The 142384-nt window shown below is 46.8% G+C and overlaps 4 protein-coding genes across 27 annotated transcripts; 2 read left to right on the top strand and 2 right to left on the bottom strand.

The window, feature by feature from the left end:
- The first annotated feature begins 20717 nt into the window (after nucleotides 1-20717).
- On the top strand, nucleotides 20718-24003 carry Mfap4 (microfibril associated protein 4). 2 transcript variants are annotated; one of them, XM_021176847.2, is made up of 6 exons: nucleotides 20718-20772; nucleotides 21001-21085; nucleotides 21318-21472; nucleotides 22220-22316; nucleotides 22389-22571; nucleotides 23052-24003. In XM_021176847.2, the coding sequence occupies exons 1-6, from the start codon at nucleotides 20767-20769 to the stop codon at nucleotides 23297-23299; spliced, it is 774 nt and encodes a 257-aa protein (XP_021032506.1). In that variant the 5' UTR covers nucleotides 20718-20766; the 3' UTR covers nucleotides 23300-24003. The 2 variants fall into 2 exon arrangements, with proteins under 2 accessions (XP_021032506.1, XP_021032505.1); XM_021176846.2 differs by having other exon boundaries at nucleotides 22220-22571.
- A 146-nt stretch (nucleotides 24004-24149) lies between these two features.
- Mapk7 (mitogen-activated protein kinase 7) lies at nucleotides 24150-29916 on the bottom strand. Of its 8 annotated transcripts, none has more exons than XM_085829948.1 (7): nucleotides 29803-29916; nucleotides 29115-29422; nucleotides 28369-28534; nucleotides 25905-26983; nucleotides 25158-25801; nucleotides 24670-24803; nucleotides 24150-24575 (listed from the first exon to the last, which is right to left on the bottom strand). In XM_085829948.1, exons 2-7 carry the CDS (start codon nucleotides 29344-29346, stop codon nucleotides 24422-24424), a joined length of 2409 nt encoding a protein of 802 aa, XP_085686074.1. In that variant the 5' UTR covers nucleotides 29347-29422; nucleotides 29803-29916; the 3' UTR covers nucleotides 24150-24421. The 8 variants fall into 8 exon arrangements, with proteins under 8 accessions (XP_085686074.1, XP_085686075.1, XP_021032503.1 ...); XM_085829949.1 differs by lacking the exon at nucleotides 29803-29916 and adding an exon at nucleotides 29548-29752 and having other exon boundaries at nucleotides 29115-29401; XM_021176844.2 differs by lacking the exon at nucleotides 29803-29916 and adding an exon at nucleotides 29548-29751.
- Nucleotides 29917-40659: 10743 nt separating this feature from the next.
- On the top strand, nucleotides 40660-48219 carry B9d1 (B9 domain containing 1). Its single transcript, XM_021177218.3, has 7 exons — nucleotides 40660-40799; nucleotides 41868-41936; nucleotides 42884-42995; nucleotides 44316-44412; nucleotides 44705-44767; nucleotides 47662-47729; nucleotides 47942-48219. The coding sequence occupies exons 1-7, from the start codon at nucleotides 40737-40739 to the stop codon at nucleotides 48082-48084; spliced, it is 615 nt and encodes a 204-aa protein (XP_021032877.1). The 5' UTR covers nucleotides 40660-40736; the 3' UTR covers nucleotides 48085-48219.
- A 4242-nt stretch (nucleotides 48220-52461) lies between these two features.
- Nucleotides 52462-110493, bottom strand: Epn2 (epsin 2). Of its 16 annotated transcripts, XM_029483349.2 has the most exons (15): nucleotides 110351-110491; nucleotides 96433-96505; nucleotides 90115-90213; nucleotides 88824-88893; nucleotides 83841-83875; nucleotides 81786-82547; nucleotides 79795-79965; nucleotides 70460-70572; nucleotides 69776-69811; nucleotides 68769-68879; nucleotides 67748-67922; nucleotides 58285-58449; nucleotides 57662-57748; nucleotides 56898-57113; nucleotides 52462-54917 (listed from the first exon to the last, which is right to left on the bottom strand). In XM_029483349.2, the coding sequence occupies exons 6-15, from the start codon at nucleotides 82378-82380 to the stop codon at nucleotides 54628-54630; spliced, it is 1959 nt and encodes a 652-aa protein (XP_029339209.1). In that variant the 5' UTR covers nucleotides 82381-82547; nucleotides 83841-83875; nucleotides 88824-88893; nucleotides 90115-90213; nucleotides 96433-96505; nucleotides 110351-110491; the 3' UTR covers nucleotides 52462-54627. The 16 variants fall into 16 exon arrangements, with proteins under 16 accessions (XP_029339209.1, XP_085686070.1, XP_029339207.1 ...); XM_085829944.1 differs by lacking the exon at nucleotides 83841-83875; XM_029483347.2 differs by lacking the exon at nucleotides 90115-90213.
- Between the last annotated feature and the right edge of the window lie 31891 nt (nucleotides 110494-142384).

Genomic DNA, 142384 nt, shown 5'->3' with positions numbered 1-142384 from the left:
TATGGCTAAGCATATCCACAGGGCTGTGGTCACTTGGGCAGAGAGATATAGTTAGTTGGTGGACCTCTCAGCAGCTTGTTTTGGTTAGAAGTGGAGGTCTTCTGCCGAATCACACAGTAGGAATATGTGGCCAGCTCCCCTTAAGGCCAGCCATGGGCTCCTCACTGAAGCAGACACACCCCAGGCCCCAGACAGATGCAACAGTAGACAACCTCTAGACTCTGATCAATGAAGGCCTTAGACCAAGCAGCACCCACCGTGGATCTGCATTGAAAAGGACAGACAGGGAAGAGAAACTCCATGCAGGGATGAGACATTCCATACTTCTAAGCTGAGAAACTTCTGGAATAATCCCAAAACAGGATTTATAGATGCTGGTGACTTGGGCTGATTTCAGTTGTCAGCTTGACTGGCTCAAGAGAAGTCTTGACAGTGGTGCAAACCTTTAGTCCCGACTCTCTAGAGACAGAGGCAGCTGGGAAAAAAAAAAAAAAAAAAAAAAACTCTCCCCCAAAAGAGAGACGTGCAGATTTGTAAAGCACAGATCTGAGTGTATACAAGGGTACTTCAATACAGGGCTCTGAGGTAATTAAATGTTTAATTCATCGATGGGATGTGTTAGAACTGCTGAAGGCAGGGTCTAGTTAAAGTGGGTCACTGGGTTACTGGTGGGGTGGGAGTCTTAGGAGCTATCACCTACTCTAACCCCTTCCTGTGTGCTGCATCAGGCACCTAGAAACATGGAACCAATCTGCCTCTGAAACTCTGGTCCTTCTTTCCCATAAGGTATGCTCACAGGTAATGAAAAATCTTACTAACACAGATTCTAAGAAATATTTTTAAGGTTAAAATCCATGCCTTAAACAACAAAGAATTTATCGGCAATAAAGACTTAAGGCTTAAAATTGAGGTCCTTGGTAATTGTCTTATGACTGTCCCTGTTTACATCTGACCAAGCTGCCACAACGTAGCACCATAGGCTAAATTAAGAGATCCAAGTGTACACGAGCTTAGTTTCTTCTTCATTCTCTTCTTGGCTTGTGATGGGCATCCTCCTCCGGCCTCTTCATGTGGTCCTTGCTGGATGTTTGGGTCTTGGTCCACTCACCTAATACACACAAGTCATAAGGGACTTCGTTATAACTTAATTTTGTCACTAAAAAGCCCCTTTCTATAAATGGTCGTCATGGGGGCAGGGCGGGGGGGGGGTGTCAGGAGTTGAGATTCAACATGTAACACCAGGGAAAACAATGTAGCCAAGTAGGACTGGTGAGTGAATTTGGAGACACCAAAGAACTCTGAAAGGCTGGCACAGTCCAGAGGCTGGATATAAAGCACAGAAAACTGAACACAATCTCCTAAAAATAACCACAAAGGCAGAATTTGCAGCAGTTCTTGGACCTGGTTCTAGCAGCTGCCATGGAGAGAGATCCAGAGGTAGAGAAACAGGGACCACTCTAAAGAGTGGGAGAACATAGACTGCCAGGCTGCGGGTTTATCTCCATCAGAGCACGTGGCTCACCCGACCGCAGCTTTTCTGTACCTGCATTCTGTACCGTCCATTCTTTCTTTCCTTTGTTGCAGTTAGGTAAATTTCAAAGCTGTGCCTGTCGCAGCCGGGTTACTTCCTAGTCTCCTGAGGGACTAACAGGCTGAACTACCAGTTCCCATGGCACAGAAAAAGCCACCATGCCTTCCCCATCAAGGTGGACTACCCTCCTCTCACCATCAGCCAGAACAGATTCTAGGTCCCTTTTGTCAGCTATTGTGTCACAGCCAGGAAAGGAACCCAATACTGAGTGAGGAGCTCCAGAAGCTGCCCTGGTTGGCCTCTAACCCCTGAGCTAAAGCAGCCCTCCTGCCTCCCAGTTACCAACACAAGCACATGCCTCCCTACTGGATTTTCATAGCAGTTTCTTCCTTTTCTCTTTCTTTCTTTCTTTCTTTCTTTCTTTCTTTCTTTCTTTCTTTCTTTCTTTCTTTCTTTCTTAAAGATTTATTTATTTTATCTGTAGCTGTCTTCAGACGCACCAGAAGAGGGCATCAGATCTCATTACAGATGGTTGGGAGCCACCATGTGGTTGCTGGGATTTGAACTCAGGATGTTTGGAAGAGCAGTCAGTGCTCTTAACCGCTGAGCCTCCAGCCCCTTCATAGCAGTTTCTTATATGGAACTTAGAACAAAAGCCTTATGTGTATACGTGTTTCTGTGTGAGTGTAAGCCACATGTGCATAGATGTTTGTGGAGGCAGGAATAGTGGGCTGTGTCCCCCAGAGCTGGAGTTACAGATAAGCTGCCTGATGCAAGTGTTGGGATCTGGAAGAACACCAGGTGCTCTTGACTGAATCATGTCCCCAGCCCCACATGGAACTTTTGGCAGCTATCACAGCCGGACTTAGGGGACCCAGCAAACATTTGACAACGTTTTAAGGAAGACAAAATTCAAACATGCTCTGCCCACCTTTATAGCTATTAAGTCCAGAGGATGGGTTGTGGGATAGGGGAGCAGAGACTGGGTCACTAACTAATGTTGGAGACAGCAAGAAAGGAGAAGAAGGTGGCTGGTGAATCCAGAAGATAGCATGCAGTGAGAATTCTGGTTCCTTTAAAAACATAGGAATGTTATGAGAATATGCTTTCATTTTAATCCCAAGTGTGAGATAAGGGCCTGCTTCAGATTGTCCACAGCAGCTGACTATGATTTGCCTCGTGCTCTGGCAGGGGTGTGATTTTGCCAGCTGAAGATAGTTTCTGCAAGTGTATGATGTTTGGAATTCTGGGGACTCTTGAAAGGGTATATAAATGCAAGAGCCCCAAGAAAGGTGTGTCCACAGCTCCTGCTCCTTCTGCTGCTGGTGGTGGCTGATTGCTGGGTGGAGATATCTTGATGACAAAGATCAAAATTGCCCCAAGAAACATAATCAGCAGGAAGTAGTCTAAAGAGGCCTACGCCCCCTTTCCCCTCTAACCTTCTTTCTCTCCAACCTAGTGTTATGTGATTGCACGGAATAAGAGTAGAGAAGGGTGGTAGATATAGTAGAAATAGGAACCCAGGAAGCAGCCAAAAGTCCGTCTACAATATCATAAGCATCCTTTCAGATATTCACACCTGCCAACCATAGAAGGTGGGAATGAAGTGTTCACTGCTGGGGTCCTCACTGCTGTCAGCCAACTCATCCTCACAGATCATCTCCTAACCCCAAGTTAAACTTGAGGCTTGATTCCAGATGGTTCCCCTCTTTAGTACCAACTCCATGCCAACTCCCAACTGCCCACCATGACCCTCTGTCTAGAAAGTCCAAGCATCCAGGAAGTTGAGAAACATGGCCTTTTGGTATTACAACAACCCCACACTTCACAGCTGGACCCAGGCCCCTGAGACCCCCTCTGGAGTGACAGGAGACCAGATACAGCCGGTCTAATGTCCAGATGGGCAGGAACAGGGCTAGAAGATGGCTGTGCTCCAGACTTCTGCCCATAGCCCTCCACTGACCAGATGGCCTGTAATCTCCTACAGAAATCAGACCAGCAGGACAGTGTGGGATTCTGGCAGTACCAGGCGTTGGCAACAGACAAGCCTCTGTTCCGATATAGGTTCTGTCACCTCCCTGGGTGCAGCCCCTCCCCTGCCTCAAGCTACCTCCTTAGAATAAAAGGGCTAATGTGGTCACCCCTGCAGGATGGCAGAGAACTGAGCACAGCATGTGCCCAACAAAACCTTCTCTTCACAGCCTGGTGGGGAAATATGCTCCTCCTGCCTCACGGTTCCCAGACCTTCCTAGCACCGAGAAGCCTTGCCCTGACCCTTAGACCCCTAGTCCCATGACCTCACTCCTTCCTCTTTGTCAAAGGAAAAGCTGAGCCCTACTGAAGTAGAGCTTTGGGGAGCAAACTTAAGGAGAGAAGGGGGCAGTTTTCTATAGCTATTATGCTAATAATAACTGTCCTGAATGTTTGCCGGACTCCTTCTAATATGCTGTCTTTCAGATACTCATCCAACACCTCCAAAGGGGGGGCTATTGGCTCCACTTTGACTGAGGCAGTCCGCATAACTCACAGCCAAGCCCCCCTGACCTCCAACACACTGATTCCCCCTACCTTCTATGCCTACTGTAGTGTTTCTCCTTGTTTCTCTGAACCCCAGTCAATTGCTGTACTCCTTTATGGCATCCCAGGCCATGACAGGGCAGTAGCCCCAGCCATTTCAGCAATCTATAGGGTCCCATGCTTGCTGATGAAATCCATGTAGAATCACTGTAAAAAGTTGGGCAACAGGAAATGAACTCCTGACCGCAGAGGTCAGGAAGGAGGATGTCAAAAGAGCTTCTGCTTCTAACAATGGGGCTGATGGCAGAGAGTGGGGCTTCCCTATCTGTGTCTGGCCTAACCTGTCCACCTCAGAGGAAGAGAGTAGCAGCTGAGACACCCCAGCAAATTTGGATGTGACCCACTCAGTCTATGTCACACTACTTAAGGAAGGGATAAGGGAGCCTGGCCATCCTGGCCACAACTTCCCCATCTGCCATTCACCAACCTATCTGCAGCCAGCTCGAGTTTTTAAATAGGAAAACGAAAACACATCTCTGTTGCATTAATTATTAACACTACTCAAGTCTCCTGCCAGCAGTGGCATGTGTTCCTCGCCCCCTGCCCAATATTACAAACTCCTGAAAGAAAGACACACACATACACACACACACACACACAGCCTTATATTTAATATGCCCGAAGCAGCTTAATGGCAGGGCCACTCCCAAGCCTCCACAGAGCTAGCACACTCTCCTGTCTGATATTCCTGAATTATTTACTTACTAAAACCTATATTCCATCCTGGCCACCCTAGACCCAGGCCTTCAGCCCTCCTGGGCTATGATCCCTGACTCTGACATGTTGGCAGTCTTTCCATCAGTCTATCCTCAAGCCTAATCCTCCTGCTTCCCTGGGTATGGTGGTACTCTATCCTTCCTCAGATTCTCAGGTCCACACATACAGAAGGACTGGGGCATGATGCTATGTGTTAAGTTACACCATTTTATGATTGCTTAAGAGGTTATCCACTTGCAGGAAGATAGTCATCTATTTATATATGCCTATAATTCTAGAATTGGGGGTACTGACAAGTAGACTTCAGTGGCTCACTGAACAGTCAGCATAGCTGAAATGGCAAGTTTCCAGTCCAGCGAGAGATGCCGATTCAAGGCAGAAGTCAGTACAACAGAGAGCAATAGATAAAGACACCAGACATCCTGTCTGGCCTCCCCCACGCACACAGGCATGTACACTCATGTCCATGTACCACACACAACACAACATACATCATATGTTACACACAATACACCATATCTACATCAGACCACACAACGATACACTACACTCAATATGTTACAGGCACATACAGTATACCACGTATATAATACACACACACACACAACACTATACACACAGTACACCACCTACATACATACAACACTGATAACATATGCAAGACAAACATACAAAGACTCCAGAAGGCAGAGAGAAAGCAAATGGGCCAGGGAGTTCTGAGTCCCAGATGGCCACTTCCCACCTCCTCAGGCATTCTTTCTGTCTCAGGTCCTGGAGAACAGACAACCTGTATGTGGAGGTTTTCATGAGAACTAAGCATTTGAATACTTAGTCCCCAGCTGCTGGTGCTGTGGGGGAAGGTGTAAAGACTTGGAGCTTTGGAGGAGGGACATCACCAGGGGTGGGCTTTAACTGTACTCTCACCCCACTTCCATGTCACTCTCACTGCTATGTGCCTGCAGTTGAGGGCTTCCTGCTCTGGCCACCATGCCTGACAGCTGCCATGCTTGTGGCCATGATGGACCCCTCCCTTTGGAACCACAAACTCAAATAAACTGTCTTCTATAATTTGCCTTGGTCATGGTGTTTTAATACAACAACAGAAAATAGTATGTTGTATATAACAGTGGGATAATCAGAACATCTCCCTAAAAAGGAAGAGAAATGTTTCTTTATAGCTGGGAAGGCCTAGCAAGCAGAAAACTCTAAGAATACCTATCCCAGATAAAAGTCATAGAAAAGACCATAGCCCCACCCTACCGTGCCACAGAGACAATCTTCCACTCAACAGGCAGTGACAAGGAGTGGGAACGTGGAATGTCAGAGGAAGCCAAGTAGGAATATGTCCCGAGATCATTAGGCCATGCCTGCTGCCATTCATGTAAAATGTTCCCTCTATTCACAAGTCAAACCCCACTGGGAGTCAAGAAAGAACCAGGAACATGGATTTCTACCCTTGTCTGGCAGAAAGACAGCACTGTCACCTGCCTCCTCTGTGACAAGAGTATCAAAAGAAGCCAGCTAAGTGGGTTTAAATAAAATGCATTTTCTTACAGAATAACATTAAATGTCCAGATTATTTTTAAAAGCACTTATTATACATAGAACCAGGAAGATCTCAAACTAAATGACAGAGCAATTGGCTAAGATTGACATGGAAAAGACAGAGGCGTTAGGACTGTCTAACACAAAACTCAAAGCAGCCATAAAAAAAAAAAAAAAAAAAAAAAAAAAAACCTACCTCGATGAGCAAAGGCAGACACACTGGAAATAGGAAATACAGAAAGCTTTGGCGAACCCCAGAAACTATTCTTAAAATAGAGCCAAATAGAACTAAAAATACGACAATAAAATTAAAGCTCAGGAGACGGGTTTAAGAGCAGGAGAGAAGGAAGGAAGGAAGGAAGGAGTCAACAAGACAAAAACATGGCCCAGCATACAACACAGACAAGAGAGACTCCCGTAGGAAGTGAGCAGAGACCTGTGGGACTCAGCCAAAGAATCTACATCTGTGTCATCACCAACCACCCTGACAGGAAAGGGGTCTAATCAAACATGGCGGCGTGTGGGTAGAGACCTACAGAGCCAAGTATGTGAGCATCTAGGCAACATAAAGCCCAAAGGAATTCAGGGCAAAACACATTCGAATTAAATTTCTGAAAATTAGGCCAAGAAAAAATACTAACTGACATCAGAGAAGCAAAGCCTTTACCTACAGGAGAGAAACAGAGTGAGTGAGTAGCACAGAGTTCCTCTTCTCGTGCACAGAGCCCTTCTTATCGTAGTCATTTTGTAAAATAAAATTACCAGGTCCACATGGTTTATCGGGAGGTTTCTACCAAACGTTCAAAGTATTCACACAAATTCCATATATTGTGTTCTATAAAGCAGAAAGATAAATTCACTTCTCAATTCACTAGGAAGTCAGTATTGTCCTGTGATGCAACCACAAACAATATTTTAAAAATCCAGACAAATATGGACTGAGACCTTTTTTTTTTGTTTTTAATTAGCAAATAGAATCCAGTAACACCTTAAAATCCTTAAGAGGCTGCTGTAGCTGGGTGGAGGGGCACGGGTTTATCATGGACAAGCCACTTAAATTCAATCCTTAGTCCCCTCAACAAAAAGAAAGAATTGTACACTATTAACAATTAATCAAAGGAAGGAAAGATTGGCTTAATATTCAAAAAGAAGCAATCAACATAGAAACTGATTAATGAAGAAAACCACATAATTGTATCAATTGGTATAGAAAAGTCTGACAAAATTCACTATTGATAAGTGATTAGAAAACTAGGAACATTAAAAAAACTAAACTTGTTTAAAAAAATAATAAAAGACCTTCAAAACCCTGCAGCTAATATTCCAAATAGCGAAAAGTTGGATGCTTTCTCTTGGAAATAGGAACAAGGCAAAGATGCCTGCCTTCCACACTCTTATTCAACTCAAAAAATTAAAGTGTTATCCAGTGTCCTAAGCCAGGAAAAGAAAAGGCATACAAATGGGGAGGTGTGACATGAGTCTGTTCCTAAATAAAAAAAAGTCATAAATAAACAAACAAAACAAAACAAAAAGCCGGGCATAGTGGTAGCACACACCTTTATTCCCAGTATTCCAGAAGCAGGAGTAGATGAATCTCTATATCAGTCTGAGGTTAGCCTGCTCTACATACATGGTGAGTTCCAGGACAGCAAGAGCTTGTAATGAGAATCTGTCTAATAAAAAAATTTTTTAAAAAGTTTAAAACACCAATTACAAGTTTTAAAAAAGCCATCTGGAAAGGGTACATGTCTGATTCCAACTGTGTGGTGTTCCGCAAAGGTCAGGATCACAAAGACAGCAAAATAACAGTGGTGCTGGGGAGTGTGGGATGGATGAGCAGACCACACAGTAGATTTCTATGGCAGCGACTCTAACCTTATGCTTCACAAACTCATAGAGCGTACAATACTGTGATGGTTAGTCTTGAAGGTCACCCTGACTAGATCTGGAATAAATTAAGAGACATCCCTGGGGGGGTCTGGAAGTATGTTTCTTGAAGGATTGATTTGGAGGCAAGACCCTTCCCCAAAGCAAACATCACCTATCAGAAGGCAGCCCAAATATGAGCAGCCCTGAGGAAGCTCTTGCTTTAACCTGCCTGTCTTCACTGCCTTCCGGTGAGTGTTATGAAATATAACTCAGTGAGGAGGTTCCTGTGGCGGGTCAGTGCCAAGGTGTGCCCCTGAGTCATTATGCCACGCAGCCAATCTGGAGTGAAAGGAGTTTACTGGGGGAGGAAGAGGAGTGAGGACCTGGGAAGGGGTAGAGGCAGATGAGTGGGCACGTAGACAGACAGACAGATGGGGCCAGAGTGACAAGGACAGAGAAAGGGGGCAGAGAATAGATAGAGAGGACACTGGGAACAAACAGAGAGAGAGGAAAAGAGAGCTGTGGAGTGCCAGGCAGGTCCTTTTATAAACAGCATGCAACTGTTGCACCTGGCATCCTGGGTGCATATTCTATTTATATTTTATATAAATATATGATTTATATAAATGTTATATATAACTGTCTATTTATAAATCACATATTTATATAAAATATATAAGTGTATATATGTATGTATGCATATAAGTTAGGGGCAGAAGATAAAGTTAAGTATGTTAGGGAGAAATTTTTTTCCTTAGATGTACATTTGAACTTTTAGGCCCATTATCTTGGCAGTTGGGGGAAGAGAGTCCCAAAACCAGGGAAAGGGAGAGGAATGTCACCCTTGGAAATAGGCGATAAAAGTGGGAAATTTAGGCTGTTGATTGGCAGGGGTTCTTATCTGGAGTCCACCTGATCTATGAGAGGTAGATTTGAGTGGATTCCTCGAAGCATACAAGAATCTTTTTAAATTTACAAGAAGAGATAACCATTACTATTGTCTAGTGCCTGCACAGAAACCCACACTGGACAGAAGGCACTAGACCCTCAAGTTTTGTGTCATAGCAGAAGCTTGAGAAGTGATATTTGGTCAAAAGCATCCACTCTCTTTAAGGTGAGCTTGGGGAAGACAGAGCCTTTCGTGGAGCAGAAGGGGCAAAAGTTCACATGATCTTGGTTTTCAGTGTGACGACAGACCGTAAAAGACGGGCTTCTTCCCTCTCTCCAAAAAAACTGGATATATATGTGTTTTGTATTATTAAAATGAAGTTGCCTTTTAAAGAGTGAAGACATAGAGAATAACCCTAATTTCTAGAAGGCAAAACCAAATTCTCTCTAAAATTAATACTAAGTCGGTTACTGTTATGTTGTGAGATTTGTCTGTCAGTATGGTATGTTCTTATACACGGATGCGTGGAGGTGCAGCTTAGCTACCTCATTAACGAGCCATTGTTTTAAATCCTATCTTTTATAAACCTGATTTTAAAGGCAAGCCAGAATCACACAAATATCTTATCCCAATGTAAAAGTATCTTTGGAGACTGGTTTCCTTGATCAGCTCATGTCACGTGTTGCTGCCCTTAGTAAAGATGGTGGTGAAGCCAATTCTTCTACCTTCTCCAACCCTAGCAAAGATGACAACCAGCCATGTGTTGTTTATATCTCAGAATGGGATATCTCAGAATGTCACAGGGTTTAAGATTACCTAAGCACAGACTTTCAATTGCTAACCCTGACTTATGAGCTTTAAATTAAACTTTTGTTTTAGATATTATACATTTTTAATCATAGCCAAGAATTTATATGATCCCGATTTTGACTCTGGACTTTAAAAAAACCATGCCTGGGCCTGAAAAGGGGGAGCAGTAGCCAATTTTCAGAGCCAGTAATAGAACTTCATAATGCAGAGAGGAACTCCATCCACATTGTGTTAAGGTGCGTCTCTGTATATGCGATTGTTAACTGCTGATTGGGCAGTGAGCTAAATGCTGGCGAAATATTTGTCCAAAGGTATGAACACTTATTCTTCTTCACCTGTCCAAATTATAATGCTTTGAGATCATCATGCCATGAAGGAGGTCACCTATCCCTCATCCAGACAAAGGACAACCCCAAAAGGGTAGATCAGGCATTGTCCTGCTGCTGATTGGTTCAGACTGGAATGTGGATTTTTTGTAGACTAAAGGCTGGGCAAGATGTAGAAGAAAGAAGCGCTTTCGGGTAGGGAGACAGTGACTCTGGGAAGAAGAAAGAGAAAGGTTTATTTTGCCAGGAGACAGATGTGAGTACGGGCCTAGAAGGTATAGTTAGCCATGCGGCGGGTTGGGTTTAGATGGCCAGGTTGACTTAGATGAGTTTCTTTAGGGCCTGCCTAGATCTTTTAAAATATTAAAAGATCTTGGTGTCTTTATTATTGGCTGTAGGGCCACCATGGTCATACAATAGTATAAAACAGCAGTATAACAGTAGAGAACAATTTTAATATAATCCATATTTAAATAACATTTGACTTCCTATCATAATAAATCCAGCCCAGACAGCTGGTGTCAGGAAAAAGTAACAGCATTTATTAATGAATTCAAGACCAAGCAAAAACAAGCATGCAATGGCCACACACATCTTAAATTAGCTTTTATTAATCTGGAAAGACCTTTATAACCTTGAAATGTCATCATTACATAAAGAATATTTTAAACCAGGATTTGATCACATATATGGTAGGTTGAAGAAAATATAACTTTGAATTTCTGTCATCATACAAAAATCCATACTAATTTAGAATATGAGATTTGTTGTTTTCTTAGTCTAAAAGGAGATGCAATAATAAACTGAGGGCTCAGTAGGACTGAGAAGTTTTATAATTGTTGCTTTAGACCATGTGGTCATCTTAAGATGGACTCACATGGCAAGTTGCAAGCCATATGTCACTTATATCCTGGTGAGGTGGTGAGGTCACCAGCAGAAATGAAGGAGAACCACATGGTTGCTATTTAAAAACATTTGTTTTTCTAATATATATATATATCATGCACATATACACATATGGAGTTGAATTTGAGTTATATATACACATACATATGCCCTAAAGAAGAGCTGAATCATATATATATATATATATATATATATATATATATACATATTTAAATTATGAGCCTTTTGTTATATAAGTTTAAAGCCAAATATTGTTGCAGATTATATAGATTTAAAGCCATATCTAACGAACAATTTATAAATCTTTAGAGTTTATAGCATAATCTTAATTTTTTTTCTTTTAAGAGCAGAGTGCAAAGAAATCAGAAATAAAAGATCAAGAGTGGGAAAGTAGAATTTCAATTGTAGAGCAGAGGAAGTTTAGATATAAGATATTTGGAAATCATTTGTCCTTGGCAGTGAGAATTTGGAAATCAGGTGTGCCAATTTGTGATGAAATCTGAGTCTGTGAAGGGAGAGAGAAAGAGCACAAGAGTGAGCAAGCTCTTGGCTTAGAGCAGGCTAGCTGCAGGAAACTAGGAGGGGAGGGTACTTGTGTCCGCGAGAGCAGGCTGTGAAAGCCAGAGACACGTGGAGGAATCAGACTCTAGAATTTGGAATCAAATTCACAGACAAATGATCCCTACATACCTCAGGAGTGGCTTTGTGAACAGCTGCTGCAGTGGAAAGGGGCTATGTCTGCACGCATCCTTGCGCGTGCTGCTTTCCCTAGTCTCACCTGGCTTCAACCTGCTGTGTACTTAGAGGCAAGACACAGGGTGGGGCGGGCAACCAGACAGAAAGAAACAGGGCTCGGAGAGAGGAAAAAGGAATAAAGAAAGGAGTTTGTTTGTTTGTTTGTTTGTTTTTTGTTTTCATGCTCCCATCATCACTTGGGCAGTATATTGAGGCTAGATTCAGTAAGTTTAGAAGCCAGGTGTGTGAAGACACAGTTCGGATGGATAAGGTACGGAGGAGTCCTGGGTCCAAGGTGTCCCACAGAACTCAGGGGTGAAGGAACTGAAAAGGCACAGCTGTCCTGGTAAATCATCATTTATTTAGACAAAGATCAGAGCTAAAAACATGAGCAGACACGATTTTCCGGGTACCAGGAATTTCGAGAGCTGAGGAGAAAAAAAAAAAAAAAAAAAGACACGCTGGAAAAAAATGAAACCTCATCCAGGGGAATGGTCAGACTCAGAGAAGCATTTAAGTTAGGGTGAGAACTCACCAACTGCAGTGTTGGATGGAATGACTAGCAATCAGTGGAGCAGAAAGCAAATCTGTTGTTAGCCAGTGTGGCGTGTGGGTAGGGGCCGAAGGGGTTCCAGTGTAACCAGACCACCTTCACCACCGCCGCCGCCGCCGCCGCCGCCGCCGCCGCCGCCGCCGCCGCCGCCGCCGCCGCCGCCGCCGCCAGTCACGGCAGCAAATGTTATGAAATATAATGTGAAGAAGGGATACCTTTGGTGGGCCCATGCCAAGATGTACCCCGGAGGAATTACGCCACACAACAGAGCTGGCGGGAAAGGGGTTTCCTGGGAGAAGGATGAGAAGTGAGGACCTGGGAAGGGGTGGAGGCAGACAGATGCAGGCGGGGGGGGGGGGGGGGGTTGGGGGGTAGAGAAAGGGAGGCAGAGAACAGAAAGAGGGGACAACGGGAACAAACAGAGGTGGGGGGAGCTGCTGAGTGCTGAGTGGGTCCTTTTATAAAGCAGCACACACCTGCCATACCTGGTGGCTATGCAGGTGACTACGTTAGCAATTGCTGTGTCCCTGAGGGCAAGCCCACAGAATCACCTGTATGCGAACACCTCTTCTGCAGCTGACTGCTGCCACTGCCACCTGTCACTGCCATCAGAACCCAGCCTCTTCAGCCTTCCCCTGAGACTGCCCAGGGATCCTGCAGGCCTTCCTCAACACACTGGAACTCCCGAGTCACTCCATCCTTGGGTACTGAGTAGGAACGGGATTCCCAGCCTCTCCAGTGCAGGTGGCCGTGGTTGAACTACACAACCACAGTGGTGTAAGTCAAGCTAATGCAGATATATTCTTGAATGATATATATGCAATGTTTTCATTCTTTTCCTCTAGAGAGCCCTGACTAAAACAAATTCCAAGAATAAGCCCTCAGGCAAACCATGGAGGTTGATGAATGAAGGTGTATCCCCACAGGCACACTGGGTGCAACAGATGAAACAGGTGGTGTGATGTTGCTAGTTAGAAAGGCTGTTGGTGTGTCTGGCTGGGTACCTGGCAAACCCATGTACCTTCTGTTTGTTTTGCTGTAAACCAAAAGCTGTTTTAAAAACCAGTCTGCCCCTTTGGGGGATATTGGCCCTTGGGCCGTGTTGTTAGCCCTGAAACAGCCACCAGAACCATTTTTGTTCGGGGTCAGTCTGTCCAGTGGATGTGAATACACACTGATGGCCTCTGTCTCTGCCTCCTGAGTGCGGGGAATAAGGGGGCTGTGCCTCAGGTTTACTTTTTTTTTTTTTTTTTTTTTTTTTTTTGGTTTTTCGAGACAGGGTTTCTCTGTGTAGCCCTAGCTCTCCTGGAACTCACTCTGTAGGACCATGCTGGCCTTGAACTCAGAAATTTAGGCTGGTGAGATGGTTCAGTGGGTAAGAGCACCCCACTGCTCTTCTGAAGGTCCTGATTTCAAATCCCAGCAACCACATGGTGGCTCACAACCATCTGTAAGGAGATCTGACTCCCTCTTCTGGAGTGTCTGAAGACAGCTACAGTGTACTTACATATAATAAATAAATAATCTTAAAAAAAATTTTTAAAAGAAAAAGAAAGAAATTCACCTGCCTCTGCCTCCCAAGTGCTGGGATTAAAGGCGTGTGCCACCACTGCCTGGCCTCAGTTTTACTTTTTAAAGGCACCATTTTCTTGCATTTAGAAGGTCAACCTAGGTGTTATACCATCCTGGGTCTAGTACAGTTGAAAGCCATTACTGTTACAAGTTGCTGGTGTCGGAGAGCACAGGGTTATAACGGCAAATGACTAGGGTTATGGCTAAGCTGTAACCAAAACACGGTATCAGGGCGAAGGACACAGCTATTGCTAACAGTGCAGTACCTAGTAGGGCAGAACCCAAAAAGGTATGCCCATACCACTTCCCTCCTGTCTCTGCCAGCCCTCTGCTGGTCACCAGGACCCAGCAATGCACTCCATACATCATAGTCCCTGGGTACAGAGTAGGACAGAGCATGGACCAGGGAAGGCAGGCAACTGGCACAGAGACAGGAAGCCTTAGCTTAGAAAATATAACATCAAAATGGTACACAGGAGGGCTGGAGAGATGGCTCAGCAGTTAAGAGCAGTGACTGTTCTTCCGAAGGTCTTTGAGTTCAAATCCCAGCAACCACATGGTGGCTCACAACCATTAATAATGAGATCTGACTCCCTCTTCTGGGGTGTCTGAAGACAGCTACAGTGTACTCACATATAATAAATAAGTAAGTAAATTATTTTAAAAAGTGGTACACAGGAAAAACAGAGAGTCCTCAGACGTTACTTAACCATCAGGACACGGCACCACTATGGTATAACCGAGAAACTCTTCAGAGGACAGTAGTGGACATTTGTACATGCCTTGAGTCCCTTTGCCCGAAAATCCTGAATTATCTCCTGCACTACAAATGTATGCTGTATCAGAGGCTCACCATTCCAGGATCAGTCTGGGTCCCCTCAACACTCAAACCAGAACAATATGAACAGCATTTAATGGGACAACCCATAACCCCAGGAGAGTAATGTCATTTCTACCATACGTGGGACCTAGGGAGGAAGTGGGTGCCCACCCTGTCTCATGGCCTGCATCAGCTTGCTGAGACCCCAGCAGAAGAATGGCCTTCCTTCATTCTCCTTGGCTCCTTCCAGATCCAAGAGAGGCTGCGCTCTAGAGGGCAAAGCCATGAAGAAAGGCAAGGCAGCAATTAAGATGTCTGGAGGCTTCCCAGATCTAGAGTGACCTCAGCTCCCTCCAGCAGCTCCCAAGTCCCAGCAAAGGCAGTGAGAGTCTGCCACCTGCATGAGTCAAGCCTGATAGAAATACTAGTATAAACATCTGTCACAGCTGGAGAGAGAGCTCAGGAGTTATGAGTTCTGGCTGCTCTTCTGGAGGACCGAGATTCGATTCGGAGCACCCTGTGGCCACTCACAGCCATCCATAACATCCAACACCGTCTTCTGGCCTCCGGGAGCACAGCACATGCAAGACGCACAACACACCTGCAAGCAAAACACCTGTATACATAAGTAAACTTTTAATTAAAAAAAAACAATCTCAGAAGCTGGGCATGGTAGTGAATGCCTTTAATCCCAACACTCCAGAGACAGAGACAAAGTGAATCTCTGTGAGTTCAAGAGCAGCCTGGTCTACAGAGCGAGTTCCAGGACAACCAGGGCTACACAGTGAAACCCTATCTTAAAAAAAAAAAAAAAAAAAAAAAAAAAAAAAAAGTGTGCCACTACCACCTGGCCTCAGTAGAACATTCTCTCTCTCTCTCTCTCTCTCTCTCTCTCTCTCTCTCTCTCTCTCTCTCTCTCTCTCTCTCCCTCTCTTTCTCATTGATTCTTTGTGAACTTCACACCATGCACCCCAATCCCACTAATTTCCCTGTCCCTTTGCACCTGCCCTCTACCCTTGCAACCTCCCCACCAAAAGAAAATTAAAAGCCGGGCGTGGTGGCGCACGCCTTTAATCCCAGCACTCGGGAGGCAGAGGCAGGCGGATTTCTGAGTTCGAGGCCAGCCTGGTCTACAAAGTGAGTGCCAGGACAGCCAGGGCTACACAGAGAAACCCTGTCTCGAAAAACCAAAAAAAAAAAAAAAAAAAAAAAAGAAAATTAAAAACTAAAATAAGAATAAGAAACAATAATCAGGGCTGGCGAGGTGGCTCAGTGGTTAAGAGCGCCGACTGCACTTCCGAAGGTCCTTGAGTTCAAATCCCAGCAACCACATGGTGGCTCACAACCATCCATAATGAAATCTGATGCCCTCTTCTGGAGTGTCTGAAAACAGCTACACTGTACTTACATATAGTAAATAAATAAATATTTAAAAAAAAAGAAACAATAAACAAAAAAGTATTTCACCATGGCAGCTGCGGTGTGTTACAGTGCATCCCCACAGTATAGCCTTTTGTCCATACATCTTTACTTGAAGTGTTTATTGCAATGAACTTTGCAATGATCTGGTTTGACACCTCTGGCTTCTACTATACTATTAATACTGGATCATCACCGGAACTATGTTGTTGTCCTGCAGCTTTGGATCTGCAGGACCAGCCCCTTCACGAACCCTCGCAGTTCTTAGATGGGGTAGATATTGAGGTGGCCAACCCAAAGCCCTGGATCTGGGCCTGGGTAGCTGGTTGGTGAGCCTGGCAGCTCTCCCATATTCATGCCATCAGGGCCAGCTCTCCAGCACTGCCCTGACTAGCTTACCCAATGCCAACACTGGCAAGAGGCAGGGCCAGCTTTCTAACTTAATGGACTTGGCAGGGAAGTGGGGGGGGGGTCTCTCCCATGCTTCCACATCCCCAAGGGCTAGCTCTACTTTGCTGCCCTACTGTGGCTCAAGGCCCGCTTCCCCAAGTGCTGCAGCAAGTGAGGGATGGGGCCAGATCTGCACAGCCTCTCCCCCACCACACACACACACACATCCACACTGCCCCAGGCAGCAGCCCAGACCAGGCACACCCGCATGGCCCTCAGCAGCAGCATGAGCCACAGGCACGGACACAGACCCCTGCCACTGCACGGTCACAGACCCAGACAGGACCCATAACAGCAGCACAGGCTGCGACCTCACCATGGCACCAGACAGCAGAGCAAGCCACTCTTATCTACCCTTGCGTCTCCAGCTCCACCCCTCCCCCCACTGTGTATCTCTTCCTCCCCCTCCCCTTTTCACCACATACCTGAACATCCTGGTGGCTCCTACAGCAGGAAGGCCACAGGGTTTCTGGGTGTCTTCCACCTGCCTGCCCCACATGGCTGCAGGCGGGCCTTATTTTCTTATTCTTATGTGTAGGAGTATTTTGCCTGTGTGTATGCCTGTGTACCATGTGTGCCTGTGTACCATGTGTGCCGGTTGCCCACAGAGGCCAGAGAGAGCATCAGATCCCCCAGGACTGGAATTGGAGATAGTTGGGAGCTGCCATGTGAGTGCTGGAAATTGAACCTGGGTCCTCTGCAAGAGCAGTCAGCGCTGCTAAACACTGAGCAATCTCTCCAGTCTCATTTCTTGTTTGTTTGTTTAAAAGTAATATTTATAATCTGAAAGTTTCATATATTCATACAATATATATTGAGCATGCCCACCCATTACTACCTCACTGCAATCATCCCTAAGTGTGCCTGCCTGCCTGTCTCCCAACTTTCTGTCATCTTCACACACACATACACACACACACACACACACACAAAACTGTTAGTGGACTGGGTGATTCTTTCAGCATCTTCAGAGGAGTACTGACTGCTTGTATTTGCTACCACATTTCTCTTCAGAAGGAGTTGCCCTGATTCCTAGATCTAATTCTTAGCATTTATTTGGAAGGACACCTGCCAGCGGAATACCTCCCCGGACAGCACAGGCACACATTACCACCAAAAGAAATCTATAATGATTTAATGAAATATGATAGCTCGGCTCATTCATTTTGTAGTTTTCACTCCTACAGTTGTTAGTTATGTCCTCAAACGTTTCTGTTATTGAACTTTAGGTGTGTTTTATTTGTTGTGATGACTCCCCCTCTCCCCCCACACACACACCCTTAGTTTCCTTTCTGTAACTTTTGTTGTTGTTATTTGAGACAAGGTTTCTCTGTGTAGTCCTGGCTGTCCTGGAACTCACTCTGTAGACCAGGCTGAATTGGAACTCAGAAATCTGCCTGCCTCTGCCTCCCAAGTGCTGTGATTAAAGGTGTGCGCCACCACTGCCCAGCCTTTCTGTAGCTTTATGCAAGTATTTGTTGAAGGAAATATTAGAATTAGACGTGTCAACTAGATGAACGTTTCTTTCTCTTCTACAGAAGGTTAAGGGTAGGATAGTGCAGGCCCGGCCTGAGACCCACTTCACACAGCAGGAAGGGACCATGCATCTATCTGTCTCCCCTCAGCCATTCCCCACATAAGGCCTCATCCCCATGTTCCAGGCAGCAGCTAGGTCTCCCTCCCTCAGCTTCAGAAGCAGAAGGAAAAACCAAGATCCATCCATCTTCCATTTGCATCTCATTGGCCAAAATTCAGACCTGTGACCTCACCCAGCCACATGAGAGACTGGACAGTGAGCCAGCTAAAAATCTGGACTAACGCAAGAGTGATTATTGTGAGGAGGCCAACTCTGCCTTCCACAGACAAGGGTGAAAACTGTGTTGACTACAACCCACTCGAAGGAGAACCATCGGATGTTTATGATGATGATGAACAAATCTGGCTAACTAATGACTACAGTCCACCAGATAGCATTTGTGGGAGGCCCCTGGTTCAGCTTCAGCTCCTGCACTGACTCTGACTTCAGCTAACTTCAGGCGGCTCTGAAACCAATTACCGAACTAAGCTGTAACCAATTAAGCGGTCTCTGCACACGCTCGTTCCCTCTCAGTGCTGTCAGATCCTATTATTACTGGGAGTTGTCTGAATTCGCCTTGGACTGCTCAATTTGCAAATCACTTTTGTTTTGTGTTGCTTTGTTTATAATTGCTCAAATTCACATTGAATTTAATTAGGTTAAGATTTCTCCTTTGGGCCGGGTGTGGTGGAACACGTCTTTAACCCCAGCACTTGGGAGGCAGAGGCAGGTGGATTTCTGAGTTTGAGGCCAGCCTGGTCTACAGAGTGAGTTCCAGGTCAGCCAGGGCTACACAGAGAAACCCTGTCTCTGAAAACCAAAAAAAAAAAAAAAAAGGAGAACCTTTGGACAAGTTGGTGTGGGCATTGTTTCTGGTGCGAGTGACGTGGTACTGAACTCCTACCACACACTCCATGTCAAGGAGGCCCAGTGGAGTTCTTCGTGGGTCTTTTCTCCTTTTCCAGGGATGGAGAGAGAGGATCTAAACCATCTCTTTGCTCTGGACCTCTCACATGCTCACCTGTTACATTTGTGTCCCTTCAAGGCATTTTTGGTTCTTTGTCCAAAACACATTGGCCACTCCGGGGGCTGATTCTGCATCCCCAGCAGCAAACATATTGTGTAACACATAGTAGGTGCTCAAAAAACAAACAAACAAAAAAATCTGTCTTTGGTGAATCCATAAGCTTTATGATGAGTGCTGAGTGTGCAGAACTTGGAGGCAATGAACACTACCCACTAGCACTCAGAGACAAAAAGGAAAGGCCAGTGGGCGCCACGAGGAACAGCCCAGGCAAAGGCCCAGGGGCCTGCTGGCCAGGAGTCTGGGTAGCCAGACAAAGTGTAGGGAGTCAAACACAAGGAGCACGGGTTTGAAGGGAGGTCGAGCCAGACTGGTAATTCCTTTCAAATCCCAGCGGGAAATGTTGGCCTCAGCCGTGAAGGAATGGAGAGCCGCCGGAGGCTTAAACAGGGGAACACAGACCAGGCACCTGGGACACTCTTGCAGCCGACAGAGGATGGGAGGAGGAGGAGAGAATAAAATCAGAAGAGACTGGGTGGCCAGGATGGCGGGAGGCACGCCGAAGCCAGGCTTAAGGTGGACAAGGAAAGCAACATTGGGCTCAGCCAGGATGGAGGAGAGAGGGCTCGAGAGGCTCAGCCAGGCGGGGCGCGCGGCCGTGAGAGCAGATGGGCTTAGAAGGGAGGAGGGGCCGAGCCAGGAGAAACAAAAGCACCCCAGATGGGCCAGGGAACTGTAGGAGGGGAAAGGGTGGGGGCAACAGACACCCAGCAGGGGAGGGGGCCGGGAAGGAGTTGGAGAGAGCCCTGGCTCCAGTCGAGGCAGACAGAACTGCTGGCCGCCTGTATCTTTCTGCTCATGGCTCAGAAATGTCCCAAGCTTGCCAGGAGACTTCGGGCCCCTGCTGGCCCTGTCTCCTCCCAGGCCAGGCAGCTCCCTCATCGGGAGCTTTGGGACCGTCTCCCCTAGCCTTCCCATTGCCAAGTGAAGACCCCTGTCTCAGTCCCAGGAACACCTCCATCCCTCCCCTCCCTAAATAGCTGATTGAGCAGACTAGTTAGGAAAGCAGACATCTGCAGAGGGCCTGTCAGGAAACAGAGGGGTGAGCAGAGGCCAGCCGGGGTTGCCAAATGACCCACAAGTTCAGCAGGACAGGAGGCAGAGTGGGGTCCAGGGTACAGTTGCGGCTGGTAAGGAGTTAATGTCTGGTTGGTTCACAGTGCTTCTCTGACAGGCCTAATGAGACCCAGGTGGTCCTCTGGCCCCTGACAGTGTAAGCTGATGCCGGAGGGGGGTGGGCAGTTGTTGGTGGTGGTGGTGGGGGGGGACCGACATTCTGCAGTTCCAGGGGCGGAGCTGGGTCTATGGGCTCAGACCCAACACATAACTGTGGGCGGCTGCAGTCTGGGGCCCCAGACAGCCAGCCTCTCTCAACTGAGCTGACACCATGAAGGTACTGGCCTGGAGGATCAAGACCATTTGTGGAGACCAGCCACTTGCCAGATAGGGAACAGCGAAGCACAGTGGAGTTCTCTTGAAACTTAAGTTCTGGGGATATTGGGCCTTCCTCAGAAAGTTGAGAGGGGGTAAAAAAGACAGAGGGCAGAGCTCAGGCAGGGAGAGCCCTGGGAGGCGTCTAGCCCATGTTGGGGGCTACACTCACCCCATTTCCCATCCCCAGGCCCTTCCAGCCCTGCCACTGATGCTGATGCTGCTCTCCACGCCTCCCCCCTGCGCCCCGCAAGCCTCTGGGATCCGGGGAGATGGTAAGCAGCCCCCATTCACAGACATGGCCTGGTCAGCAGGCTGGATGAGGCCATTCTAAGTGAGGCTCTGCAGGACTGCTTCCTCCTCTACAAAGTGGCAGGTATCCCCCTAGAGAAATCTCCAGATTTCTCCTGACAGGGTCCCTTAGGCCTGGAGCAAAACTGGGATATGGAGGGGGGTGTCCTTATGCCTTAGTCTTTCTCCTCACGGTCCCCACACTGCCACTCGCAGCTCTGGAGAAGTCCTGTCTTCAGCAACCCCTGGACTGTGATGATATCTACGCCCAGGGCTATCAGGAAGACGGCGTGTATCTCATCTACCCCTATGGCCCCAGTGTGCCGGTGCCCGTCTTCTGCGACATGACAACCGAGGGTGGCAAGTGGACGGTGAGTAGGCAAAGGGGCCTCAGGCCAGATGGGGTTCAGGCAGATGCAAGATCCCGGCTGTCATCTCTGTGAAGTGGATTTTTCATCTTCATGGGGACTGGATCCAGGGCTGCTAGCACTTAGGAGCTTGAGGAGGCTAATGCATGCTGTCCTCACAGAGGTAGGTTGGTGCCTTGTCTAAATGAGGAACTGCCAGCCCAGGTAAGTAGCATTGTTAGCCTTGGCTGGCACAGTAACAGAACTCACAGCCAAGTATTCTAGATCCTCCTGATGGGTTTTGGTTTTTTGGGGTTTGGGGGTTTTTTTGTTGTTGTTTTCGAGACAGGGTTTTTCTGTATAGCCCTGGCTATCCTGGAACTCACTTTGTAGACCAGGCTGGCCTTGAATTCAGAAATCCACCTGCCTCTGCCTCCCAATTGCTGGGATTAAGGCATGTGCCACCACGCCCGGCCCTCCTGCTGGTTTTATCATGCAGTGCTGGGATGGAACCTGGGGCCTCTAGGCTAGGTGGGTGCTTTGCCACTAAGCTATGTCTACAGGTCCCAGCTCCCTCTTAATCTTTTCCCCTTCCTGTTCTCTCAGCAGACAAGAGGCCTGGTAGGTATCCCCTTCTCAGCAGCAGATGTTCAATGAGAGGCCTGGAGCCAGAGAGTGTATTCTGTTTTAGCAGTTCCCTAATAAAGTGGCTCAGAGTCACCCGAGGGTACTGGACCTCCATCATCCAGCCCCTTGTCCACTTGTTTCCAGGTTTTCCAGAAAAGATTCAACGGCTCAGTGAGTTTCTTCCGGGGCTGGAGCGACTACAAGCTGGGCTTTGGCCGTGCTGACGGGGAGTACTGGCTGGGTAAGGTGGGGCCATGGGGTGGGGGCTGCTCCTCAGCCAAGTCTCTGCTGACCAGCTGCCACCCGTCCCTAGGGCTGCAGAACCTGCACCTCCTGACACTGAAGCAGAAGTATGAGTTGCGCGTGGACTTGGAAGACTTTGAGAACAACACAGCCTATGCCAAGTACATTGACTTCTCCATCTCCCCCAACGCCATCAGCGCTGAGGAGGATGGCTATACCCTCTACGTGGCTGGCTTTGAGGATGGCGGGGCAGGTACCCCTCTCAGCTTCTTCAGGGGCAGTGGCGGGCGGGGGGGGGGGGGGGGGCGGGGAGTCAGTAGGGGGTGGGATCAGTAGGGGGTGGGGCGGGTACCTCTCTCAGCTTCTTCAGGGGCAGTGGTGGGGGAGGGGGTGGGGTCAGTAGGGATTGGGGTCAGTAACGTAGGATTAGCCCTGCTCCATTGGTTCCTTAAGGCCCCTCCCTCAACCCTTCTGGGTGTAAAAGAGTCATAGCTCTCCACAGACCCAACTTCAGCTACAGGAACCTCAGCCCCAGGGAACAGCCACCCTGGCCCTGCTCCAAGTGGCCCTGTTCCAGGCAGCTCTGCAGAACAGCTGTTCTCTTTGTGGCTCAGGGAGGGTGCCCCCCATCCGATAGGATGCCACATCATGTCATCCCAAGAGTCATTCATCAAGTGCTGTCACCCTCTCAGCTCCTTGCCTCAGTTTTTCTAGTCTTCCTCCCTCTTGCCAGGTGACTCACTGTCCTACCACAGTGGCCAGAAGTTCTCCACCTTTGATCGGGACCAGGACCTCTTCGTGCAGAACTGTGCAGCCCTCTCCTCAGGAGCCTTCTGGTTCCGAAGCTGCCATTTCGCCAATCTCAACGGTTTCTACCTGGGTGGTTCCCATCTCTCCTATGCCAATGGCATCAATTGGGCCCAATGGAAAGGCTTCTATTACTCCCTCAAGCGCACGGAGATGAAAATTCGTCGGGCCTGAGGGGCTGGCCCAAGCAGGCCCCATCTTTCCCCTGGAAGTCCCAAGGGTCCATGTTCTCCCTTCACGCTTTACCCATAATTCCTGAGCACCAGCCATGCCCTGGCAAATCCCTGTCCCACATACAGCCACGCCCTGTTGCATTCCACCTGAGGCTAGGCTGTCAGCAGCCCTCCAGGCCTTTCTGTGGCCAAGCCATCCTAGCCTGGATCTGGCTGAAATCCATTAAAAACTCCAAGTTGCTTCTACCCCTTCACGACAGCTGAAAGCCAGAAGCTACCTTCTAGCTGCCAGTTTTTGCACCCCACCTCAGCAGTTTCCTTACTGCAGAGCCATCTGTTTGGGGCTACCCTCAACAGAGTCATGCAGCACCTGTGGCATTGCCAATCAGCTCCTGCGAGGCCACTGCCACACCCCAGCACTCACATAGCTCTCCTCAGAACACTTCCTACCTTGGTCTCATCATCTTACTCCCTAAGTGAGCATCATGGAGCCCAATCCCGTCTGCCTTCACTCATCCCTCAAAATTCAACACCAAAATAATACTCCCCACGGCTACTGCTCAACTCTGAAGTAGGCATGGCAAAGATGGGCTTCTTGACTTGGTCCCCTACTTGCCCTAGCGATCGTCATGAGAGGCAGCAGGGAACAATCTGTGGGGCTGGAAGTGGGTGGGTAGCAGAGGTCTCAATAAACTTCAGGATCTGACGGACTGGCTTTGTGGACAGACATTTACTTGGCTCCAAATATGAGCACCTGGCTCTTCCTCACTGCACCACTGTTGGTGTGTTTACCCCAACTCCAAAAATGACGCACAGAGTCAGGTTAAAGAAAACCTTGTATTTCACAGGCCTCGTTTTGATGGCAAAACAAATGCATATTACAACAATAATAAAAAATACAATACTGGAGAAGACTGCTCAGGGAGGAGTAGAGTCTCCCGGTCCTGTTATGGCTCGGTGGTGGCTCAGGTGGCTGCTTAAGGCTGAAAGGTGGGTCTGAGATGAACCTGCAGAGTAACTCAAGCCGAGCCTCACCTGCCAGGCCCAGGGTGCAGCCCTCTGGATCGCACCCCTGGACCTTGATGCTGGGTCTGTCCTGGCAGCAAGGCACAAGCTGTGGGTTTCAGGGCTCTTGGAGGTCAGGCAGGTCAGACAGCAGCATTGGGGAGTCCATCTGGATCTCACGCTGCAGAGACTCAATGTCAGCAGGGTTCATGCCGTGGCCCTCAAGCCAGTCAGCAAGGAGAGAGGCTGAGAGTGAGGCTGAGTCTGCCTGGCTGTAAGGAAAAGAAAGAGGGATGGGTTTTCTCTGCCTGGGCTGGCTGAACAGCCATTCAGACCCTCCACTAAAGCTCAGGCCAGCCATCTTACCCATCCTGTGGCCCATCAGCCACACCCATATCAAAAGATTGGTTTAAGAATTCCTCCAGATCAAAGCCAACTCCGTAGCCAGCCCCACTGCCCTTTGGAGTGCCTGAGAACACAGGAGGCAGGGGGTCCTCCACCTGCAGGGGACAATCACAGGTTATAACACAGGTGCCAGGAAGGACAAAATGAGGTCAGTAGAGCACACACCCTGCTATTCCTGACGACTCTACCCAGATATCCCAGAGCATGAACACTGCCTTGAAATCACCAAGCACTGGTGCAGATAAGGCTGACTCTAAAGCAGACATTTTCCAAGCAGCGTCTTCCTTCCAACAGGCTCTCCACTGGCCTTCTATGTTCCCTCTATGAGCAAGGGGGCAGGCTCAAGGAGGGAAGCCTCTCTCTGCTGCTTCCTCTCATCCAACGTGGACAACTACCCAACCCACCTTCCAAGATCAGATCAAGATATCCCAGGCTTTCTCTCTTCTCACCTGAGACTTGGACAGTTGCTGAGTCACCAGGTTGACATCAGGTGACTCTGATGTAGAAGGCTGAGGGGTGAGCCCAGGATCTGGAGGTGGTGGGCCAGATGGGAAGTAAGGCAGAACTTTTGGGGCACCAGAACCAGGCAACCCACTAGGTGGCACAAGTGACTGGGAAGCCAAAAGGCTAGTGGAAGGGGCAGTCTGGAGCGGGGCAGGGATAGGGCCAGCAGGCTGGGGAACAGGGCCAGGGGGTGGGCAAACAGGCTGGGAGGCAGGACCAGGAATAGAGCCTGCAGGCTGTAGAGGACCAGTAGACTGAGATACGGGGCCAGTAGGAGGACTAGTGGGTTGGGCAGAGGACGGTGCTGGCTCTGGTGCTGGTGCAGGGGCAGGAGGCCTAGCCATGCGAGTCCACCGCTCTAGCAGGCTTCGGTCATTGTCACTGAGCACCAGTCCAGCCAGAGGGTCAGTAGAGGGGCCCCCCAAGGTACCAGCCCCCCTCTCCTTGCGTTCCCTCTCTTGTCGTCGCTTCTCCCGCTCCTTGGCTCTCTCTTGTCGCCTCCTGCGCTTCTCTTCTCGCTCTCGCTGGCGTTCCTGAGCTGTCACGGGCTTTCGAGGCTCAGGCGCCTCCAAGGGTGCACTGGGCCCATCTGCAGAAAAGTTGGACAAGGGAAAGGTAATGGCTTACAGATCTGTCCCAGAATCCCTGTCTACCACTCCACTACCCACTCAGCTGCTGGGCCCACACACCACCTCTGAGCCTGCTCCTCAGAGACTTGAGCAGGGCAGCTTTGAGGGCTGCTTTGGTATTGTCGGAGATGGCACCCTCTCTTTTTGGTGGAGCAAGCTCACTGGCCGGTGGGGCAGGCTGCAGAGTCAGATCAACGGTGTCAGGTGCAGGGTCAGAGCATGGTGGCAGTGCTGGAGGAGGCGACTCCATGGCACAGTCTCCACTTGGAGCCCAGGGACTGGGCATCTCAACATCTGGACACACAGGCTCACTAGCCACAGGCTGCAGAGAAGGCTGGAAGCGGATTTGTTGGCGGATGCCCTCCCGTCGTGCATGGAAGTCCTCAATCTCAGCCACAATGGCCTCCTTAATGCGCTCCCTGGTAAGGGCTTCACGGTCAAAAGCAAAGTCAAAAGGTGGAGCGCAATCAGGCTCATCATCAGGGTCATGGTACTTAGCCAGGAAGGGGTGGCGAAGGGCAGCAGCAGCTGAGATTCGGGCACTCGGTTCAAATCGCAACATGCGTCCTAGCAGGGAGAGGGCCTGGCGGTCAGCACCTGGGTATACTGTCTCCCAAGGCACAGGTTGCCTTGGTGGCAGGCTCTGGATATAGGCTCGCACCCTTTCAGCCCCCACAGCCTGAATCACAGCTGGTGACGGAGTTCCCAACACCATCATGATCAGCTGTAACTGGTGCACGTAGTTTTTGCCTGGGAAGAGCTGGCGCCGAGCCAGCATCTCACCAAAGATGCAGCCCACAGACCAGAGGTCAATTGCCTGCGTATACTCGTGCAGGGAAAGCATGAGCTCCGGGGCACGGTACCATCGAGTAGCCACATACTCAGTCATGAAGTACTGGTGCTCGGCAGGGGAAGTACAGAGGCCCCGGGCCATTCCAAAGTCACCGATCTTGAGCTCACAGTTCTCATTGACCAGAAGGTTAGAGGGTTTAAGATCACGGTGGATGACCTGAGCAGAGTGCATGTATTTGAGGCCCCGAAGCAGCTGGTACAGGAAGTATCTCACATGTTCCAGTGTGAGCGGCTGTGAAGAGTGAATAATCTGGTGTAGGTCGCTCTCCATGAGGTCCAGTACCACATAGCTGGAAACGGGAAGAAACGGGTGAGCAGCCTCCTTACATCACAGAAAGAAGCCCTATCCCCTGGTACTTCCAATTCCTGAGGTTATGGCCTTACAGTGAAACCCCAAAGGACTAACAGCATGGAATGAGAGAATACCAACAGTCTCTAGATTTTCTACAACTTTCATTATTTCTTTCTTTCCTTTTTTTTTTTTTTTTTTTTTCAAGACACGATGTCTGTGTAGCCTTATCTGGCCTGGAACTTGCTCTGTAGACCAGGTTGGCCTCAAACTCAAAACTCAAGAGATCTGCCTGCCTCTGCCTCCCCAGTGCTGGGATTAAAGGCGTGCACCACCACTGCCTGGCCACAACTTTTATGGAAGTTTTCTTAAACGTATGTGTACGCTTTCCTGAACGGATGTGTACTACTCGTGTGCCTTGTGTCTACAGAGGCAGGAAGAGAGGGTCTGATCCCAACACCGGAGTCACAGATGTCAGTTAGCCACTGTGCAGACACTATGCACTGAAGCCAAGTCCTCTGAAAGATCAAGTGATCTTAATCACCGAATCGGTTTTTTCTAGCCCCAACTTTTTTACAGCTTTCTGACAAATCACTTTCTCCATAGACCTAATTTCTGTCAAAAAAAAAAAATTTTTTTTATAGGAATATTCAAATCTACCAAGATTGGCCAGTATGGTTAATTTTGGAGCAAACTCTACAGTTTGCCAACAGCTACTGAAAAAGCTATGTTGAAAACTCTATTTTTAAGGAGGTATTCTGTGAACAATTAGTTGTCTGCCGTGAGGACACTGCTGTGTGACACTACAATGTATTGTGTCCACTGTCTTACAATTTGGACCTGTCCTGTCTGTCTGTCCTCCCTCTCTCCCTTCCCCCTATTGCTGTTTAGGATTTTTGTTTTGTCTTTTGGAATAGGATCTAGACTAGCCTTGAACTTACGAAATAACCAAAGGTGGCATGACCATAAAGAGGTAAATCCGTGGCGCACGCCTTTAATCCCAGCACTTGGGAGGCAGAGGCAGGCGGATTTCTGAGTTCGAGGCCAGCCTGGTCTACAAAGTGAGTTCCAGGACAGCCAGGGCTACACAGAGAAACCCTGTCTCGAAAAACCAAAAAAAAAAAAAAAAGAGGTAAATCCTCTCGATTTTTTTCTCCTTTAGTACAGGAGAGTCAACCTAAAACCTCAAAGATGCTCACCAGCCTACCAGTGATCGACATCCCCAGCCCTGGCACTCTTGAGAGATAAGAACTGTCCCTACCAATGTCCTGGACTCACAGCCCCCATCACTCTGCGTTCGACCGCCCTGACAGAACTTCAGTATTACTGAACCTGGGCTTCTAAGCTGATCCCGACTGTGTCTCCTCCTCCTGGCCCACTCCTTACACAGATCTGAATTCTCCATAGGGCACAGTAGGCCTCAGGATGTCCTTGATGGCGATGATATTGTCGTGTTTGAAGTGTTTGAGGATCTTCAGCTCCCTGAGGGTCCGTTTGGCATTGGTCACCACATCAAAAGCATTAGGTATCTTCTTGATGGCCACCTGCTGGCCTGGGGAGCAGGAAAAGGGCATATACCAGAGAGTACCTTCAAGTTAGCTGCAGGTCCCTTCCAGCACTGCTCTTCTGGAGCCCAGATAGCAGTAAGTACCTACTGTGTGCAGGGCCCTGTGTGTAACACATATCAAATTTTAACTTCGAAACTGCCTCGTGAAGCAGCTGCTAATAGCTCACATAGAGAGGAGGCACGGCTAGTTAGCAGTAGTTGTGACTGTACTAACTGACCGTCTCTCCCTCCCTCCCACCTCACATAGTCACTCCATCCCAGATCCTCCCCATTCCGCCACCACTCCATCGTGCCAATCTCTGGCTCTAGAACATATCTCTTTTGGACACCAAAGAGCATCTCTCTATTCTGGCTTACAGGGAATATCCTTTTCCTAACGAGAAAGTAGACTGACTGGGAGAAGCAGGGTTCCTGAGAAGGGTACCTAACGGGGAGCTGGCACCTAGTCCGTAAGCGTGAGTGGAACCAGAATCCCCGGCGCAGCTGATCCTCCTGGGACCGTGCGGGTTCCTCACCGCCTCTGGAAAGCAGTCCACACATGCTGAGCCTCAGGAAGCCAGCTCACCCGTGAGGCGGCGGCGCGCCGAAGACACCACCCCGTAGGCCCCATTGCCTATGGTCTCGATGATCTCGTACTCGTCCCCCACGTCAAAGGTCACGTCGAAGGAGCGGGCTTTGAGCAGGGCCAGGTTCTTGGCCACCACAGAGGCAGCGGTGTGAACGGGTTCTGCCTTCACCCTCCCAGGGGGCTCCCCAGAGCCATCTTCGCCGTCCTCCTCCTTCAGCGGTTCGGCCATGGTCTGTACGAGGCGCTGATGAGAAGATCGTCCTGAGGGCCTCTCAGTTCCGCCTCTGTGGGTTTGGAGGCAGGACCTGTGCAGCAGGCGAGAGGGGACCACTGGCACAGAGAACCCCACGGCCCAGGATCCAGGGGGGCGCGGCGCGGCCCCGGAAGAAAGGGAGGGGCGGGGCGCTGGGACTCCGGGGATCGCACTCACCGACCAGCCGGCACCCCGCCGCCACGCCTCCTCGGGAATTTGGGATTCCTGGGTCTTGCCAACCCAGTGATAAGTGTTCCCCCAGGCTCGCTCACTTAACAAGGACCGCGGCCACCACCAAAGCCTCGCGTGCGCCGAAGCAGACCACCCCACCGGCCGCCCCGGGACCACGCTCCTCCAGCTCCCAGCCAATCGTTGAGCGGCCCTGGTGGAGGTTCCCACCCCTTTATTTTACTCTGTCCAATCAACACTTACCGGACTGGAAAGCCGCGCCCTTGTCAATCACGCGCGCGGGCGCGCGCCCAGCTGTCCCACTCCCGGCGGGAGCCGCCCAAGGGGTGATGCATGCTCCTCAGGGGTGCGCGCGCAGCCCCGCACCATGCTCTTACGCATGCGTACTAGCAGCCTCCGGAGCTTGGGGGGGGGGGGGAAAGCGAGCAAGGCCCCACCAAGTTCTCGTGTACTTCTGAGCCTACTTGAGTCACAGGCCCGAAGGGGCGGAGATAAGAGAGGGAGGAGGGGTTGTTACCTAGGCAACAGGCTCCGCACCCCCTCACCCCACCCTGTCCTTTTGGCTCCTCTTCCTTCCTTGTTAGCTTCATTTCCTAGGGGATTTGCTGCGCACTCTTTCAGCGCCGGAAGTTCTGGACGCCTTACCCGGGAGTAGTGACCACAGAGACCCCAGTCTTCCGGATTCTAGAGCGTCGCTGACTTGTTTCCCCCAACCCCCCACCCCCTCATCCCCCGGCCTGTGAGGACCTGGCCGGGATGCGCATGCGCTCTGAAGCGGGCCAGACCCAACAACTTTTTCCCTTTCCTGTTCCTTTTTTTCCTCCATCCGGCTGGGACGTCCGGTTGAGGCAAAAGTGAGCACTGTTAACTCGAGAGCTAGAAAAGTTATCGGTAGGCAGCTTAAGTGGGTCCCACTCCAAGGAGATTTGGGATTCCCAGTGAGACAAGAAAAGTGGGGAAACTGGGATGAAATCCAGTAAAGTCTGAGTGTCCCCTTGACATTTATTACTGAGTTCTCAACCAAAAGCCAAAGGTTGAGTCCAAAGCAGAAATGGATCTTAGATATCATACACGGTTGTTTGTGTTGCCCAGCATTTGGTACTACATGCAGAAAGTTTCACACATCAATTCTTTTTCACAAACTTAATACCCGCGTGTCTTAGTCAGGGTTTCTATTCTTGCACAAACATCATGACCAAGAAGCAAGTTGGGGAGGAAAGGGTTTATTCGGCTTACACTTCCATGCTGCTGTTCATCACCAAAGGAAGTCAGGACTGGAACTCAAATAGGTCAGGGAGCAGGAGCTGATGCAGAGGCCATGGAGGGATGTTCTTTACTGGCTTGCCTCCCTTGGCTTGCTCAGCCTACTCTCTTATAGAACCCAAGACTACCAGCCCAGGGATGGTCCCACCCACAAGGGGCCTTTTCCCCTTGATCACTAATTGAGGAAATGCCTTACAGTTGGATCTCATGGAGGCATTTCCTCAACTGAAGCTCCTTTCTCTGTGATAACTCCAGCTGTGTCAAGTTGACACAAAAATAGCCAGTACACCGCGCCTTTGATTTAGATTAAAATTTCTTTAAAAACTGGACGTAGCAGCTCACGCTTTTAGTCCCAGCACTGAACAGGCAGAGGTTGGCCTCAAACTGACAGAGAGCTGCCTGCCTCTGCCTCCTGAGCGCTAAGATTAAAGGTGTTCACTGCCTGGCTAAATGACTCTATTTTGACAGAATGTTCAGAGAGTCTCAATTCAGGGTTACCAGGGCATGGGAAAAAAGGTGGAAAGTATTTAAATGGACGTCTTTAGAGGTTAGTGAATATTTTATCTTAAATTCAGTGTGTTCAGCTAAGACCCTTCAGGTAGACTTTGGCTGAAATGTTCCTCTGTTCCCAGCAGTCTTGGGTAGATTTTGCTGAGCAGATAGTTCCTGTGCATGGCACAGGGATCTGCAGAAAAGATGCCTGCAAGGGGGAAGAGTTGGAAGAGGACAGAATCTGGTATTTTACTAGATAATGCAAGATTCTTATTCTTTGGAGCTGTTCCAGGGTAGACACAGCTCAGGCTGTGGTTTCCAGTTGAAGATTATTTGCCTGTGCTTCAGATAGGAAGTTACCCTTCGTGGAATCAGATTTGTCACCATCAGGCCAGCATTTGCACACAGCAGAAACAGGCTGGAACCCCACCACTGAAGGATATAGCTTCTTCAGTCCACCACTACCCTCCACCACTCTGCCATACCTCTCAGCCCTGGCTCAGTGAATGACGTCACTTTAGTACTTGGACCTCTGTGTTCTGCACCTTATAAAAGCCAGGAAAATGAACTGGCCCAGAAGATTATAGTTTCAAAAATAAAAGTGAGACCAAGCAGACGGGTGGGGGCGGTCGGGGAGCTAATGAGGACTCTCAACGTGACATGTACAAAACTCACCTTTCCGGCTTCTGAGCCCTGGTTGGCCATGGTCAGGCGTCTGACCTGGCCCTGGTTTAGCTCAGGATCCCAAGCTCAGGCTGCAGGAAGTCACTAGGAATTTTGAGGAAAATGGCTCTTTTGAGCTATAGTTCTGAAAGATGCTTCTGGCAATCAGCATGGGGACACAGGTGGTGTGGGAAGGCTGGACGCAAGGAGGAGGTGGTTCATGACAGGTCCACCCCACTGGGAGTATGGACTGGGTAGGGAGAGCACAAGAACAGGGCATGACCCATGAAAAACATACCCGCGGAGTGTTGAGGTTTCTAGTCAGGTGATAGAGATGTCCCCAAGATGGATGCTCAGGAAGAGGAGGTCATTGGTGATGTCAGTGAGCAAAGAACTTTGCAATGGAGGCTTCCAGGCTGCCTGCCATCTCTCTGGTAGTGAATCCAATCTGATCTGAGCCTTGTCCCACCATCTTTCCTGAGACTTGAGACCTATAAGTTCCCTGGCTGTGGACATTTAACCTGCCGTCTCCAGAGGCTCCTAGTGGTCGACACCATACAATCCTGGAGAGGCTCTGTACCTGTTGTTCTGCCAGTGGTATCCTCTTTCTATCAGCATGTTACTCCTAGAACAAGGTGCTTTATCACAGGAATAAAAGTATCTATCAAACAGAAATAATGTATCTTTTTGAAATAAAGAGTAGACACTGTGGGCAAACACAGTATGTGAGTTTTGAGAGAGGGCAAGGAAGGGACTATGAATCACCCCAGCCCTGACCACACCTATGAAGGATCATCCAGTTTAGGTTCATAGAAGTGGAAAGATCCACCCTTAAAAAAGGCAGTGTCAGCTGGGCGTGGTGGTGCACGCCTTTAATCCCAGCACTCGGTAGGCAGAGGCAGGCAGATTTCTGAGTTCAAGGCCAGCCTGGTCTACAAAGTGAGTTCCAGGACAGCCAGGGCTAGACAGAGAAACCCTGTCTCAAAAAAACAAAAATAAATAAAAATAAAAAGGCAGTGCTATTCCCTAGGCTTGGGTAAAGGCTGGACTACACATGTTGATTCTGCATGCTCATCTATTCTACTTTCTGACTATGGATACAGTGTGACTAACTGCTGCTAGCTCCTGCCACATGGACCTGCTGCCTTGACGGAACAAACCCTTTAAGTTGCTTTGCTTGGATATTTTTTTGGAGCTACAAGGAAAGTAACTAAAAGAAGTAAACACAAAATAAGTTAAAACTGCTAATAGAATCTGTTCTAATTATTCTTAGGAATTTTAGGAGCTTCTGTGGATAACTAGATTGCTGTCTTTTCCTGTTTGAGTTGCCCTTACAACTGGGAATTTTTAGTGTAGTGGGGGTCCCTTTTCTCTAAACTTTACCCTAAAACGGACCATAACTACCTTTTCTTTCATATGGATTGCTGTTGGGGAAAAAGGAAAATGTCAGTAGAGGTATAGCTTGTCTTTGCTACTTTGAGTTCCTCTTTCTTGCACCCTTCTTCACCCATTTCCCACCCTTTCGACCCCTAACACTAGATAGGGGAGAGAAAAGGATAGAGGAGAAAGGAGGCTACATTATCATTAGATGACTTCCTGCTGATTAGGGGTGGGGCGGTGGTTGAGTTCCCTGGGGCAGGTTTGATCTTCACTGTCAGAATATCTAATTTTTCCTCCTCTACTTCCTCCTCCTCCTTTTCCTCTTCCCTTTCCTTCTTCTTCCTCCCCTTTCCTCCTCCTCCCTTCTTCCTCTTTTCATCTTCTTCTTCTTCTTTGAGCACGACTATTTAACAAACTTCCACCAACAACCAACAACCCACCCCACCTCTAAGGGCTCTAATCTAGCATTTACCCTCTGAAAAGTCCCCAGAATTTCAAACATCACACAACTGCAGCCACTATCTGATACTGGCAAAAATCACACCCCTGCTAGAGCATGAGGCAAATCATAGTCACCTGCTGTGGACAATCTGAAGGAGCCCATATCCCACACTTAGGATAAAAATGAAAGCATATTTTTATAATATTTCTGTGTTTTTTAAAAAAACACAAAAATTTCAAAAATTGTCAAAACAGAGAAGGTTGAGAAAAGTTAGATTTCTCAGAATTTATCTTTAGTTCTGGCATAATCTCTAAATTAATATTCTATTTCTTTTTAATTTGGATGAAATTTCTACAACTATTTGTATATTACCACTTTAATCATTTTTTTCTCTAGATGTTTTAAAATTGTAAGTAAGGAAAGTTGCCAATTTTTGATCTTTTTGTTTGGTTTTTGTTTTTGAGATAGAGTCTCTCTAGGGCTGTTCTAGAATTCATTATGTTAACCAGGTTGGCCTCCAACTCAGAGATCCATCTACTTTTGCCTCCAAAATGCTGGGAATAAAGGTGTGTGCCAGTGCACCAGGCCTATTTATGATCTTCATTTATTTATTTATTTTGGCAGGGGACTTTTAGTTTAGTGTACAAATTTTTAAAAATATTATCAGTGTTCCCCATTGCAGGACACATAAAGCAAAGTCATCTTTAGTTAGATTTCTAAATTTTATTTTTCTAAATACTTTCAAGTTGAATTTACATAGTTACCAAACATATAAATAGCTGAAGTACCAAATGGAATCTTTTTGGTAAGTGATTCTTCATTTCCTGGAGATAGTGGGGGTGCAGCAGGAGCAAAAGGGTGAATGCTAACAAATTAACAAACTCAACTGTGGTAGTTTAAATATGCTTGGCCCAGGGAGTGGCACTATTTGGAGGTGTGGCCTTGTTAGAAAAGTTGTGGCCTTGTTGAAGGAAGTGTGTCACTGTGGGTGTGGTCTTATTTAAGACCTTCTTCCTAGCTGCCTTCAGAACAAGAGGTGGAGCTCTCTGCTCCTCCAGCCCCACATCTGCCTGGATGCTGCCATGTTCTTGCCTTGATGATAAAGGACTGAAAGCCAGTCTCAATTAAATGTTGTCCTTTATAAGAGTTGATTCTTTGGTGTCTGTTCACAGCAATGAAATCCTGACTAAGACACAAACCAAACAAAAAATAATTAGACGTCTGGAACAAAAGTGAAGTCCTTAAACCTGAATGCTCTGAAACCAAAAATCAGTATCCAAATAAGATCCTCAGCTGGCTAAAAATAAACCAGTGAGTGGCACAGCAGTCACGAGCATTTCCTCTTTCACAGGACTGAAATTCAGTTCTCAGCTGCCTGTAATTATAGCTCCAGGGGATCTGACACCTTTTTCTGGCTTCCATGGGTGGTCAAACATGAGCAAACCCAATACACACACACACACACACACACACGTATACATACCATACGTTATATACATACTGTGTGTGTGAGAGAGAGATATGAGTGTGTGTGTGTTAACCAGCCAAACTAAGTCAACAAGCTAGAGCTGAGAAGAGTCTCTGCAGTGTCTGTCACCTCAGTGCCCTGTCTGCGCAAACAGAGGTTTCTTTTCACCTCACCAGGGAAAAGTAATACAACATAGTTTTCTTCCTCTGCAAGTGGGACTCAGAAGACAAGTCCTTGGATAGAAAACCGGGTCAGGGGGTGTCAAGAAGCAGCCAAGAGCAGACATTGAAAGGTTAATTCACAAACAAAGAAATCAAGGAGATCCGTGAGCCAAGATCAGGAGTAGAACTAGGTGTTCAAAACAAGGATTAGGCTTCCAAGGGAGCCTGCAGTGGAGCTGGTCTCCCTCTCAGGCGCTTGGTCTCTCCAGTACGGACAAAACTGCTTGTCTCCCCTGAGGGGTGCTTTTGGTATGGGAGCAGAGACCTCGTTCAGCCCAGAGCCCGATGTAGCCTGCATGATAAGCAGTAGAGGCAGAAGTCTGTATGCAGCTGTGCTAGCCAGCAACACTAATACCGCTCCTTGATTTCCTACCAGAGTGCCAGGCCACCATTATGCTGTGACATACTACACACACCAGCAGCCTATTCACAGATCCTCTTGCTTATTCTCCAACAGGGATGCCTCCTGTACACAGATCTTACTCCCACAGGAACACACAACTTCACACAGGCAGGCAACAACCAGTGTACATTTACATTTACAAACTAGGGTTGTGTGTGTGTGTGTGTGTGTGTGTGTGTGTGTATACACAGGGACTATACACAGAGATCCATGAACTTCTAAGACATACATGGGGACCTGCACAGCTCCCCAAAGACATCCATACATAGAATACTTGGACCCATGCACACACACCCCAAGTATTTCTGCTTCATCCCAGCATCATGGCCATAACCTTCCTTCTTTCCTGCTAAATGAATGATTGGGCCTGAAAGCATCTTACATTTAGGGACTGGTTTGGCAGTAGGTTCACAGGAAGGCAAAAGTTGTGCTTATAAAATTCAATACTTAGTTCATAACAGGCCCTGTGGCCAGCTTGGTGGGAAGAAGACTCTGGGGCTGCTGCCAAGGGCCCACACCAAGGCAACGTGGGCTCGATGAGGGCTCTGTTCTTAGAGCCACCTTCTGCCTCCCTGTAGGGCAGGAATTATCCCTGAGGCCAGCAGTGGAATATGTTTTGATTTGAGAACAGCAACATCTAGAAACTGGTTCTCTCCAGCTCCCAGCAGCCTGGGTAGATGAGGGTAACCTCAGGGCCAGATAGATGAAGACATAACCGAAAGAGTCATCTTGCTTCTATCATGACGCACAGTAAAACCCAGTGAAGACCTGGTGGTGGCTGTACCACCAGGCACATGTGGTATCACTTTATCAGGTATTCTGCATATGGGCCTGTATTGTTCCTTTCACTTATTTCACTGACGGTGGTGTACTTGCATGTATATCTATGTGAGGGTATCAGGTGCCTTAGAACTGGAGCTACAGTTATGAGCTGCCATGTGGGTCCTGGGGATTAACCTGGGTTCTCTGGAAGAGCAGCCAGTGCTTTTAACCACTGAAGCATTTCCCCAAGACTGGCGATTTATAAAGACAAAAGCAATCACAGCATTGGAACTGGAAGTTATGTTGGGTGGCCCCAACCAGGTGAGGCCTTTGGCTGCATCTGCTCATGACAATGGTCTCATGACAGAAGCCTGGTTTGAAGGGGCCACATGGCAAGGTGGTCGGTGACTCAGGAGAAAGATGCAATCTTTTAAAGCCATCCATCTTCAAGACAACTAGCTCACTTCTTGGTTTGGTTTGGTTTGGTTTGGTTTGGTTTGGTTTGGTTTGGTTTGGTTTGGTTTTTTGAGACAGGGTTTCTCTGTGTTGCCCTGGCTGTCCTGGAACTCACTCTGTAGACCAGGCTGACCTCAAACTCAGAAATCCACCTGCCTCTGCCTCCCAAGTGCTGAGATTAAAGGCATGAGCCACCATTGCTCGGCTGCTAGCTTACTTCTTAAGACCTTCAAAACCATGTGCTGAATTTCCCATTTTATAATATATACTCAGTGTCCTGCTGATCATAGACAGGACTGGGGTCAACCTCAGCAATAAAAAAAAAACGCTACCATAAGTCTCCTGCACGGCCTAATTACCTCATGCCCACTCCACCTGTAGGACACAAATCACAGCTACACTAGAGAAGGATGACTCGCCTCTGAGTTTGGCTCTGAGGCTGATATTCTCCACCCCAGAACTTTCCTCAGGCTGGTCTTGCTTGCTCTGGGTGTGGGGATGTGAAAATATATCTGTTGTCTGTCCTCAGAACCAAGATTTGTGAGGAACAAGACGGTAAGGGTCATCAGAGCTGTTGTCATGGCAACATACCTCCTTGGTGATTTCTTCCTTTTATCCTTCCTTCCTAGGGAACAGTGAGAGGGCCCCAGGCACATCCCAAACCCTCTCCTCCCTCCCTCTTCCTTTCCCCTCTTCTTTTGACCACTGTTGACCCAGGCATATTTGGAGATGCCAATACCATTGGATGACCACCAAGAATAGTAGCAGTGGTTGAGTGGAGCCAAAAACTCTGAGGTCCCTTGCTCTTCCACCAATATCCTCTCCTGGGTTCTTTTTAGGGACACCAGCCATGCCATGGCTCCAAGTGCCAATCCTCACCTGCTCTCCATAAGTCCATTAGGCCTTCAAATCTAACACTATTTGGGTGACTCTTACACTACCAAGTTCAGGTGCTAACATGAGGTACAACCCGGGCCACCTCTGGAACACAGCTTCTGTGCTGACTCTCAGGAAACACTTCCCAGGAGATTCCACCTCAGTGATGCTGGTCTCTTCTTAATCACTGCTAATTTATCTCCAGCTGAGCAGCATCCATTGTCCCAGCAAAGCAAAGGTTTCACTTCAGTGTGTCTGGTCCCTTGTCAATCACAGCCGATTCTTCAGCCCAGCTGACCAGACACCACAGATGCTGCACACCAAAGGCCCCGTGGAGTCTTGGCTTCCCTCTGGAACGTCACAAGCCAGGCCTCCATCGTCTGAACTGCTCTCAACGTTCTTATCTTCCTACAGACCAGCTCACTGAGCTCTCAACACTCAATGGCTCTTCAAACCCAAAGCTCCAAAGTCTTTCCACAGTCCTCCCGAAAACAACACGGTCAGGTCTATCGCAGCAATACCCCACTCTCCTGGTACCAACTTGTCTTAGTTACTATTGCTGTGATGAAACACAATGACCAAAGCAAGTTGAGAAAGAAAGATTTATTCAGCTTACACTCCCATCATGGTTCATCAACAAAGGAAGTCAGGATAGGATCTCTAACAGGGCCGGACGTAGAGGCAGGAACTGATGAAGAAGAGGCCATGGGGTGGAGGGATCTGCTGCTTTTTACTGAAGCTAGAACCATCAGCCTTGGAGTGGACTCAGCTCACAATGGGCTGGGCCCTCCCACATCAATCAGTAATTAGGAAAATGTCCCACAGGCTCAACTACAGCCCAATCTTAAGGAGGCATTTTCTTAACGGAGACTCCAGTCTCTCTGATGACCCTAGCTTGTGTCAAATTGACATAAAACTCACCAGAACATCTACCAGGGTCCTCGAGCACTCTACAGCTTCTGGGTGACAGCCTGGGGATGCCTTCCATTATCTTACCTCTGCAGTGATAAGGAGAGTGAAACATTTTATAAAATGAGGGTTCCTTGATGAAGACTTACGGCTTCACTCATATGCCCAAACCAGGAGCATACGATATCTCCTGCTATGGATACCTTTAGTAACTAGATGGGAACATTCTCCTACAGGACAGAAAAGGCCTGAAAGAGTATAGGTACCAGTGATTGCAATCATCCCCAGGTTTGTTTTCTTATAGAACTCAGGATCACCAGCCCAGGGCAGCACCATCCACAGTGGGCCTGGCCCTTCTCTACCAATCACTAATTAAGAAAATGCTCAACAGGCTTACAAGCCCAGTCACATGGAGGCTTCCTCAATCTTGGTTCCCTCCTCTCAGATAACTATGGCTTGTGCCAAGTTGACAAAAAAAAAAAAAAAAAAAAAAAAAAAAAACTAGCCATCACAGCCCTCTTCCTAAATGTCTCATCCTGTTGGTTTGGACAGAAAAGCCTTATCTAATGAGTAATTTGGGGATTGAGAAGGCTTCCTTTCAGTAGTCTGTATCTTTCCAACTCTTTCAGTAAAGACCAGCAAGTGGCAGCCACCGACTAGGAGAGAGGGGCCTAGAGCCTCTGCTTGTATGACTCTTGGCTCTAAGCTAAAAGAATTTCTTACATGCTTGCACCTCGGCCCACCTAGAACGCTGTGACCACATGCCTTTCCTCTTCCCCACAGGTGGCTTTGGGAATCCCGCCAACTGACATCCAAGCTAAAAACATGACCTGGTGTCATTACTGTAGGCTGAGCTCCCTAAAGTATACATATCTGCATCCGTTTGTTTCCAGGCTCCCTCATCATTAATGTGTTCTTTGATGTTTCCTTATAAGCTCTGAATGTGAAGTCTGATTCTGCAGCTAAATTCCCGTAACGAATATGGCTAAATTACCAAGTCACGTCCTCCAGAAAACAGAGATGTGTTCAATTTTATTTATTAAAGAAGTAGTTCCCACATATTTTGCATTGGCGGGGCAATGAGGACCAGGCACTGAATGCCCCTAGAGTCGAGCTGGGGATCTAAAGGCAAGAAGCTCGCATTAAGCCACCTTGAATTGGACAGTGATAGCATAAGTGCAGTTGAATCCAAGCATTAACAACGGTGTCTACCGAGAAGGATGCTGGTGGTTTGGGACCAAGCTCTGACATCCCTGAGCTGCCAGTGATTTTCCAAAATTGGGTGACTAGTTCCGTGGGCTCCAGCTTCTCATGCAGGACGCGGGACTTGGACAAGTGGAGTCTCCCGGTTTCGATGACAAGAGCCTCATAGGGCTGAAGGGCGCATTCTTCACCTGAGACAATGTGCTGGGTGATGTCCGCTGGACCACTCCGCGCACCAGGCCTTCCAACGATGGCGTCTTTGCGGTCGCTGCGTGTGGCAACAGCGACACCACCTGGAGAGAGGTAACTCTAGCACGTGACTTTCCGCGGGCCTGAGTGCCGGTGCTGCTTCTCAACATTCAGCTTTGCAGTCTGCGAGCTTCAAGCATGGCCAGACGAGTGAAGTCACACTTTGCGGGTCCGAGGACCCGCCCCTGGGGGTTAGGTTTCGCGCGACGGACACGGAGGACAGTGTCCAAAGCCATAAAGACTACTGCGCCTGCGCACTCTTACCTTTGAGCGAACTCGTCACCGCTTGAGAAATTTGTCCTAGACGACTTACCATCTGTTTCCAAGACAACCCGAGAGCCTCCTGGCAACAGTGCGCGGCCTGCGCCGGTCTCCCGGCCCATCCGTGCAATGACTGCAGCAAGTCCCAGCGTCTTCCTGCTCATGGTCACCGGGCAGGTAGAGAGCGCACAGGTAAGCAGTCCTGGACTCCGCCCGGGGACGGCCTGTTTCTCTCCCCGGGCTCTTCGCTCAGCTCCTAGAAAGCCAAGATGCTTTGAGCATCTCAAATAAATGGAAAGGAGAAGCAGCATTTGAGAACCTTGGCTCCAGGTAGATGGACCGGACAAGCTTGAGTGAAAACAGACCTCGAGGCGTTCAGCTGGTACCACTTGGATCCAGTTTACTTGGTTGAGTGGTGGCCTAGGACTAATGGGACTGAAGACTCAGCTGATCCATTTAACAGCTGGGAACTTACCTGAAGGCAGTGGCCAAGGTGGGATTTGACCCAGGTCCGTCTGAGAGACAGAACTTTGCTACATTATTCTGGGCTGCTTGTTGAAAATGCCCATTATTCCTACATATTCTGAGGTTTGGCTGACATGATTTAAGTTCTGCCAAGTCTGAAGCTCAGTAGGTGTTTCTGCCTTCCCATTCATTGGTACTGCGTCCTTCCTCCCTGTTTTCCTCTATCCGATTAGAGGATGCCTGGGCTGCTTACTCTGGACACCTTCCTTGACGTCTGCCCTGGGCCTTCCTTTCTGGACGCTCAGTTCTAGCCATGTTCTTTGGCCCTGTAGCTTCTAGGTTTCACGTGAGCATCATTTCTGTAGAGCTAATTTGTGCCCAGCACTGGTGACACGCTGAGGCATGAAACCTGTTCCTTCTTCAGTCTAACAGGGTTATCAGATAGACATTGGATAACCACATGCAGAAATGCAGAGAAGCGAAGGGAGCCAAGCAATGATCCTTAAGCCAGCTAGAGACTGAGGGGAATTCTGAAAGATGGGCAAGGGGCCTACCACATGTGGACTGAGAAAGACAAGACAGAAAGCAGACCCTGAGCAAAATAACCTACCGGTATTGGCAGTCTGGGACTAAGCCTGACTTCCTGATTTCCATTCCCTGCCCGCACTGAAGTCCATGTCCACTTCCTCAGTCCCAGATGCCTCTTTCCTAATTCCTGTCCACTGCATCTGCCTAGCTAATGTGTGGGCCCAGTTTGCACTTTCTAGACAGAATCCTGTATACTTTTTCTCTCAGTTTCCAGAGTATGATGACCTCTACTGCAAGTACTGCTTTGTGTACGGCCAGGACTGGGCCCCAACAGCGGTAAGTTGGACTCATGGGCCTCCTCTGGTTAGAGTTTTGGTGATTCCTGAATCATACCCTTCTATTCAAGACCAAGCTACAGTGTGTACTTACATATAATAAATAAATCTTTTAAAAAAATGGAATTAATCTCTAATATATATTGAAACATCCTTTTTAAAAAAAAAACTATTAGAAAAACCAAAAAATATTAACATGCCCATGGTACAAATGAAGAAGCTTGGGCTCAAAGAAGTTGGGCTTTTACTTTATTCTTTCCATTTGTTTGGTATTATATATGTAGCCCAGCTTGACCTTGAATTCTTAGAGATGCTCCTGCCTCAGCCTTCTGTGCTGGATTACAGGCATATGCTATCCTGCTTGGCTGGCTTCCACTTTTTAAACTTGTCTGGTATTGTAGTGGTCTGCACTGCAGCTGCTTCCTGTGGTAAAAGACTCCTTAAAACCTTAAGAAGAGATCCTTCATTTTGTCCTGGCTCCTGGTTGTTTTCTGCTGCCTGAGAAGGGGCCATGTTTTGTTTTCAGGTGGGGGTATTGGCTGATGCTGTCCAAAGCCACTGGCAGGTGGTTCTCCAGAGCCTGCCTGGTTAGGCTGCTGCTTTTCCATCTCAGCTGCTACCAACAGACTCCAGGGGTACACCAGGGAACCCAGTAGTGACTGTATTCTATAAACTAGCTTTCCCCAAAACAAATGCAATGTTTAGGTCATCTCTGACCTTAGTGTCTAGGTAGACGGGTGGAATGAAGAGGGAGTGGATCAGGAGCTAGAGTGTACAAGTAACTGGGAGGGTAGAATCTAGACCAAAGCATTGTGGATAAATATTTAAAGGGAGAGTGGAAAGAAGCAACACAGAACTTAAGTGATCTCCCCAACTTGCCTACTTAGACAGAAAGGTCATAGGTTCTTGGAACTCAAACCAGCTATCTCTGTGTCTATTTCTATTCAGGGTCTGGAGGAGGGGATCTCACAGATAGCATCCAAGAGCCAAGATGTACGGCAAGCACTGGTGTGGAACTTCCCCATCGACGTGACCTTTAAAAGTACCAACCCCTATGGCTGTGAGTCTGTGGGCCATACTGGAAGGGGGAGATCTTCTGCCGCATCTGCCACCACTCTCCTTCTTTAGGCTGCCCTGCCAGTGTCTGAGTTTGTGCCCCAGCTTTTAATGCACTCAACATTTGCCTTTTTTGTTAAATGCAGTTTGCACATGGAGCCTGCAATGCTGCAGCCACGTGCCCGGAGGGTCTGACCCCAAGTCGTCCAGCTTCCCATTGTAGTTCTCCAGTCAGCTCCAGTATCTGCTCATCCTGTACTAGTTGCTCAGGGCCCACTTCTGAGCCTTCTGCTGGTGTTCTGGGTGAAGCTTTCCCCTATAGCCACTCGGTTTCTAATCCAAGTCCTTGCAAAGCAAGCAGAACAATGGAGGTTGACCAGGACAGGCTAAGGTTGATCTGCCAAGGTTAGCAAGCCTGTAGTCTCATGGCAGTTCAGAGAACACTGAGTGTACTGTAGTACTGAACCTGCCTGCCTGAGTCTTTCTGAGCACATACCCAACAGAGAAGAGCACACAGTGTGACTGATCTGAAACTTACTGCAACAGTTCTCAAAGGAACAGCTCATGTGCCCACAATCACAGTTAACTGCAGTATACGGTGGTGGTCAGGTATTTAGCACCGAGAATGAACAAGCCACTATACAGGAACAATCTGAGTAACTCCCAGGTTACCTTTTGGTGGCAGAGTAATAGTGTGGAAGGCACAGATTTCTTCATCCTTTACTGAGCACCGCCTGTGGTTGGTACTATTCCAAGGCTTTTAGACACAAGAAAGGTCATGAGAGAAAAGGTTGTACTTGTCTGAGGCCGTTCAACAGTAATTACAGAGCCAACTTCCAGGCCTTACCTGTCATTTAGAGTAGCAGATAGTAGTAGATCTGTCTGCTACATAGAGAGGGCAGACACCTTAGTAGGCCTGACTGGATATGAAAAGGAAGCATTTGGAAACGTCAGTGTGTTAAGGAAAAAATACCTGAAAGGCCATGATTTCCCACAGGGTATCACAGTTGATGAAAACCACACGCATCAGTCAGTGAGGAAGAAAGCAGGGCTCAGGGTTCGCAGAGGGCCTCCACAGGACTTCCTGTGTCTACTAAATGTTCTGGCTCTGTCTTCCCAGCTGTGAGCTGAGGTATAGAGAGCACTTCCAGGGCCCCAGCAGCGATACAGAAGGTGGCGGGGGAACAGAAGCCCTGGGTGTGGACAGGGTTCCCAGGGCTTTGGCCATCATGCTCTTGAACGTCTGTTCCAGAATTGAGCTAGGCACACCATTTACTACTTCCCTTCCCTGGTTTTCCTTAATACCAACCTTGTCCTTCCCAAGGGCCACAGATTGTACTCAGTGTCTACGGGCCGGACGTGTTTGGGAATGATGTCGTACGAGGCTATGGAGCAGTGCATGTGCCTCTCTCTCCCGGAAGGTAGGTGCCCACTCTTGCCCTGGCGGCTGGCCTGCAGTGTGCCCCTGACTGAGCAGGCAAACCTTGACAACAGCAGCTTTAGACTCAGGCTTTCTGACCACTGCTCCTTCCTCTGACTTGGGCAAGTTATGTTAAGGGGCCTGGGTATAGTCCTGCACCCTGGAAAAGACCCACATAGGTAGGTGATGTGTACTGCTGGAGGTAGTGAGTGTAAAAAGAAGAAAGTCCTGTGTAAAGCCACATACCTTGATCTATTCCTCAGCACATCTCTCTATGAAAACATTTGTTTCAGGCACAAAAGGACCATCCCCATGTTTGTGCCAGAGTCTACATCTACACTACAGAAGTTCACAAGGTAGGTCTTCTGCTTGCTCTTGATCTCATTGGGCAGCACCTTCCACTCTCTTGAGACCTGGAAATCTCACCGGTCTTTAGGTTGCTGTGCCTAGAGACAGATGGAACAGGGATGCCAGCAGGTGCCACTGCTTAGTCCTTGTACTTCTTTGGCCACTTTCTGGTAGCTTGAGGCTGTAAGGCTTTCTTCTGTGCCCTGCCAATTCTTTGCCACATGGAAAGCAGCATGAGGCAAATGCCTTAAGATAGTCACAGTGACACTAGGTTATGAGGCCTTCATGCATTGGCCCCCCAGGGACAAGAGCAGCCTTCATGAGGAATCTAAGAATCATGTTCACACGTAGGGCCCAGTGGTCTCTTTGCAGGCCCTGAGGAAGACTTAGTTAGGAGCAGCTAGTGGCCAGGATAAGACAGTAAGAAGGTCCCACACAACAGGACAGACACCTTGAGGATGCCTTGGAGGAAAGGCATACCCTTTGCCACATCCAAATAGGGATTAGAAGGGCTGCTAGCCCTTCTACTCTACTGCACGCTACCTCTGCTCCCCTGTTGGTTGACAAGGATGAGAAGAAAATGAAGGCCCACTGGGTTCCCAGGCAGCAGCCAGTGAGCAGCTTCTTGTAAGTCAGTATCAGGCAGAGGGACCTGGTCAGATCCTGATAGGGAGAGAGCTCAACCGAGGAAGCCATCTGAAGTCTGTACAGGGAAGGGACAAAGTTCTTAAGGCTCCAGCCTTAAGATTCAGATTCCCATTGCCACAAAAATACCCTCTAGGAGTTTTCAAGTAGGAAAGGGCTTCTTAGCTGTTCCTGGGCCAGCATCACCTGGAAGAGATACTACCAACCTTAGGGACTGAAGTAGTGGTCAGGCCATGTTGGTGGGCTTAGACAGTCCAGCAGCCACAGAAGGGAACTAGACCCTAGTTTTGAGAGGGCTGAAGAAAGAAGGTTCTGGACTTCAAGAACAAAGACATGGCTGGCTGCCTTGACAGTGCCTCGCCTTTTACCTATGTGGATAACCCAGGATAATTTCTACCCTGCAGTCACCTTCCCAGTGTCTCTGGTCATTGCTCAGTATTCCTAAAGTTGTTGCTCAGACCTCTGCAGTCTATCCATTCTAGTCTTTACAAAGTCTTAGGGTGGTGTTGCTGCTGGAAGCTGCTGTGGCTTACCCTCTGCATTTGGGAGTCTCATGAGCCAGGATGGCAGTAGCCTCTCCCTTGCTTCCTTCCTTCCCATTTATCTGCCCTTGGATTTTTGAGCCCACAAGGTTCTGCTCTGTCTCAGCCCTTGCTTGGAACATTGTTCTGTCTCTTCTCAAATGAAAAAGAAATGTAGGGCTGGAGAGATGGCTCAGAGGTTAAGGGCACTGACTGCTCTCCCAGAGGTCCTGAGTGCAATTCCCAGCTGTAGTCTCCCCTCCCCCAGCCTGAAACCTGCACAACACCAGCAACCACATGGTGGCTCACAACTATCTGTCATGGGATCTGATGCCCTCTTCTGGTGTGTCTAAAGACAGCTACAGTATACTCATAAATAAAATAACTAAATGTAAAAAAAGTTGTTTTTTTTTTTTAATAAAAAGAAATGTATAGAGAACTTTGTGGAACAACGCCACCAGCATTCTGGTGTGCCTGAGGAGGTAGAACTCTGTCTTCTTTCTGGGACGTTTGTAGCAGGCTTTCTGGTAACCATGACTGTAGAAGAGAACTGGACATATGGTGATGGTGGGATTGCTCTCTGAGACTCCTCATAGTACTCAGGTGAGTGCACTTCCAACTTTGCTCTAGGATGGGGAAACAGAAGAGAGACACCCACTCATCTAGTTCCTTCTGGAATGCTTAGCTGTAGGAACCCTGGCTTCTTTACTTTGGTTGTCTGAACTCTTCTCCTCCTCCTGGGGCCCCCTCAGGAACTCCTACCCAGCAGTCTAACAGGCCTTGAAGTCCAAAAATCTAGCCATACCCTCAGCATGGCTGTAGGTAGTGGGTGTGTAGTCATGGTTATCAGAAAGCCTGCCACAGACTGCCCAGGGAGAAGACTAATCTACCACCTCAAACAGGAATGCTGGTGGAGTTGTTCCACAAAGCCTAACTTGGTCCTGGCTGCTATGCTTAGACTAATCCTATATGCTCCAAGCCTATGGTTTCCACCAAAATGCTGGATCTGGATCCATATGTCTTAGAGGCATGGGTGGGGCCCAGGATCTGAAGTTTGGGTGCAGTAGGATTGTGAATTACAAGACATTTGCAGGAGTGCTTCTTAGTTTGCCAGCTAGGGCCTGGGGGCTAACTTAGCTAGGTGAGACTTTTAAGTCAGATGACCTGTTATCCACAGCCACCCAGGGCCAGATCCTCCCTAGAAGGGTAATGTTTTATGTGGCAGGTGATGGGGTGCCTTCACTTCATATAGTCTCATGAGGTAGGTGCTATTATCTTATAGTAGACAAACAGGTTCAGTGATGGGGTGTGGCTTGTTCTGCATCCCATATAAGGAGGCAAAGCTTGGGAAGCTGGATCTGGCCCTTCTTGGGATTAGGCTCTCTCTGAGGAGATTAAGGGTCACGCTGTTTTGCTTCCACTCTTCTGACCCACCTGTTTCTTTTGGGGGTTTCCATGGGTTCGGGTTGCACTATTTGCCCCACATCTCCTTTAACATTCACCCTTGGTTAAAACCACCAAAGAATTGGCTGGGCAGGCTGGACACTCCTTGGAGCATCTGGCATAAGCACTGCTAGAACTGTTGGCAATGGACCCTTCAAATAGATAAGAGGTTGTCCTAGCACCTAGAGGAGGGGTTGTAGGAGAAACGCTCCTTTAAGCCTGGAACACTCTGGCTCAGTGTCTGAAGTCAGCAAGTCCCAAGTGCTCCTCACCGTGTTTTCCTATGTTCTCAGCTGGTTCATGGGACGGCGACCTGAGTACACAGACCCCAAGGTGGTGGCCCAGGGTGAAGGCCGGGAAGGTAAGACTGATGCTCCCAACCATAACTGGAGGGTTGAAATGGGCCCCCAACTCCCCAGGAGCCCAGAAAACAGATGTGTAAAGGTCAGGGAGCTTCCAGACAACTGGTACCTAATAATGTACAAGACACCCACCACTTACACAAGGGCTTCAGCAGTGGTGTGCCATGTCTGCCCCAGTCAAATCCAGCTAATGCCCAGCTTCTGTCCCCAGTGACTCGTGTTCGCTCTCAGGGATTTGTTACCCTCCTCTTCAATGTGGTGACCAAGGACATGAAGAAGCTGGGCTATGATACTGGGCCTGTGGACACACAAGGAGTCCTGGATCCTAGCCCGCCACAGAGCAACCCACAATAAAAATCAGCCCTTCTGTCCACCACTGTGGACCAGATGCCCTACAGCCCACACACAGCCAAGGACATGCCAACCAGGCTGGGAAACGGGGGAGCTAAAGGTAGTTTTATATAATAAAGTGTCACATGTTTTTCAGAGGTTCTGGGGCCTTCATTTCTTGATTAGCACCTAATAGGAACAGGCCTGGGGCCCAAAAGGATAGACCCAAGTAGGACGCCATGGTCAGTGGAGGCCTCTCCAGGATTGTCAGCAGCTTGTGCACAAAGCTGACACCCACCCCTTCACTGCCTTAGCACTCCTTTCTAAAACTTGTCTTCCTCAGCAGCAGGAAGTTAAAAGTCACTTATTCCATGGCTGCCACTATGACTGTTTACATTGTTAGCAGAATCTGTAACAAGTACCTCTTGGGGCACCTGCCTTCCACCCTCCATTCCTATTCCCCACTCCCATCCTAATTCTCATGTGCTGGACCCTGAGGCTGTACCACCAGTGTGGGTCTCTGGCAAGCTCCGCAGCCTAACACCCTGGCATCTATGAGAAAGCAACTGGGCCTCTAGTTTTTTCCATGTTTGTTGGTAGCAGTGACACATAAACATGTAGTCAAACTACACCACAAATGTTGGTCTCACCAAAGAGCTTGCTGTGAAGTGGTCATCTGCAGCTGTTCTTGTGAAATCCTCTTCCACAGCCTCCACTCCACAGTTCTGCGACCTCATCGCCCAAGGATCTCTCCCTCAGACCAGAACTCCCTCATGCAGCCTTCCTCTTGCCATTCAAGATCCCCCGCAGCCTGATCTTTCTGCATACTGGCACTCATAGGTGCCATCTGTACACACTCCACTTTCTGTGTGTCCGTCCTTTCTGCATACTAGCTCAGTAGTCTCACCTGCCACAGTGATCTTTTAAGTCACCATCAAACCCCCAGAGCCTCACTCTGCCCAAAGTTCCCATGTATTCCTCAGGGTACTCCCTCATGCTAACCCTACCTTTAGACCTTAGCACATCTGTAGCCACAACATCAAATACCTCCTCTTATCCTAGAGATACTACCATACACAAATTCCCTGCACTCTGACTTTCCCCAGGTATCACATTTACAAGGAGTGGTCCCTTCCTTTCTGCTCAGGCTCACTGTTCAGCCTTCACTAAGCTCTTGAGTCAGGAGCTTCATTTGTCCCTCTGTATCTCACCTCATTCCACTGCAGGTCTCTTGCTCCAACACCCATGCCACCTGGCTTTTTGCACCTCAGAATTTGCCCCTTTCCAGTCCATCTCCAGCCTCATTTGCCAAAAGCTTTGAGGTGGTGGAGAGCCCTCCTGTAGGCAAATATCCCTTTCTCTAACACTATAAAGGTATTTAAAAACAAAAAGGTTGAAGTGACTTTGTAATGAATAACATAACCACCATCTAAAGTATATGGACATTTTCCTGCACTCAGGATTCTATATCTGCAGGTTCCACATCCAAGGTTCCAGGGCCATAAACCAAACATCTACAGAAATGTGCAGACTCGGGTCACCATCCCTTGATCTTAATAAGCATATATTCTTTTCCTTGTGTCTGGTATTACTAGTCATCTAGAGATAACGTAAACTACAGGAGGGCATAGGCAACCACTAGACATTTATACAGGGTACTTTAGTGTCCTCCTTTTAGTGCCCCAGCAGGGTTCTATCCACCCAGGACACCAAAGGACATACATGGTATTTGCATTTTCACATTACTGCACCTCTCCTCTCCTCCAGTCTACCCTGGACTTAGCAAACCCCTCTCTGTAGACTGTAGCACACTCCTAGTCACTACTCGGTTTTATTAATCTTTCCAATGAGCATTTACAAGCAAAAAGATTCATTTAAATCTGTGCTGTATGAATGGTTTCAATGAATACATACCCCAGTCAAGGCACAGAAAGGTATCATTACCTAAGAGCCTCTTGCACGTCTGCCAGTCAAGGTGAGAAAGCATGCCATGGAGAACTTTAGAGGCCAATGGCTGGAGCATGTCTGGATGTGGGATTATACTAGACATGTCTATTAAGACACATGATACCTAGGTTTATCGTTTGCTTATTGTCACAGTTGTATCTACAAGACTGTTCACTTTTTCCTAATCAAACCATTAGACTGCATTTCCTAGGCCTCTTGTGTCACAATGTTAAACTTACAAAATGCTAAAAGGTTGTTCACCACATAGGAAGCCCTGGCCCCTTAAACCTGCAGAGTTGAGCATCTTGTCCATGGAGCCCTTAGAGACCCACACTAAAGGCAGCAGCATAAGAGAACAGTGTAGTGTCAGATTCCCGCCAGAAGGGGCACTTCAAGAACACCCCTGCTGGACATTTTGTGGAGGTATTCTATTATGTTCTATCCTGAACAGAAAGAAAGGAGGCAGTGGGACTTACTCCTGTATGGACTCTTGACAAACGGTTACAAGGAATGAGCTTATGCTGTGACTGAAAATCAGAAAAGACTCTCCAGTAGGGTAGCAGGCAGGAAGAGTGCAGAACACACAGAACACACACTAAACAGCAGAGAGACACTGGCAGAGCTCAAGGTGGGCTCCATGGCTGAACCAAGAGCTCTGGAGAGGATATGGCAGAAAAGCAAAGTTTGGGGCCAGTCTGCAAACGAAGAAAGGAACGGAAACAAAGCTAAAAAAAAAAAAAAAAAAAAAAAAAAAAAAAGAAAGAAAGAAAAAGAAAAATTAACATAAAATTAGGGAAGGACTGAGAGACAGCTCAACAGAGAGGACTGGATGCTTTTCTATTAGACCAGGATTTGACTACATCCTGGCAACCATATGGTACCTCATAGCTGTCAGTAACAGCTGTCAGTCTGAGGGGATCCAATGGCATCTTTCTGGCCTCCAAGGGTAGCAGACATGCACATAGCGTAGAGATACATTCAAACAAAACACTCACACACAATAAAAATAATTAAAGAAAAAAAGGACTCTAAAACCCAAATATAAGACTAAAAATTAAAACAAAACACCTAGTGTTTTAATAAAGAACAAACAAAGAGCCAAACATGGTGGCATGTGCCTTTAATTCCAGCACCTGGAGGCAGGCAGGCAGATCTGAGTTCAAGGCCAACCTGGTATACGAAGAGAGTTCCAGGATAGCCAGCGCTGTTACAAAGAGAAAGCCTGCCTCAAAAAACAAAACAAAAACAAAAAGCAGTATGTGTCAATGGAGCTTACAGAAGTAAAGAGCTCACAGCCTGCTCAAGTTCTGAGGGAAGCAGCCTCCTGTAAGGGTTTCTGTTGCTTAATGAACACCGTGACCAAAATCAAGTTGGAGAGGAAAGGGCTTAGTGGCTTACAGTTCTGTATCACAGACCATCATTGAAGTAAGTCTGGGCCATGGAAGAGTGCTCCTTATTGGCTTTCTCCACATGGCTTGCTCTGCCTGCTTTGTTATAGTAACCTGAACCATCAGCCTAGGGACAGCACCATCTACAATGGGCTGGGCACTTCCCTACTAATTACCAAATAAGAAAATGCCCTACAGGGCTGCCCAATCCTATGAAGACATTCTCTCAGTTGAAGCTTCCTCATCTCCCAGTGACTCTAGCTTGTGACAAGTTGACATAAAATTTACCCAGCACAAAACCTTGGTATCAGAGCAAGTCCTGGCTGGCAATAACTGTGCAGGCAAAAAGCTGGCTCCCGACTGCTCACTCAAAGGGTGGGCTTCCTACAGAGCTGAGCTTGAGGCTATCCTAGACCCTTTCTGGTGCTGGAAGGCTTCCTAGGGCCCCAGTGCCACCCTCACACTGTTTATTTATAGCAGTGTCACTTGCCCTGCTGCTCTGCCTCCATAAGCCCTCAACTCTTAGCTGAACACAGAAAAAAAAAAAAAAAAACCAATCAGACCTTTTGGTCTGAGAGGTAAAACTGAAGGCCTTGGTGCCCTGAGGGCTACCTGTAACAGTACTGGTAACCTGCTAATCAAACCTACCTTCTACTATCCAGGACACAAAAGGTAAGTGCTCAACTGACAGAGAAATCTGGTCTGTGGAGAGGGTGGAGAGGTGCAGGTGCTGATGGACAGTGATGTGGAAGCATAAATAAACCCTTGCCTTCCCAAGTTGCTTTGGTCATGGTGCTTCATCATAGGGTACTTAACCCTAAGACAGGAAATGAATGGGAAACCACTAAAGCATGCTGAGAACTGGCCTCAGAACTGATAGCCATCTGGGCTAACATTTGCCCAGCACAACCTTCACACAGACCATGGCAATGTCCATCAAAAGCAGACCCGAGCCTGTCCTTGAGCCTGACTGCAGACCAAGCTGCTTCCCTAGACAGCCCTGCCACATCTTGTCCCACTGTATTGTTAAAGACAGGATAGTGAAAGGACACAGCCAAAACCCACATCATGATACAAATGATAAATTATATTTATACAGTAAATAAGTATCAACAGTCAACACACATCCAAAACCACCCACCAGCCCTGGGACTGAGAAACAGCTGGGTGACTTCCTTCAGGGTATTCATCAAGAAGGGCATGGTGGCACGTGTGCAACACACATGGCAGTGGCCAGCGGCTTCATGATCAGTGCAGCGGGTAACAGGGACATGCGCTGGATGGCCTGTTGAAGGAGGAGCCCAGTGGCTACTGGGATGGGCCCCCAGTCAGATGGGCTCTTGTCTTCTGGAGTAGAATCCCAGGCCCACAGCAGGCAGTTCTGGCCCTAGCCTGTACAATCTGAAGGAAGCACAATCTGGACTGGTGCCTGTCCTCCCATCCTGTGATGTCTCCATCTCTCCCAGGTAGGAGCCCAGCCATCAGCCTTCCTGAATAGCAGAGCCCAAACCTTCCCCTAGGCCTCTGGTCCTGGGTGGAATGGGTAGTTAGGAAGGGCCCTCGGCTTGTGGGGCCTAGGAGCAGCATGTAGACTCAGACCCAGGAGGGGCTTAAGTGCAGTCCTCTCTCAAACAGGAATCACTGAGTCAATTCTGTGGGTGCTGGGGGCCAAAAGTTTCTCTGGATGCAGAGAGGAGCTGGCAGGTGGCTGGGTGTCCTTGGAGCTTAAGGTTAGAGAAGTCCATATTGCAGGAAGGACACAAACTGCCAGGACCAAGAAGGGGCAGTCCTTTCTCTGAAGAATGCAAGTCTGTGGTCTCTAACTCAAGATTTAATACTTTTCTTAATGGTGAGTAGTGAGGACAGCAGGAGATTGGGAGAGAAAGGATAATATCAGTGCACATATGTTAAATCTGCCACGTGAGGACTTTTTCATCTCCAAAATAGGATGTGGTTACTTCCTGGTCAGCAGCCTGAGTTGGAGCTGGCAGGCAGACAAATCTGGGCCAGTCTCTGTCATGACTCAGCTAGGGGACCATCCCTGATGACCTCTGAGCCCACACGTGTAGAATCACCCCCATTTTCACACAATCTCATTAACCTGAGCATGATGGTGGGGCAGCCAGCCACGTTTCTGGTCTGCAGTAAATGGAAGTCCCTGGCAATCCCTGCATTCCAGGTACAAAAAAGGGATTAGTTGATAAAAACTGGCAAGTCACAATCATGCGTTGTTTTTCCTTTTAACCTTAAGATGCCAGTATACTAGTAGCAAAAAGCCTCTCCAATCTCGGCAAAAATGCTGCAGAGTCAACTGACTGGTAATTCATCAAAAGAGCTGAAGAAAGGAAAAAGGCAACTAGAGGCTGCGGGGTTTGTTATTGTTGGAAGTTTTTGTTTTGTTTTAATAAAATTCTTTTTGTATAATCAAATTCCGGTTTTTTTTCCTATAAAGAATTTGCTTAGTTTTCCATAAGGCATATTTTTGTCATCCAAATATCTCTTCTTTTAAAGTTTTCTTACAGTTAAAACCATAAATAAGAGAAATTAGACCACTAAAATAATACATGCCAAGACCTTAATTCAGCCAGACTTGGTCAATTCTATCAAAACTAGACAGTTAAATAAGAACCACGTTATAAAAATATTAGCCAAAAAAAGACTATTAGATAATTTTGCAAACTCAAATATGAAACTGTACTCAACAAACTGTGCAAACGTGCACAAGCACAGAGCCACAGGGCAGGGTCGCGCTCAGTCAGCTTAAAGCTCCACACTGGTAGGAGTGTTTACCTTGGACTCACATTGAGTCAAAGGAAAATAAAATATGCACAACCACTTCCCAACAGTCAGTGTCAAGTGGGGCCAGAGCTTCACCTTGTCCACACCCTGAAGATAACTGGGGGTTGGGCACACACAATGTGACTGCCCAAGTTCTGGGCTAGACAGCATCCCAGAATCTTGAGCAACACTGGTAACACCTCCTTTCCAGACCTCATTAGTGCTGAGCACTTAGGAAGAGACACAGGGGCCCAACTAGGGCAGTGAGGCCACCCTACCCACAGCCTGAAGGTCTGGATTGTGACAACCACCCTTTCACCAGGAAGCTGGACCTGAAGCTCTAATACCCCTACCACCGTATTCTCATCCACTACACAAAACAGAGTGAGTCCCCACTTGACGTCCTTGGGCTCGGCACTCTGGGTGTTCACTCGGGCAAGTCCCCACCTGGGCACTAGAGAAGGAAAGGGTTTGTTGTGCCCGTTGACTGAGCTGCTGATGGGGGAATGCCCACACTGCCTACCATGTTCATTGCTGTAGGGCCCAGTGGTGTCAAGGAGGAGCCACTGGCCCCCACTGATGAGTGTGGAGCTACTGAGGTCATGGGAGCCACAGTCTCCACCCCTGGACCAGACCCAAAGGATGCACTGCTTCCCAGGACAGGGCTTCCCCGGAGCTGGTTCAGTGTCAGCGGCTGGGGCTGGTTGACCTGGAAGGGGTTGACAGGGGCTGGAGCGGCAGCACCTGGTAAAAGAGCAAGAACACAGGATGAGCCACTGGAAGACACTATCTCAGGACAAGTGTACAAACCTAGACTCCTGCCTCCACTTTTGGCATTCCAGAAGTGATCTGAAGGGCAGAGCTTTGTTTCTGTAGGGTACAGTCTCCAGGAAACACTGACAAACATCTACAGACTGCTAAAGCCAAGAAGACTATCACTGTGAGGAATGTGGAACCAGTCCAGGGGTACAGAGATAAACTAGACAGAGACAAGAGTATACAGGCTTGGATATTCCAGCTCCTCTGAAGAGTGGGTACCCAGGATGTTGCCAGCTACCCTGCTCCCTCATTCTGTCTCCCAGTTGTGGTTACAGGTGCCTAAGAAAGGCCATGCAGTGTCCCAGGCCACATACACTGGCACCAGGAAGACTTGAGAAGGCCTGCTGCTGTGTAGTCAGCCCAGTCTCACTCAGCTTCTCTAAACCTTACTCAACCAAAAGGCTTTTCTACCTGCTGTGAAATAGCTGGTGGGTCTTGCTGGGATACATGGAATGCTGTCAGAAAGTCCTTCTGAGCTTATTAGGCACCACTTACCATCATGGTCTGCTCATCAAGGGGCACCATGACAAAGAGGAAGCTACAATACTCTGACTCACTCTAGGGGTTATTTCTACCAGGACCATTATGTGCTCTGATGTAACCCTAGGTTCAAAGGGGCTGTGTAGCCCCTACTCAGGAATGACAGATCCAGGTCTACCCATGTAGCTCGGATATCTGCCAAAATTTCTTCAATCTGGCTATGGCCCCTAAAGTCCATGAAAGGTTTGTAAGCAAGGCCTACCACAGTGCTAGACCCCCTGACAGCTCTTGGACTCTGGCACTGGGCACAAGAGTCTCTTGGACAAGAATGGGAACCAATCTAGCTGAGGACTCAGGTCCTGTCCAGCTCCAGCCACAGGGCAACCTTTCTCTAGGGATATCATGCCTTCAACCATTAGGAACCTCAGAGTAGGATGGAACCTAGAAACTCCACAGTCATTTTTGCCCACAGGCCCTAAACCTCAGCTTCTAGAGATCATATTCCTCTGCCAAGATCTGTAGGAACAGAGAAGTCAAGTCCTCTAATTCCCTGAAATACAGAGCCAAGTTGGAGTTGACACTGCTGGAGATACAGTTCACCTCTTCAGAAGCCTAAATCTGAAAGAACCCATGCAAAGCAAAGGAAAGGGGGATGTAATAGATGAAGAGCTCAGCTGGGGGGATGTGGAAAGAGGAGGAGGACATGCAAGCAGAGTGGATCATAGCCTGGGAGTGAGTAAAGTAATCCCCAGAGTGATGAGTAGACCATGATGGTAACTGGTGCCTAATAAGCTCAGAAGGACTTATTGACAGCATCTTTACTGCCAAAATCTTGCAGATGGTTATTTAGCTCAGTTTAGCTGAGGTGTGACTTACATGGGGAAAAACAAAAACAAAACAACAACAACAAAAACAAACAAACAAAAACACCACATGGTTAGAAGAGAGTAGAAATGAACATTGAGGTAAGAGGTCAGAGGCCAGAGCAAGACCATAGGGACCACAAGTACTAAGTTAAATGATTAGGCCTGTCTTCTGGCCAGTGCAGTACCTGGAACATGCTGTGTAGAAACTTGTGCCAGGCATTATAACAGGGGCCCTTCAGCCTCAAGGGGTGGCTCATGCTAAAGGGCTAAGGCAGTACTTCTCCTATAACAAGTGACACACACAGGGCAGCAAACAGCCTTCGCTAGACCCAAATCTAGTACTAGTAAGATCTAAGGCATGTTCCCCTCCAGAAAGTGGTTTCTTCCCTAACATCAGCATCTATACCAACCCAATCAGGCCTAGAGACAAAGAGCAATGTGGAGTTCCTGGGGCTCTGCCTCTTCCCAGCCACAGGCCAGCAGTCCTTGAGAGGGGGAAAAAGGACTAGAGGTCAGCCGTGGATAGCACAGCAATTGATAAAACTCAGCACATGCCTACCTGGTGCCAGGAAGGGATTAAGGGACTGAGCTGGTGGAGCAGGCTTAGTCACCAATGAGTCCAGGTTCACCAGGGCTGCATTGGGGCCCAGGAAGGACTCAGGTGTTTTCCGGGCACTGCTAGGCTTGCTTGACGCAGAAGTCAAGGATTGAGACTCAAAGAGGTCAGGGCTCGTGGTTCTGCTGTCCTGGAGTGGCACTGAGGCCCCTGACTCAGCTGCAAAACAGGGACAAGGCAAGTTGTCTTCTCACCATTGTGGATACTATTGTAAACAGTATATACAGACACACACAAAATACAACTACTAAATAAATACATGAACAGATAAAATACAATTAAAAAGCATTAAGTGGACAAGCAAGATTCACCAAAGTATACAAGTAAGTCTTCCAGTAATATTATGATGTTATTTGGGGTTGGTGGCAAAGCACAGATGTGTACTTGTTCACATACACTTTCCAGTTTCATTTTCTCAATATTCTTTCTGAATTCTTGTTAAGATGTAAAACTATTGGGCCAGTGAGATATCTCAATAGATAAAAGCCTGAAGTTCGGAGTTCAAATACCAAAATTCTCCCCACCCCCCCCACGCCCATGGAGATGACAGGGGGAAAAAATACACATACACACACACACACACACACACACACACACACGCACGCACGCACGCATACACACACACAAAGTTGAAAAAGCATGTTACTTCTAAAATCAACTAGGTGGTCAGATGCACAAAATGTTAGATAAAAACCATCTATATCTACCTGGTTTTTTTGAAGTTCGAAGGTTGTCAAATTCAGAAAAATCATCTTTAACTGTACCGTTGAAATTACTGAAGAGCTCAAAGGACCCTGAGGGGACATACAAGCTGGTGACTGAAAGCATCTCTTTCCACTCCCCAGCACAACAGGTATCCAATCTGCATGGGGATAATGGGTTACTACAAGCCATAGGGGCTTCTCTCCCAAGTACTCCACATCATAGTGTTAAACTTGGGCCCAAGCTTCAGTCACTTGCTAGACTGGGAAGGCAACAGGTGGGATCAGAGAACACGAGTGCCTCCCACTGCCTCCACCATACTACTCCAAACGTAGTAAGGGCTGACAGTGTAGGAAATACGTGTTGTTCTGGACATTGGGGTGAGTCTGTGGGAAATGTCCCCAAGGAGTCCTGAGGTCAGTCTGCCACCCAAAAAGGAGACCAGAACTCATTTTTGGAACCCAATGCAGCACCACCTCTTTCAACTGTGGGTATACATAAGGGCCTGTGATGCCTGCTCCCATTTGGGATGGGTGCAGAAGTGGTCAGTCAGCCAGCTACTGCCAGTGCACCAGGAGGGAGGAAGAAGTAGTGAAGCTATAGGAACCAGGCTGAGCAAAGTGATCACCTGAGGCAGAACTGGGCTTAGCAGCTCCCCAGGCATCTGTTGTCTTTCCAGCATTGGAGGCAGGCTGCTGTGAGGCTGCCCAAGGGTCTGAGTTCTTAGGGACAGACTGTGTGCTGGCCGCGGTAGGTACTCCCCAGGGGTCCACAGAGGCAGCTGGCTTGGTACCTGCAGAAGTCAGAGTCAAAATTCAGAACAGGGGATGGAGAGTGTTAAAGGGTTTCTACTGCTTTTGCAGAGGACCAGGGTTTGGTTCCAAGCACTCACAACAGCATGCTCACAATAATCTTCAACTCCAGTTCCAAGGGATTTGACATTCTCTGGCCTTCTCAGGCATGTGCAACAAAAAATGGTACACTCAACTCACATAGCCTCACACATATACACAGACCACACCAGTAAGAATAGGCAAAGTCAGAGTCCATAGGCTGCCAGATAAAAATGCCTACAGACAGTCTTCTGGCAAGTGCACTGAGAGCAAAGCCAAAGGCCTTCTGAACATTTCCCATCACACAAGGGGCTCACAGGGGTTCCCCAAACTAAATGAAACTATAAGGAACATGTCTACTTGCCCTATAAATGCAGGCCCCACCCCAGACATGAAGCTTGGCAACCCCCATTTGACTGCTTGGCTCTCCAGAGGTATTCTGACATCAGCCTTGGTTGGGCCCTGCTCTCAAGTAGCAGATTATCAAGGAAAGAAAGTAAGAGAATAGGTAGGTGCTCATCACCAGCTTTAGAGTAGAATGCTTCCAAACTTTGAGCAACAAAGGTTAGTCAACTTAGTGTGTCACAACTGCCTCTCACAAGGATGGCACAGGGCTGGTGGGACAGGTCAGCAGGAAAGGGGCTTGCGATCAAGCCTGACGATGTGAACTCCATCCTCAGGGTTCACATGATAGAACAGACTTCCATGAGCTGTCCTCTGACTTCTACACATGAAACACCCAACACGCATTCAACACACACGAACTCACTCACGCGGGAGCGGGGGCGGGACTTTAAATGTCAACCCGGTGTGTAGATTTTTCAATTACTATGTGAAAATATGAAACAAATCATCCCTTCTGTAGAAGACAAGAAATGTTTAAACACTGCTCCATGCCCAGATCCACCACAAAGTGTCCTGAACCCTAAGCCATTTAATGCACCTCATGCTTTACCTTTAGTTTATCACACCTTGAAACAATATGCTGGATAGCTATGCCAGATTTCTGAATTTATTATACAAATCAGGTAAAGGAGTGTGTGTGTGTGTGTTCTACACATTTTATCTGCAGCATTAGCCTTTGTTGACATGTAGCTCACAACTAACTACTATGATAGACCCTGGGTATGCTTTGTGTGGCTGCCTATTCTTGTATTACATCCCTTTGTTCTGTGCACACAGTGACAACTGTTGGGCCACAGGCCCCTGCGTTTTCAGCAAGTAATGCCAGCACTGTTTCCACGCGGTTCTAACAGTTTATAACCCTCTCAGCAGGTCCTATCACCCTGGAAGTTGTCTCAAACTTTCTGATGTAACCTAGTTTTTCCATTTGTGTCGAAGTGGTGCATATGAAGTCTATTTTGCAATCATTTTATGTTTACTTGCTCCCTAATAAACATGTATATCCTTTTACACCCTCCTCCCATAAGGTCTACGTCTTTCATCAAGCATCCTCTAGGGTTATCTCTGCCTGACTAAACTCAGCAGCATAAATTACAGTGCCCATTCACTCCAACTCAGCCAGATCTTCAGCTGTGTGTGACTGGGCTCCTTAGTCTCCACACAATGTTAAACGTCTTCACACACACCATGATAATGACCCTTTTCTCCCCTTAAAACAGAGTCTCACATACCTCAGGCTCACAGGCCTCAAACTCACTATGTGGCTGATACTGACCTTGAACTTCTTTTTGTTATTGTTTTCCTATTTCGGTTATCTGAGACAGGGTTTCTCTGTGTAGCTCTGGCTGTCCTGGAACTCACTCTGTAAACCAGGCTGACCTTGAACTCACAGGGATAACCATACATTTGTTTTCATTGTGAGTAGGCCCACTTCTAAGGAATTGGTTCTGACAGAGGAATTTCCACAATATACTCTTTAAAAAAAATTCCTGGTTTACATTTCTTTCCAATAAATCAATATTCAAAACTGGCCTTGGCCGTTAAACCCATACTGTCTAGTTTAGTATCAAGTTTACCTCAGTCTCCAGAAAAAACCAGGAAGTTCTTATTTCCTGTCCTTTTAAAGGAATTTAGATGTTTCTGAATGCTAACAGAATTTACCTAGAAACCTCTCCGGGTGGACTTAGGAAAGTTGAGTGCTCTTCCCACTCCTCTCGTGGTAATTAATTAATAAGCCCCCTTGTATTGTCTGCCTTTAGGAAGGAAGATAGGGAGTCATGTGACCCAGGTACAATGCCACAGCCCTTAAACTGGTTTTTTTGGTTGTTTTGTATTTCAAAACGGGGTTTCTCTGTGTAACTCTGTCTATTCTGGAACTCACTTTGCAGACCAGGCTGAACTCAAGAGATCCCCCTGCCTCTGCCTCCCAAGTGCTGGAATCAAAGGTGTGCACCGCCCTCCCAGCTGTAACAATGCTTTAATATTAACAGAAAGATAATTAGTAACAAATATGCACTTTAAAACTACAGTCAAATCTAATGTGAAAAATATTTCTGCCTCTATTGTTACTATTATTATTTAATCTATAAATAATAATAAAGTGAGGTGATTAAAGGAATGTCAACACCACCACCTGGTGCTTCCAAATTTCAAACATGTTTCCACAATTATCCTCAGAACAAAAGAGGATTTTTTTAAGGACTGCCTGCCTAGGTAAAGACTATGGTTTCCTGCAAGCACACTAAAGTTACTACCACTGCCCTCAGTCCTGGCACAGTCCAGTTCCTTCCCTGGACACAGTCTTGCTTTGCTCACATAGAGTAACTAGATAATCTGCCTTAGCATTCTTCAGCTTCCTGAACAATAACTTTTATAATGTTCCATGGCTCATTATCTCCTTTAAAAATGAACTCTTCAAGAACCCCAAAATATGTGAACTAGTGGAGATAGTCACACAGCTTTCATGCTTAGCCTGGCCACTGACTCCCTATGCTCCTTGGACACACCAAAGAAACTCTCTGCCTTCTGTTACAGGCCCTACTGAGCTTGACTCTTGCCCTGGCCACTCTGGAATCCTTCACTTACCACTCATCTAACCAAGGGTCTTTTCCTGGATTGAATTCCCTATAGTAAAAGAGTGGGTAATTGCAGTCCCAATTCTAGCCATGGAGGAACACCCAGCAAGACTGTGACAACTAGGATGTATCAGGGCTCAGAGAATAGAGACTTGTCAATCTTAGGAAGCTAAGGACAATGTTCTTTGAGATCTGAAAAGGACTCCATTCCCCTGGACCACTCCTGAGAAGTAGGACACTCCATGGGTGTTAAAGATGACCCCATCATTAGTCTTTCAAGCACATAACTTTATACCTACAAGACCGTAAAATGCCAAAAGGCTTACTTGGGTCCTGCTCAGATATTGCAGTCACTATGCCCATACCCTTTGTAACTTCTGGTATGACCAGGCTACTGGCTAGTGTAGTGTAGGATGGAGAGGAATAAAAGCAGCCTTCGCTTCTCCCCAGGCTTGCTGCAGTGATACACCCAAAAGTTGTATGCTAGCTAGATGACATGCATTGTCAAGAAGCACTTCCAAATGACACTTTTCCTGTTCTCATGTCCTACCAACTCTTATTTGGCCTTTCTGTCTCTAATGCCCCAGAACCACTAGGCTTCAAAACCCTCCAGAAACAACTTTCTCCTGGGGAAGTACCTCTAACCTTTCACTCCAAGCCTGAAACTATACTTCCAGATCCTCTCCTATGTGTGGGATGCTTTGCCAGGTCTGTGAACCCAGCCTCAGGTGGATTCACACTACAGGGGTGGTACCTCATCAGGCATGGCTCTGTCCCAACTGGAAAGAATATTATGGTAGAAATGGTTTGCCAGGGAGAAGGCTGGGCAGGAAGCCAGAAAAGCTGGTATGATGACACACAGATCCCAGGACCAATGCCGTAAGGGAGTCCTAGGGATACAGCATACCTTCCTATTCTCTTCCCGACTCGCTGGTGCTTTACACAAAAGAAACACCCCACCGCAAGGTCAACTCCTCTCTCAGCTAGATAGATACACTTGAGGGACACAGTCTGGGGAGACCTCACTGTACTGTAGTCCCTGACAACACTGAGCATCAGTGCCTCTCAGAAGTCTGCTGCTGTCTTTCTTCTTGCCCACGTAAGGAGACACATCCTATCATATCCAGCCCCTGCTGCCCTTTTTAAAATGAATACCTTAATACTCCACCAAAGAGTTTTCCCCTCACCCACTCCCATAGTCTAAAAGGGTCATATACTGCCCTGACAACCAGGGAGAATCCTTGTAGCTAAAGTAAATCCCAACTCCCAAAAGTCCTACAGGATCTGCAAAGTGAGCTTCCCTCTCCCTAGGCCATGGGGACAGAATGTGCAGTTGGCTTTCCAGTGGGCCACTGGGCTTGTAAGAGAACACTGTCTCAGACAATACAGCACAGCAGTTCCCACCCTGCAGCAGTCCTACAATGGCCTCCATTCTAAGTGAAGGTACAGGCCTCTGGGTAAGTGCACGTGCTCTCTCTCCACAGGTGGGGCTGGAGTGCCTTCCTACTCTATACCATGTTGGCATTAGGACTAGAGGGAACAAAGAAACCTTGAGCTACAGGTACAAACATGAAGAGCCACTTTCATAGCTACACTGAGAATCCACACAGGAAGAACCCAAGGGCTTAGACTCAGTGAGGTACTAGGGACAAAGGGTGTGAGACCATGGCTGTCCTTAGAAAGCCCTTGGAAACTTTAGTAAAATATCACACTGTCTCCCTAAGCACACAGACTCTGAGGAAGACCTAATATAGATATTTAGTGGGTCTGTTGTGAGATAAATAGGAAGCCAGAATGCATGCAAATCTGAGCTCCTAATGCACTAAGAGCCCTGCCCAAGGCCCTCTCAGGCAAGAGCCACCTAGCTCAAACACATAATACCCCAAGCTCCTTGCACAGTTGTCTTACTCTACCCTATCAATTTGATTAGCATTCCTCCAGCCAAGCCCTGGAATGGTCCCTGCCTCTAAGAAGAAACAAATCATTGTACCAACCTGAAGACAATAGAAAGCCAGGAGCCAGAACACAGGGCAAGAGGGGATTCTGAGAGTAAGATGACCACATCTCCATAAACAGACACCCACCCCATGTCTTTAAGAAGAGTGGAGCTGGAGAGATAACTCAGCAGTTACAAGTGATTGATGCTCTTCCAAAGGACAAAATTTGATTCCCAGAACCCACATCAAGTGGCTCACAACCTGTACTTTCAGCTCCAGGGAATGCAATGCCTTCGTCTGGCTTCCACAGGCACCCCTACACTTGTGGCATACACAAACAAAGAAAAATGAAATAAATCTTTATAGATAAAGTTTCTCAGGCAGAATAAGACAATACAAAGATTAGGAGTATGAGAGGACAGGCTGCCTATACCTCACAGTCCAAGACCTGGAGCTTATTACCCCAGCTACCCACCACCAGTCTGGACACCTGCAACACTCCTCCTGAGCCAGCAGCATGGAGAGCCAGTGGGGACAAAGTAATCAAAACTCAGAGCTCTGAACAGAGAATGAAATGCATGCTCAGCTCAAACCCTTGCCAATCCCAAATGACATAGATCATCAGGGATAAACAGTTGAACCCAAATGAGCTGTCAAGTCTCCATTCTGCAAGTAAAACTGGGTCCAAGGTGTGTGTAACAGGGACTCTGAAAGCTGATGGGCTGAATTTAGTGCCAAGTGAATAGAAGACCATAGTCACAAGCAGGTAGTCCTGTAGCCAGCAGTCTGCTTCAGTCACTCTGTGAAGAGAGTGCCACCCCTAACTCCTAACTCCACAGGAAAGCAGCAGACATGAGGCTGGCCCGCTGCCCTGAGGAGAAAGAAAGGGCAATGAGGCCATCACAAGGCTCTTCTATACCTTCAGGATCTGGCATCAGTAGGTCCTACCATGCCACACACCCAATAAATAAAGGCTTATTTAAAGCTCAAGTGAGTAGAAAGGAGAATGGAACCAAGTTCAGAGAGACAGCAGCTTCCGCCTCCTCTGTAGGTCCATTCACATGGAGCCCAGTGGATAAATGAATATTCATGTGCACAGCCGGCAGTCACAGTCCATACTGGGGTCATCAAGAAGCCAGAGCACACCTGCTACCGCCAGGCGGAACTTAGGCTCAGTCCTGGCCTTGGCTCTGGTAGGTGGGTAGACTGTAAGGGTGACAAGCCAGCCAAGGCCTTCTGAATTACCAGGCTGTGAGGCCTCTTCAGACCAGGTGGCAGCTTTGTGTATCTAGAACAGAGGAGGAAGTGCCCCGCTGACCTGGCAGGCTCCAACTTCCCTCCTCTGGGCACTTAGCATTTCCTCCCAAGGCCACTTGGCTCAGCAGTCCCCAGTGCTGCTTGGAAAGAACTGGTAATAGCAGGACCCACTACAAATGATGGCTTTCAGAAAAGCATTCCTTTCATGCAGAGAGTGGCTCTGTGCTGTGGGAAGAGGCTTTAATAATTATGAGTATCCTGGGACTGAGGAGTGGCTCTTAGCCACTTGGTTTTAGCAGAGGCTAAGCAGTAAGCCCATATCACAGGCCTGCTCTGGAGCCAGCTCAGGGCTTCAAGAAGCAAAGCACCTGCCTGGGTCAGGTAGCTGGGGCCAAACCCTAAGAACACAGTGACTTCAGCATCATTTTTCAATAGCACCTCCACAGGACACATAGCTGCTGAAGAGCTAGTGGCCCAACCACAAAGTGCCAACCCATACTACACGAATGAGTACTACCATAGTTTCCAATGACACCTGGGCACATACACAGCACAGCACAAGTTGGGAAATGTATGTGTGTCTGAGCGTAACAATATACAATGTGACCTCAATTCGGTTACACAATGTAAGGGGGAAAGAAGTGGACAGATATTTCAGATTTTACCAACAGCTATCTCCATGCTGGAAGGATACACTTTAACTCAGCAGGATGCACAACCTCCCAGCAATCTAAGATGTCCTACCACAAGCTCTGAGCTGGGGGAGTGGGGGGGGGGGTGGGAGGGAGAGCGAGGGAGGGGACATTTCTGGGCTTTGGTGATCTGTGTATTCCTCTAGTCACCAGTAAAAGTGTCAACTGTGTGGGAGCCGAGAGTGGGCAGGTCCACAGAGAACAGGCACAGGGACCAGCCTCAAGGAGCTGGCCATGAGCAGCACCCTTGTTCAGGATAGCTTTGATCCTCACCACCATGTAAAAACAGATAGTGATCATTTGGGCTTTAGTTCAATCTTCTCTTTTGAAAATTAGATTCACAATGGCCAGAAACTAAACACAATGCAAATGTCCAACAGGAGGAGAGTGTACCGTAAGGTACCACATCCACAGAGGATACTTCTGGCCAGGAAAGGACTAAACACCTACCAAATTGCAGACAAGCTTCCAACAAATGAAGGCCACAGTAATGTGACTTTGCTAATATGATAATGTACACATCAAACAAGTCTTTATGAACCAAGGCATAATAATAGCAGGTTGGTGGCTAGGAGTTGAGTACGGATTCTTTCTGGAGTAATGGAAACAAATTCCATTCTACCTAGTAACAATAGTTATACGGCTCTGTGAATGTGTGGGGCTTATTGATTTGTTTTGTTAAATATTCCAGTTTTGTTAAATAGTCGGAATGGCAAATTTCATCTCCATCTGAAGAGCAAGCAAAGGACATATCCCAACAGAGCTCTTGGTACCTGTTCCTACAGCAGGCAGTGTCCTACTCAGGCTCCCTGTCACAGCCTCTGTATGTGACCCTGGTCTGACCCACTAGGAATTCTCTGTAGCTGGGCCTGGATAATGGTTACTTAACAAAAAGACTGTGTTACAGATCTGGGAGAAGGAAGCATCAAAGCCAGTACTGGAAAGCCAACTATCCCTAGAGCACCACAACACTTCCACAGCTGCCTATACTCTACTCTTTTTATTTTTTTTAAGGATTTGTTTATATTATGTATATGAGTACACTGTAGCCTGAACAGCTGGTTTTAAGCCTTCATGTGGTTGTTGGGAATTTTTAGGACCTCCGTTCGCTCAGTCCCTGCTTGCTCTGGCCCAAAGATTTATTTATTATACATAAGTACACTGTAGGTGTCTTCAGACAGCACCAGAAGAGGGCGTCAGATCTCATTATGGGTGGTTGTGAGCCACCATGTGGTTGCTGGAATTTGAACTCAGGACCTTTGGAAGAGCAGTCAGTGCTCTTAGCCGCCGAGCCATCTCTCCAGCCCTACCCTACTCTTCAAGAGTACAACCACCACAGGTTTTTCTGGTCTCCAAGGAATAAGAACTCAGGTAACACTAATTGGCCCCAGGAAGTTGGCAAGCTCCATGTTTCACTGTAGCCAAAGTACGCTAAAGAGCAGCTGAGGCTGACACAGCTTTTAGACCAAATACAAGTAATTGCAAGAGAGATCAGTCCCTGAATTACGTGACACCCACTCCTTTCCCCTCACCCTTCTACCTGCTGCCCATGTCACAATGCATGGGTGTTGTCCCCCCACCCCCGCTCCCAATTACCCACACCTTCTAACATACTATTTATTCTACAAGACACTGTTTCTCATTGCCTACCGACCTTTAAGATGCTCAACTCACTGCTCTGATCTGACAAGCCCTGGCCAAAGCCTAGTTCACACAGCACTGCTCACTGCTACCAGGACAAAACCATTCATTATCTGGGTGTTCCAGATACTTCATATGGCAGGACAGAGCCTAGCATATGGTATACTTTTAACAAACATCCAGAGAACTGGGCAGAGCACAAAAGGTCCACTTTAGGAAAAAAAAGAACACAGATACACACATCACAGGAATGTCCAACAGGGTTCAGAGAACCAGGCCAGAAGCATAAAAGCCTCTAAGACCAAGCTCCCTACCAGCAATTAAGAAATTTCATGTGCCAGGAAAATCACCCACAATAGATTAATTCTGCCAAGTTCATGTTTTAAATCAGACTAAAAATTCTCTCACATTTACCAATAAGCAAAACTCAGAAATAAAACTCACTAGGACTTACTATTTTAAGTAACAAGAATAGCAGCAAATATGTCCTCTCTTTACTAGTAGTGGTAGTGGTGGTAAGCACATATCATGTCCAGCTCATATCTTTAGGTTTTTCTCTGTGTATGTATTATGACTCCTTGAGCTTGAGCTGGGTGCAATTCCAAGAACTGACACACTGTCTACAACAGGAACAGGTTGTTTCTGACATATGGGATGAGACAGTAAGAAATGAGCCAGCTAAGAGAGAGAACACCTCTCCCCATCAAACAGGCAAGCCCAGGAAAAAAAAAAAAAAAACAGCAATCTACTTACCAAACGATGGCCACGGGTCAGTAACGTTCGAAGGAGCCACTGTTCCACCCCAAGGGTTGGTCTGGTTAGCAGAGGCTCCAGTACTCCAGGGCTCAGTTTTCTGTGTAACAGGGCCTGAGCTAGGGAGGGCATCCATTAAATCCAACAAGGTAGTCTGCTGGGAGTGGGAGCCTGGCTGTTAAGACAAAGAGAAGGAATGGTTTCACTTGGTTACAGTCAAAGCAAATATCCACATACTAAGCATAATATTAGTTCTCACCACAGCACAGGCGTTCTGGGCTAACTCCTGAATAACTTGGAAATTGAGCTGCTCCAACCCCAAAGCTCCACTAACATCCCCGCTTCCCAGAGAAGCCAGATCCAATCCACCAAGCTACTTTTGTCACATGCCCACAAGTTTTAAGAGCTCTCAGAGCTCCCAAACTCTCTCAGAATAATTCTGGCATTGGCCCAGACCATGATTACTCATCATCATCCCTCTTCACCTGCCTTTGGTTTCCTGGCTAGCAGCACCCAGTACCCAACCTAAAGGAGGGAGAGGGGGCTGGCTCTTTCTCTCTGTCTCTTTCTGGCTCCCCACCCTTCCTATTCCCATGACGGCAACATCTGTCATCAGGGCCCTGTGGCACCACATCAAGTGATACCACTAGTATGCCTGGCCTGGTAAGTTTGTCCAAAGTAGAGCCACATCCTGGTCACCTCTATGTCATAACCTAGCAAAGTAAGGGGGATAGGGGATGGGGTGAGGGGATGAAGACCAGTATAACCAATGGCTTCTGGAGACTAAAAAATGTCCCCAAGTACCACTGTGAGGCTGACACTGCTGCTGCCACTCTCCTTTTACAGGTGGCATCCTCCTGGTGTCTTCCTCCTGGTCTGTGTGTGTGTGTGTTCGTTCTCACTGGTGTTCACCACAAAATGGGTTCAATGTGGAATTTAGCATTCTGCTGTGTGTCCTACCCTCACTGTAGTCCACAGGGGCACCTGAAACAACCACCCAAGAAGAACTTCAAACATTTACCTTGCAACAAGCTTTCGCCTCTTTCTTTTTTGGAACTTTTACTGTGTCTCTCCGGCTTTCTTCCAGAGCCATCTGCAATCTGAGGTCATCACCCCGCCTGAGGCGTTCTTCCTGGAGTGGGACAATGGAGCTTGAGGCTGAGGGTAATGTTGACAGCCACACAGCAGGGCACAAGGCCACACTAACCAGCAACAGGAAAGGCCCAGCATCATGTGGCATTTCAAGGGAGAATATAGTTCCGCTGGAAACAATGGCTTTCCATTCCCAGAGGGCTCACAGAGGTTCCTCCTTCAGAGGCTGTCTGAGGTCATACCAGCAACACTCAGGCACCATCAAAATGAGGAAACAAAATATTTAATCTAAAATATTTCTCAGGGCTGGAGAGATGGCTCAGCAATTAAGAGCACTTGCTTTTACAGAAGACCCAGGTCAGTACATAGCACCCACATAGTGGCTCACAACCATCTGTAACTGCAGTTACCGGGGATACAACAGGCATGCATGTGGTACACATACATGCATGCAGGCAAATCATTCATCCACATAGAATGAAAACAGTGTTTCCTTCTAGGACCCAAATCTGACAACCAGGAAAGAATCAGAAAAGCTGATACTCCAATCCCCACAGTGGACACTGCTGAACAACTGTGCAGTTGTATGGTTTCTAGTAGAAACAATTCATCTTGTTTAAGGGTAAGTCACTTGCAAAATCAGAGTCCTGGCCTAACTTCTGTATGATTAAAACATACTCTTGGCTTTTAGCTAAAAAGGCTGAAGCCATCCACCCATCCCAGAAACTTGCAGTAAGACCTCCTGGGCACCTTGATCCTGTGGAGCCATGAACTTCTACATGGGCAGATTTAATGGCTGCAGGTTCTCTACAGGGGGCAGAGGCCAGGATCAAAGCTGCCCATTGTTGCTGTTACAGACATACCAACTATGCCGGCCAAACCTCTCTGTGTTCACATTTAACACCCAACATTCTTCTCTCCATACGAGGGGTGTACCTTGCTGCCTCTGGCTGTCTGCACGCTTTCTGATGACTGAAAGCAAAGGGACACTGTCTAAAGGTGTTTGAATTGCCCCTTTCGCTCCTCCATTTTAAAGTAACGCATGCTTATTAAAAAATAAGGTATAGAGGGGAACAAAACCACACACAGGCTCAATATTAGAGCACTTCCTTACAGAGGGGTCTGGGTTCCATCTTACACCATATACTTTTTAAACCTCTATGCTGCTTCCACCATGCCCGCATGCACACTCTTTTCTGAAGCTCCCCTTCTAGTCTCCCACATCTGCCACAGGATATATTGCCCTGGCAGGGACCAGGCCCACCCCACCTACCCACCACCCTCAACCCAGGCCTGTCCTGCTCATTGCCCTGTATGCTGGTACCTCAAGGAAGCTGGAAGCACACAGCTCCCTCAGAAGTCCCTGGACAGTAAGTCTACACAGGAACTTCACTCGGAGTTAGCTGTTTCTCTGGACACTGATCTCCCTGAAAACCTTTCCTAGTTATAGCTCTGCCTGGGCTAGGGGGCTCAGAATGCATTGTAGCCACAAGACATAAACTCATCAAGTAAGTGCCTTAAAGACAGGGCTGTGTGTGTGTCATCCTTTCTGGGAGCCATAACCCTCCCCCAGGAACACCAAGGTAAAGACCCCATGGGCTCAACCACACAAGCACTGACCTGCTCAGCAACCTCTCTGCTCATGGCAAGTGCCAGTTGTAGCTGCAGCTCCTCTTCTCCGCTTGTCTGTGGCCGGGCCTGCTCTAACTCAGAGGACACTCGTGGGGAAGTAGCTGTGAAATGGGGGGACAGGAGGGGAGGCAGGTCATCCCATGCAAAGACAGAACTGTCTCTCTTATTCCTAGTACAAGATAGTACTGTTTTCATCTCAAACCCACATGGCCCAGCAAAAGGATAACATAAAGCTACAGGTATTTCAGAATTAAAATTAAGCAGCAGTCAAACACGGTTGCACACCTAAAGGAGACACATGAAACCTTGGCTGGAGGTCAGGCCTCAGGAGAGTCAAATCTCAGTCTTCACAGCAGATCTCTACTCCAGAGAAATGGACCATCAAACAGAAACCAAATTCAAGAGTTCCTGAAGAGCCTTCAGTCACATGAAGGAGCCCAAGAGACCAAAGGCTCCAATCAAAACACTTAACATTTAGAAGGCATGCTTAGGAAAAGGAAGCCCGCACAGTTCTGTGTAGACCAAGTACTTGTATAACAGTGCAGACAGGTGTGTTTTGCTCAAGTATCTAGCTAGGTTCCTATGAATATTATTTTTATTGAAGGTGTGAAATGCAGAGACCTAGCTGAGATACCAAATCCCCAACCAGGAAATCCAAATTCACAGTAACCCTGGGACTTTCAGATTAGGGGATGAAATGCAATAGGATCCAATGTACAGAGTATGAGAGAGCAGGAGGAGCCTGGGTGTATACCCACCTCTGCACACTCCCAGCTTCAATAAACTGCAAATGGAAGCCTACCCATGGAAGGAGCCATTGTGTCTAAAGGTTCCTGGCTCCAGTCTCCTCTGGGCTTCTGTGTAGCTCAGCACACCCTCCTCCCCCTGTTCACCAACTGCAGAGCTTTAGCCTCCTGCACTGGGACCCACAGAGTAGCCAGCCCACACTCCAGGCCTGTAAACCTTTCTACTTTACACAGTGAATGGCTGCCATTCATAGATGGATGGGTGGGTAAGTGGGTAGACAAAAAGAAGGACAAGTTAATTTCCTAGCTTGGGCTAACTGTTTTAAATGTTCTAGTCTATACTAAGAACCTCCTTCTTTCATGCATTCTAGCACAGGTCTACCCAGACTGCTTACCACGACGCCTTCTCCATCTCTAGTCTAAACGTGGTTCCTAGGAGCTGCCTCCTTGGCATAAGAGCTCAGGAATACCTGATGACAAAGATGGTTTCTAGATAGCCAGCCACGCCCAGGCTACAGTGATAATAAGATTTAATGTGGAATCATTCATGGTGGTGGTGGTGGTGGTGGTGGTGGTATAAGCAACCAATTCCCTTACATCTCCTGTCCTGAGCATATAAGACAAAAGCTGCAGTGAAAAACTCTATCCTAAATAAAACCAAGCCTAATCCTATCCTACCCAATTATACTTTTCATTGGACCCCTTCAGAAATGCAAGTGGATGGTAATAAAACTGCCTCAAATCTACTTAGATTAGATTTAACAATGTACTTTAAAAATACACACACACACACCCCTACCTACCTACCTTTTGGTTGATTTTATTCGTAATCTCACTGACACCAATCAGAATACTTAAGTCTCTACTTTCTCATGCTCAAGAAGGAAAGACCTCATCAACTACACTGAAGGAAACAGAGGCAGTGAGTGAGTGAGTGAGACATAAGACATCTCTAGGAGGCATACATGGGAAATTCCTGCTCACTCAGAGTGTGGCTTCTTTGTACAAATCCATACCTTGAAAACTGGGGAATGAATGGTTAACAAACCCCTTGCTGAGATTAGATTCAGCACTGATATGATGTTTACAACTGAATGAAAATCCAGGAAGAAACATCACACTGGCATGGAGTGTTCACTCAGATAGTGAATCTTATCCTGCAGGGAAGGGTCTCATTGGCCATCAAGTCACAGGAGATCCACCAGGTCAGGAAAAAACAGGGCTCTGAGCAGACATGCTGCTGCAATGAGGTCTCTCAGTTTTCAGGGCTGCTAGATATACCTGTGAGGCCAGATGGGCTTCAAAGGCAAATGGAACATACTACTGTTAGAGTCACCAAGGCAGTGAGAATGATGCAAAGCCGAATGTGGAACTTCAAGACAAAGGGTACTAAAAGTAGGATAACCCCTACACACTGTAGTTTTATAAACAGATGCAGTTCTCAGCCCCACAGGTGGCAGAATTCACAGCCACCACCCACACAATCAGCTGAGTATGCACAGCAGGCCCTGGCTTATTTAGAGAGACACTCTAGCCTCAGTGATGGCATCTCAACACCACAAAGAGACTTTTGTGCCCAGGCGCATGACAGGGAACACAGATGTTCCTGTGAGCCAGGCCTGAATGGATTCTCTGACTAACCTGGCCCTACTCTGAGCATCTGAAGGCTCACATTTACAGAGACCCAAGGAAAAACAAGCATTTCCCTCAAAGTCTGTCCCTGAAGATGAAGACACAGACTCAGTGAATAAGAGTGCTTGCTGAGCAAACAGGAGTTCAAATCCTCTTTAAAAAGATGGGTGTAGCTGTGCCCTCAGATAAACTAAATACCAGAGGTGGGGAGGAAAGGAAACAGGAGAATCACTGGGATTTGCTGGCTGCCAGCATAGCTCCACATACAATGAGACACCTGTCTCAAGTATAGAGTAGAGAGTGATAGAGCAAGACACTCAAGGGTCCTTTGCTGGTCTGTAAACACCAACAGTTGGTCCCACAGGAAGCCAGAGACCAGAGTTTCCCAACTAGGCAGTGTTCTGTCTACTCCTGATGAAGCCAGGTGTAGTGACACATACCTATAATCTGAGCCCTGGGAAGATAGAGGCAAGAGAATCTGGAATCCAAGGTCTTCAATTGCTATATCTTAAGTTAGAGGCCAGTCTGGGCTACCAGAAGACCTGTCTCAGTAAGACAAATGTGAGCATATGAAGCTCTGCATAGTGGCACATGCCTGTAATCTCAGCTGTAATCTTGGGGGTGGGGACAGCAGCAGGGGGGGGATTAACGGGGGTAGGCAGAAGAACAGCTCAAGCTCAAGGACAGCCTTCACTGTTTTTGAGTTACAGGTCAGTATGGCCTACCCTATTTCAAAACAAAAACTGAACAGATGAGCAAACATCTAACCAAGACATATACTCATGAACACTTTGTCCACAGTGTGTGTCAATGTGTCCATAGTACACAATATTTGACCCAAATTCAGGCCTGTTGTTCAGATGGGTCAGACTGGCTATCCTTAAGGGAAGTTCTCTTGTTGAAAGACCTGCTTGCTGTCAATCATAATAAGAGTTTCACTACCTGGAGGCTCCCAAATCCCCTCAGGCCCCAAACTGGGACCCAGTCACTGAAAACTGCTGAATAAGCTGGTGACTAAAATAGAAAACTGTTTTGTTTTGTTGTACTTTGGTGTTTTTTTGTTGGTGGTGGTTTTTTGTTTTTTTGTTTGTTTTTCGAGACAGGGTTTCTCTGTATAGCTCTGGCTGTCCTGGAACTCACCCTGTAGACCAGGCTGACCTCGAACTCAGAAATCCGCCTGCCTCTGCCTCCCCGAGTGCTGGGACTAATTAGGCGCGTGCCACCAGGACTGGCTGTTGTTTTGTTTTTTTTTAAAACAGGACTCTTTATGAAGTCTTGGCTGTCCTGGAAGTCACTATGCAGGCTGGCCTAGAACTCACAGAGATCCACCTGCACCTGCTTCTGTCCCTGGAGAGCTGGGATTAAATGTGTGCACCTCAACACCAGCTTAAAATAGAAATCTTAGACAGAGCAGACAAAGTCAGTCCTGTATCAGTGAAGGGAAAGGTGTGCAGATTTTTCTTCCTTTTCATTGCTCCCTGATGGATACATAAAGCAATGGTTCCTTGGCATTCTCCTAGCCACAGTCGGTATGACAAACAAAGCAAAGCTGTCTCACAACAGGAGTGTCAGCTCACACACAACCACTGCAAGCCATGGAGTGAATCTTCTAAGTCACTGGTGGTTCTGGATCCAATAGTAAGGATAATCAGGCACCACTATGATGTGTGCAGCTGTTAAAATATTTACAGGCTTGTGTGAGAACCTAGAGAAATGCTTCTGTTAGGACAGCATGAGATGGAAGCTGTCGTGAAGTTGCATGAAGAGGCTGAAATGTTCAGGAACAAACTCAGGAGGAGTACACCAACAAAACCCACAGCCCAGCCAGCAGCAGGCTGCAGGACACTCCGCCTTCGTTCTTCCTCACTCATGTAGTGAGAGCTGAGCAGGCTGACTTACCTGGACCAACACCACACCCACTAGTGACCACAAGAGAGGTGAGCCCAGGGGAAGAAGCTGGACTGAACACTAGAGAAGGAGAGTGCCTACCTGCTGCCTCAAACTAGCCAAAGGGCCTTGCCACAGACCATCAGGAAAGGGAGAGGTGAGGAAGAATGCTGAAGAATACTGCAGCTGAGTGAAACCTGACAGAATCTAACCCAGAACTGTACTTTGCAGTCTCCCAGCACCTCACACACCACTATGAGAGCGTTTTTGATTTGAGGTGTGGTTGGGTGTGGCCTAGGCTTTGAGACTTTTGGAGCCATTTAAAAATTCCTGGGCAGGAGCTCAATATGGTAGAGTGCTTACCTGGCATTAAGGAAAAACCCTCAGTTTGATCCCACACCATACAAACTGGGGTGTGGGTGGCACATGCCTGTAACCCCAGCTCTTGAGATGTAGAAGCAGGAGAATCAGAAGTTCAAGGTCAACCTTGGCTATATACTGAGTTTGAGGCCAGCCTGGGCTACATGAGACAGTACTTATAAAAGGGTAAGAGGTGGGAGCTAAACAAATTAAAACACTGCAGCAATTAAAAACACTGTCTGCTCTTTCAGGACCCAGGTTTGAACCCCAGAACCCACATGATGACTGACAACCATCTATAACTCCAGTCTGAGGGGATCTGATGTTTCTGACCTCTGCTGACACCGAGCACAAACGTGGTTCAGGTATATACACATATGCATAAAAAATAAAGGCATTCTTATGCAGGCAGCTCTAATTAAATTCATTTAATATGTCATGCCTAAGCCCCAAAATAGTACTTACAGTTGGGGAAGAGAGGACTTGGTAGAAGTAAGAGAGAACCTGAGACTTCAGACCTGGATGTGACAGCTCAGGTTGGCAAATGCTTGGAAGCTTGGCCATGTGTGCCTGTCACTGTTTTCTATCAGATAGACCAGGTTCTAGGGACCACAAGCCCAGCACTGCTTGAGACTCAGGAGGAAAAGCTACTGAGACCCTTCTACACCTGCCCAGAGACCAAGATACCCGCATTACAGAAAAAGAAGAGCACTGTGTACTTCTATTTGAGGCCCAGAAGAAGTGCATGAGAGCTCTGGAATTTAAGATGTGACATGGTGCCCTGGTCTGTTTACAAATAATCCCTGAAGAATGAAAAATTATTTTGGAAGTTCTTTGAAGAACTTTGAGAAGTGGATAAAATATTTATAACGTATTATTGAAACAAAAAGGAATATTTTAAAAGTTTCTGCACAAGCAAGAAAGAGAAGACAAACCAAAAGCAGCATGAATCATACTGTTTCCTAACTCACCCTTTGTGAATTTGTGTTTTGTTTTTTTTGAGACAGGGTCTCATGTAGCACAGGTTGACCTCTAACTGACTATGTGGCCAAGGGTGTCCTTTTAACCTTTGATCTTCCTGCCACTTACATGCCAACTAAAACCAAAAACAACTAAGGTCTAATTAGATTCATGAAGTAAGTGGATTTGACCTGTCTCCTTAACCACACTGACTTCATTCACCTGCTTTCACGCACGCACGCACACACACGTGCTGCACCCGCCCGCCGCCTCACCCCCCACCAGCCTCACTCCCGCTGTGGAGAAAACCCAATGACCATATTGACCTCAGAAGGACCTGGAATCTGTTAATCTGTTTGCATGCCTGCTGGGCAACCAGGTTAAAGACAGACAATCTACAAGACTGCAGGGTTACAGAGCTGCATGGTGACAACCATAGGCAGCTATAGGATGTGGTTCCACAGTGGTCCAGTGTCTGAGGGCAGCTGTTCCCTAGGCCTGCCATCCTCTCCTACCTGCACTGTCACAGTAAAAAACATCTGGTTCTCTTGTACCTCCTTTGGATCCTGAGAAAAACCAGAGACACTGCCCAATTTAGGGGTCAGTAGCTGAGAAGTTCAAAGCCAAATTTAGATCCATCTCTAGCAACTGTGTATGTCTCACTCTTATGTTCCTTTTGTCCCACCTTCTTCTATTACCTAGTTACTCCTGTGGCATTGCATGTGTTTTGTAAGCCCACTCAAATCCTCTGTGAAGCAAGCCCAGCAAAGACATGAAATGGTCATAATCTCCAGTAATCTCCTGGTAAGCCTGTCAGGATGTAAGAGAGCAATAATAGTCTCTGTACAGATTGTTGAAGCTCAAGGATCCCCGACATTTTCCTAGGGACTTCCCTAGAATCACACCTGAGTGCTAAAGGCTTCATCTAGATAGAAGGGGTTACCAGGTCATTCTGAGAAGACGAGGTGAGTGCACCAACCTAGATCAAACTACCAGCGCTGCCGTGGCTCCTACACTACAATGTACTCTGAGGCACTAGAGCACACTGGAGGCAGCAAACTCTTCTGCTTTCCCCTCCTCCTCACCCTGCTTCCTTACTTTTAAAGAACAGTAACTCTGGTAGTTAAACTCTCCCCACAATACCAGACACCAAGGAACTGCTTCCTGGCTTTTATCAGGATATAGCAGCAGCTCTGGCTCCAGAGGCAGATTCAGGAGAACAGCAAAGTAACCCATGACAATGGTAGGCTGTGCACCATAGCAGGCAGGACAAACAGGAGGAGGGAGAAACACTGGCTGACACTGTCAAATAGGACTATAGCAGTCTTCTTCCCCAGGTCTTGTTTTTGAATAAAGAAGGATTCTCCCATCCCCCTCTGCCACATTTGGTGCAGACTCTCAACCCCTTACCAACAACTTGCTTGCTCTCTTCACAACTGTAGCTTTGCTAGTCCCACAGTACTTGGTGGCTAGTGCCTCAAGTAGGCCCAACAGGTGGACTGCTCACATCTGTACTCTAATCCAAGATAGCTGTCATGTTTATGATCTGAAACAAACTCCAACCTTCTGAGCCTGAGAGACTCCCCTGATCTACATGGTTTCTGTGGACACAGCAGTCTCAAGCTCCAACTGCATACTTGGACAGGTGGCCAACAGAGAGACACAGAGGCCTGGTCTTTCTGAGGAATAGCTTTTATGTGACTATGAGTATCAGGGGAAGCTAACAGTGCAAAGCTGGAAGCACTGGAACAGAACTGCCTCTCTGTACTTCAACAAGCAGCCCCAAACTGCTATAGCCACAACCCTCTCTCTTCCCTGCCTCTTGGACACTGAGTTTTGGGTCCTTAAAGCTGCCTTCATCTCCTCTCCACATCAGCATGATCCAGGCCTCCAATAAGCCTTCTTGGGTCTTCTCTACAACAAATCCAAGGACTGGTTGCTTCCTGCCTATTAAGCTACCAGGCCCATCATCCTCCAGTCAGTGAGGCCTCCTGCTCCAGCTCTGCCTACCTCCAGCCAGAGGAATTCTCCCAACCCTTCTCAAGTGCTTCTGAGGTTTAAGTACCTATCCCCAGCTACCACCACCACCGATCCCTTCCTCCCTATATAAAAGCTTTTTTTATCCTTGAAGATTCTAGTCCACTGAACCTGTGAAAGAGTCAGCACAGCGACAGTATCTAGAAATTCCTATCAGGAATTAGGAAAGCCCTGTCCTACCATCCCTCCAATTCCATCCAGACTCCACCAGGCCCTCTCAAGGATGTCAAAAGTGATGATTCTGCAAGGAATCAGTACTTAAGGGACTCTAAAGCCATTGTAAGAATGAAGGGTGGGACAGGTTGAGGGCAAGGAAACCAAACAGAAGCTAGCAATGGATACAAGTCATAGATGAGTTAAAGAAGAAAATTGGAGAGTTTTCCAAGGTTATTTCTACAGATTTGAAGGCAATGAAGAGAAAAGAAAAAAAATTTTGGCTTGTGAAAAAGCTATCCTCAAACCACCATCATGCCATCTTTGATCTGGACAAGTCCCTGCAGGGTCTGGGGACCTAGTTGTTACCCATCTCAAACAACTCACCTGAGTCACAGCCTAGGACAGAGGAAAAGGAGAAGAACTCCATGAAGCTCTAGGAGAACCTGAGAACAGATCCTAAGTAAGTGGTAGCAAAATAATGGGTATGCAACTTCCATGTCACTGGGAAACGCTTCCAAACAGTTCTAACCCTGACATCAGTAACTGTGTAAAACTGGTCTTCCTTACCTTTCCAAAAAGTAAAAGCCAAAAGCCCATACAAACTCTTAGAAGACAAGACACAAAGGAAAATATCCCAGATCTAAATATAGTGATCACAGAAATACTCAAGTTAAGCAGGTTGTAATATTAGTGAGGCATGAATGAGTGAGATCTGTCTCCAGGGCTCAATAAAGGTTGGCTACCTTATCAGGGAAATTACACAAAGGCTTGCTATTGGTGCCCCTTGGGCAAAAGTAGAAGAGAGCTTTCTTCTCCAGTGAGAACCCATTTATGACCAAAGGGAGATTAGACTGAGACTATTTTCTTGTGAGCAACAGTGAAAATCTGTTTCCAGTTTAACCTGCAACAGTGTAGCTCTGACCAGGATGCATTATTAATTAGGCAAAAGAGAAGCCCCATTTTTTAGTTACCCATTGAATTCAGCCTCTTCAAACACAGTGACCTAGAATTGACAGTACAGCTAACTCTCTGTTCATTTTGACAATGGGGATTTCAGCAATGATAACAGGCCATTGGAAAGCAAAAATAATCCCACTGGAAGTCCAACAGTTTTCTACTCCTACACTGGGAACTGTGGCTTCCAGTGGCTATCACTGAGGGTCTGCTACTAGCTTTCAGAAATTGAAAGCACACATTTCCATCTCAAAAAGGCCAATCGCTTGGGTCCACTACCACTCTGTGGCCTGGCAGGCAACAAAGCACCTCTAGTTCGTAGAACAAGGGATACAGGGAAGATAGAATCATCACCCATGCCTACCCACTAAGTAGCTCCCCTCTAAGCAGGTGGTATATGAGTGTGGGCAAAGGAGCACAGGGCTGTAAGCTCCCAGGAAAGAGAGGCAGAAAGGATTCCAAGCACTGGAAGCTAGCTAGACAGGAGGTCCAGCAGGAGGCAGGGAGAGAGTTGGCTGTACTGACATGACAAGCCCCACCCTAAGCAAGCTGCATGGCATTTCTATGAAGAAAAGTAAACCGCTGTCCCACCTCGGGCTGCGCGGTCACAAGTGAGGCAGGGCTGGGCCCAGTCGCCATTAGGGTGGGAGGCTAGGCCCAGGTGCGGCAGGCAGGGGTGGCGCTGGCTCAGTGGCTGCAGCTCCTCACTCTGACCCAGCATGGCCCCTGTGCGGTGCTGGGGGCACAGCGAGGCCTCTGGCGCTGTTGAGCAGGGACACACACACACATACACAAAAAGAGACACACCATTAGAGGATGCGCAGCAGTGTGTAGGGGACATAGGCCAAGACCACCCAGGGTTCTGCCTCATCCCTGAAGTCAGTGCCCTGTGCCTGGAGGTCATGAAGAGCCTGTTGCCACACTCTGACCCTGGATTTCAGTTCAAGGTCAGAGTCTAGAAAATAAGAACATTCAGAGCATTAGGACCTTAAAAGCAAGGCAGGATCAACAGCTAAAGATCTCAGGCATGGTGTAAGAAGGGTCTGATGAAACAACCAGGCTTCTACACTCCCATCTCACCCTGTACCTTGATGTTCTGCCCTGTTTAAAATTATGAGGGTTCCAACCCCCTTTGTATCCTCCACAGGAGGGACCCTGAGGAAAATAAAACTTCTCCTGATGGGCCAATCTTATTTTTTTATTAATTGGTTTGTTTGCTTATTTTGGTGTGCAACTTAATCCTTAATGCAGGGAGATTTCAAGAGACTTACGGCTACCTTCAGATATTAGTTATCTCACAAGTCATCATCACATTAACGAAAGCAGCTCAAACTTGAAAATTACAATAGCCAGAAATACAAGAAAATGTTAACCTGCTTCAACCCTAATAATAACTTAAAATTCCTAGAGGCAGGAAGCCTGACTTTGATATGTAAATCTCTTACATAATAAATACATTCCTCAAAATTCTAATGGTGGTACAAAGAAAGTCAAACTGAAGCCTATTATACAAAAGTGGGAAATGCTGGTGTATAGCAAATTAAGAAGGCAAGGTGTTCTGCCATGCTGGTCATGCAGATAGCACACACCCATCATCCAGCACCCTGAAGGTTGCATAAGGAAGATAGCAAGTTTGCAGGCAGGCTGGCTACACAGGGGGACTCACTTTCAGAAAGCAAAAAACAAAAAGGTTTCTGTTATGTTGACATAATGTACTGTTCTGAAGGTTATGGGCTTGGAAGCCCGTTTCTACTGCATCCAAGGGCCACCAGAGCCACCTTTCTCTCGGAGTTCAGGATCCTTAGTAGCTGCCCAGCCCTAAGAAATAGAGGATGAACAGTGTAGTGTGCCTTAGATAACTTCTTGGCAGTGCCCAGGAGACTAGCAGGATCAGAAATCAGCTTCTACAAGGCCCAAACACCACTTCCTCTCCCTGAAACCTCTTCTGAATATAGAACAAAAACCCAAAGTGATCCAACACACAATCAGAACGCAGATCAGTCCTGCACAGCACAGACCCAGCCATACAAATCAAATCCTGGAGACTCTTTTGCATATGTGAGGAGAAAGTCTTACTGATGCTAACCTTTAGAGTGTTCCTGTCTAGGTGAAACAGAGACATCCAACCTTGTCTGGTTAATGAAATACTAAGCACTGAGCTATTAGAGACCTGTCATTCAGTTGGTAGAAAGACACTGAATGCAAGATTCAGAAATAAGTGATCAAGTACAAGGGTCATTTCCTCCTGGCTACTAGGTATTTGAGTCCCTGTAGGTTTGGACAGCAGGACAATCCCTTGGCTGACAGACATTCTAGGACAAAAAAATAATCTGGCAAGACTGGCCTTGGACCCCACGTTCCCCTAAGAACTTAAGAAGCATGGGCATAGCCTTGACTAAATTCCCAGAAGACCCACAGAGCAGCCAGGGGGACCAAAAGTCCCTTTGTAAGTAACTCAATCCATATCAAGGATGCTGTCACCTGGGTCTCAGCCAGAAGCTAAGAACTAAGGTGCTCAGGTGTTCAGCCCCAGCAACTGCCACTCAGTTTTCGCGCAAAGGTGAGGCACTTTGTTTACTCACAGCCGTGGTAGGATGCTGGCGAGCCCCCAGCCTTGCCATACTCCTGCTCTGAGTAGCTGGTAGAAAGGTTGGGCTGGCTGGAGCCACGGCCAAAGGTGATCTGGTTGCTGCCCACGCCAGTGGCCACCTGAGCCATGCGCTCTTTGGTTTTGAGAGCCTGAACTCTCTCAACCTTCAGCCGCTCCTCATCCTTGAGGAGCGCAACCAGTTGCTTTGATTTCTCTCGAACGTTAATACCCTGGTCTTTGCCATCACGGTCAATGTACTGAAAGTCCTTCAGAGTCTGTATGGCAAAGATGTTCTCACGGCACTGCTGGGCCACCCGCTCAGAACCTGTCTTGATAAGGTAGTCCAGCAGTGTCAGTGCCTTGTATACATGCCGCCAGTTCTTGCCATGGTCATTAAGTCGCTTCCAAACCATGCTCATGATCTCCGAGAAGGCTACCACATTGTAGGTCAGGTCAGCAATCTCAGTCATCAGAGAGCTGGATGGGCCCCACGGGTCATTGGAAGTGGCTTCCCGGACTTTGATTTCAGCCTCTGAGTAATTGTTCACAATGTTTTTCATCTGCCGTCTGATAGATGAAGTTGTCATTTTTATCTTCTTTGTTACAAATGTGAAGCCCTTCAAGAGAAGCTTTCCTGTTCCCTAAGCCTGCACTCTAGGAAGTTTCCGTGTCAGAAATGCAGATGGAACAAAATGGCCCTCCACAGTCATTTCTTCCTCCAAAGCCTCAGGTCCCAGAAGCTGGCAGCCATGCCCTAGAGAGAAAAAGAACACATTGCTTTTATAAGAAGCACTAGTGAGGATGGGAGAGCCCAAGACAAGCAGTGTACAAGAACATACCTAGTTCCATGACAAGCAGTGTACAAGAACACACCTAGTTCCATGGATACAAAAACATCCATCCTGCTTTCAAAACTAAGATCAGGTCAGAAATGCCACATGCTAAACAATAAACTCGTTTAAACCTTAAGCAAACACCACGATCATTGTTCTATCTCCTAAAGTTTTTGCCGGAGTGGCTAGCTTGCAGTGGCCTATCTTTTTGTTTTGTTTTAGTTTGTTTTTTCAAGACAGGGTTTCTCTGTTTAGCCCTGGCTGTCCTGGAACTCACTTTATAGACCAGGCTAGCCTCAAACTCAGAAATCCGCCTGCCTCTGCCTCCTGAGTGCTGGGATTAAAGGCGTGCACCACCACACCCGGTTTTACAGTGGCCTATCTTTAATGCCAAACAAAAGCCAAATGTAGAAAAACTGAGATACTGGGGGAGATGTCATGATAGATGTATTTTTAACCTTTGGTGCTAGGCACTGAACTCTGGGCCACATGCTATCAACTATGTACCTCAGCACTGAGATGTGCTCCTGTCCAGTCCTGAGAGTTTTCCAGTTTGGGGCAACAAAGTCTCATTTCAAGAATACCTTAAGTCGCCGGGCGTGGTGGTGCACGCCTTTAATGCCAGCACTCGGGAGGCAGAGGCAGGCGGATTTCTGAGTTCGAGGCCAGCCTGGTCTACAAAGTGAGCTCCAGGACAGCCAGGGCTATACAGAGAAACCCTGTCTCAAAAAACCAAAAGAAAAAAAAAAAAAAAAAGAATACCTTAAGCCTAAAATGCCTGTCTATGACTTTAAAATTGGGCTTTGGCTCATGAGCCCCTAACTGCCTAGAAAATTCTCCTTAAGTGCCATTTCTCTGTGACCCTTCCTGAGCATGAATTAGTGAAATGCTGACTGCTCTTCTATAGAAAAGCTAACAACCTACACTACCACCTTCCATTCCCCATATACCCCAGCTCTCAGGATTTTCTGACCAGGGGCAAGCATAACACCTCATCTCAGAGAGGAAAGCCAAACCCCAGAGCTAAATCACAGGCTCCAAGTGCACCCATCTCCTTTCTTTCTTCAGATGAACAAGAGCTAGAGTAAGGTCCACATCTCACATCTCAGCATGTATTGTGATCACCATCTGTCCCATTCACAGTGAATAGCCAGCATCCAACACTGTGCCCATCAAGAGATAAACACCTGAATAAAAAATGATATTACACTTACAAACAGTATTCCTGTCCTCAGGCCACAATCCTCATCTGTAAGATAAAGAAACAGAAACCTCAAGAAAACTGAAAACTTGAGAGAAAACAAGGGCTCTAGGCAGCCCCGCTACAGTTGCTCAGTCCCTATGGCTTAATTCCTTGTAACAGCAGAGGTAGCTCCTTCCCATCAGAGATAGAAAACAGGAGGTGTGGAATCTTAAAGTTGGCTGTTACTGTAACAGGCTGAGACCCTCCCTACAGATCCTCAGGCAGCCCAGAACCTGGCACCTAAAGTGAACCTTCCTCTCCCTGGATTGCTGTGGTGCTTCTGTCAGAGAAATACCAGACATCCCTAGTTTCTTTCTTCAAGCCTCAGTTAAGCAGGCAATGGGTGCATCAAAAATAAACAAAAAGGAGACACAAAGAATACAATGGTCATTCATCACCTACAGTCACATAGATTAGGAGACAATTCATAAAGCCTCAGCTGCCTCCTCTGCTCACTCAGATAGGCTGAGGAGCCTGTCTGTGCCTGAGGCCAGAGCACTGACTCCATTAGATGGCGGCATGTTCTGCCTCTCTACCCATCTGTTCAGCTCTCATGAATCCCCAAAACCTGTCAGAAAACAGAGATAAAACCTTTTTCAGAGTGACTGTACATCTGATTTAATTAGGTTTTTCACTCATAATTTACTGCATACAGTAACAGGTTGGGCCTCATAAAAGAAAAAAAGACACCTCTGATTTCCAGTGAGCATTTCAGCTTAACTACAGATGTGTCAAAGTTGTTGAGTCATTTCAGATCCACCTAATGACCACAACTTTGGGATATGTCACGTGACTGATTTGATATCCAGCAGTATGCCTGGCCCATACTTAGAGGTCCCAAGTTCAATTTCCAGAACCTACGAGACAATTCAGGGAACCAGGCATATATGCAGGCAAAGCACTAATACAAATAAAATAAAAATAAATCTTTAAAGCCAGACACAGCACTCAGGAGGCAAGAGATCTCTGAATTAGAGGCCATCCTGGTCTACAGAGTAACTTCCTCCAGGATAGGCCCTGTCTCAATAAATAAATAAATAAATAAATAAATAATAAAATAATCTTTAAATGAATAAAAGTTTCTGAAAATGACTATTTGACTATAACCACAAAAAAATGGTTAAAACTCCAACCAAGAGCAAAGCTGCGCTCCACAGCTGCTCTGGAGAAATGCTGTGACCGGCACCGTGGCAGAGGTTACTTGACCCGTGAGGCCCTGGATTCTAACTTCCATTCAACATAAGCAGTAAGAGGCTGGAGAGATGGCTCCATGGCTGGTTTTGTTGTTGTTGTTGTTGCTGCTGCTGCTGTTGATGTTGTTTTGCTTTTTGTTGTTTGGGGGTTTTGTTTGGTTTGGGGTTTTTTTTTCCCCCTTGGTTTTTTGTTTTTAAATATTCAGTCAAGTTCTAGGAAATTGACAAAAAGCACTTTTTTTTGGAAAATGTGTCAAATCAAAGGGAAGCAAATAGAGACTGAAACAAATGCCACTATTCTTTAAGGAAAGGAGGGCCAAGGCATCATCACATCATGTGAACCCCTCCATCTACCTTGCCCTGGACTGCTCAGCTGCATGAAATACCTGTACTCCACAGCAAGTCATGTTGTTATAGGCAACACCTGAGAACACTGAGTGGGAAGCTAGCAACAGCAAAGGGGTTGGGTAAAGAACTCCTTGAGCCCCAGCAGGGCCTCAAATAAAAGAATAATAAATAAATAAATAAATAAATAAATAAATAAACGCTCATCCATACTAGACTCTCAAATGCCAGGCTGACATCAAGGGAACTAACTCAGTGCTCCCCAAGAAAGTAGCATAGTCAACAAAAGAGAGGGGGGGCATCTACTCTCCTGCTAGTAACATGACAGGTAACACAGTAACCATTACGTCACTAAATCTGGGGACATTGGGGAGGTAGAGTTTACATACTTGAAAATGTAGTCAGAATTCAAGTGACAGTGAGTACTGAAAAGAGACAAACAAAAAACCTGGACAAAAATTCCAAGGCTAGGGTGATATCCCATAGACGTATTGTCCTTAAGACTTGTGCAGTTAGACAGGGAAATGCCATCCAACCTAGAACTGCATGGCTCTGAGCAGCCCAGCAAGGAATCTGTCAAACACAGGGGGTGGACAGATGGCTCAACAGTTAAGAGTGCTGGCTGTTCCAGAGGACAAAGGACTGGGGGTCAGGAGTAGCCCCCAACCATCTGTAATTCCAATTCCATGGGGCTCAGATACCCATTTCTGGCATCTTTGGGCATCATACAAATTATACATACATGCATGCAGACAAAACACTCAAACATATTAAATAAAAACAGTAAGGAGGGGCTGGTGAGATGGCTCAGTGGGTAAGAGCACCCGACTGCTCTTCCGAAGGTCCAGAGTTCAAATCCCAGCAACCACATGGTGGCTCACAACCATCCGTAACGAGATCTGGCGCCCTCTTCTGGAGTGTCTGAAGACAGCTACAGTGTACTTACATATAATAAATAAATAAATCTTTAAAAAAAAAAAAAAAAGTAAGGAGAACCTTAACCACTAGTTTACACCAGCTCCATGGTTACTATCAAGGATCAATACCTACTCTGAGGGACACAACACCACCTGTTGTCTGTCACCACTCCCTCTCCAAACCTAAAAACACAGGTCATTCCACAATGATTCTGGTAATCCAGGCCCAATCAATAAATTACTTGGTTGACTGGGCATTCTTGTCTCAGATGGAAACTCAAAATGGGATCCTGGGAGCTTCCTGTGACTTTACACATACTTCATCTTTCTAAAAGAAGCGGACAGCCTGTGAAGTGGATGTGCCTACATTTCCACCAGTATCATGCCAATATGTTCCACATACCCTTTTTACCACAAGTTCCTGGAAATGTATTCATAATCCAGAAGCAGAAGAGGGGTGGGGAGCAGAAGGCACACTCAAGAGAAGCCACAATGCCTACTGCCATATGAGGAGCAGAGACCTAAACAAGGTGAAACTTGGTGATCCTTAATTAACTGGCTATCTCCTGTATAGGGAGTCTAGAAGAGGAAAGACTTAAGTCTAATTCAGAGACAAGTACCATGGTGTCCCTCCGAGGAGGGTACTGAGACCACACGGTCCATGTGACAGAGCCAAGCAGGCCCTCCAGAGGACAACAGCCCAGTCAGAACAATATGGACAGTGCCACATTCTTTTTAACAGTGATCGTTTTAGTTTGAAGAGAAAGGGCTATTGTGTCTCTGCCTCAGCCAGGCTAGCTTTAACTTAAAGCCTCATAAACTGTTGCTCACACAGAGGGGACAAGTGAAAAGGGAGTTCTCTTTCCTCTCACAACATAAAAACAGTGAAATTCTGCCACAAAGAAATGTCCTCTTCTCTAACAGAACCTAGCCACCTTCATTTCAGTAATTTCTGGCTGGTTAAAAAATACCAATTTTTATATCCATGGTAAAAAAATGGGCTTAAGAAAACCTTTACATTCAAAACCTTAAAGAACCCAGACAAACATGACTAGGCAGGTGGGTGGTGGGGCAGATTAAGTCACAGTTTTACATTTTTCTTCATAGAACCTGACAGTGTCAGTCCAGCTATATATATCAGCATGGAGAGTGAGAGCTGCCTGAGCAGAAGAACCAAGCCCCATGTGGCTCAGCATCATCCTCAGGCAGGCAGGAGGTCCTCCCCCAAAAGAATCCGACAGCATCCCTGAGGATCTGCAACAAGCTCAGGTGAGCTGACAGGTGCCACGCAGCCTCCTGTGATTCTCATGTCCATAACGTAATCCAAAACAAAAACATACACGAGGTGTTTTTCTTTTCTCTATTTTAGCAGGCTCCTGTTTAGCCCTTAGGAAGAGCAGTCAGTGGACACAGCTTACACAGTGAGATCCAATCATGAACTTGGCTAGAGCTGTTGCTGCTGATCCAAAGGATGGAACTCTAATGAGCTGTGCCTCCCACTACAGCAGATGATCAAACACCCTGCTCTCTGCACAAAAGGGCCCCATAAACAAGCCAACAAGGAACAGTCTTTTGTCCCATGTCTTCCCACCTTGCTTGGTTATTTTGCAAATAACCAAATCATGGGCAGCGTTATTAAAATCATGCGAAAAGGCATACCATGTGGCATGATGGAGAAGAAGCAGGGAACAAGAGACCAAGCTACTGAAGGCTGTGCTGGCCCAGCAGCTACAAGGTGAAGGACCATGGTTCTTAACTCTGAAACAATGGGATTAAACTAGATGCTCTCTGCCTAGATGTTCTGTCAGCCCACAGATTCCTAGTTGGGTCAAGGGAGGGTTTCTGCCTTTTGCAAATACAAAGAGCAGCCTTCAAAACCTCATTCCTCAATGCCAGTCTAGGCTACAAAGCGAGTTCCAAGAAAGAAGAGGTTACAAGGAGAAACCTCGTGTAAGGGAGACAGGCAGAACCCTCACTTCCTCCAAGAATGTGAGCATGGTCTACTTGTTAGATGCTGTAACTGACACTGGCAACAGCTGGGAAGGACAAATGCCCATGAAACACAACTGGACTGGCCTCTCCACCTAGGGGCAGGCTGTAGGTGACAGTCCCAGAACTGTCCAACTCAAGAAGCTCAAGGAAATACAGAGCAGCCCAGGAAAATCTCAAGTTCCCACGATTTTATGCTTAATTTAGACCTGGCTGGTGACTGGATGATGCTAGTGCTTAGCTGTTGGCATCTCCTAAGGATCCAGAGCATGGAAGCAATGTGGGTAAGAAGTGGAACTCTCAGTCACATGCCACAACCTCAAGGCTTCTGGCCCTGCAGTAATTTCATGCTTTCCCCAAAGGGAGCTGATGGTGGGTGTCTGTCCAGAGTAGACCACAATTGAGCAAATTGTTTGGCCCCTGCTGCACTTTTTGGGGTCAGCTTAGCCTCTACCCACAATGCTGTGAGGGAGGGTATGGATTCCTGTGGGTGCAAAGGGAGTTACTTACACAGACTGCTGGCATTGGTGGCTGGCATCCCCTGAACCTGCAGTTGGCTATGTGCCCCACTTTAGCAGCACTAGAGCAAAAGACAAGAGACGTTTAAGCTCCTCACCAAACCTAAATGACCCAAAGCATCCAAAACTAGATTCTCTGGGGAATGGTCAGGCCTGAAGGGCCTGAAAGTAGCTCCTCTGGTGCCACCTGAGTACAATATCCCCTTTTTCAGCCCCTTCCTCAACTACTAAACAATACATTTTCTTCCCGAGAAACCTCCCTGCCAGAAGGCTCTTGCCTAGAGCCATTCCCACAACTGCTTCCCCAACCATCTTTATCCTTCTCAATTGTCACTGGGCTGGCTCCTTGTCATTGATATGTTAGTTAAATAGGGCATGCTTAAAAACCAATGGCATTCTGCAGGGCCCTCTTCCACGTGGCATTTTCTTTTTTCCGTTTTGTTTGGTTGTTTGTGATTTTTTTTTCTAATTGGGGGTGGAGATAATTCAAGACAGGGTTTTTCTGTGTAGCCCTGACTGTCCTAGAACCCTCTTTGTAAACCAGGCGAGCCTTAAACTCAAGAGATCCACCTGCCTCAGCATATGCACAACCATGCCCAGCATCACTTGACATTTTCTTGTTTCTAACCTGCAGGCCTCACATCCTCCCTCCCCCGTCTATATTCAGTGACAACAGAGTGCCACCTGTCACTTCAACACTGTCCTCCGTGCCTAGTGTAGCACCTGGTACCTGTAAGCACTCAATCCCAGTTATTGAACGCAGAAGCCAAAAGTCTTGCATGTCTACATTCTGCATACTTAGTTGACCTAAGTTAACCCTAACACTGTGCTCCCACTTCCTGCCTCTCCCCACTCAATGTGGCCCCTCTGAACTGGTGCACTGCCCAAAGATAATCTGTTTAGTGCTTAGCACTCACTACTACTCACTACAAAACAAATACCTGCTGCACCCTATGCCCACCTGGAGTCACTTAGTATTTAGGAAATACTGCCAAGGGTCAAGCTACTAAAAATGGGTTTGTTTGTTTTAGTCAGAATGGTATTTCTGAAATCTTCATCAGGGAGTATAGACAGAGGCCAGGTGGGAAGGATGAAGACAGGACACAACTTGAATGCCACAATGAGAAGAGCTGTATGGGGCAAGAAGTGAGAAAAGGCAGGGACAGCCATCAAAATCACCATGATGAATGAAAGACTCCTGATAACCACGTCATAAGGTTCAAGGCCCAGAACAGCAAATAAAGAAGAAGAGGCTTCAGAGGAAGCAGAAGCTTAGTCTTCACCTCAGACTCAGCGAGCCGTGACAAGCCTGAAAACAGAGGTAGCCAGTGGCAGTGAGCACTGGGAGAGGCATGGGAGGAGCCTGTGGTCAGCATGTTCACCTAGGAGGACCAAAGAAAAATAAGGAATCAGGATGCAGAGTGCAAAGGGATAGGCTTTCACACAGTACACATAGATAAGAAGACCTGCCTTCTACTAAGGATTCTCAAGAATAATTACTGCGGGGCTGGAGAGATGTCTCAGCGGTTAGAGCACCAACTGCTCTTCCTGAGGTCCCCAGTTCAATTCTCAGCAACCACATGGTGGCTCACAACCATCTGTAATGGGATCTGATCTGATGCCCTCTTCTGGTGTGTCTGAAGACAGCAACAGTGTACTCATATATATAAAATAAATAAATCTTAAAGGGGGGGGGCTGGAGAGATGGCTCAGCGGTTAAGAGCATGGATTGCTCTTTCAAAGGTCCTGAGTTCAAATCCCAGCAACCACATGGTGGCTCACAACCATCTGTAATGAGATCTGATGCCCTCTTCTGGGGTTTCTGAAGACAGCTACAGTGTACTTGCATATAATAAATAAATCTTTAAAAAAAGAAGACGACGACGACGACCATGACTGCAGGTGCCCCTGTGCACATGCAACTGCACATCCATCCCACAGCAAATCTGACAGCCCCAATAATGGCAGGGATTCCCTACCTAGGATCTACCACCTGCTGCCCATCCAGGCCTGGGCAAAGGATTGAGAGGCCCAGGAACTTGCCTAAACTTACTGCATTGTCTGTACCTTAACTTCTTCTTCCTACAACACCACAACTGAAACACTTAGTGGATAATCTCCATACTGATTCACACCAGGCCTCCCCAAGTGCTGGCACACATCTGCTACAAGAATGAATGACACCTCACAGCAATGGATCCAACCATACCTACTCACATTCTCCCCATCCTCTCTCCTATGGGCTCACTAACCCTCCATACCCTCACTGACTATAAAGCAGGGCCTATCAAGATCAAAAGTGGGGTGTTTGTGCACATCTATAATTCCATCATCTCTCAGGAAGGTTATGTAATATTGCCCTGGGTATGAGGCCAGGTCAGTCTAAGGTCTACAGTTAGATCCTGTTTCAAAAACAAAACAAACAAAAACCCTGCCATGGCATATGGATATTGTTACAGCTTTAAAAACAGCTCAGCAAGGGCAGAAAGACTACTGTCTACCTACCCCTAACCACCACCAGGTACTTCATCTATAAAATGTGTCCTCTTTACAAATTCGGACCAGTCTTCAAGCATCAGCAAAGGGCCTGAGAACTACAGGAGAAAATGGCTAACAGCATCTGTTCCGCTACAGGGATCCCAGCACCCTGAAGAATTCTGACTGATCTTTTTCGTCCCACTGGCCCCTTGAACATACCCTCTCCAGAAGAGAAGCAAGACAGAGCAGACTAACATGGAATGGGAGGAGGAGTCTATTTCATACTAAATTTAACAAGCATAAACAGACAAGCTTGCATCCCATAATTTCTTAATTCTTTAAAGATTAGAAGTATGTTGCCAAATGTCAAAACAAGCACACCAAAAGGAAATGAAAGTCATTATTTTCCCTTTGGTTTTCTACCAATTGGCTAAATGTTTTAATTTAGTGTTTATACCACCACTGTCCTGCTTTGTTTAGAAAAATAATAATCTAGGGGTTCGGGGTTCGTTTCAGCACTGACAACTGCACAGATCTACATGCCCAGTTGCTCCTTCCTTTACCCAGGAAAAACCACCCTCTCTACTTTAGAAACTCCAGCCTCCTCTCCTCCTTGCACCTTGTGGGGGGAACAAGGCCAAGAGAACTGGGCAATCCTGAAGCATCTTAATATGTCTCCCAAGAGAACTGAACCCCACTCCAAATGCCCCAAGAGTCCACAGCAAAGACACAGACACTGTATGTCCTGCTGTTCACACATACTTAGGTTAGGTCAGTGTCTCCCACCCACCCACCCGAGTGCTAACCACTGTACCCAGAGCTGACCCAAGCAGTTCCCGGTACTGGGTCTGAGACTCTCTGCTGGGGGAAGTACTTCATAAACTAAATGGAGCAGAGCTGGATGAGGCTCTGTGCTCTCACTAATGAACTACAAATGAGATCACCAACCCTCAACTCCAGTCCAGTGCTCACAAAGATCTGCAACTCCTAACACAAAACCAACCTATGATATACAAATATCATAGAAAGAAACTTAAGGGCTGAAGAGAATGGCTTAGTTGGTAGTGTCTACCTAGCATGATGAAGCATACAAACTGGGTATTGTAAAAGTGGTAGGATCAGAACTCCAAGATACTGGAGAGATGGCTCTGCAGTTAGGAACACTGGCTTTTCTTCTAGAGGACCCAGCTTCAGTTCTCAAGACTCACACTGAAAGACCCATAGCCACACAGAACTTCAGCTCCAAGGAACTCCAATGTTCAATGGCCTCTTCTGGACTCCACAGACACACATATACATACACAATCTAAAAACTCAATATTAGGCATGCATAGTGATGTATGCCTTCAATTCCAGCACTTGGGAAGCAGAGATAAGCAGATCTCTGTGAGTTTGAGGCCAGTCTGATCTATGTAGTAAGTTCCAAGACAGCCAGAGTTACATAGTAATACCCTATCTCCAAGACAGACAGACAGAAAGACAGACAGGAAAAAAGGAACCTCTAAAAATTTTAAATATACACTTCAACATGTGATAGTATGATAAGCTCAACTTGAGAAGAATATAAATTAAAACTATACTGAAATACTTGTTTCACTTGTCAGGTTGGCAGGAATCTAAACCCCTGAGGCTGGCAAGGCTGTGGGGAAATGAGCAGCCACACTGCTAGTGGTTAGACAATGTGAACACTCTGGAGAAAATCTGGGCAATCTGTCAAAATGACTCAGGAGGTAAGGCCTGCCACCAGGCCTCATTTTCTGAGTTAAATCCCTAGAACCCACACAAAAACAGAAGTAACTCCCAAGTTGTCTCTCTGACCTTCACATGCGTAATGCAGCATATGCCTGCCCACAGATACAATCAATAAATGTAAAAAATGGATGGGTGGGTGGGTGGGTGCATGGATGCATGAATAGATGAATGCATAGATGAGGTGGAAAGTGAGAAAAAAATGCCTGGTGCTGACCTCTAGCCTCCACAAGCACATGAACTAGCATAGCACATCTGCAAATCTCCATGCATATCAACAGAAGGGGGGGTGAATACACCCCCACCCCCACATCCTTAACTTGATTCTATTCCATTTCTGTGAGTTCCAGGGTATCCAGAGCTAAGAGTGAGAGACCCTCCTCCCTGGACCCCCCAAAAAGTACAAGTAATAGAAAGGAGTGAGAATATTGAGATTTCATAAAAAGAGAGGGAAAGAGCTGGGCTTAAAGGCATATATATATCTTTAATCCCAACACCCAGGAAGTAGAGGCAAATGTATCTCTACGAGTTTGAGGCAGCCAGGGCTACTTGGTAAGATCCTGTTCCAAAAGAGAAAAACAAAAAAACAAAATAAGAACCCACACGTGTGCTATACTACCAAGTAGTCACCAAAGAAAGCAGCAGGCTGAACTCAGGTGATCAGGAGTGACGGGAAATATTTCCCAAAGTATACTTTTTTTATGACATCTATTTATTTACTTATTTGAGCAACACACATGCCACAATGAAGATGTAAAAAACAGAGGACAATTTACTTGGCCATCTCACCAGGCCCCTGGAGTATTTTAATAACCTTTCATTTTAGAACTGAGCATTCCACTTAAAAAAAAGAAATACCAGAGCCATACCAAAACCTTTAGTTAATCAAGCACCCGCCCAGACCCCACTGTAATCTCTGCACCCTGCCATGAGCAGGGTGGAGCTAGGCACCAACAATGGCCAGCTAGGGGCAAGGTACCTGGCCTTCCTAAGGTTGTCCCTCCCTTAGTGAGACTCTCCTCCAAGCCCTTCCAGCTTCACACTTCAGTGGCTTTCACCCACAGTCCATTCAAGCCTAAGCTTTCCCTCTGGGGGGCCCACCTGTAGCCATGTACAAACCCTACCCAGTGAGTATCCTAAATAGGTCTGTGCCCCATCACAAAGTGGCAGAGCATGCAAGCTCCCAAACACGTTTAGCCAATCATGCACCAGGCCTTACCCAGCACCCATCCCTATCAGGCCTGGGCACATAACTGGAGCATACAGACCAAACAGACACCAGTTCACTCTCCAAGAGCTCAGTAGACACAACACACGGAGAGCAGAAGGACAACAGCAAGGACAACCAATTTATCCTTTCCTTTGAGCAGATGGAGAGGAGCTGCTACCCCCAAGAGCTTATCTGTCAATACACAGACATTTCCACCTCAGTCAACCCTCAGCTTTCCCCTAGATCAGGAAAGAGACTTGAGTGACCTAAGGCTCAAAGGTTGGAAAGTCATCAAGCTACTGTTCTCAGTCACCAAAAGCCACAACAAAATCATGTTTCCACATCACACATCAGAAGGAGAAAACCTCAGACCAAACTATTTCCGTGGGCCTCAGAGGGCAGAAGTCTCCGAGTGCTTGACTAAGTATCACTAACCACAGGCTGAACTTTCTTGCTAAGAAAAATATTTAATTCCCCTTTCTGAGCTCTAAACTGATTTTTTTTCCTTCTAAATAAACTTTTATAAGCCTTTTATTATAGCCTTATAAATGTCTAGCAAAAGTTTTTAAAATAGTCAATGTGGCTTCCAAATGTACCTTTTGCTGGACACACTGTACACAGATACCTGCCAGCTTACTGATGACCAAGTCTTAGGGGAGATCAAAGTATCTACACATCCACACTGGAGGTGGTTCTGTGAACCAGCCAGGTAGACCTAGCACCACTGCATGGTAAACCCAGGATTTTCTCACCACAAAATTTATTCACAGGGATTCACGCAACTCTGATTTATCCACATGCAGAATGAATGCCAAAGTCCCCAGAAGGAAATGACTAGGCACAACATGTCATGGAGAGGCCTGGTTGGCCCAAAGCCTGTTCCAGCTCCCTGCTTGCACCACAGTTAGCCTCAGGCAAACATATTTCCTGGGCAACAGGCCTGTTTTCTCTTCTCCGGACTTCTGCTTAAAAAAAAAAAAAAAGGCAATAGGCTAAGTAGAGAGGACCAACTCTGTCATCAAGCCAATATAGCCTACCAAAGGGATAGCACAAACCCAGAGAAAATTTCCAGTCCATTGCTGCTCTCACTTGGGACTGAAAGGTCTTAGAGGCACTTGGCAGTGTGTAGCAAATATCTCTTTTCTTTTATACCATGAAGATAAAGAAAATGAGACTCAGTGACTATTCAATAACCTTGTCCAAAGAACTACCATGCCACATTGTGGAAGCCTCCAAAGAGCAGCAGCAAAGCCAACAGTTTGGTTCTACAACCCAGCCTTAATCCTCCCAGAGCCCTGCAACTCTTCCTCTACACCCTTCAGCTCAGCAATAGCACAAAGCACCCCAAACTGCTGCTTATTCCTACTTCCAGGTGGTCACCAAGTCCTCAGTTTCTCAAAAAGCCTCTCTCCTGTCTGACCCAGGCCTCTGAGCGCTTGCTAACCCACTACAGAGGAATGGAGACACACCAGCTCTCCTGAAATGAAAAAAAAAAAAAAAGCATTGCAGACCTCCTCACAGACAGTGAGCCACCAAAACCGCAAGGGTAGGAAAGTGGGAGGATGGTGGATATAAACTGACAAAAAAAAGCCTGAAATCAGTTAACAGTAGTCACAGCTGACAACTGTCAGACTTGACAAGCCTTTAGGTCAGGTCTTCAGTATATACTTCCAAATTTCTTTGATGATCTTTGTTAGGGAAATACGGTGGTTTTGGCATACTTGAGCACTTTGAATTGAATGGCAGTGGACAGCCTCAGAACTAAGAGCCATCTCACCATCTCCTGTCCTCCTGTCTGTTGTCTCTTTCTTTCCCAAGACAGATCACAAAATCCAAAAAGGCCCCTTCTGGGGGCTGGAGAGATGGCTCAGCAGTTAAGAACACTGACTGCTCTTCCAAAGGTCCTGAGTTCAATTCCCAGCAACCACATGGTGGCTCACAACCATCTGTAATGAGATCTGATGCCCTCTTCTGGAGTGTCTGAAGACAGCTACAGTGTACTTACATATAATAAATAAATAAATCTTTTCTTAAAAAAAAAAAAAAAAAAGCCCCTTCTTCCCAAAGCCAACCACACACTAATCAGGAAGCTATGACTGCTCTGACCCCCTTCCCTACTATCCACCACTCTGTCAAGGAACTGGCCATATATACACTGACTTACCTTATCCACAATGGGTCCTAAGATGTGCAAAATCAGCGTCCTGTCCCAAATCCTGGAGCAAGGAATGCCATAACTGAGAGAGCAGGGAGAAGCAAAGACAGATCTCACTGATTTTACCTCCATCTTGAATACAGAGTTCATACCCTGTCTATCTGTCCCCAGTCTCTAAACAGACATTCTAAAGGCTTCCTGACACTTAAAATGATTACAGAGGTCAACTATACTTTTATCTTGGATATTTTTCATCATGAGGATAGATATCAAAGTTATAGCCCTATGTAGTAGGAGGACTGGGACCCTATACCCTTAATAATCTTAGAGGACTTTGTATAAAAAGCTAGTACCTTAGCCAGGTCTTAGTAAAACACACCTTTAATCCCAGTAGTCAGGAGCAGAGGCAGTCTGTGAGTTTGAGGCCAGCTTTGTCTACAAAGCAGTTCCAAAATAGTCAAGGCCATACAGAGAAACCCTGTCTTGGGGGGAGGAAAAAGACTCTGAACTGAGCTGCCTAGAAGCCTCAAGTCAAGTGGATTCACACTCAGTACAAGTGAAAAGCAAATCAAATTCACATTTTCCTCATCCTTGGCCCTGAGATGAATAATTCTCTGAACCCTCCAAAAGTGGACACATGTTCTGATGTGCTCCCCAACTCCATGGGTGGAATGAGTTCCCATCAACAGAACATGAGGCCACTGTCTTCCAGAACCAGCCCTTAAGAAGGGTGCCCACTATCAGCACATTGCTGCCTAGTAATCCCTCTAAGAAAGCAGAACACAGCATGCAAGCCATTCCATCCCACCCACTAAGTACCCACTGACAAGGACAGACTTGACCTATCTCTAGGACCCAGTACATGTTCCAAGAAAACACAGACTTAAAACTTTGTGGGCTATATAAACAAAGACCCTTCCTTGGAACCTGGGAATGGAAACCTTTCTGTCATTGGATCCCATGAAAACACAAGTTTGTCTCAGAAAACTCAAAAGCAAAGTCTCAGATCACTGAGCATGTCCTCCACACCAGTGCTGAGAAGGTCCTCTTCCCATCCTAACGCTACAGATTAGGCTAGAGCCAGAGAAGGGAGGAGCTTTTCAGTAGAGCAGCAGTTCAGCTAACAAACAGTTCAAAGAAGCCTGTGTCCTTAAGTCCCTCCAAAATGTGTTGTTGAAATAAACAGAAACAAACCACTTCCTGCCCTCACATATGTGATACTTTCTTCATGATCCATGTACTCCATCACCACACTTCAAATTAAACAACATGTAGTTAAATTAAAATAGCAACTATTCACAATGGCCACAATTAAAACTTCAAATGACTATCAACAGGAAGGTAAACAAGCTGTCGTCCACTCATACAGAGATTACTCAATAAGAAGAAGGAATAAAGTGCTGATCCATGCTACAGCATGAAAAACCCTGGAAAGAGGCCAACCAAGATGGCACATAAGACTCTGGGCACGTGGGATGTCTGTATCAGGCAAACCAGAATTAGAAAGCGGCTTAGTGATCAGGCAGGGTGGTCCATGCCTCTGTCCCCAGTCTAATATGACAGCAATGGTAAATTTCTTCCATAAATACTTTACAGTAACAAAATTAAAATAGCAAAACTCTTATTAATGTTTTGCCCTAATAGAAGTGATAGCAAAATTCAAGCCAAGTGAATATTTTTATATAGAGAGACTATCATCATTTCACAACTGGAAAAAGTCAGCTTTAAACATGGAGCATATAAAAATCCACATGAGAACCAGGCACACAGCTTTAATCTCAGTGTGGCTCTCTCGCGTTCAAGGCCCAGCCTGGTCTAAAGACCAGCTCCAGGACAGCCAGGACTACACAGAGAAAACCCTGTCTGGAGGAACAAAGTAAGAACTAAAAGGACCCAGAGTGGAAGCTAGACTTGGTTGTTCACACTTGTAACCTGAATGCTTAGAGAATCACTGATCACAGGCAAACCTGAGTTACAGAATAAAACATTGTCTCAAATATAAAGAATAGTGGTCGATTTTCACAAAGTAAGTTTACAGAAAGTCCAAATCTATTAAAAAATATACAGCTAAGCCACTATCAATAAAGTTTGAGGGTTGTTTTAGAATAATCCATGGGAGTAACCTAGATTTAAAATGTTGAAGCTGAGTGGTGAGTTTCACTAAATTATGTGTTTTCATTCATTGAATACTCCATAATGAAACCAAGTTTATAGCCAAGTTTCTGGATTATAATCTACATAGATAAAATCAGCAGAGGTACCCTTAGCTGTCAGATGCAAAGAGCTCTACCAAGTGTCCCCACCCTGAGCCAGGGTCACTTAATGCATGTCCCTCTACAGGAGGCCACAGAAAAATGGCCCTTCAGAAGAAAATCAGAGTCCCAGTTCAGGTTACCAAGCAAGAATACAAGGAAGTGGCTAGCTTGAACCCTCTCCATCAGCCAGTGTAAAGAAGCCTGTTAAAATTTCAGCTATCAACTAGGTCCAGGCAAGTGTCTGGACACAAGGGGATATTTGCTGGAAATGTCTTTAACAAGTGCTCCAAAAACAATGTAAGCAGATGGGCCCGCCAGCCTGGGAACTGAAGAAAGCAGACCCCACCCCATATGCAATAGCATCCTAACACTGTAAGTGCCCATTCTCCTGGTTCTCTTTCTTCCAGTTTCGAATGCGTTTTACATGGAAGGCAGCCTCCTAGTACTCAGTCACATTTCCAGTATCTAGGAGAGTGCTTGGCACTGAGATACTGACCACAGACTTGTGTAATTTTGACTTTTGACTGAACTGGCTCCAGAAGTACATGATAAGGACTCCTTTTCATAAACTCCAAGCATGACACACAGAGGAAGGTACCAGAATACACTACAGACTACAGTTGAGTGTCCCAAAAAAGGAGGGGATGGGAAACAAACAGTCACAGCACAAAAAAATACCATCTAAAATAGCATCAGCAATAGTACAGAGCACAGGGCCTTAGGTCAGGAGGCTATGGGAAAGTGAGTGCCATGTAGAAACAGGAGTGACTTTGGGTCAAGAGTCTGGAGACAGGAAATGAGGTAAAGTGCTGGGGGTGAAGAGAAAAAGATGAAACAAGGAGGTGGTGGCAAGCTCACACACCTGAACAGAGAACACTTCCATGACTTGATAAGTCTTTGTGTTCCCAAAGTGAGGAACAAGCAGGGGGGAAAAATTAGTGGGCACCAATGGAAGGGTTGGGGCCTACACAGAACTGGCACCCACAAGCCCCATCTAGAAATGATGGCACCCACACTGACTCTGACCCATTGTTGCCAAGCAACAGTGCAGCCTCCAACTGCTAAGTGTTCCCATTTGTCCATGAAACTGCAAATGTGGAAAGCTGCACAGGATCTGCTTTTGATGTTGGCAACTATAGTGGGCAAATAATGGTCTCCCAAAGGCCTAATCCCAAAGACATCCACAGCCTAGTCCAAGAACCTGTGAGCATGTTAGTTAATAGGGCAAGGGAGCAGCAGAGACAATGAAAGCATTCTCCCCTAACTTGAGATAGGGAAAGACCACCCAATGGGTCAAACAGAAACACAAGGATTCTTTAGAGATGGGAGACAAGTGAGGCAGTATCACACTGATGCTCTAAGATGGTCAGAACAGCTACAGCTGGCTGAGACTGGGCCATAAGCAAAGAAATATGGAAGTCTAGAAGCTCTAAAGGTAAGCAAGTGGGTTCTCCTCCTTGGCTGCCCCAGCTCACATCAGGACTGTCAACAAAATGGCCTTAACTCCCAAGACAGCCAGGAAACTGAGGCAGCACCCAAAAGAGACGCCATATATACAACCAAGATCGCCCTGTGGTTTAATCCACCCCAACAGCTTTCCTCTTTTCCATTCCAAGAGCTGCAGGTTAGAATCATCTCATCTCCTTGATACCCTGTACCCAGCCAGGGACAGTGTCTGACATGTGTCTCAAGCTTACCAGAGAGTTCCTTATCTTCACCACATGGCCATAAAATTCTCCAGGGATTTCTAGAAAACACATTGCTCTAAGTGTGGGCATTCTAGTCCCAAAGGACCATGCATGTCATGTCAGCACCAGCCCAGGATAAAATTATTTTGGCCCTGGGAAACTGGCCCGGAAAGCAGTGGAACAGGAACTCTTTTCAGCCCCACCCTTCTCACTGTCACTAAATAGTCCTACTGTCAGGTGCTCTGGGAGAAGCTTCAGGTCCTTGGGCCCTGTTGCCATCTAGCTCCCCAGTACCTGTAGACGATGACATTTTGGCTGATATTAACACAGCAACCCATTTCAATTAAGATGTTGCTTTCAGCACAGCAGGGCCATTCATGTAAGGAACTGGATGGGAGACCTACAGAATTGCCCACTCACCATACCAAAAGACTGAAAACCATAGCCTGCCAGTTCAGCCTTACATAGTTGTTGCTGGAGCTGCCCAGCCACCTCTTCTGTCTTCCATTCTCCACTCAACCAGACACCATGTCTCCAGCCCTCTGCGCACAACGCACCATTGGTTCTGCTCCTCCTCTATCCCCCATAACTCCATATTTTCAAGATCCAGATGGTTTCCAGATCAGCTCCTAACACTTTCCCTGACCCTCAGATTCCATCAATGTCTAACACCACTTTTTACATTGTCTATCTGCTGATACACCCAGGGCCAATATTATTTCTCACTCTTTCAGGTGCCAACATCTACAGACCCCAAAACCTGCAGGCAGAGACTTAAATTTTACTCACTAACATATATGTCCCAGACCAGTAAACACACAGTACATGTGTGCAATAAGCATCAAATAGGGGCATAAACTGAGCTATGGTTTTTGTCCAGAACACCATACATGATATAACATTCATTAAATACTAGGTTAAAAAAAATCTCACTTGTTATTTTTTACTAGTAACATTAAATATTAAAGTTAAGAACTCTTTAGTAGCCGGGCGTTGTGGCGCACACCTTTAATCCCTGCACTTGGGAGGCAGAGGCAGGCAGATTTCTGAGTTCGAGGCCAGCCTGGTCTACAGAGTGAGTTCCAGGACAGCCAGGGCTATACAGAGAAACCCTGTCTCGAAAAAACAAAAAACCAACTCTTTAGTACAAACTTACTTTTAAAAGCATGATTTTGCTGAGCATGATGGCACATGTTTAATCCCTCCCTGCACTTGAGAGGCTGAAGCAAGAGGATAACAAATTTTAGGCCAATCTAAACTATACATAGTAAGACTTCACAAAAAAATAAAGCAGAGAGTCAATAAAAAAGAATTGCAATTTACAATTTACATTTTGCAAATATTGGACTTGGAAAGATAGCTCAATGGTTAAGGAAATGGTCCTTCTTCCAGAGGACCCAGGGTCAAGCCCCAGCACCCCATGATAGCTAACTACAGCTCCAGAGGCTCTAGCACCCCCTTCTGGCTTCCAGTAGCACCAGGCAAGCACTTGATACATGAACACAAAAGCAGGCAAAAACACCATGTAGTATAAAATAAATCAAAAACAAATTTTGCCAAATTTGCCTGCTGAAATGATTATAAGATCTGGAGTATGAGAAGGAACCCTTGATGGAGATGCCAAGAACCGGCTCTGCCTGCTCCTTGCCTGGGGCTCCGGTGGAAAGGATTACCCAACAGATCACAATCTCTCCTCCAGTACTTACCTTCTTTACCCTTTGCTAAAGTACTCACTTCTCCGAGGTGGGTTAGAGACCATCTTCCTTCCTCTCTTCATCTGCTCCACCTTTCCTGTGGCTCATTCCCAGTGACTAAGAGAGCTCAAAGCTCACTACTCTCAACTCCTTCACACACAGGCTTTCTCTTCTCTCTAGCTCCCATTCCCTTGCATCTTCCAGGCCCTGGTGTTCCTAGAGGCTACCCTAAGCACAAGGCTCAGCTCTCCATACCCACAATTAGAACTGTCTGGGTACTTCTAAAAATCTTTGGTCCCTCCCTGATTGGTCTGGGAAGAGCCCCATTAGAAACTTTTTTTTAAAGCTTTCCAAACTTCATGTCTTGTAGGTGTACCAGGAGTAAGAGCTCCCGGGCCATCAAATCCAAACTCCTTAGCCACAAATCACCTTCCTCAGCAACATACATTCAACACAGTACACAATCGAGATGTATACACAAGAGCACCCACACCCAAGCCCACCTCAGGAATCCATCCAGCTGCCCCATGGGAAACTCCTTCCCATTTGTTTATAAAGGTCCTTGTCCTTCCAGGCCCAGCTCAACCCTACCTCTCCCTGATATCCTCCCTGACTCTTCTAGATTTTTTTATTCTACCTTCTTAGCCTCCTGACAAAAATCAAAATCACAGTTTACCACACTGATGGCTTCTAATTTCCTCACAAATGTTAATTTTGTCCTCTCAGTCAGACTAAGTGTGTCAGCAAGAAATATCTTATTCCCACCCATTGACCTCAAATATCCTATCTATAGTCACAAAACTGTCCTTCAAATGCCCAGACCCCTGCACCTTTTGGCTCCTACTCAGAGGTAATTTTTTCCTTATGGGGTGGGGTACAGTGGGGTGAATTACTGTCATAGAAATGACTTCATAACATTTCAGACTGAATTAAAGCACGTTGCCAAGCCCCCTCCCAATCTGAGAGCACTAACCTGGGAAATGGCACTCTTAGGACTGATGTGAGAAAACAGCAAGGTCACAGAAACACACCGCACACCTCAGGGTAAAGAGGGAAAACAATAAGATTCTGAGTTTGACACAAGTGACTGTAAAGTATGAGCTACAGAGATGGCTCAGTGGATAAGAACACTTGCTCTACTAACATGTGGGCTCAAATCTCCAGACCCACGTGAAAAGCTCAGCATAGAGCACACACCTATAACCCCACAGTGAGAGAAAGACAGGCAGACCCCAAGAGTTCACTGACCAGACAGCCTAGCCAAATGACAAGCTTCATGGTCAGCTAAGGAGGGACTCTTTATCAAGACAGCAGTTTATCAAGACAAAGTCCTGCTCTGGCCTCCATAGACATTCCCACCAGAACTCCCAGCATGTACCACCTCACAGCCACCCCATAAACACATCATACATACACCACCACAGCCACCCCACATACTAACACACACAGACAACACACACTCTACACACAACAAAGTACCCTTCCATTCACTGTGAAGCCAGACATAGGCTGCCAGACCCTGAGCATTAGTTCTTTCAAAATGCAAGAGACATGGTGATGGTGGGAAGGGGAAATTTTTTTCTCAAACTCTAAATACCTAAGAATATTAAATCAATCTAAATTAAGAAGTGATTTTCATTAACACCGGGACTGATGATGACTAACGACCCTGAGCTGTTCTGCCTAGATAGACCAAAGACCAACAACCAACAACAACCACCTCTCCAGGCTGCATTCCTAGGAAGTCATCACTATGCCAGCCATGTAGGAATGCACCTGCTTTTCCAACAGGATAGAGGACTTTCTGTCATTCTGAAGTCCACTTTCATCTCATGTAACTATCTTTAAAGAAAATGAACCCATAACTCACAGGAAGATGCTTGTAACCATGCTCCAAATCTTACAGGAAAAACCAAAGTGAGAACAGTGCTCAGAGAACCCGAACTCCTTTCCAAATGCCACACTGCCATCTTCAGATTTAGAAGCATTCTCATTTCCTCTGCACAGCCAGCTGGTGCTAGACACCTCACATGCCTTCTCTTTCAGTCCTCAGGCCAAGATTCCAAAGTCTAGTCCCCAAACTGGCAGCATCAGTAACATGCAGACACTGGTTAAAAACATATGTTCTGTGGGCTGACAAGATAACTTAGGAAATAAGGATACTTGCCACCAACCCTGACAACCTGAGTTGTATCCCTGGGACCTACACAACAAGTGAGAACTAACTCCCACAAGTTGTCCTCTGACCTACACACACACACACACACACACACACACAGATGGTGTGTGCACATACACAAGAATGTAAATAAATAAATAGGTGCCACAGGGATGGCTTAACAATTACGGGTACCGTTAAATGTTCTCCCAAAGGATCTGAATTTGGATCTCAGTACCCATCTCTGGGTGCTCACAACCACCTTTAACTCCAGCTCTATGGTAATCAATGTCCTCTTCTGGATACTGTGGTCACCCTCACCCACATAGTGCATACACACAGACACATTTACATAAATTAAAATGTGTATATATAAATATAAAATTATACACACTTGCCTTTAAGAAAATAGTAATAGCTAACCCACTCAGAAGGCAGAAGCAGGTGGATCTGAGTTAAGAGGCCGGCCTGATCTACCTAACAAGTTCCAGGACAGCCAGAACTACATGGTGAGACCCTGTCTCAAAAAAAGCAAAACAAGGAGCTGGGCGGTGGTGGCACACACCTTTAATCCCAGCACTTGGGAGGCAGAGGCAGGCAAATTTCTGAATTCAAGGCCAGCCTGGTCTACAGAGCGAGTTCCAGGACAGCCAGGACCCTGTCTTAAACCCCCCCCCCCAAAAAAAAAAAGAAAAACAAAACTAGTAATAAGTGTACTTTTTAAAAACTTGACTATGCATTCTCAGGCCTGGATACAATGTTTTTCTGTCAGGTATGCTCAAAGCCCTGCTGAGTTTAATCCCCTGCACCAAGTAAATAAACCAGAGCATGGTGGCACATGTCTATAATCTCAGCATTTAGGAAGCAGAGGCAAGATTCAAAGTTATCCTTAACTACACAGTGAATTCAAGCCACCCTAAGCTACACAAGAACCTATCCAAAGAATTGGGGAGAGTGTTGTCAGGTTTTATCTACTGAATTGGAAACCCTGGGGTGGAGCCTGGCAACCAACTGAAACCAAGCCTCTAGGGAATCCTGATGCACAGCAAATTAGAGAGGGGATGGGTGTCTTTTCCATGAAGTAGTCCTTGTTGGTCTTACTTTAGGGTAAAATAAATCAAGCTCAATGATGGGTGGGTCCCACCCGACCCAGCCAGGAGGCCCACTGGACCAGGCCCCATGCCCAGCTCCAAAGCAATCTGCCATGAGGTTGTGACAGGCAAACTATGCCATTAGAGTCTCTAAACCACTGTGCTGCAGGATGAGAGAGATGTGACAATGACATTACCAAAGAAGGGTGAGAGCAGAAGGAGGATACAGCCTGCATTCAAGTGATTAATTATAAATGCTTTTAAATTCACATCATGCATTAGCCTGAATGGCCAGCCATCCCTCAGGAGAGCTCATTTCTCCATTTGTCAATTGAGTTACATGACCAAAGCCTTAGAGTCCCTATGGACCAACTCTGCACTGCTTTGAACAGAGAAAGCTGAATTACTCATTATTTCTCTAGAACACCCTTAAATGCAGTACACTGCTTGAACTAGGATCCACAGGAAGAGAAACTAGGAACGCAGAAATGAAGCTCAGTCCAGGACCCAACAGAAGAATCAATCCACTCTAGGGAAGCAGGAACCTCAAAGAGGCATGCTTTTTTTTTCCTTTAAATTCCAAACCTAAATAAAACAGTTATCATATAAAGTAGCCCATTCAATTACTGACACTCAAATTACAGTACTTCCACAGATCCTAAGGTCTGGAGAAAGCCAGGAACTTTAACGCATTTACAGTTCCCAGCCTTTCAGGAACTCAGGGACCCAGTGTGAATACTGAGTCTTGCAGCTTAACCCAGCAAATCTAAGTTTCCACTCACATACAGGTTTCAATCCCAACCTTATGCTCTGATGAAAATGGTTCTGTTTTAAATGCTACTAAAAGAGCATCAAGATTTTAGGATTCAGCCGGGCGTGGTGGCGCACACCTTTAATCCCAGCACTCGGGAGGCAGAGGCAGGCGGATTTCTGAGTTCGAGGCCAGCCTGGTCTACAAAGTGAGTTCCAGGACAGCCAGGGCTATACAGAGAAACCCTGTCTCAAAAAACCAAAAAAAAAAAAAAAAAAAAAAAGATTTTAGGATTCAGACTTCTCAATCATCAGACTGCTAGCAGGTATGGTCAAACACACCTCTAGATACAGTGGATGAATATACACTTAGCCATAGACATGTTTCCTTGAATTTGTTTTTCTAGGTTTCTATTTTTAGACACTATGAACAAACTAAGAAAATTCTAGGCCAGATATGGTGGCATATACCTTTAGTCTCAGTACCTGGGAGGCAGAAGCAGGTGGATCTGAGTCCAAGGCCAACATGAGGGCTACATAGAGACCCTGCTTCAAAAGAAGAAAAGGAAGAAGAAAGGAGGTAGGGAGGAAGGAAGAAAGACAAACAGAAAATAAATTTGGGTTGGAGAGATGGCTCCGTGGTCAAAAGTACTAATTGCTCTTCCAGAGGCGCTGAGTTCAATTCCCAGCAACCACGGTGGCTCACAACCATCTGTAATGGGACCTGATGCCCTCTTCTTCTTTTTTTTTTAAAGATTTATTTACTTATTATATGTAAGTACACTGTAGTTGTCTTCAACCACACCAGAAGAGGGCATCAGATCTCATTACGGATGGTTGTGACCCACCATGTGGTTGCTGGGATTTGAACTCGGAACCTTTGGAAGAGCAGTCAGTGCTCTTAACCGCTGAGCCATCTCACCAGCCCCCTAATGCCCTCTTCTGTCATGCAGAGATACAGAAAATAAATTTGGGGGTTGGAGATTTGGCTAAGTTAAGAGCACTTGCTGCTCTTTCAAAGGATCCCAGATCAGTTCCCAGCACCCATGTCCAGAAGCTTGTAGAATCCCACACCCTCTTCTGGCCTCTGAGAGCACTGTACCCATATACACATAGAAACACACACAAATAATAAAATAATAAGCAATAAAATAAATCTTTTTTTTTTTAATTAAGAAAGCTAGTCTTGGTGATGAGTGCCTTCAACCTCAGCACCAAGTCAACCTGGTGTACATACTGCATTCCACGGCCACCAGAGCTCCACAGCCAGTGACTGCCTTATCAGAATGTATGTCAGTGTTCAAAAACTCAATCCGCTGGAGGGCTGGGTACATCTCAGTAGCAGAGTACTTTGCCTAGCATGTGTGAGGCCCCAAGTTCGATTCCTAACACTGCCGGGAAGAAAATACAGAAATCCACTAGATAGTCATTTCACAGTAGGGACGGCCAACAGTAGTGGTTTATGCCAGAGCAAGATTAAACAGTGGGACTAGTGGTACAAAAATCATAGAAGCGTCATCCTAGCCCACAGGACTATTTATTACAGACCTGAGTACTATTGTATGTCACAGACTGAACAGAGCCTTGGAAAAGCAAAGAAAGTGAGGCAACCGCTGGCCTCAAAGTGTCACAGTCCCAAAATGCCCAGAGTGCCCTAACAGACCTTGTGTGCTAGAAAGGCTGGGAGAGTAGAGGAAGAAGGGTCCAAAGATTGGCAGCTGGCAAAGGCTTGATAGTGAGGCAAGCATAAACCCAAATACAGACCAAGGGCCAACCATGGTAGCCTGTGCCCTGTAATTCAATCCCTGGAGAGAGTGAGGCAGGAGAATCAAATTCCAGGCCAACCTGGGTTACACAGTGAGACCCTTTGGGGAATGAATTCTCAGGGTCACTAGGTGCTCATGGCACTCAATCACATCCCATCCACAAGGCAGGAGAGCTCTGCACACAGTGGGCAATTGAATAAAATTCATTCTTTCCATGCTTCAGTCCACAAAGAACTCAAAAGTTGCCACTATTAGTGAAATTTAAAACTTCCTTTAACTTCTAGAAGAAAAAAAAAAAAAACACCATTAACATAAATCAGATTCTCCAAAACTTTTCAACTACTTTCACAGGACTCTTATCAGAATCTCCACTCTTGGGAAATCTATTCCTCATTATGAAAGATTACATAAGAAGCAGTCATATTCCCACAGAGAGGTTCTGCAAAGGATGGGCCATTATTCAAGACTGCAAACACCATGCCAGGTATCATCACTTGGAAGCTTCAAATACCTAGGCTGGGGAGAATGCTAAGCAGTCAAGAGCACATACTTTTTAAAGAACCAGAGCTCACTTCCCAGCACCCACATCAATGGCTCCCAACTAAATGCACTCCAGCTGCAGGGGGCATGACACCCTCTTCTGCACTCAGAAGGCACCAACACTATACACTGGCCCCCAGACACACACACATTTTTTTTTAAAGTTTCCCGTTTCTTGGTAACTCAGATGTTTGGCACCATACACCCCGCAGGGAAAGGAGATCAGCACAGCCCCCATCCTTCTATCTCAGGGCTCAGGGAAAAATCCAAATACCCAACAAAATTACTCAAATCAACCCATGTGGAACAGTACTTTGCAGGTCATGTTTATGAAACAACAACCCAGCCACACAGTTACAGATAACTAGCCTAACTTTAAAACTAGGAAAGCCAAACTTTAAAGTCACAAAAGCAGCCTGGGTGTGGTGGCCCACATCTTTAATATCTCCACCCTAAAAGGCAGATGCAGGTGGATCTCGGTGCATTCAAGGCCAGACTGACTACCCAGTGAGATTCTGTCACAAACATAACAAAAGCAAACATTCAAATAAAATAATAAAAAAACCGAGACCTACAGGTGTTTCCCCAACACAATCATTAATCACAAACACCCAAAGAAAAGCTGCAGTTCCTCGCAAGCTCGTTTAAATACAGACAAGAGCTTCATCACCAACAATACATAGATGGAAAGCTTAATTACCAATGCAAAGCCGATCACCGGAGAGAGAATCCAGTATCCGCCGCTATCACTCTAAATCTAGAGTTACAAGACCACAAAGTTCCCGTTAAGTCTTCCTTATATTACATAATAGGGACATGGATCAAAGAAATTCACCTTTTTCAATCATTTCAACCCAATTTCAATCCCTTCTTCCACAGGGTATTTTCTTGAGTGTGCAAAAGAAGAATTCACACGTCTTTCTCATCTTCCCTTGCCCATTTTCTTGTATGAATGTTAAATATAGCAGGCAAGCGATTTGAGGGAATCCTAAACGTTGAAGAAATCCTTAAGTGTCCCAGAGTTGGGGCTTCCAGCTGTGTCAAACACCCTATCCCTAAGATGACCTTGGGCAAACTAACACATTTTGGGCCTTAGTTCCCCTAGTCAAAAAACACAAGAATAGCTAAATCCTATCTTTTCTGAAACATAGACTTCAAATGCGTTCCCCAGGCAGCACTAAAGTGAAGAGGCCGCTGGGAAGGACTGAGGCCCGAGACCAAGCAACAGACTTACACCGACCGACCTAGGGTTTCTAGGGAGCTTAGACAATCTGCTCCCCCTGCAAAACCACTGGGCCAACTTCAGGTTGCAAACAAAAACCTGTTGGCCCGGACTCCTCTAGGAATGGCCTGCCTCTCCCAACGCGCTCGGCTCGCGCTCCGACGGAGCCGGCCCACGGGAGAGCGAGGGTCCCCCGGAAGAGGCCGACCCCACGCGCGGCTCGCCCACCCGGACTCGCCCAACAGGGCCGCCAGGTCTCTGCCATCCCACGCGGAACAAAAGGCAGCTGGAGCTTGGCTTCACCACCCCCGTCCCCGCTGTGCTGTGGAGTGGGGGCCGGGGAGGGGAATCTAGTCCCGGGGGCGAGAAAGACGTGGGGAAGGGGACCCCCTTCCCCCGGTCCCCTGAGGGAGGGCCGGCCGGCTCGGACCCGGTTCGAGGGGCGAGCACGCTCTGGGGAGGGGCGGGGTTGTTCCAAACTGAAGGCTCTGTCGCTGAGGTGTGAGGCGAGGACAGGAGCCGAAGCCGGGAGGCAGACGTCGCCACTCTCTCTGCTCCGAGCGGGCTCAGGTGGGGCGGGGCCTGGCTGAGCCGTCCAGCCGGGTGGGATCCGGCTGGCCGCACGGTGCACGCCCCGGCCGGCGAGGGGGAAGCCGGTGCTCTTAGGGGCGTCCACGCACTGGAAGAGAAGGTCTGCGCGCAGCCCCGCCCCGCCCCGACTCCCGAGCCACCACCACACCAAGCCCCGCGAGTCCCGGCTCACCTCCGTTCCTGGCCAGCGCGAGTGCAAGGCTGCAGCCGCCGGCGACGCGGGAGAGGCGGGAGCGACCCGAGCCTGTGCAGCGTTTGACACCCACACGCCAGCCAACATGGCGGCCGAGAGGGGGCGCGCCGGCAGCGAGCGCGCGCGCGCGGGCCCCGCCCTCCGAGCGCGGAGGCTCCTCCCACACACACTGGCTCCGCCCTGCCTCGCTCCTAGGCCCCGCCTCCAAACCGGTCCGCCCCTCCCACATATGCCCCCAAGGCCTTCTCTAAATAGCTTCTGCTTCTACACAAACCTAACAAATTTATGAAGCCCTAACTCAGAATCCTACACATCCCCACTACCTCAACAATTCCCCAGGGCATACATAACTACCTTAACCATCAATCCATGCTCCTCCCTTAAATCCTCAAGCACAGAACCCCGCCTAGCCTAATCAGAACCATGGTCTCTTAGTGTTTCCTCTTGCACGTGAAAAATGTTGTGATGCAGAGACAGGAAGGAGGCCAGGTGCCAGACAGGGTTGATTTATTTAGCTACAAGTGCGTTCACTTCATGAAGATTCACTTATGCATATTTCAGATTTGTATACTTTTCTGTGTGTGCATTTCAATAAAAAGGTTGAGTCCAGAACTTTGGCAGCCCAAGTGGTTGAACCCTCGGCCGAGTCTCCCATGATTCATCAGGACGCTGGGATTTAGCAACTCCAACTGCAAGCCTGCAGTCTCACTCTTATGCACCCAACAAAGCAATGTAGGGCCGGCCACATGCCAAGCTACAGCACACAGAGGCAGGCCAGAGATGAGAGCAGAGCCTTATACAAGAAAGTAAGGAGAGTCCTTTCCCTCTTTCCCTGAGAGAGGATCTCAGAAGGGTCAGAACTGAAGGCTAGACCCCAAAACTGCTAGCAGAGAGCTGTCATAACAGGGTCTAGAACATGAATCAGGGCTCAAGGGGAGGGTACAGGGTACTATTTCAGTTGTTTGGATATGCTTGGCCCAGGGAATGGCACTATTAGGAGAAGTGGCCTTGTCGGGGTGGGTGTGGCCTTGTTAGAAGAAGTGTGTCATTGTGGTAGTGGGCTTTGAGACTCCTAGCTGCCTGGAAGACACTCTTCTGTTGGCCTTGGATTTAAGATGTAAAACTCTCAGCTCCTCCAGCAGCATGCCTGCCTGGACTGTGCCCTGCTTCCTGCCATGTTGGTAATGGACTGAACCTCTGAACCTGTAAGCCAGCTTCAATTAAATGTTGTTTTTATAACAGTTGCCAGGCTAGAAAGATGGCTCAGCAGTTAAGAGCTCTGACTGTTCTTCTGAAGGTCCTGAGTTCAAATCCCAGCAACTACATGGTGGCTCACAACCATCTGTAATGAGATCCGGTGCCCTCTTCTGGTGTGTCTGAAGACAGCTACAGTGTACTTAAATATAATAAATAAATAAATCTTAAAAAAAAAAAAAAAGGAGTTGCCTAAGTCATGGTGTCTCTTCACAGCAATGCAAACCCTAAGACAATTTCTGTAACCAATCTATGCCCAAAATTTTCATTCTGCCTTTGCTCACTGAAGGAGACTTTGCAGGTCATTGTACTTCTCAGAACCACAAGTACATTTTTCCTATAAAATACTCGCAAATTCACAAGAAAGAAAAGGCCCCTGGGTCTCAAAAGCAGGGAATTTAGAGTCTGTTTCTCAGCCCACAATATAATAAAGCTGGAGACCACCCCTAACACAAGGTCATGTGGTCACTTTTCTTTTGAAAGTCTAACTGAAGAACATTCTGGATGCTGGAAGCCCTGACCCATAATTTACTGCTACAGTGTGTCCCTGGATTAATGAATGAAATCACACATTATATACCCGCTTTGCCATAAGAACTATAGTTCCATTTTGAACTGGCCCATTGGGTAGCGGAAAATGTATTTCTGATTTCTCTGCTCCTTATCACAAAGTAACAGCCACCTCTCCTGTAACAAAAGACTAGTTAACAGGAGTGGGCAAAATACAGCTGACTTGATCATTTATGTGGCCAAAAGCCTTCAGCAGTGAAGATTCAAAGAACCCAGAGAAAGGGGACCTACTCCATATGTGTGTTCATTTGATGAAGAATGAACCACCATACAGAGATGTGATTAGACAGAACAGGGTAGCTCTAATGTAAGAGAGGAGACCAGAGAGGTTTGCCTGTTCTGATTCTTAGCTTTTCTTTATGGCTTGGCTTTCTAGATATATACAGAACCCATTCTGAATGCAAGGTCTAGTGACCTACAGGCTAACTTAGAGAACGTCTCCATGGCCAACACAGAAAAATTGTCTGGGCTTTAAGGCTGATCTTGGTGGAGAGGAATTCTAGTTTCTGAGGCTCAGCTTGAGGGATGAAAGATCATAGGATATAGAAAGGCAGGGAAGGGTCAGAAAGAGACTTTGCTGGCAACACCTTTCTAATGTCCTTCAGTTCAAAGTACCCTGCATGGCAAATGACACACTTTGGGGACCCAACAATCTCATTATAGAGAATGGAGCTTAGAGGAGAAGAGAACTGTCTTGAAATAATAGTGCCTTGCCCCATTTACAACTCCAGATTGACAATGACAGCAGCCTGGCAAGGGTGGAGACAGCTCCATACTCTGGAACAGCCTGAAAGATTCTCCTCAGAGGCTTCTGCTGAGGTGAAGCTGAGACACACGAGAAAGGCCAAGGTCTGAGAAAGAAGGGGAAAAGAGCTCCTCACTTCAGAGTTTGGATGAAATCTTTTGCCAGCTAAGAACCAAAAGTTCCACCTCAATTAAGAATAATTAATAACATTTGCTGGGAAGGTTCACAACATTTATTTTATAAAGAAATTTTTTGAGCTAGTGAGATGGCTCAGTGGTTAAGAGCGCCGACTGCTCTTCCGAAGGTCCGGAGTTCAAATCCCAGCAACCACATGGTGGCTCACAACCATCCGTAACAAAATCTGATGCCCTCTTCTGGAGTGACTGAAGACAGGTATGGTGTACTTACATATAATAAAGAAAGATTTTTATTCCAGCACTCCGGAGGCAGAGGCAGGCGGATTTCTGAGTTCGAGGCCAGCCTGGTCTACAAAGTGAGTTCCAGGACAGCCAGGGCTATACAGAGAAACCCTGTCTCGAAAAACAACAACAAAAATATATATTAAAAAAAAGCCCTGAATGACTATGACCTGGGTCCTAACCAGGCTCATGCTTCTCCCAAGCATTGTTTACAATGGAGATAACTTCCTCCTAACTTCCTGCCTCCCAGGGATTTAGAGTTTACCTTATCAATTGCAACCCTGTCTGATACTCCTCAGAAACCACCCTAGGATTTCAGTAAGATTCTTTTTTTTTTTTTTAAATATCTATTTATTTATATTATTTATATGTATGAGTACATCATAGCTGTCTTCAGACTTACCAGAAGAGGGCGTCAGATCTCATTACAGATGGTTGTGAGCCACCACGTGGTTGCTAGGAATTGAATTCAGGACCTCTGGAAGAGCCTCTCTTAACTGCTGAGCCATTTCTCCAGCCTCCTTTAGTCAGATTCTTTAGTAACTTTTAAAGGTAAATAGTTTCAAAAACGGACCAAAAGGATACATAGAGCTATATAAGGCTATTGCAACACTTAGTCTCAGCACTCAAGAGGCAGAGCCAGGGGGATGTTTGAGTACAAACAAGGCCAGCCTGGTCTCCAGAGTAAGTTCCAGGACAGCCAAGGCTACACAGAAAAATCCTGTATAATAAAAAAATATAATAATAATAAAAATTTTAAAAAAGAAAAACAATAAATTCCTCACATCTTATCCAGTATGTCTTAGTTTCTTCTAAATATGTCTTTTAACCTCATGCTGAAATTAAAATCTATATTAAAATCTCCTTTAGAGGGTGAAAAGATGGGTTAGTAGTTAATAGTGCATACTACTCTTACAGAGGAACTGAATTAAATTCCCAACACCCACATCAGACACTAACAACCACCTGCAACTCCAGCTCCAGAGCGTCCAATATCTCTGGCACCACAGGCACATAACTAAAAATAAATCTTTTTAAAATGTCTTTTAATAAACTCTAACTCGCCGGGCGTGGTGGCGCACGCCTTTAATCCCAGCACTCGGGAGGCAGAGGCAGGCGGATTTCTGAGTTCGAGGCCAGCCTGGTCTGCAGAGTGAGTGCCAGGACAGCCAGGGCTACACAGAGAAACCCTGTCTCGAAAAAACCAAAATAAATAAATAAATAAATAAATAAACTCTAACTCTGCTTCACACTGGCTCGTCCAAGGGTGTAGCTTTGTTTGGTTTTGTTTGCTTGTTTGCTTTGGAGAAAGGGCCTCACTCTATAGCTCTGGCTGTCCTAGAACTCATCTTGTAAACCAGACTGGCCTTGAACTCAAGGAGATCCTCCTGGAATTAATAGCATGCTCCACCACACCCAGCCAAGGGAAGGTTTTGGCTTCTCTGAGTCAAGGTCCCTAAAAGGGAATGAAGGGAAGGTCTCTGAACAGAATGTCACCTCCAACCCTGCCAACTCTGAACCCAGGACTTTTCACAGCAGGAACTAATTTGAGAGTGAACCAGTGTGAATCAGAGTTGAAGGTCATTAAGAAGAGGCTTATGTTGTCATGTTTCGTTTTGAGACAGGTGCTCACTATAAAGTCCTGGCTGGCCTGGAACTCTCTGGTGTTAGGACTCAGAAACTTGGGACCTGTGGCTGAGGTGCACATTAACATATCAAAGCGGTGCTGACCAGCTCTTCCCAATCCCCGCTTTTACCTGTGGCTCCTCCCAGTTCCTTCTCACCCTGCCCCCTATCCCAAACTTATCTTTCTCAGGACTGGACTTACCCCCTAGCTCCCCCAAGCCTGATTCCTACATCACTTGGCCATTTTGGCTACTGTGGCTTAGCTTGAGCATCCTCTTGCTCCCCTCCCGCCTCTCTTCTTGTGGTCTGGTTTAGTCAGCTGACCATGTTCAGCCTGGACTCTTCCCTCTGCCTGCTTTCTCCCTTATATCCACAATAAAAGTCTTCTCCATACTTTAGGCCCTGGCCTTGAACTTAGAAATCCGCCTGCCTCTGCCTCCCAAGCGCTGGTATCAAAGGAGTGCGCCACCACTGCCCGGCATCCTTTTATTTCCTTGTGTTTCGTTCAACTGTGTACACTAGGTTCAAACTCAGAGTTTTGCCTTGCTTTTGCCTCTGCCTCCTGAGTGCTGGAATTAAAGGTGTGTGCTACCATGCCTAGAGACAACCCTGCCCTGGTGAAGGATATAGGATATCTACCAGACTTTTGAGTGAGGGGCTTTTTTTCCTGTCTTTCTATCCTGTCTCAGGATGAACGATAAAACATTTCTGGTACATACCTAGGCATAGAGGACATTACTGACTAAATCTCACGGTCTGATTTTTGGATTGAACCCAGGCTCTTACAGATGCTACCCAAATGTTCCCAGCCACAAGCTCCACCCTAAGATTTTCAATGATGGGACTGTCTGTCTGTGCTGTCTGTCCCCTCCCCCATGCCCCATGCCCCCACCCTAGGGTTTCTCTGTGTCCCATGACTGTCCTGGAACTTGGTCTGTAGGTCATGCTAGCCTTGAAGGAAGACATCCTCCTGGGTCTGTCTCCTGAGTGCTGGAATTAAAGGCCTGAGCCTTTAATTCCACCACCCAGCTTTCTGTGCTGTCTTATATAGTGACCTGCTGCAAGCGTGGTGTGCCTGGGTCCCTGCTGTTGGAAACAAATATTCTCAGGGGAGAGTAATTAAGCAAAGCAACTTCCCTTTAAGAAAGGAGAGCACCTGAACTAGGGCCAGTCTACCAAACATAATGAGTGAGGCAGGAGAGATTGCTTAGGTGTTTGGGTTTTGAGTTTTTGTTTTATTTATTTATTTATTTATTTTGGTTTTTCGAGGCAGGGTTTCTCTGTGTAGCCTTGGCTGTCCTGGAACTCACTCTGTAGACCAGGCTGGCCTCGAACTCAGAAATCCACCTGCCTCTGCCTCCCGAGTGCTGGGATTAAAGGCGTGCGCCACCACGCCTGGCTGGGTTTTGAGTTTTTGGTTTTGTTTTTTGTTGTTTGGTTTGGTTTGGTTTCAAGATAGGGTTTCTCTCTGTGTAATCCTGGCTGTCCCGGAACTCACTCAGTAAACCAGGCTGGCCTCAGAGATCTGACTGCCTCTGCCTCCAAGTGCTGGGATTGAAGGCGAACACCAGCAGCACGGTGACCAGCTGCTTTCTCCCACTGGCTGTCCTCAAGTTCCTGGAATAGGGGGTAGGAGCTTTGAATAAAAAAAAAAAGAAGTTTTATATTCCTTTGCATATTTGTTTTACAAGGTGGGAGAGATTTATGGAATTTTGGTCTTTACTAGGCTAACTACCTGAGTGTGTGTGTGTGTGTGTGTACATTTACATACATATACATTATGCCATCTCGTCTGAAAAGCCCAAGAGTCTTCAGGACACATCTGAAGTACATCAGTTATAACTAAGAAGGTGAAGTGGTGTTTAGCTGTATGAGATTCTGGCTGCATGTGTGTATGTACCACACGTATGGCTGGTCTCTACAGAGGTCAGAAGAAAGCATTGGATCACATGGACCTGGGGTTACAGACCATTCTGAGCCATCCTGGAGGTACTGAGAATAGAACCCAGGTCCTCTGCAAGGGCGACAAGTGATCTTAGCCACTGAGCCATCTCTCCAGCCCTTAAACTTACATGAATGAAAGATAAATAAAGGTTTTAAATTTCCCATTTCTGGGGCTGAAGGGGTGGCTCAGCGGTTAAGATCACTTACTACTCCTGCAGAAAAGAGCCAGGTTCATCTTTCCAGCACCTACCTGTTAGCTCTCAACCATCTGTAACTCCAGTTCCAAGGAATCTAGCACTTTCTTCTCAACCAGATATTCATGTGATGCATAAACATATATGCAAGCAAAACGAATCTTTTTTTATAAAGATTTATTTATTATTATTATCTAAGTACACTATAGCTGTTTTCAGACACACCACAAGAGGGCATCAGATCTCATTATGGATGGTTGTGAGCCATCATATGATTGCTGGGATTTGAACTCATGACCTTCAGAAGAGCAGTCGGCACTCATAAACACTGAGCCATCTCTCCAGCCCCCCGAATCTTTTTTTTTATTAGATATTTTCTTTATTTACAAAAATGAATCTTTTTTTTTTAATTTTTTAAATTAGGAAGCCAAACATGATGGCTCAGGCCTCTAATCACATTACTGGGAAGCCAAGGGAGGAAGATCTTGAATTCATGGCCAACCTGGGCTACATACTGAGAGCTTGTCTAAAGAAACAAAAACAAAATTCAACAAATAGTTGAATTAGCTATGGCCAGATTTTTCTTTTTTTTTTTTTTTTTTGGCCAGATTTTTCAAGGCAGTGTTTCTCTGTGTAGTCCTGGCTGTCCTAGAACTCCACTTATAGACCAGGCTAGCCTCAAACTCAGAAAGCCACATGCCTCTACCTCCCGAGTGCTGGGATTAAACATGTACACTACGATGGCTGGCCACATCTTTTTATTTTTTAAATTACCTATTTTTGTGTGTGTAGATCTATACCTGGAGGTAAGAGGACAAAAACGGGAGTCAGTTCTCTTCTTTCCACCGTATATGAGACTAGGGAAGGAGCCCAGGTTGACAGGCTTGGCAGAAAGCACCATTGCCGGAAAGAGCCATCCTGCTGAGCTGAGGCTGGCTTTGGAAAGAGAACTGGATACAGATTTAGATATGAGAAGCTAGCCCTCAGGATAGGATGTGAATGGGAAGCAAGAGATTGGGCAGTGCTTAGGAGGTGAAGAGGCCCTCCCCGTCATGTCCAAGGTCCGAGGGGTCATTCCTGTTGCACAAGCCACTCCTCCCAACCCCATTGGGAAACATACCACCCTCCACCCTCCCTCACGTTCCTTTTCTGAAGTCATCTTTATCATGATATTTTGGGGTCAGCAGTGGCATTTCTGCTTTGCAGAAGAAGAAGCCCTTGATGAAGACTGCTACGTCTGCTCTAGATTTCTCTGGGATTGGGAAGGTCATCTCAGAGGAGTGTGGGACAACCAAAAGCCTGAGGACAGGGAATTCTGTAAACCCAGGGTCTTCACCAAAGGGCGTGTTGTGACTGTACCAGACGGACTCACTCTGTAGCCCTCACTGAACTTACTAGATAGATCAGGCTCAGCTCAAACTTAAGGCACTCCTCCTGCCTCAGCCTCCTGGGTACTGGGATTACAAGCTAAAGCCACCATTCAAAGTTGCCAAAGACTTGAACACTATGCTCAAAAGCATTGTTCCAGGTCTAGTGGGCAGAGCTTAATGGTAGAGCTCCTGTATCAAGTACTGAATGCTCTGGGCTCCATCCCAGAACCACTGAAATAACTAAGAAAGGTCTGGAGAGATGAAAGGGCTGCCTCAGTGGTTGAGAGAAATTGCTGCTCCTCCAGTGGACCAGAGCTCGGTTCCCAGTACCACCATAGGCAGCTCACACCAGCCTGTAATTCCAGATCAAGGGACCCAGTATCCTCTTCTGGCCTCCAAGAGCATGCATGTGGTATAGATACCGAGAAACACAGCCATGTAAAAATTAAAATAATTCTTTTTAGAAATAACTGAGAAATTAAAAAAAAAAAGTCCCCCAAAATGGGGCATGGTGACCGACACCGTTGAGCCTTTAACTCCATCATCACTCAGGAGGCAGAGGGCAGGGAATTGAACCACGGCCTCATCTCACACAAACAAAGCCCTCCTCTGCCTGGTCTAGTCTGTACAAACATCATAGTCCATGCTTATACAAGCTAAGAGGTGTGACGCTAAAATGTCAGCTGGTGCTACAATCCCAGGAGGTCATGGTCACATACGTGGTACAGCTAATGGAACAGTTGAGGCAGGATGGCTGCATGGTCTGCACCCCCACACATGTGGAATGGTGCTCTGCATGTGCAGCCTCCTTCTTGTGTCTTCCAGAAGTGCATCTCAGAGCTTTTCCATACCAGTGCAATGTAAGAAGGAGTAGCTTGCTTTTCTTGTCTTTTTCCCCTTCAGCCTTGGATATGGAACCCAGATCCTTGCACATGCCTAAGCAGGTATCTAGTCCAGAGTCACACCCTGGCCTCTATGGCCTTGTTCTGAATGCCTTGGCATCACTAAAAGTTCCATGGGACAAAGAACGGTGTCCCCTGCATCCTCTTCCTAGAGGCAGTGCTGCACGCCACCATCCAATTTGTCCTCACCCTCCTGTGCAGATGTGTTCCCCAGGTGACTTCAAGAACAGTTCCAGCCATGCCTGGTGGTGCAGGTCTGTGGTCCCAGTATTTAGGAGCCCAGCTCAAGACCTGCCTAAGTACTTAGGTGAATCCTTGTTCCCAAATAAAAGGGAAAGAGCAGAAAACATAGCTCAACTGTGAGGAGGGTCCTGGTCACTGAGGCAGAGAAACAGAGAACAAAGTAGCAATCTAGGGCTCTACTGGGCTTGAGTTCAAATCATCCCAGTTCCTTGTGACAAAGCACAGCACTTTTGACAGTCTAGCTCTTTTGCCTGTCACACACACACACATACCATTGTCCAAACAATGTATCTAGCAGCTTCAAACCCCCACCTACATCAGGCTACAAGTACACCTCTCTCTAACCAACAGTATAAGTCTTTCTACCCATAACAATAGTTAACCTTAGACAGTTTCTACTCCAATATGGTCCCAAGGTATCCAGTATAAATCATAGACAGACCTATTGGGCCCGAACTAGTTGCGATAGATGTGCTACAAGGCAAAACTATGTCCTGGTGTAAACTTTAGGTTTTTTGGGTTTTTACCATTTTATGCATATGCATAATTGGGAACATATATGATTAAACTCAGATATATCATGGAAAGGAACTCACTCTGTAGATAGAAATAACAAAGAAAAGAGAAACACAAATTTCACCCTTTTGCCCCCTCATTCTTTCTGCTTTTGTCCCCATAAGAGGAAGTCCCTTGAATATTCTCACCCATGAGGCCCAGCATCAGTCTTGACAGTATATTCCTTTTAATCTCTATGGTATTGTCTGATCTTGCTTCTTTTGCAAATCAGTGTGAGCCCTTATTTTCAGTTCTTTGGATATGAGACCAAGAGCCTGAAAACACCTGACCTTGATTCCTGCACAGGAAGAGGAAGAAGCAGCAATTCCAAGGTTCCTGCTAGACAGGAACTTATCTTGGGTACTCAGTCCCAAAGGTAGGATTTATGCTAGCAACCAAGGACAGCTTGTATGCCGTCAGCTAACCTCCCACCCACATGAGGGTCCTCCATTGGGTTAACTGTGGTTAACTGTAGCATCTACCCTGTGTGTTAAGAATAGAAGGGGTAGTGGTAATCCAGCATTAGAGAGGCAGAGGCAGTTGGAGTTTAAGGCTAGCCTGGTCTATATAGTGAGTTCCAAGACAGCCAGAGCTACACAGTGAGACCCTCTCTCCAAACAAATAAAAAAAAAAAAAACAAGCAAAAGAGAATTTGCTTGTCAAATCTCCCTTCTGAGGTACTGAAGTTGTCTGGGATAGTGGTGATCTTTCCCAGTCTTGCCTTGGGCTGCTCCATTTCTTTCCACAAACCCCTCTCTCCCTTACCCTCTCTTATACTGTTGTTCAGAGAGAGGTGTTTGTGCGGCCTCACGTAGGTAGCCCTCTGAGGTTTATGTTGCATAGTACATATCCCCTTCTCCCATTGGTAACTAGAATCAATTTCTGTTTCTCCAGACCAGAGAACTTCACTTGATGCCTTTCTTCTCCAACTGTGGTTTAATCGTGCACTAAAACAGTTAGCAGTTCTCCCAGGACCGTGGCTCACTCACACCCTTCATGAAAGACAGTGAACTGTGCTAAGCCTCTGTTCCTACTTATGCCTCCCTTACTTGCTGAGATTGAATCAGCTCAGAATACTCCCTGAATTCGTGCTTGAATCTAGTTAGTTTTTACCCCAGGCCCTTTCACCCATGTTTTATACCCAGTAACAAATCACTTCCTGCTTGTTTTAAAAAAAAAATGTAGAGAGAAAAAACTTGCCACCAAGCTGGGAACTGTCCCCAGTAGTCTGATGGCTCCTAGCCTGCATCACAGTCTATGCCAGCATCAGCTGATCATTTGGAACAAAATGTCCAAATCCGAGACTGGGATGAGCTCGCTGGATGTGTGGTCTCCAGTGCCATGGTCCAAACAAATCCTAGCTCCGCCTCTGAAGAGTTGACATTGCCTCCCTCAGGGCCTTCACTTTCCAACCAGCTCGCTAGAGCTAACAATCATAACATTAGTATCTTAAGACTCCTGCCAGGGTCTCATGAGAGGGGTCAGGTCAGAATTCGTCCACACTGTTTCCTCAATTTCCTGTCTGAGCCTCATTTTTCTCAGCTGTAAAAAAAAAAAAAAAGGATAGAATACTCCCACTTCATTTGCATTACTCACTGAACGGGAGATTCCTATTCCTCCTAAGATTTGAAAGTGCTGTGTATACAAGGAAATGTGGTGTGACCTTTGGGGCTGCCCCAACTACGCAGTGCTGCTTTGAGAATAGCCATAATCTTAATCCTCAGAAAAGAAGGAGAAGCCACCAGGACCCCGAGGCCAGGCCCTGCCCAAATGTCCTCACGCAGACCAAGTAGGAAAAAGCCAGGCAGGCAACTGCACCTTGTCATTAGTGGGGAAAAGGATCTATAAGGATCTATGGAGTAGGCTGGAGAAACTATTCCTTCTTTCCTGCCTTCCCACTTGGAAACTGCCCCCCTCCACGGCCCCCGGTCTAGACACAACCTATATGCAGTGGTTGAAAGCACAGTTCCTAGCAAGGAGGCCCTGCCACACCACTGCTGTGTGACTAGGAATAGGTCACTGTTAATCTCTGAGCTTTGAGCTGTCTTTGCCTCTGCCGGTGATGGGTGAACTGCTAACTCAGAGCAGCAGGGCATTGCTCTATGCATAGGGAGCAAGCAGCTCAGGGCCAGGCTGGCAGAGCTCAGCATCAGCAGGGTGATCTAAAAGCTTGGACACGTGTAGTCAGCTCTCTTGCTGCCTCTGCCCTTGCTTTTACTTTGCAGGACTGAGGCCACAAATCTATCTATGAGTCTTCAGAAGTGACACAGACATAGCTACTGAAAAGTTAAGATATAACAATCCAGGCACATGCCTTTAATCCCAGCATTTGGGAGGCAGAGGCAGGCAGATTTCTGAGTTCGAGGCCAGCCTGGTCTACAGAGTGAGTTCCAGGGCAGCCAGGGCTATACAGAGAAACCCTGTCTCAAAAAAAAAAAAAAAAAAACAAAAAACAAAAAACAAACAAACAAAAAAAACAGAAGACCAGGGCCCTATAAAGTAGGAGAATGCAAATTTAGCCACATGCAAAAATATCCCCCAAACTTTTGTTGTTGGGGGGGGGTTGAAGCAGGAGAATCAGGAGTTCAAGGTCATCCTTGGCTGGCTAACAGAGAGTTCAAGTCTAGCCTTGGCTATATAAACTCTGTCTTAAAGAAAAAGAAAGGTAAGTTGAAAATATACAGCAACTATTACTAATAATTGGTGTAAATGTGCTTAGCTGAGAGGCTCTGAGCAAAAAGATGACAAATAGCACCCCCATTCTTTCCATCTGGGCTGCTAAGCACAAGCCTCCTACACACCAGGCAAAGGCAGAAGGGCAGGTTAACCAGCTGGCACCTGCCAACCCCCATCCCGGTCTTGCTTTCACATCCATTGCACAGATGGGGAGACTGAGCTCCAGCATGGAACAGAACTGCTCTCTGGCTCATCTGCTAGTCCTGTTCTTCAGGCATCTCAGACCACAGTTTCTTAGCATCTTTGGCCCCTGATGCCTGTCCATGGCCATTTCTGAACATGAATGTGTGCAGCCCCCCACCCCTACCCACACACCCCTTCTCATGTTTGCTCTGGCCAATGATAACAAGATTGGAGATTAGGTGACCTTGCCCTGGGGACCTTCTCTGGCTGCTCATCCTACTAACACCCATCCTCTAGATAGACTTATCCTAGTTAGGATGTAATCTGTGGGGCTGTTCTTATTTACTTGTGGTTCTGATTTGTGTCAAGTCCTGGTTGCAGACAGCAATACCTGGGGACATTTGTTGGGTCAGAGACAGTGATGCCTGTGAATATTTGTTGAACCAAGAGAGGAGAGACCAGATACCCCAGTGAAGCTGGACCATAAGTTTGGTTGAGTGTGGCTGGGGCTCTACCTGGTGTCTAGTGAGACATCATAAACTGAGCTCCAAACTCAGCCCAAGGTTGTAGGCACAAGGTGTCAGATCAGAGATAGGTTTGGGAGGGAGTAGCAGTTGGCCTTCCTGTGATCCCCTGCCAGCTAGGGACACAGCCCCGACACTGTGGTAAGAAAACCAAAGCTCATAGCATAACTGAGCACTTTGAATTGAGAGAAATGGGAACAAGGTCTGCACAGGCATGGCTAAGGGTGGTAGAGCTGAAAAACTCAAATCATGTACTACAAATGGCTCCACACAACCCCACCTTACAAGGCCCATGGTGGTAAAGAATCACTGCCAGGAACTAGGTAAGGTTGTATGTGCCCATACTGCTGAGGCAGGAGAATGGAGCCTAGCCTACTAGTTTTGTATGTGACAAAACTTTTCCTAGGAAGATGCTACATAAGAGTCTACTCACCTCAGACAGGGAGCTCATAACAGGCCACAGGACAAATAACACCAAGATCTGAGTTTCACTGGGGTTACTGTTGTGTGACAAAACTTATCCCGGGGAGATGCAGCACACACAGCTACTCACCCCAGATAAGGAAGCCACACAGACCAAAGTCCAGTTTGGTGAACCAATGAGTTTTAATGGGGTTACTTACAGGAATATGGGTGAGGAGTTACTTTCAGGAGCAGAAATGACTCAAAGACAGCTGCACCATCAAAGCCCTAGCACAATGACAGATTACAAAGTTGGGAATTTAGAGCATACTGCACAGCCTGCAGGCAGCTCAGCAAGTTGGAGAGTGTCCTTTCCAGGTACTTGGCATGGTCTGTGCTTCTTCGGACAGTTGGTCTGGTTTCTGGTCCTTCAAGGCACCTGGTCTGATCGCAGAGTCTTTTTTTCTTTTTCCTCCTTTCCTTTCCTTTCCTTTCCTTTCCTTTCCTTTCCTTTCCTTTCCTTTCCTTTCCTTTCCTTTCCTTTCCTTTCCTTTCCTTTCCTTTCCTTTCTTTCTTTTTTTCTTTACAGCTTCCTTAGACAAAAAATTGTTGCAGCTACCAGTTCTGGATCTCCTTTGCAGCTTGTCTTGCCTTTGAGGGGGTCCCAACTTTAAATGCTTCCTCTGGCAGGGAGGGGCCTAGTGCATCTTGTCAGTTTCAGGGACTTCCTGAGGAGATTTGAGGGGTTTACCTTCCAGTTTAAAGAGTGCCCCTGCTGAAGTGAATGTTTCAATCTTGGAGGAAACTGTTTCATAACACCTGCATTGTAGCAAGATCCTGTCTCAAAAACAGCAACAGGGGCTAAAGCCATGGTTCTATACTTAATAGCTGTTGTTCTCAGCCCCTAAATCTGGCTGTCACAACCACCTGAAATTCTAGCTCCAAGGATCTGACTCCCTCTTCTAGGCTCCTGTAAATGGAGTTACAGACAATTGTGAGCTGCCATGTGGGTGCTGGGAATTGAACCCAAGTCCTCTGGAAGAGCAGACAGCAAGTGCTCTTAACCACTCAGCCATCTCTCCAACTCCTATATTTCTTAATTTAAAAAAAAGATTAGGTATGTTTATATCAATTTATATGTTTGGATGCCTTGCCTGCATGTATGTATATGTACTGTATGCATGCCCCATGCCTAAAAGGTCAGAAGAGGTCATCAGATTCCTTAAATTGGAGTTAAGGATTTTTGCGAACTGACATGAAAACCCCAGGTCCTTTGCAAGAGCAACAAGTGCCTTAACTGCGGAGCCATCCCTCCAGCCCCAAATACATCTTTTAAAAAATTCTCGCCATCTGTTTTATAGCAAGAAACTTTCACTCCCCACCCCCATCTTCTGCTTTACACATTGAATCTCCCCCTGATGTCCTTTCCTGTTCCCTCAGTCCTTCCTTCAGATTCTACTGCCTTCAGCTCACTAAAATGGTGCCCCAGACTAGCCTTAATTTCACAACCTCCCTTATTCCTGGCAGCATGTCATAGCCTTAGTCTTCTGTCTAAGTACTAACCAGGCCTGACCCCACCTAGGCTCTGAGCTCAGGTACACCCTGGGTAGCTTAGGGCAGTGTCCCCAGAGCCAGTCAGGGAGACTCAGTCAGGGTCTGGTGAAGCAATGGTTAGAAGCACAGGCAGACATCCAGCTGCCTGTATGGAGAGTGGTTCCCCTGGGCTTTGTGGAATGGGCAGCAGCATCCAGCCTTTCACTCTGCCTGCCAGTCCTGGCTACCAGCCACAGAGGATGCAGATCTGACTTTTATTTCTGAGAAACAGAGCCAGGGCTTCCCCTCAGCTCACCCCACACACCATGTTCTTAAAAACCTGAGTCACAGCCACCTTGTCTGAGTCAGCCTGGCTAGGGTTCCAGTCTCTATACCACCCCTACCAGCCACCACACCCTATACCCAGAGGATGTCTGCAAACCTTTTAGATCTCTGTTCATCAATGGCATGTTAAGGTGTAAGAGTGCCAGCCTTAAGGAGTGACTCAACAGTGGTGACGGGGGGGGGGGGGGGGAGAGGTCCCTCCCTCCCACATAGAGTCACAGCACCACAACCAGGACCAACAGCATCATCTGCCCAGAGTCCACCATAGCAGCAGCCGGCTCCTTAGCACTGCCAGGCCTGTACAGAGGGGGTACATGCCTGCTCCTAGGTATGGTTTTAGGAGAAGGCTTTTATAGTAGACATGAGGGAGAGGACAGAGGAAAGGCATCTGGAAGAGTCAGAGCTGAGAGAGGAAATAGGAGACTGGACATGACCTGAGCTGAGCCCAGAGAAGAGAGAGATGGAGGATGGCAGAAAGGAAGACAAAAGAGATGAGAGAGCAGAGAGAGAAGGGTCAAGAGGGGACCAAGAGAGCACATGGCCAAAATGGCAGGGTTATATAGGAATGAGAAGCTGAGGGAAGGGAGGCTGTGAGCAGGTTAGGGTAGCAAGGGGGTGAGAATTGCTGAGTGGAGCCACAGCACCTGAGGGAGCCTGGAGGCAAGCAGACACTTTGGTATGCTAATAGGCATCACAGTTAGCCATTTGTCCCAAGTTTCCTTTGGACCTGACAATGCCATCCTGCTTTAGAGCAACAAAGGAGAGAATTGCATCATGGGAAAGTGAAGTCACTTGTTTCTGGTCCTGAGATGGCCAGTAAACTGGAAAGAGAAACCTAAAGCCCACGTTTCCTTCCACGCCCTCCAATCCCTCAGCACTTGTCCTGAGGATGCTGAGAATGCCATCCTCACATCCTCAGCTTTCCCCGATCTTTGATTCAGCCCAGAGAGGTGGTGATCATGATGAGCCCACTTTACCCCGCCCTGTACACCGAGGCCCCTCCTCACCAAAAGCTGACTGCCACATGGTCCTGTTGGGGTTAAGGTGTCTAAGATGGCCTCTGGTCACTAATGGGTACGGTGCCTATCAGGGGATAAGGTTAATCTTCTGGGAGCCATAGAATCCTCCCTCAGCAACAGAGGAGAGAGAAAGAGAAAGAGCACAATTAGGGTGAGCAAGGCAGCACCCACTGTGTTAACCCCTGGTTTCCCTCCTCTCAGCACTGGTTGAAGCAGCACCAAGCACCTTGAGAGAAGCCGGCTGACACCAACATTTGGACATCCCAGCCCTCAGAGCCTTGAGCCAATACATTCCTGTTCTTTGCAGTTCTCCTGTCTCCAGTATCCTGCTATAGCAACAGGAGGCAGAGTTTAGAGGACCTGTGTACCGTCAGAATTAGGATTCCATCTGATCTTCCAGCCCTATCCAGAAGGACAGCTTACATGCAATCACTCAGGGAAGCCATATACTCGGCGCTGTTCTTGGGGTGTTCTATGCCCCACCCCCTGACTGTGCTATGGAAGAGAGGTATCACTTGAAGCACCCCAGACTCCAAGGAGCAGGGCCAGGCCAAGCCACAACCCAAGTGTTAGGGGAAAATCCTGGACTTGGGAAGCTCCAACATGTTGGCTATCTATCCCAATGAGTCTGCTAAAGAGACATGTTGAGAGCAGCAGGTAAAGGGGTCCAGTGACCCCTAACTTCATCTTCAGGGCCCTGACTTATATTAAAGCAGAGAAGGAATCGGGAGGAAGACAGGAGGTGTGCATACCTCAGCTCTGGTCCTGCAATGAAGTCCAGGAATTTGTTAGTCTGCTCATCACTGCCATTCCTTGATGGGACTAACCTAGCTCAGGGGATCCTCTCTAGCAAGCAGCTTCTCCACCCTAGGTCACTGTCCTCATCTGAAGGGGTCTGTCTGTCTGTCTGTCTGTCTGGAGAGACCCTGCTGTTTTTGGAATCCCAAGTGAGTATTAACTTAGGACATGGCATATCTCCTTGCTTTCAGCCTGAGAGAGGGAAAAGGAAGACAGCGTAGAGAGCTATTCCTCAGTGGTGAGCACACCTATGCATAGTCAGTGCGGGCCTGAGCTAAAGTAAAGGAGACTGCAGCAAAGACAGAGACCCAGGCTTCCCTCTATGTTTTCTTACCCTGGAGGCCCAAGGAAGAAGCCAGCAGCATCTCATAGCAAAAGCAGATTCTGGGTACCTGTTCTAGAAGGGCAATTAGGAGAGTAGACATAGCCAGGAATGGTGGCACATGCCTTTAATCCCAACACTTGGGAGGCAAAGGCTGGTGAATTTCTGAGTTCGAGGCCAGCCTGGTCTACAGAGTGAGTTCCAGGACAGCCAGGGTTGCACAGGGAAACTCTTTTCTCGAAAAACCAAAATTAAAATAAAAAATAATAAAAGAGAGTAGATGTGCACCTGAAGATGCCTAGCCTCTCCTTCCAGTGCCCTCACCTTCCAGCTGTGCCTTCACCACCCAGCTGTGCCTCACCTCCCAGGTGTACTGTCACTTTCCAGCTGTGCAGTCACTTCCCAGCTATGCCATCACCTCCCAGTTATGCTGTTACCTTCTAGCTGTGCAGTCACCTCCCAGCTGTGCCACCACCCCCAGCTGTGCCCTCACCTCCCAGGTGTGCTGTCACTTTCCAGCTGTGCAGTCACTTTCCACTTCCCAGCTATGCCATCACCTCCCAGTTGTGCCACCATCCCCAGCCATGCATCACCTCCCAGCTGTGACACACAAACACCCCCACTACACTTCTGCAATCCATCACTGTCTATAGAGGTTTCAGAGTGTTGAAACCTGTGGAGGGCAAACAAGCTCCGTGCCCCCACGGCTACTATCCCAGCTGCCCAGTGTGGGCTAGACCCATTTTCTGGGAGCTCTAACAAAGAGGTAAGGTGAGAATATTAAGCCTCCATGCCGTCCCAAAAGAAAGTGTGTCCTCTAAAACCTTATTTCCTCTACAGGCAGTTCTGTCTACCAAAGATGAGACCTTACCCAAGCCACCATCCTTCTAGGAAATGCCTGCCAGGCCTTCAAAGTCCAATTGAAGTGCAGCATCTCCTCAAAGGGGCCAGATCTCACAGTGAGAGAAATGTCTTTGTTGTTGTTTTGTTGTATCAAAAGTGCCCAGCCTAGCCGGGTGTGGTGGCGCAGGCCTTTAATCCCAGCACTTGGGAGGCAGAGGCAGGTGGATTTCTGAGTTCGAGGCCAGCCTGGTCTACAAAGTGAGCTCCAGGACAGCCAGGGCTATACAGAGAAACCCTGGGGGGGGGGGTTTGCGGGGGGGAAAATGCCCACCCTGCTTAAGGGCCAATATGCCATAAATCTCCCTCACCCTATAAAACTTTTATACAAATCTCTTAATCCCACTCATGCCAACATAAAGGATCTACATTCCTGAGACCTGGTGGTTTGGGACATTCACCTCTCCCCCCTTTCCATCATTTCTTTTGCACTGACTCTTTTTAAACTAGCCAGCCTTCAAAGTGTGTGAAGTAGGACCCCAGCCAATGGGAAAAAGACGCTCACCACCTTCATTAGCAAAAAGGCCAAGTGGACTTCCTGCTCCTCCTGCTTGTTAGCACTGCTTAAATTCTGGCGCTCCCTTTTTACAAAAAGACATTTCCTTGCCAAGCTACTTTGTTTGTATGTTCCTTTGTGGACACCAAGATTTTTCTTTGTTTCTAACATCAGGTGCTCTGGCCTCACATCAACCACACAGGGTTGCTAGCTTCTGCAAACGCCTCCGTGTCTCCTCCATCAGGGAAGGAGTCAGCAGGCTAAAGCAGCCTATGACTGAGGCCCCAGGACTTCAAGAGCAGGGTGGCCCAGGCTCAGGGGAGCAGCCCAGCCAGCAGAAGCCTGACTGAAAGACTAACTGGGTCTTCACTGGGTACCCTTGGGAGCCTGCTCTGAAACAATGGTCTCAGTGCCAACTCTGGGATATGATCAGGAATAATTTAAGAGGGGGAGACAGAAAAGGAGAGGAGTGTGCAGGATCACCTCACACAAACGGCTGGAGACTGGCGCTCAGTGTTGTGTGTTGGGGTGATGGTACCCTGAGCTAAAGTTCACTCTGTGATGTGGGAATTCTGGGGGAAACATGGACAATTTGGGGGGCAATGGACTCCAGCCAGCTTCTTCTTCTTCTTCTTCAAGATTTATTTATTATAATGTAAATACACTGCATCTGTCTTCAGACACTCCAGAAGAGGGCGTCAGATCTTGTTAGGGATGGTTGTGAGCCACCATGTGGTTGCTGGGATTTGAACTCAGGATCTCCAGAAGAGCAGTTGATGCTCTTAACTGCTGAGCCATCTCTCCAGCCCCCTCCAGCCAGCTTCTTTATAAAATTCCTAGGCTCTTGGTTAGGAGTCTTTGGGTCAATGGTACCTGGATAAGTGCACTTCTCACAGTGAATGAATGAATGAATGAATGAATGAATGAATGTGGAGTGTCATTCAGGCATCTCCAAGCCTTGGGCAGACCCAGTGCTTCTAATTATGTGACCCTGGAGTAGTCACTGTCCCTCTTCGAATCATATTTCTTCTTCAGTGAGGCAGAATGCTAGTCCTACCTTGCAAGAGATAAAAGGTGGGGGCTCTCCAGAAAGTGAGAAGAGCGACACTTGGTCTCTCGGCCCAGCCTATCCACAGGAAGCAGAGCATGGGCACTATGTGGGTGAAGAAGCCACAGAAGGCAGGCTCAGTGCCCAGATTAGAACCACAGGAGTCCTACAGAAACCACATCAGGGCTACCACAGCCCCACCCGCCCACAGGGACTTCCGCTGCTGCCTCTCCCAGGCGAAAGCCTCCACAGACCTGCTCACTGGTGTACTCCTTTGGCTGTCAGCAGAGGCTGCTTCCCCACCCCATTCTAAAGGCTCCAGGGCTCCTGCTCCTGGGGTTCTGGGCTCCTAGTCCTCTATTACAGGGATAAATCCCAGTGTCACTTGTGATTCTAGGCTAGATCAACAACAGCACATCCTGTATCCCTCCATCTTCAAGTGTGAAACACACTGCAGCAGAATCTCCTTCCAGCTCTTCTCTCTCTCTGCTTGAGCAAAACCTCCGTGGTTGACTCAGTTGCTCTCTCAGGGAAGGGAAGCACCAACTGGTCATACTGAGACAACCTGGCCCTTCCCCCATGCCTGGCACTCTTAGGTTAATCCCATGCCCACCTCCTCTTTCCTCTACTGCAAAACCCATGGAGCTCCACCTGCCTCTGCCTCCAATTACTGGAATCAAAGGTGAGCACTACTATGTCTGGCTTATTTATTGCTCTATTGTATGTGAATGTGTGTGTGTGTGTGCGTGTGTGTGTGTGCACGTGTGTGTGTGTGTGTCTTGGAGTGTCTGCATATGCATCACATGCATGCAGGTTCCTTAGGAGGCTAGAAAGGCATTAGACCATGGCACTGGAGTGACAGGCTGTTGTAATCCACCCAGTGTTGGTGCTGGAAGCCAAATCCAGGTCCTCTGGAAGAGCATCAAGTGCTCACAACTGCTGAGTCATCTCTCCAGCCCCTTGGGGGACACTCTTTGTGCATGGACCGGTTCATCAACATAGAGGCTTACTTTCCTTCCTTTTTTATCACTTCTCTTTAAGGTTTATTATTTATTTCTGCAATGCGGAGGAACAAATGCAGGGGTCTACACACACTAAGCAAGCACTCTGCCGCTTAGCTATACCACAAGCCCTCCTGTCCTGTTTCTGCTGAAATATGAACATGTCCTACACATTGGGCTGTGCTTGCCCCCTCCCCCGGTTAGAACACCTAACAATATATTATGAGAATACTTCTTCTCTGGTTCTCTTTAGACTGAAGTTACAGAAGTTTGTGAGACACCATGTGTATTCTGGACATTGAACCTGGGTCCTCTGGAAGAACAGTCAGTGTCTTAAACCATTAAGCCAGACCCCCTTTTAAATATTTGTTTTTCCTTAGGTATATGTTTGTGTCTATTTATAGGTATATACACATGAAAGAAGATTCTCACATAGGCCCAAAAACCTCCAGGAGCTAGAGTTACAGCCAGTCTGGTCTATATAGAGAGTTCCAGGACATCCAGGACTATACAGAGAAACCCTGTCTTGAAAAACCAAAACCGGCCGGGCATGGTGGTGCACGCCTTTAATCCCAGCACTTGGGAGGCAGAGGTAGACAGATTTCTGAGTTCGAGGCCAGCCTGGTCTACAAAGTGAGTTCCAGGACAGCCAGGGCTACACAGAGAAATCCTGTCTCAAAAAATAAAATAAAATAAAATAAAATAAAATAAAATAAAATAAAATGAAATAGAAAAGAAAAAAACCCCAAAACCAACCAACCAAATAAATGTCTCAATTTTTAAAAAAAAATCACCTCCCCCCAGCACCTCCCCCCTCCCGTGTGTGTGTGTGTGTGTGTCTGTGTGTGTGTGTGTCTGTGTGTCTGTGTGTCCGCATGCACGTCTGTGTCTGTGTGTAGACATAGGCTGGATTTGGTTCTCCTTCCATTATGAGGTTCTCCGGGGATTGGATTTAGGTTGCAGGCTTGGCTCTACATGTTTTACCAGGGGAGCCATGACACTGGCTCCTTGTTTGATTTTGACATGGTTTCATTCAGTAGCCTAGGCTGGCCTAGAACTCACAACATAGCTAGGGCTGGCTTCAAACAGCAATTCTTCTTTCTCAGCCTCGAAAGGGCTGAGATGACAGGCAGACATCGCCATATGGGGCTCTTAGCAAAACGATGCCAACTGTAGTCAAAAGAATTGACTCAAGCCAGGTGTAGTGGCTCATGCCTTAAAACCTACAAGCAAGAATTTGAGGCCGGGCTTGTTTACAAAGTTAGTGCCAGGCCAGGCATGTGAGAAGTAGCTTCATTTTGGTTTTAATTTTGTTTTGTTTTTAGACAAAGGTAACCAGTTCACCAAGGGCCAATGTTCTACAAAAATACCTCATCTTGAATCTTTCTTGTACCTGTCTGTTTACCCAATACCTGGACATTCTTGAGACTTGACTCTCCCTCTCCTACCCTTCCCTTTGGTGTCAAATTAGTAATAATCTGAGAGCATCAGATTGTGAAGTCAAGCTCCCACCCAAGGAGTGAGACACAGTCAGTCACTACCCTGTGCTAAAATAAAAACTAAGTGAACGTCCCACTCGAGCATGTGCTTGCTAGCCCTGTTTGGGTCATAGCACATGATTTTTACAAAAATAAACTGCCTTTCTGGGTTACTTGCTCATTATGTGTGACACTGGGAACATTTTTTCCCTAGTAGGCAGGGCCACATAGTGAGACCCACATAGTGTCTTGGTTACTTGTCTACTGCTGGGACAAAATATGATGACCAAGACCCATCACTATCATGGCAGGAAGCAGGCAGGTCAGAGCTCACATCCTGTTCCACAAGCTTCCTGCTTGTGGGACAGGGAATGAAACAAGACTTTTTTTTTAAAAGATGTATTTATATGTATGTATATGAATGCTCTATCTGCATGTACACCCGCTTACCAGAAGAGGGCATCAGATATTATAAATGGTTCTGAGCCACCATGTGGTTGCTGGGAATAGGAATAGAACTCAGGTCCTCTGGAAGAGCAGTCAGTACTCTTAACCTCTGAGCCATTTCTCCAGTCTGGAGTGAGTCTTTTGAAATCTCAAAGCCCATCCCTCCCAGTGACATACTTCATCCAACAAGGCCACAAGTCCTAATCTTTCCCAAACAGTTTCACCAACCAGGAACCAAGTATTTCAAACCTATTTAGCCTATGCAGGACATTCTCATTCAAACCACCACATTCTACTACCTGGTCCCCAGAGGTTCCTGGCCATATCACAAAGCAAAATGTAATTAGTCCATTTTCAAAAGTCCCCATAGTCTCTCAGCTTCAACACTGTTTAAAAGTCCAACATTCAAAAGCTCTTCTGAGACTCATGACAATCTCTCTCTCTCTCTCTCTCTCTCTCTCTCTCTCTCTCTCTCTCTCTCTCTCTCTCTCTCTCTCTCTCTCTCTCTCTCTTTTTGTTTTTTTTCGAGACAGGGTTTCTCTGTATAGCCCTGGCTGTCCTGGAACTCACTTTGTAGACCAGGCTGGCCTCGAACCCAGAAATCCACCTGTCTCTGCCTCTGCCTCCAAAGTGCTGGGATTAATGGTGTGTGCCACCACCACCCAGCTTCATGACAATCTCTTAATTATGATCCCTGTTTTAAAAGAAATACATACTTCCAACATATAATGACAAGAATATACATTACAATTCCAAAAGGGAGGAATGGAGATGTGGTGAAGAAACATTGGGCCACAGCAAGGTTGGAACCCTGCAAAGCAAAGTCCCATTGCCCCATGTCTGAAGTCAAACAGGTTAGCTGGCTCTTCCCTCCTGCTCTGCTGCATGAAACTCTTTTGTCCTGGGTTGGTTCCACTCCCCGTGTACAGCTGTCCTTGGTAGATGTCTCGGGGCTCTGACTTCACCAACAGCTTAAGATCTCCTGTTGCAGGATGTTTGATCACACTATGAACCCTGAGATTGTGTTATTTACTGGAAAAAAAAAAAAACTATTTCTAGTTGTGTTGAAGCTAAGCCCTTAGCACACACCTTTAATCCCTCTGCCTGGAACACAGACATGCACTTTAATTCCAAGTAATGAAGGTAAAGTTAGATGGTAGAAGGAAGCAATCATGTTTGAAAGTGATGTCTAATTGAATGGCAGACAAAGTGGCAGATCAGAGAAAGATTTGGCAGAATAGGATCTGCTCAACTCTCAGGACAGAAAGAGAAGAGAAGGCTACTAAAGAGAGCAGCAGAGAGAGAAAAAGGAGGGAATTTTACCGGGGGGTGGTGGGTGAGTTTTACAGAGACAGGTTGAAGAGAGAACAAACTAGACACAGGTGAAGACAGAAGAAGCCAGAGAATGAAAAGGAGGGGGATTAGAACAGATTGCCAGAGTTAGTTTGAGGCCAAGCAGAGCAATTCAGAAGAAGCTGAGAATAGATAGATTGAATCAGTCAGCCAGGAGAGGAGTCTGAGCCAGAACAGCTGAGTTGAACCAGCCAGCCAGAGTTCAGAAAGAACTAGAAAAAGGGAGCTTCCTCAGCATTAAGTCTCAGAGGCTGAAAACATTTTAAGTTTTCCTTACAGAGGAAGGAAACAGAGGCTAGAAGTACAGAGGCTAGAAGCTTCCAGGACTAGGCCTAGGTTCGCAGACAGAGGCAGTAAGCCTCGGAGACAACAATTTCAATGGGAGAATAAAAGTTAACCTTTATAGTTTTCAATGCAATCTAAACTTCACTTCACCTTTACAGATTCATGCAATGGCCTCTGACAGCCTCCATTCAGGGACTCCTCTGCCACACGCCTGGCCTCAATGGCTCTCCTAAACAGCAGAGGAAGATTTCACAACTCCTCTTCTGTACACTTCATAACTCTAAAGCTAGGGCCACATGGATGATGTTCCCACGTCCAGCTGCCTGCTTGGGATGGAGCCTATCCCTCTCCCTACCATGCCCCCAATTACATCTGCAAAAGCTTTCCTTTGTTGTTGATATTTTAGGGGCAGAAAATTCCTCAGGCCTTTTCCTTTCACAATTTGGAAGCTTAACTTGGTGGGGTCTTGACCTGAGGGCGCCCCTCCTTTACCTTCCATAGAGGATCAGGCCTCTTCTTTTTTTTTTTTTTAAGATTTATTTATTTATCAGATCTCATTATGGGTGGTTGTGAGCCACCATGTGGTTGCTGGGATTTGAACTCAGTACCTTTGGAAGAGCAGTCGGTGCTCTTACCCACTGAACCATCTCACCAGCCCAGGCCTCTTCTTAATCACCTCAACATTTCCGCCTTGGCTCCAACCTTCAATTTCCTGATGCTCTTTTTCTCTTCAAACATCCAATGTACACTTTGTATTTCTTTTTGCCCTACTTGCTTTTTCCATTGCAGACCTGTATATGAGTGATTACTAATAACCACACAACAGAGTTAATATTAGGCTGTCTTAAAACCTCCCCCACTAAGGAAATTAGTGTATTACTTTTCAATTTAGTCTCAGGTAAATTCTCAGGACAAGGGTAGAAGACAGTCATAGTATTTGCCAAAGCATTACAATAACAGCCTCTAGCCCAGTTTGCTAAAACTGTTCCCCTCTAAAGCCTTTTGAGCTGGGCCTCCACAGTTCATGTTGCTCTTAGCACTGTCTTCCAAGTTTCTAGTAGGATGGTCCACTAAACTCTGCTTATAGTGTTCAACCACATTCCTACTCCAAAGTGCCAAAGTCTTCCACGCTCCTGAAAACAACCCACATGGTCAGGTCTGTCATAGCAATAACTTCCTACTTCCTAGTACCAACTTCTTACTTTCCTATTATGACAAAATACCTTGACCAAGACAACATATTTAATTGAGAGTATAGTGTAGAGTATAGTTAGAGTCCCTTTGCCCACTAGGCAAAGGCATGGTGGCAGGAAGAGCCGAGAGGTCATGTCTTGATCCACAAGCACAAGCCACTAAGCACTAAATGGAAATAGCAGGTGGATTTAAACCTCAAAGTGCCCCCCACCCCCAGTGACACATCTTCTCCTCCAAGACTACACTGCCTTGTAAAGATTTTTCTAGCACAAGAGCATCTTGGCCATCGAGAGCCAAGGCAAACCACCAAGTCACACCACACAACAAACCTTATACCAGAGATTTATTTCGGGGAACAGTATGGCTGCCTCAGAATGGGAAGAGAGACGGCTGAGGGTTGGACAGAGGAGAGGGCTTTTATAGGAGCATATTCAGGGAGCCGGTGGAAAAGTACAGGGTGGCCTGGAGTACTGTTTGGCTGTCAATGCTGAGTCACCCCATGGGGATTTCCAAGTCTCAGGAGCTCCAGGTCAAGCCAGGGGCAGGGTGTTTTTCTCTTTGCACTGGTCTCTGACTTGGGGTCAAATCAGGGACAGGGTGTTCATTCCCTGGCTCCTTTTCCCAGCAGTCTTAATCCTATCCAAACAGTTCTACCAACTGGGGACCAAGTATTCAAATATAGGGGCTGTCCTCACCACAACCTGTCTTAAAAAATAGAAAGAAGGAAGAAAAAAAGAAAAGAAAAAAGAGAATAAGATTCAATGTTACAATAAGCTTTGGTTCAAGACCCAAGAGCTCAAGAGGCCTGGACCACACATGCCTGTGAAACTAGCACTTAAGAGGATAGGCAGGTGGATTGCTAGGTGTTTGAAACCATTCTGGACTACCTAGTACATTCTCAACCAGGCAGGGCTACACAGAAAGACCATGGCCAAAAGAAAGAAAGAAAAGAGAAGAGAAGAGAAGAGAAGAGAAGAGAAGAGAAGAGAAGAGAAGAGAAGAGAAGAGAAGAGAAGAGAAGAAAAAAGAGCTCAAGTGATATAGTTTGTATCAGCCAGTCATGACCACTCTGTTGCTGTGTAACAAACACCCCCTCCCCCAAACTCAGCAGCTTAGCACAATAGCTATTTAATTTTCTTAGATACACTGTAGGGGGATGTGAGTTACTAGTTAGCCTTGGCTGTTATGTCTGGGTACTTCTGCTTTAGGGAGTACTTAAATACAGGCTGTGTGCAAGGCTGTGGATGTCCCATATGCCCCATTCTGGGGCATAAATAAATGGATGATGGTGAGGCAGGGGGACATCCTTCTTAAGGAAGAACCTCAAGAAGGCACCTGCTAAGCCAGCATGTTTGTAGTCTCTTCACAACTTCTGTTAATATTCATTGACCAAAGTCAGCCACTTGGCTGAGTCCAACATAGAGGCCAGGAGTCATGAACTATACTCACCCTGAGGCTGTGTTTTTGGCACTCCATTTTATCCACACCATCCAGTGGACTCCCACTCGCTTTTCTTACTAGGGCATTCTAGGGTCCTGGGAAAAGTGAGCCACTGTGGGCTAACTAGGACCTGACTGATCTCTCAGCCTTTTCCATAGCTCAGCCCATCTTGTCAGTAACCTACTGGTGTCCTTAAGGCTTCCGTTGTGTGACAACTTTTCCTGGGGAGATTCAATACACATGTCTACACACCCCGGGTAGGGAATCCATGACAGACCAAAGTATGGATACCACCAAAGTCCAACTTGGTGCACCAATTAGTTTTATTGGGGTTACTTATGGGAATATGGGTAAGGGGTTACTTACAGAAGCAGCTCAAACACAGCTGCCTCACCAAAGCCCATTCCAGCACCAGTGACAACTCACAGCTTGCAGGCAGCCCAACAGATTGAAAAGTATCCTTTCCAAGTGACTCTGGTCTAAACCTCTTCCAAGCAGCTAGTTTGGTTTGAGACTTAGCAGCTCTGCTTTGGTCTTCTGAGGAGAAATCTCAGCTTTTACTTCTTTCTGTGGCAAGGAGGGAGGGCTTTAGTAAATCTGATCAATTTCAGGAACTTCCTAGAGCCTTTTGAGTTGTCTATCTTTTTGCTTAATGAGCTTCTTGACAGAGTGGATTGTTTCAATCTCAGAGGAAATGGCTACACAACCTTTTGCTCTTTCACAAATCTGGGCTCTCTCCCAGCTTCCCCTGGCAAGCAGTGAGGACTCTGAGCCTTGGCTCCTTTATTGTGGACTAAGTCTCATAACACCAACTTTAGAAGACCAAGAAGAGGTCTAGTAATGTCACTCCTGTCTGGGAGTGACTGTGAGTACCAACTCCACTGGATAGAGAGATATCTAAGAAACTAGCATTCTCGTTCAAGTGCCTGTGAAGACATTTGTAGATTTTGGGTTAAGCAGTGCTTTAATCTATGGATGGATTCAAATCTTCAATAGACCTTTCAGGAGGAGGTAGAACTATGAAAGGAGTGTCATGGTTGTAAGAGGGAGATCTTTGGGGCCATGTCTTAGGGCTTTACTCTGCTCTGGCTGCTCAGCTTGTCTGCTATGAGATGAATAGTCCTGTTATACCCCACTTTCTACCTCTACATCATAACAGGCCTAGAAACATGGAGTTAGCCTACCATGGACTCACACTAGCCAAAATCCATCTTTCCTCCTTAAAAAAGAAATAATAATAATGGCAGAGTCGGACTGGAGAAATGGCTCAGTTTTCCAGTATGGAATAAAGCATTTTCCCAGCCATATGCCTCCGGCACTAGCCAGCTACTAATAAGAATTAATAGTTTGCGATGGCTACACCCAGGATATTTGTGAGAATTTACAGTAGGCCAGGGTCAAATTCTGGTAAAGCACAGATCTGAACCAAGATCCAAAGGATAGAGCAATCACAAGATGTGGAGAACAGATGAGGTCCCGAGTGGATGTGTATTGTTGTCATGAGCACAGCCAGGTAAAGAGTGCCAATATCACCAGGCAATGGTGGTGTGCCCCTTTAATCTCAGCACTCAGGAGCCAGAAGCAGGTGGATCTCTGAGTTCAAGACCAGTCTGGTCTACAGAGCAAGTTCTAGGACAGCCAGAGCTGTCTGAAAACAATCAAACAAGCAAACCAGCCAAGCAAACAAAGAGTGAGTCTGGCTCTCATGGAAACTGCAGTTTTCCTTGGGCCAGGCTCAGGGGAATGGCAACGGCTCTCTCTGGTCTAATATGGATGTTGACTAAGGTTTGACCTTTAGCTAAAAACAGTTCTTGCACAAAGCACTGGCCATAGCTTCCTGCTTCCTACGACTGTATCGTCTCTCCCACACACCCTCAGATTGCTATACTACAGAGACACCCTTCTGAGATTAGCTAGCCTGCTTTGTTGATGGTATATATAATAAGGTCACTCAGCATCCAGGCTGCTGCCTGTGCATTTCCATCCGAGTACATGGCCCACTCAACACAGCTTTACCCGACCATGTCAGTCTTGCCTTATAACCTTTTACTCCCAGTCAGGTTTCCAGGACCCAGTCAAGCCCTAGAAGAGTTGCTGCCTGTAGGCAGCTACACCAGCCAGAGGCAAAGAGAAACCAGTCTGCTTGTGTGGGAGGCTGGCGATGCGGGCTTCACTGGGTTTTAAGACCAGCTCTTTCCACCGTGTCTCTGAGACTCTTTTTTTCTCTAATTGAGATGGAACATCCTACACCTTCTTGACAAGCCTTTTCTCCAGCTTTGCCTGGTTTTGTTCCTACCACACTGAGCCCTGGGCAGCTCTGCTTTTGTTCATCCTTTCCAGTTACAGTGACATAGACAGACTAAGGACAAAAACAGGCTGGTGCCATGCCTTATCAGGTTCTTTTCAATGTTATTGTGTTCTGTGTCTCATAGTCTCCAGGATGATGATGATGAAGAAGAAGATGATGATGTAAAAGACTATTGTCAGTCCACTGAGAGGATATGGAGGGGGGATGGTCCTCAGCCTAACAGTATCTCACTAGTAATTCTGGCATCATAGTTTTAGTGGGGTTTTCTTAGTTAAGTTCTGCTGGATCCTTTTTTTTTTTTTTTTTTTTTTTTTGGTTTTTCGAGGCAGGGTTTCTCTGTGTAGCCCTGGCTGTCCTGGAACTCACTTTGTAGACCAGGCTGGCCTTGAACTCAGAAATTCGCCTGCCTCTGCCTCCCAAGTGCTGGGATTAAAGGCGTGTGCCACCACGCCCGGCTCTGCTGTCTGCTGGATCTTTTAACACCAATTTGGTGATGTCCTACTGTGTGCAGGTGCTTTCTGTCTTTCCTATGAGCTACTTACACTCATTCAAAACTAAATGCACAGCTATAGTAGATCATTCTCCAGACTGTAAAAATTTTATATATATATAAAAAAAGACTTTAGAAAGATTTATTTTTAATTATGTATATGTGTGTGGTTTGTGTAGGGGATACGCATGTGAGAGTGCAGAAGCCTTCAGAGTCCAGATGAGGGTGTCAGAGCTCTGCAGCTGGAGTTACAGACAGTTGTGAGCCACCTGATGTGGGTACTCAGGTTCCCAGCAAGAGCAGTATGCATTGTTTTTAACTATTGATCCATTCCTTCAGTAATCCAGCCCCCCGCCAAATGTTTTGATTGTCTTGTGTTTTACCTCGACACTTAAAAGGCTACAAAGTTTAAGTGTGTGTACAGGTCATGTTAATTTGAGTCATTCTCCTATGTATGTACCTTGGATTTAGCTTCTTTATAAATATGGCAATGCAGAAAGCTGGCCTCAAGCCAAGCAATGGCCATCTTCATCAGACCAGCTGTGCCTGCCGGGATAACTGGCTGCTGCCCGGAAGGATAGAACTGGAAAGAAAGCATAAGCAGGTTACAAAGGTCTGAGCGAGTCAAATACAGTATATAAAAGATGAGACTTTGTATATGTGATGCTAAACTTTCTAAGGTCAAAGTTCAATACATTGACGTCAAACTTTATTTAACCCAATGGGGTTGTTGGTTTGTGCTTCAAACAATTACAAAGACAAAAATGTGCCGCCAGTCAAAGTTTACTTTAACCTGTTTGTTTGATTGGTCTCCGTTTTATCTAATTATTACACAGCATTGAATGGCACCAGTGTGGTATAACCCACACTCTCAGTGTTCACTAAACAGATATGGAAGCTGACACTAATGTCATCAGAAGAATTTAAAAAGGGACCAGATCTTGTCCCTTGGCTTTTCCAAGGTTAGCTAGGTTCCAGGGGACTATTGGGTATCTCTTTTAAAAATGCCCTGTAACTGCAGGGAGTCCCTTGGAGTCCCTTGTTTTCTTTTTCTCAGAAGTTATGGAGACCCCACCCAGCGAACTCTTATCAGCATTCAGTCTACAGAGAGGAAAGTGGATACAAAGAAAAGATTTTCCTCACTGCATCCAAATGAAACCATGGTCAAGCAAGGCTTTTGATCTATCCTCACATAAACGGAACAGCAGGTCAAAGGAGAGAGAAAGTGGCCAGAGGTTCCTCTCAGACCAAGTGACCCCAGAGAACTAGATTCTCAACCGGCCTTTACAGTACAAAAAAGTACCAGCTTTGTCCCTGCAAGTCTCTAACACGCATTAGGCAAGTATAACCAAAGACAAGTGGTATATTTCTCCAGCAGTCCAAGGGATCAGATGCCCCAGACATTAGGCTTTTACCCATGTTAGATGGTATTTTGACAACTATTTCTCACTAATGGTTTCCTTCTTGATAAGAAAATTGCTGCCCAGATGTAAGACTTCAGGTCTTGGTTCACTGCAGCACGGACCTACCGCCTAGAGAGACAGGCCCACTATTGTTTTGATGTAAAAATTAAGTGATGGCCACGTTTCCTTTCTCTCTCCCTAGAAACCTTCAGAAATGGACACCACACTGATTTTTGCCACTCCAATGGTTATCAGAGTGCCTGAGAACAGATCGGACTCGGAGGGCAAAGGAAAAAGGAGGAGGGGTAAGTAGACGATAATCTTGTAAGCCCATCCCGAGAGTCTATAGACTTTGATTGGGGCAGTCTCTTGCCTGTAAGATGTACTCATAAGGTAGCGGCACAAACGTTATAGGAAAAACCACCCCTTTCTTATTGGACTTGAAGCCTACCCCATGAGATGGAACCCATAGATGACATTGGTAAAGTAGCCAAGAACCCGAGACGAGATAAATCATAGGCCTAGGTAGGGCAAAACCCAATACAA

This window comes from Mus caroli, unplaced genomic scaffold (genome assembly GCF_978045245.1).
Source record: "Mus caroli unplaced genomic scaffold, Mus_caroli_1 scaffold_13, whole genome shotgun sequence".
Lineage (NCBI taxonomy): Eukaryota > Metazoa > Chordata > Mammalia > Rodentia > Muridae > Mus > Mus caroli.
Note: the sequence above shows the minus strand (reverse complement) of the source record. Positions and strands in the feature narration are given on the sequence as shown.

Bases quoted from the DNA above. Each gene is read 5' to 3' on its own strand.
- Epn2 (XM_085829947.1), bottom strand. From the start codon at position 82,380: ATGACAACTTCATCTATCAGACGGCAGATGAAAAACATTGTGAACAAT. The intron at 58,450-67,747 runs GTAAGTAGATTG...TGACTTCTGCAG, and splicing joins TGACCCGTGGCCATCGTTTG to GTACCAAGCCAGCTGCCTCT. The intron at 57,749-58,284 runs GTGATCACTTTG...ATGTCCCCTCAG, and splicing joins TAAGCCCAGTTCTGCCTCAG to GGTCCTTTGAGCTCTTCAGT.
- Mapk7 (XM_085829948.1), bottom strand. From the start codon at position 29,346: ATGGCCGAACCGCTGAAGGAGGAGGACGGCGAAGATGGCTCTGGGGAG. The intron at 25,802-25,904 runs GTGGTGTGTGGG...ACTTTTCTGCAG, and splicing joins TCTGAGGAGCAGGCTCAGAG to ATGGGCCCAGTGCACCCTTG. The intron at 24,804-25,157 runs GTGAGAAGAGAG...TGTCCCCTGCAG, and splicing joins AGCAACTGTCCAAGTCTCAG to GTGGAGGACCCCCTGCCTCC.
- B9d1 (XM_021177218.3), top strand. From the start codon at position 40,737: ATGACTGCAGCAAGTCCCAGCGTCTTCCTGCTCATGGTCACCGGGCAG. The intron at 41,937-42,883 runs GTAAGTTGGACT...ATTTCTATTCAG, and splicing joins AGGACTGGGCCCCAACAGCG to GGTCTGGAGGAGGGGATCTC. The intron at 42,996-44,315 runs GTGAGTCTGTGG...GTCCTTCCCAAG, and splicing joins AAGTACCAACCCCTATGGCT to GGCCACAGATTGTACTCAGT.
- Mfap4 (XM_021176846.2), top strand. The intron at 21,086-21,317 runs GTAAGCAGCCCC...TGCCACTCGCAG, and splicing joins CTCTGGGATCCGGGGAGATG to CTCTGGAGAAGTCCTGTCTT. The intron at 22,572-23,051 runs GTACCCCTCTCA...CCCTCTTGCCAG, and splicing joins CTTTGAGGATGGCGGGGCAG to GTGACTCACTGTCCTACCAC.